The 144,179-nt window shown below is 33.7% G+C and overlaps 8 protein-coding genes and 4 long non-coding RNA genes across 19 annotated transcripts; 5 read left to right on the top strand and 7 right to left on the bottom strand.

The window, feature by feature from the left end:
* The first annotated feature begins 9,079 nt into the window (after positions 1-9,079).
* LOC130630077 (uncharacterized) lies at positions 9,080-11,993 on the top strand. The gene is made up of 3 exons (XM_057443475.1): positions 9,080-10,355; positions 10,434-11,890; positions 11,979-11,993. Exons 1-3 carry the CDS (start codon positions 9,080-9,082, stop codon positions 11,991-11,993), a joined length of 2,748 nt encoding a protein of 915 aa, XP_057299458.1.
* Positions 11,994-12,705: 712 nt separating this feature from the next.
* Positions 12,706-17,019, bottom strand: LOC130627498 (uncharacterized). The gene is made up of 4 exons (XR_008981830.1): positions 13,414-17,019; positions 13,298-13,327; positions 13,153-13,217; positions 12,706-12,977 (listed from the first exon to the last, which is right to left on the bottom strand). It is a non-coding gene; the product is annotated as an uncharacterized LOC130627498 (long non-coding RNA).
* A 9,196-nt stretch (positions 17,020-26,215) lies between these two features.
* LOC130630498 (uncharacterized) lies at positions 26,216-31,998 on the top strand. Its single transcript, XM_057444018.1, has 4 exons — positions 26,216-26,377; positions 28,473-28,670; positions 29,895-30,029; positions 31,665-31,998. Exons 1-4 carry the CDS (start codon positions 26,306-26,308, stop codon positions 31,737-31,739), a joined length of 480 nt encoding a protein of 159 aa, XP_057300001.1. The 5' UTR covers positions 26,216-26,305; the 3' UTR covers positions 31,740-31,998.
* A 2,079-nt stretch (positions 31,999-34,077) lies between these two features.
* LOC130627509 (uncharacterized) lies at positions 34,078-37,861 on the bottom strand. Of its 2 annotated transcripts, none has more exons than XM_057441389.1 (5): positions 37,085-37,861; positions 36,877-36,961; positions 35,490-35,751; positions 34,951-35,076; positions 34,078-34,518 (listed from the first exon to the last, which is right to left on the bottom strand). In XM_057441389.1, the coding sequence occupies exons 2-5, from the start codon at positions 36,950-36,952 to the stop codon at positions 34,458-34,460; spliced, it is 525 nt and encodes a 174-aa protein (XP_057297372.1). In that variant the 5' UTR covers positions 36,953-36,961; positions 37,085-37,861; the 3' UTR covers positions 34,078-34,457. The 2 variants fall into 2 exon arrangements, with proteins under 2 accessions (XP_057297372.1, XP_057297371.1); XM_057441388.1 differs by having other exon boundaries at positions 34,951-35,147; positions 37,085-37,845.
* Positions 37,862-50,943: 13,082 nt separating this feature from the next.
* On the top strand, positions 50,944-91,863 carry LOC130630501 (membrane-spanning 4-domains subfamily A member 8-like). 2 transcript variants are annotated; one of them, XM_057444022.1, is made up of 6 exons: positions 50,944-50,954; positions 89,767-89,831; positions 90,220-90,303; positions 90,412-90,673; positions 90,755-90,945; positions 91,488-91,863. In XM_057444022.1, the coding sequence occupies exons 3-6, from the start codon at positions 90,231-90,233 to the stop codon at positions 91,715-91,717; spliced, it is 756 nt and encodes a 251-aa protein (XP_057300005.1). In that variant the 5' UTR covers positions 50,944-50,954; positions 89,767-89,831; positions 90,220-90,230; the 3' UTR covers positions 91,718-91,863. The 2 variants fall into 2 exon arrangements, with proteins under 2 accessions (XP_057300005.1, XP_057300004.1); XM_057444021.1 differs by lacking the exon at positions 50,944-50,954 and adding an exon at positions 82,857-82,879 and having other exon boundaries at positions 89,769-89,831.
* On the bottom strand, positions 66,257-70,033 carry LOC130630503 (uncharacterized). The gene is made up of 3 exons (XR_008982078.1): positions 69,263-70,033; positions 66,548-66,673; positions 66,257-66,401 (listed from the first exon to the last, which is right to left on the bottom strand). It is a non-coding gene; the product is annotated as an uncharacterized LOC130630503 (long non-coding RNA).
* Positions 77,703-80,202, bottom strand: LOC130630499 (uncharacterized). Its single transcript, XM_057444019.1, has 6 exons — positions 79,943-80,202; positions 79,338-79,540; positions 78,896-79,210; positions 78,544-78,702; positions 78,186-78,378; positions 77,703-78,045 (listed from the first exon to the last, which is right to left on the bottom strand). Exons 2-6 carry the CDS (start codon positions 79,497-79,499, stop codon positions 77,735-77,737), a joined length of 1,140 nt encoding a protein of 379 aa, XP_057300002.1. The 5' UTR covers positions 79,500-79,540; positions 79,943-80,202; the 3' UTR covers positions 77,703-77,734.
* LOC130630500 (V(D)J recombination-activating protein 1-like) lies at positions 80,243-82,717 on the bottom strand. 2 transcript variants are annotated; one of them, XR_008982077.1, is made up of 2 exons: positions 80,560-82,717; positions 80,245-80,473 (listed from the first exon to the last, which is right to left on the bottom strand). XR_008982077.1 is itself a non-coding variant. In XM_057444020.1 (1 exon), exon 1 carries the CDS (start codon positions 82,059-82,061, stop codon positions 81,165-81,167), a length of 897 nt encoding a protein of 298 aa, XP_057300003.1. In that variant the 5' UTR covers positions 82,062-82,717; the 3' UTR covers positions 80,243-81,164. The 2 variants fall into 2 exon arrangements, 1 of the variants encoding a protein (XP_057300003.1); XM_057444020.1 differs by having other exon boundaries at positions 80,243-82,717.
* Positions 91,864-100,860: 8,997 nt separating the features above from the next.
* LOC130630078 (uncharacterized) lies at positions 100,861-107,593 on the top strand. Its single transcript, XM_057443476.1, has 8 exons — positions 100,861-101,487; positions 101,572-105,633; positions 105,718-106,142; positions 106,197-106,237; positions 106,408-106,480; positions 106,954-107,125; positions 107,226-107,284; positions 107,476-107,593. Exons 1-8 carry the CDS (start codon positions 100,861-100,863, stop codon positions 107,591-107,593), a joined length of 5,577 nt encoding a protein of 1,858 aa, XP_057299459.1.
* Positions 107,594-111,932: 4,339 nt separating this feature from the next.
* LOC130630504 (ectin-like) lies at positions 111,933-122,846 on the top strand. Of its 3 annotated transcripts, XR_008982079.1 has the most exons (8): positions 111,933-112,236; positions 113,920-113,952; positions 114,462-114,530; positions 117,673-117,732; positions 118,556-118,772; positions 119,113-119,342; positions 119,621-121,880; positions 122,231-122,406. XR_008982079.1 is itself a non-coding variant. In XM_057444024.1 (7 exons), exons 1-7 carry the CDS (start codon positions 112,209-112,211, stop codon positions 122,323-122,325), a joined length of 732 nt encoding a protein of 243 aa, XP_057300007.1. In that variant the 5' UTR covers positions 112,083-112,208; the 3' UTR covers positions 122,326-122,846. The 3 variants fall into 3 exon arrangements, 1 of the variants encoding a protein (XP_057300007.1); XR_008982080.1 differs by lacking the exon at positions 113,920-113,952 and having other exon boundaries at positions 111,934-112,236; XM_057444024.1 differs by lacking the exon at positions 119,621-121,880 and having other exon boundaries at positions 112,083-112,236; positions 122,231-122,846.
* Positions 122,847-124,671: 1,825 nt separating this feature from the next.
* On the bottom strand, positions 124,672-129,208 carry LOC130630505 (uncharacterized). Of its 3 annotated transcripts, none has more exons than XR_008982083.1 (5): positions 129,034-129,208; positions 128,307-128,957; positions 126,670-126,732; positions 125,892-126,098; positions 124,672-125,776 (listed from the first exon to the last, which is right to left on the bottom strand). It is a non-coding gene; the product is annotated as an uncharacterized LOC130630505 (long non-coding RNA). The 3 variants fall into 3 exon arrangements; XR_008982082.1 differs by having other exon boundaries at positions 124,672-125,462; positions 125,558-125,776; positions 128,307-129,208; XR_008982081.1 differs by having other exon boundaries at positions 128,307-129,208.
* Positions 129,209-129,731: 523 nt separating this feature from the next.
* Positions 129,732-132,741, bottom strand: LOC130630506 (uncharacterized). The gene is made up of 3 exons (XR_008982084.1): positions 132,348-132,741; positions 130,401-130,433; positions 129,732-129,875 (listed from the first exon to the last, which is right to left on the bottom strand). It is a non-coding gene; the product is annotated as an uncharacterized LOC130630506 (long non-coding RNA).
* Positions 132,742-144,179: the final 11,438 nt, after the last annotated feature.

The raw sequence follows: 144,179 nt of genomic DNA on the forward strand, positions 1-144,179 counted from the left end.
GATTTCCTAAAGTTACTTTTGTCTCCTTTTTTTTTTATATGAGCAGGGTACTGCCCATTTCTAATATAATTCTCAATATCTTGCAATTTCACATGCTTATTCGTCGACATGTTGATTAAAATTAAGAAGCTTGAATAACATAAACATTCGAATTTTTTCATACACATGCAATGGAGAGTCTTCTTCTGGGAATGCTTTTTTCCTAGGAAAAAAGTACGCCGTAGCTTTAATCGGGGGAGTACTTATTTCCTAGAGGGAGTACTTTTTTTCCAGGATAAAAGTACTCCGGGAGTATTTATTCCTGGGAAATAAGTACTCCGGGAGTACTTTTTTTCAGGGAGTACTTATTTTCTGCTACACCGGTCCGATCCAGCTAAGTGGAAGCCCAGCTTAAGGGAACAGATGGGATCTGCCAACCTGATAACAGAGTTTTTTATGGCAGGGTGAACTTGAGTGAGATCTTCTAAGTTCACTCAATTTTTAAAGTGGTAACAACGTTTGATTGCAGAGAAAACGATCCTTTTCTAGTTTTAGAAAAGTAGGTACCTTTATAATGTGGTTTCCTTGGCTTGTAACTAGAATGCTTCCCCACCATTCTTCCTTAAATTGGAGGGCCACCAAGAAAGGGCTGCTTCTTCGGCCACCTTTTATTGCTGGTTGAAGGTTTCTCTGCTGGAACCATAACGTCCTGCTTGATCGTCTTGTTAAGATCTACCATGTGGTCTCTGTATTTTTTCCAAAAAATTGTACCATCGTGCAGATTTTGTCTTTTAACGGTGTCTATGGTTATGCAGCCAAAAGGCTTGTTGTGGCGGTTAAGACATTCTTTCGACGTTCAAAGGTTAATCGGTTAATGCATTGACACACCATAGTGACTGTGTTTTCTAACGCTAAAGGCACTTCTTAAGAAGGGGGAAGATTTTTGTCATCTCTAGCAGTTCGCACTTGCTCCATTATCATCCAAACTTTGCATAGTGGGCCCATTATGTCACCCACCTTGATTTGGACCTTCTTTAGGACTGTATCCATATCCAAGTCTTTATGGATGCTCCTTTCTAAGATTGCTGGATGAAGCCTCGGCTAAAACTTTTATTGCATCCAGGTCTGGTAGCCTTTAACAACACTTGATTTGCTTGAAAATCTTTTTTGAACTCACCCAAGGTAACACAAAGTATTAAAACTTGATTTTAGAAATTTCACAAAAAGGACCATCGATTTATCGAATCCGCAAATTTAATAATTGTGTGTTTACCCTTTTTTGTTTAAACTTGTTGAATTCAATTTGTCAATTTAAATTTCAGAATTTGGATATTTTCAACTTTTTTCTCAAAAAGTTTCCCCTGAAAGAAATTTTAATTCGAGAATTCGAATTAAAAAAGGATAATAAACAATCAAATATTTTGAATTCAATAGTCGATTTCAACAAAATAAATCCTGTTTTGTCCACAGGTTTCAAAATCATGTATTGCCTGCCTAATATGCTACTTGTTTAACAAAGATATCAAAAGCCAGCTTGAATAAATTTATATACACATTTATATATATAATATACGTTGTGCATGACATGGCATTGATTTGTATCCTGTTAATAAATTCCCTTTTTAAAGAGGCAAAGAGAGGTTAAAGAGACAATTAAACAAAATGGTGTTAATTCAGTTTATGACAAAATTGTATTCTTGTTTCTCATTTTTAAAACGTACTTTCTTTTTTAGATCAGCTGTTATCAAACCATGCACCATCAGCTTTTTCAAAAAAATTTAACAAAAGAGTAAATTTGGAAGGCCTAAATAATAAAATATTCAATTGCTTATTGCTGAATTGATTAACAGTGATCTATTTCATTATTCAAATTGAGCTCGTTCAGAAGTTATTATATTCAAATCGAAGCTTATACATAACAAGATTTGTATTCTGAAATTTTCCGGATTTTCCTGATCCGTTTTAAAAATATCTAGATAAAATTTTAAGTATTATTTTAAAATATATATTGCTATGTAAAATTTTTTTTTTTTTTATGGAGTTGTCATTTCAAGTTAATTACAACAATAATTGAGAATGATTTATTTACCCATAATTCTCCGTTTTCAAGGTTTACTTCAAATTTTAAAATGTTAAGGCTAATGGCGGAAATCTTCAAGCCCCTGGGCTTCTTGTTGTTGTTTATTATTAAGGGTTTATTCGTAAACGCGTTTACATTGCTGTGCATATGTTTATAATTTAAAACGGCTCTATTTTGTAATTTGTTCCCATATCTTTTTGTTCTTTTGCTATATTAAGTGCTTTTGTGATTTTAATGTTCATCGTATCTTTTAGTGGTTGATTCATTATTTTTAATCAAGTTGTTTTCGCTCTTCCTTGTGGCTTGTCGTAAGGTTGGTTGCATCGCGTATGTCATGGCTTTTTGTAGTGGTGTATTTTGCGCATTCTAAAAATTTTTATAAATATTTTTATAAAATACTTAATCTTATTGCTGTAGATGAAAAAAAGAACGCTAATTCTAGGATCTATTCCAACATTATATGAAAGGTATTCCTTTTTCAAGGTATGGGAAAATATATTTGTTTGATCATCTAATCTATTTAGTTATATAAAGACCATATTATATTAGAACACAAATTAATAAGGAAACCAGCAAGAATTTACAACAAGAATTAAAATCTTGTTGTATCAAAATCTTATATACATTATATTCTTTCTTAGTACATCAACCAAGCCAGAGCCTTCTCTAGAAAAGATTGGTTTAAAAGAAAATAGTACAATAATTATTGGCAAACACATATTTTAAAAGCCTTTTCACAACTTTGTCACCGGAGTAATATCACTAAAGCTTCCAGAGAGTTAGAGTGTAGATTTATCTGCGAACTCAGTTAAAGGTGGGATGTGCGATAAAATTCATTTCAGTGCACAGTGTGAAATATATATATTAACAATAGTCATTTATTATTCGAGGCTATACCTGGAGTCTTCCTGGTGATCACGAAATATATCGTACATATAAACAAACAATCCAGAAATTTAATAAAAGTTATTTACACGTACAAATTCTGCCCTGGAGTTAATGATTTATCTCTAGTATATTCACACCACTTATATACAAATACAATCTGCATTGTTTACTGTTACAATTTAACAATAAAAAAATTTGCATGCAATGTGTGTGCGGCTAAAGAATCTCAAAAATTTCTAAAACGTTTCTTCCCAAACTTGGCTGTTCCAGAAAAGTTAAATGCACCGATTGCATCCCCAGAACAAGTTGTGCTAGTGCTTCTCAATGAACGTCAAACAATAAGTCCCTTAAAATTGAGAGCATGTCACTTAAACATAATATCCAATTGCTGCAAGAGAAATATCTAATTCTTCAGCCTCTGTTAGCTGAAAACTGGATGTTAAAAACCATTATATCAAATACCAAAGCATCAACAATTTCTCCATTCATGAAATCCTTTTTCCGTTTAACCTTTTTGCTTGATAAAAAAATAAACGCTTCTTGATATTCCACGAGGAATGTGGCTAGCAGTTTTCCAACCAATGAAATAGTCTTCCTTTGTTTTTATTGCACACGAGGGTTAACCGATTTTGAAATTGCTTTTAGTTCAAATTTTTACCTTATCGGCAACCCTTGCAGTTAACCAACTTGTTTCTTTAATAGTTTCTGAATGCAGTGATAGTATCGAAATAGTAGGCCATTTTTCGCAGTCAAGTACAATTGACAAGTTTTAGATGGCATACAAAATAACACACGCTGTGATAGTTATAAAATAAACAACCAATGTATGCAGCCTTAAAATTCCATTTGAACGTAATCAAGTTCGAATTTGAATTCTTAATTCGAACGCTTCAAGATTCTGAAATAAGAAAAAAAGAACAATGAAGCAAAATAGACAATAAAATAAGGCGTGAAAAAAGGACCTGCGATCTTACTTGTCAGTTGTTGTTGTCAGTAAAACTTATTGAGCAGTTTCAGTTACGGTTTCATTTCCGGAGATTATTGTCTCAGAAACCGGTGATGTTAGGCGAGCAGAAGTTGAAAAACAAGTTGTGCAAAGAAAAAGTTGTTCCAGAAAAGGTTAAAATCAAAGTTGGCACCTAAAAGCAGCACTTAAAAGGTAATCCAGGATATACCCGAAGTATGATCTAAAACATCCTTCTGTCAATTTGTGAAAGTCAAAAATTAAAGACAAAAAATAGAATTCTTTTTTGAAATGGTCTGGTGATGGGCATTCCTAAGAAAGACAAAAGCCATCATTATTGGAACACGCAGTGCGTAAACGGTGAGATCATGAAGAATGGTCATAGCGATTAGGACAGGTCAGTTGGTTATTTTTATTTTGTTGTTGTTTTGTGTTGTTTTTTTGTTTGTCTTTGTTATTTTCATTTTTACTATTTTCTTAAGAGTTTTAAAATCAAACGAACCTGACTTACTTAAGGAACATGGTAGTCATCTTGCGCTAACTAAAGATTTGGCGCACCATTTTCTGTCTGTGAAATAGGTTAAGAGGAAAGGGACAACTGGCAAGGTAGAGCAATCGAAAAACTTTTTGCGAGAAGAAAAATTTTCTTTTCAACTTGAAATTTCAAGAATAATATTTCTCTAAACAAGTACACCTTTTGCTTGAAAGAAATAACAATCGTTCCCATCGAAGATGTGGATGAAAAGCGTCAGATTAAAACTACATTTACAGTGTCAAGCAGTGGAGTCTTCTTGCCAATCCAATTAATTTATTCGGAAAATGATTTTTTTCAAAATTTAAAAGGAGTCCATCATTAAAGGTTTTGAAAAGGCTGTGGTACTTGAAGCTGTTGATGGCACAAAAAGTATATGCCAGATGTGAAAATCCTTTTTATCAGTAATAAAATCTCAACAAATGTTGCAAGGATAAGAAAAAAAAAACATTATATCTATGAAAATGCTCTTTCTTATCCCTGTTTTTGCACAAAACATTTTGCTGCTCATTCCGTAATTTTCAACATTTTAAATCAGTTATTTGCGAGCGAAAATTTTCTGCCGGGAAAAATATTCGTCGGGAAAATTTCGTAACTTCACAAAATATTGTCACACTTTACCCCGACTAAATTTTTACCTATAAGGTATTCAAGCAAAAGAGGTTCTTGTTTCACATACCTGCCTAATTTGTAATACACCACAAGAAGCCCAGAGTCTATAACAATTTCCGCAACAACATTCGAAATTGTTCGAAATCTGTAACGTTTTAAGTGCGTCTAGTATGAAATGGATTTAACACAGGCAGAATAACCATCCATAAGCTGCGTTAAGTTTAACCCGATAGCATTAAGTTTGACGCATAACGTCTTTTAGTGAAAGTAAGCATTAGGGTTGGCATCATGGTGTTAGGCTTAACACGCTCAAGTGGGCACTACGAAAACTATAGTATTGGTTTTCGTCGGGGGGAGGGCAAGTAAAAAATTTAAAATGGCGGAGCAGAATAACCAAACGTAATAAAGAATGAATACTTTTTTTTGCTTTTTAGGGGAGTGCAAAAATATACATTATATTTATAGCAAGTATCTGGGAATAGCACAAAAATTGTACCGAAATTTTGTATGGCTAGCTCTATATTTTCATGCAACAACCGAATTACAGATTTACAGGAAGTAAAAAAGGTTGCAAAACATCATCATCATCATTCTCGGCTTAACGTCCGTTTTCCATGCTAGCATGGATTGGACGGGGTATATTAATGACCCTCTTCCAATCTGATCTACACTGTGTTAGATCTAAACTCAACTTCCTCTGTATCAAGCCTGTCCTTATAACCTCCTGCCAAGTCTTTCTCGGTCTGCCTCTTGGCTTTGCCCCAGGAACTATCAAGTCTCTACACTTTCTTACCCAATTATCCCCCTCTATTCTTTCCAAGTGCCCCAGCCAATTCAATCTTCTTATCTGGATAACATCTTTAATTCTACAGATACTTAGCCTGCTTCTTAGCTCATCTGAACTCTTTCTGTTTCTCAGACTGGCGTTACACATCCACCTAACCATTCTCATATCATTCCTTTCTAAACTGTAAAGACCTTCCTGTTCACTGCCCATGTCTCATTACCGTACAACATAGCACTTCTTACACAGCCCTCATACAACCTACCTTTTAACTCAATTGACAAGACTCTGCTAGTCAATAACGGAAGTAACTCTCTGAACCTTTCCCAATCAGAACATATCCTGCAAGTAACACTTCTTCCAAAAACCCCTTTCACTGCCCAACATATCACCTAATAACAGAAGTTCTCAACTATCTTTAACGAGCCACTGTTGTACATCATTGAAGCTGGAAATACTTCATTATCTCTAATCTCACCTTTGCAACGCTTGCATACAAACTGAATGTCAGCTCTTAACCTTCCACTAATACTGCTGCACTTCTTATGTACCCAATGCTTACAAGTCTGACAAAGAATTGAGTTACTACCAACCCCTTTCCTGCAGAGTCCACAAGTCCACTTTGCAACTACAAGGTCACACTTGGCTGCAATGCTACTAATCATGACTTTAGACTTTGCTGTGTTCACCCTTAGCCCTTTCTCTTCTAGCGAAACACTAAAGAAAATTATGTACAGCTACATGTCGCATCATAGACATATCAAAAAAAAAAATTCGTTCGTCACAGTAATGTCTTCAGCCCTGATACCCGACAACTGCTATCGACAATATTTTGCAATAATTTTTATCCACATTTCGATTTTCAATTTTTATTGTGTATTAGGCTAGCCTTGAAAAAATGCTTGTGTCGCCTGGACTAATCGGCAGCCGTGAAACTATGCACTTAATACAGGTTGCCTCCCGTGACAGAAAATATTTAGTCAATTTCTTCAGGAATTTTTTTCAACTTTGCGACAATAGCTGTCGAAAGATTTTTTGGAGACATCCCTTTTAGCGAAATTCAGGAAAAACATTCTTCTAATCTGGATCTACATACAATTCATATGTAAATTTTAATTTTAGCAGTATTTTTTACGTCTTCTACATAAACCCTTTAGGGTATAAATTGCGAAACAAATTCTTTTTAGTGAACTTAGGCAAGTTTAATATCGCGAAATTATAGGACTTTACTAAAATTATTTCTCAAAAAATTAAATTCTATTATTAAGTAAATCAGTCAATATTGTTTGTCAAATATATCGGAACACAATGTGAAAAAAGAAGACAGTTGGGTTTCGGAACTGTAATCCGGGCTAGTCTACAAAACTGCAGTTGTTACCGGCTTCGGCAAAGTTGAAAAAAGCTATTTCGGTGAATTTAAATTTGTCGAATCAATCTGAGTTATTTCGTAAAATCTTTTTTTAAAGGAATATCAAAATTCCAACCAGGTTGGTCATGGTGTTGAATTTTTTCTTATTTTGTACAAATAATACACAACAAACAATACAGTAAAAAAAGAAACGAAAAACTGTTCGCGAATGATTTTTTCGTTGTAATTTTAGACTCAAGTTATTTTGTTTTTATAGTATACGGAGGAATTCAGTGTCACTACGTTTTTGGTATGTTATTAATTTTTAACAAAATCTCTGCCTTAAAGTCTATATAATGTAGGTTTTTTTAAACCAACGTGTATGCAGTGATTAACACAACACGACGGCGGACAAAAATATTTTTTATCCCAAACTTTCACGCATAAATGCTTGCTTTTAAGTATATATACTTGCTATTCCTGATTTTGAAGATTTGGCAGAAGTCTAATTTCCCAAGACAAAATTTTGCAGGAGTTTAAATTATAGAAAGTTAATTTTGGCAATTTTTGGGAGGAATTATTATTTCGAGAAATTTTGAAAAAAGCACACCACGGATTTTTGAATTCCAGTTTTTCTTGTAAATAGCATATTTTTTTAATGTGGCCCTGATTTCTTTCCCCCACACAGTGTTGTGTAGCGTACATCAGAATTTTAAACCACTCGAGATATGCTTAAAGCTGTCTCCTACAAAAAATATTAGTTGGTTGATTTTATATGAAAGAATTTAAAATGCTATCTAGCTATCAATCTTTTTTTAGTTGTTTTTTAATACCCTTTATTGGTTTCTGAGATATATAGGGCTGGGAAGTTTAGCTAGTTATGCAATGTTATGACATAAATTAGATGCAGAAAAACAATTGCTGGTAGAAAAGGGGATAACTAAGTATCATTATTAACGTGAATATATTTAAAATATCAAACTGGATTTTTTTAGAGGTAATATGGAGATTCCTAAACAACCTCTCCAGCTCTATTATATAAGCAATTCTTGAATTCTCAGCAAAGTTCAAACAAAATCTCCCGCTACCTTAGTGAAGTGAATTAAAATTTCGTTATTCACAAAATACGCCTCGAATTAGTGTGTAGCTTGTGCATAGGTTTTATGATGCCCCGATGTTGCAGTTAAATGAGGATCCCCAGCCGGCACAAAGACGTTTAAAAGACGTCTAAAACTGGTCTAATATATCCGCTTTTAAGACGTTTGTTGCAAGACGTCTTTTAGACGTCTAAGGAAAGACGTTTTTTAGACATCTTGCCCAGACGTTTTTAAGACGTCTTGCCGTAGACCTGTTTCAGACGTCTAAAAAGTGGACAATATAGACGTGATTTAGATGCTTTTAAGACGTCTTTCTCAGACGTTTGTAAGACGTCTTGTTGTAGACCTGTTTTAGACGTCTTTCTAAAAGGTTTTAAAGACGTGTTATAGCAGACATTTTATGCCGTACACGTTTTTGTATGTCATGGCACAGTGCGCGTATTTTAAGCATTAAAACTTAATTCTGTTATAAGGATTTAAAATTTATTCCCTTATCACTGGACAAAGATCTTTCTTACTTACTTCGCTTAAAAAATACCCTGTCCAGTTTTCAACGCGGGGACGATAATAAGTCTGATGTTTATTTACAACAATTTATTCCATTATAAACAATATCATTTGCAACAATAAATAATTTCACAACAATAGTTTAATAACAATTTTTCTGGTACAATTCCTATATTTTCCTACCCCAAATGAGGAGAAAAATAAGAAAAAACACACATTTTCTTCCAACATTCAGAAAGAAAATGTTCTAAAAAACCTGTCAACGTACCTCGAGTTGTTCAATTCATAATGGCGGCAAGGCGTGCGGACGTGTTTTGCTTGCTCCTGTTGTTCATTTTTATTTATACATGTTTTTGCATCAGAAAAAGTTGCTTTTGTCAACCAGATGGGATCAGTATCACTATTACTGGTTTGTGTAAAGAACAAGAAGAAACATTCGTTTATTCGTCACTGTTTGCAGTTAGATCGAAGTCCATAGCTCGATACAGAAAAAGAAGTTTGATTTGTTTGTTATTACTGGCTTGCGGAGATGTCGAAAGATGTCCAGGACCGCAATATGAACAGATAAAATCGTTTACAAACATGAAAGGTATAAAGTTCTTACACCAAAATATCAGAGGAATTTTTCATAACATGGCAAATCTTACTGCATTATTATCTTATGAAAATCGTATAGACATTTTGACATTATCTGAAACTCACATCGAAGCACAGAATGGGTGTGATAACAACGATTTATACACAATACCGGGGTACAACTTCATTTCACGTTGTAGAGAAATTGGGAAAGGTGGAGGTGTGGCCACTTATATATCGGAACAATTGACATGGAAAAGGAGGGAAGATCTAGAGGTGAATGACATTGAATGTATCTGGCTCGAAATTTTTCCGAAAAACGCAAAAAGTTTTCTTATATGCTGTATGTATAGACCCCCTGACTCATCTCTATATCTGAATTCTCGTTTTAACGAAATTTTAAGAGAAATGTTAATAGCTGTTAATAAATTAACACTAGAAACAATCATTATGGGCGATGTTAATGTGAATTATTTGAAACAAGGTGATCATCGTGAAATCAAAGATATATTCAAATTGCAATCATTTGTACAGCTCGTAAAAAAGCCCACGAGAATAACGCAAGACACTGAAACATTAATTGATGTGATATTTACTAACAAAAGTTCGACGATCTCCCACACGGACGTTCTACCTCTGAGTCTGAGTGATCACGATTGTATTGGTTGCGTAAGAAAAGTTAACCATCAAAAGTTTAAATCGCGCACCACACGATGTCGAAATTACAACAAATATGACCCTGAAAAATTGAACACAGACATAAATAATCATGATTGGCAACCTATGTATGAAATGAGTTCCGTGGAAAGTTCCTGGGAATATTTTAAAACAACAGTACATGCTATAATCGACAAGCACGCTCCCGTTATAACCAAAATGGTAAAAGGACGTTCCTGTCCGTGGTTGAGTGCTGAAATTAAGAAACATATGAACAATCGAGATAAACTCTTGAGGAAGGCACGAAAAACGAAGAAAGCGTCAAATTGGTGTTTGTACAGACAATTAAAAAATCTTTGTAACAACAAAATTTGAGTTGCAAGAAATGGTTATCAGAAAAACTTGTTAGTGGAAAACCGGCATAATCCTCGTAAGTTTTGGAAAACAATCAAAAGCATATTTCCTGCAGGAAAGTCATCATCTCCAACAAATAGTGATCAGCCGGATGCAGCTGAGAAACTTCTTTACGCTAACAAATTTTGTCGATACTTTTCAGATTGCGCTAGAAAATTGAAGGACGTCGCTTTTCCATTACGAAACCTTATATGGAGATATACTCCAATAATTTCGACCAGGACTGATAAACTCTTTCATTTTCATTACGTCACGAAAGTGTTTGTCGAAAAAGAATTAAAAAAATCTTTGAAGAGAAAGAAAGCCACCGGTGCAGATGACATACCACCGGGTGTTTTGAAAGATGCTGCTACACTCCTTTCTCAACCATTAGCATTCATTATAAACCTGTCGCTGCGTACCAGTACAATACCGTCGGACTGGAAAATCGCAAAAGTTACGCCACTTTTTAAGGGAGGAAATTCATCTGAAGAAACAAACTATCGACCTATCTCAGTTCTTCCTATAGTTTCCAAGATTCTAGAACGTGCTGTTCATCACCAATTAATTGATTATCTAGAATCAAATAACTTACTTTCTCGAAATCAATTTGGGTACCGTCGAAAACGATCAACGGAGATGGCGACTACGTTATTAACGGACAACATCAGGAAAGAAGTAGACAGTGGCAATCTAGTTGGTGCAATTTTTGTTGACTTGTCAAAAGCATTTGACACTCTTAGTCATGGATTATTACTGTCAAAATTATGTTCTTATGGTATTAAAGGAATTGCTTTGAATTGGTTCTCAGACTACCTCTTCAATAGAAAGCAGTATTGCGTAGTAAACAACGTAGCATCCGAAGAGAAAAGTATTGTCTGTGGTGTACCACAAGGATCCATCTTAGGACCTATCTTGTTTTTACTTTATTTCAATGACTTTGAAGAGTGCGTTAAATATTCTGAAGTCATAGAGTTTGCAGATGACACGGTGTTATATTTTGCGAGCAAACGGTTACAAGACATCGAAGACAAGTTCAATTACGATCTCGAGAAGATAGCCGAATATCTCAAAGATAACGAATTAGTAATAAATCTCAGAAAAGGAAAGACCGAGTCAATGGTATTTGGAACTCAAAAACGACTCTCGATGTATTCACGACAAATGAATTTATATTACAATGACGTTCCAATATCTTCAACTACACATTATAAGTATCTTGGTACTGTTTTGGATCCATCTTTGAACATGAACGAAAACTTCAACACGATTTACAAAAGAGCTTCGAACAAGCTACGTTTGTTAAGTTCACTCAAAATGGGTCTTACTGCGGATGCTGTTAGAAAGATCTACACAGCTATTATTTTACCAGGATTATCCTATTGCAGTAACGTTCAGCTCAAATTCAGTGATACTCAAATAAAGAGACTCGAATCCATTGACAATCGTGCTAGAATTCTGACTCAACAAAATGTTCCTGAGATCAGAAAAGAAATTGAAAAACGAGCTGTGCTGTTTGTTAAAAAATGTTTGGATGGTAATGTCTGTGATAACTTTCAAGACTACTTCACTGTGAAGCGTCATCAAAGAACAACAAGAAACAACGGTTTTCTTTTATTTATACCTAAAGTGAAATTAGAATTTGCAAAGGGAAGCTTCTTTTCAATGGGTGTGAGTTTATTCAACTCTTTACCCATTGGAATTAGGCAATGTGAAATTTTTGAGGAAGCTTTGTGTCAAGCACATTTTGTTTGATAAGTGTATTTGTGAGTGTGTTTTCCATACAGCCTGGTTTAGCTTTTGACACAATCTTTTTGAGTTTTGTGTTAACATTCTTTTTCAACTGAGGACTCAAATAGTGCACCGTTTTGTGACAGTTTCTTAGTTTGTTTCCCTGTTTTTCTCGATATAGTCTTTCTCTCTTTTTGTCTCTCATTTTATTCCGTACAAATATACATAATCTTCACATTACATATTTACTTTTTATCTATTGTATATAACCATTTTAAATGAATAATAATATTTTTAACATTTTATTTTCAGGACGCATATTTATAACAGTGTTTTATATACTGACATGCAAATCCTGTATAAACATTCGTTAAATAATAATAATAATAATAAAGTTGCCTCTTTTTTGGCCAGTTAAAAAACAAGGACGGTGTAAAATACTCGATTGGGTGTGACATTTAGTCAAAAAGGTTTTGTGAAGAAAGCATAAATATCCGTTCCGTACTTGCTTAAATAAACTTTCTGCAAAGTCTTATTCCCAAAATAAAGCACACAGCTATAGCTAATCCGATGAAATAAATCTAAAACGGTGTTTAAACATCTGGGTACTAATTAGTAAATAAATAACTATACAAATGTACACTAATTGTTTTTCCGACCCACTCCATCTTTGGCGCTGGGAGCATTTTTTAATTTTACAGCAAAAAATTTGAAGTTTTAATACCATCGTTTCCTTTTCTTCTTCCGTAATATTTTCGACTTCATTTAGTCCAGCTTAACTAACATCTTCATTATTTTCGATTGTCTGTCTATTACTGTTTTTATATGTCTAAATGTACAATAGAGAATATTGCAGGATCTTTATGAAATTCAGGAACACTAAAGGCTTTCGGGAATTACAATTCATTATTGGATTGTTTAAAATGTGAAAATTGATCTCCATTGATTATGTAAACCTAAAAATATTTGTGAAGAACAGAAATGAAGCAGACTTCACATCTTACCTTCCAATCTATCTATTCTTGCTACTTCATCCGTCTTTTCGCTGCATGGTGTTGATTCAACATCACTAAAAATTGCACGGTAATTTGTTTAAGAGTAACAGAAAAATTGCCATACCTAAGTTTATAAATACGTTTGTTCACTTACCTATGAGTATCTAATTGACTAGCAGAGTTCCTATAAAAACATTGATAAAAATTTGATTCATCTTTTCAATGTACGAATAACATTATAAAATTAAAGTTAAGCTTTTGCAAATATACCTGGATTGTATAAACTTTCTTTTCAGTGAAATACTTGGTGGTGATGACAATTGTGGTGGTGGTGGTGGAGGTGGAGAGTCTGGTAATGATGGCAGCCTATTTTATGAAATATTAAAGTTGTACATAAGAGGACTCTGTAATAATAATTTCTGCTCCTTTACAATCGTAGATAATGATTTGTTTAAAAACAGAAATGACAAATTTTTGCCTTCGTACCTTTCATTCAAATACAAATTGATGGCCGATGCCAACTTTGAAGACTTTTTCTTTTCCACTAAACAAAATTAATAATATTATACAAAAAAAAAAATGATATGCTTTTTGTTTTTTGGAAATTTCGAAAAATATAATTCTAGAAATTTATACCTTTTTTAAATACAATGTCATTTTCACTACTCCCTATGTTTTGACAATGATCTTCTTCACCTAATTTAATGAAAATACTTTTTAATAATTAGCACTCAGTAAGTATTTTATAAAACAATACTGTGTTTTCAAAATGTTCATGTCCCTGGGACTTAAGGTTTAGGTTCTTATATTGATACTTATAATACCATCTGTATTATCTAGTATCCAATCAAACACTAACTTATTAACATAGAATTCAACAACACTTACAATGTGGGAAATTGTATTAAAATCTATACATACCAGTGAATAAAATTTTCGACACAGGTATTTGCTGCCAATCTTGAGACGGTTCAGTCCGTGTTTTATAAAACCTGTAGTTGTTAATTGACTTTGGCCAGTACAAAATATTGTCAATCACCCAATTTGATGGCACAGTTGACATTTGCTTTTCACCATTTTCCAAATATTCAATACAGCTGTAACTCATTCTAAGCTAAGTAATCTATGAATAAAGCCTGTCAGTTAACTTTTTACTATCTGACTGAAAAAATGACTAGAAATTATCAAACATCATTTTTTTTTTGTTATTTGGGTTAAATATCCTATGTCAACAGACTAATAACTAATATCTACATATTTTCCACTGTTATATTTAACACTTTCAAGACACCAAATTTATACACTGCAGTTTATGAAAATGCAGACAACATAACATAATTACTCACTAATCAAAAACTATTTCATTCAAAATCTAATACTTTAGTCGTAACAATCCATTTGTTTCATAATTGTGATAAATATTCTACCTCAACAAACTATAAATAATATCGGCATATTCTTAACTTAACTTATTGACTGTACACTGTTGCAACACTTTCAAGACACAACACACAACATTAACATAGTTTATTGAAGGACTTGGTGATTAAATGAGGAACATGTATATACATTATGGTAAGCTAAATTATGCAAGCAGGCTCTAGTATATATATATGTATATATTATACAAGTATAATAAAATATTAAAACTTTTTTTTTCAATTTCATGCAACAATGGGTAAAGAACTATACATTCCTTAAATGGCAACATCACAACTTTTTTTTTAAGTCACAAAGTTTCACATCTTTTACAGTTTTTCTTTCATTGGAATCTTTGATGTACACAAGGTCTATCGTTCTTGAATCAATTGGAATTGAATAAAGAGGATCACAAGTTTTTGCTTTGTAAACATCACATAGTAACATTTCATTATCAAGCACTTCCCTTACTTTGCAAATATTCCCATTGACGCATTGAAATCCAGAATTTTGTGGCTTATTTGATAAAACCGAAACATTAGAATTAATTCCGCCAACACGTTTCATTATTTGAGCAACAGGATTGAAATGCAGGTATTTCATTTAATGAACATGATAAATTTTTTACATCATCATTAAATGGATCAGTGAATGCACATTGTAGACTGCAAACGAACTACCATAGATATCTTTACAGCAGTTAACAAACCAAATTAGTAAATCTTTGGCATAGTCAACTAAATCTGGCTGATTTTCAATGCCATCAGATAATAAAACACGCATTGCAATATTTAAGGCAAGGAAGTGGCTATAAACATCATTAGACATAATACCCTTTAAAACAAAAGGACCATGGTACAGAAAGAACTGGCGAAACTCAGAGGCTTTCCAGTCTGGTAGCCCTGCAAGCGAACGAGGCTTTCTATTAAATTCAGATGGCATTTTTCCATGAAACAGAAGCAATTTTTCAGTTGATTTCATATTTGATATTTGACATAATGGTGGTCCTTTAGTTAAAAAGTTTAGCAAACGTTCAACCACGCCAAGCAACACTAGATGCGTATAATTAAGAGGAAAGTGTTGATCATATCCAAATTTAACTCAGTGAGGGGTGAAATTTCATTTTTTTGATGAGAATGTTGGTAACTTAAGGATTGGTACTCTTGATCTTTTCTTCGTTCATCTGCTCCAAAATCGTTGAACACAATGCGGTTTTGTAAATATTGTCCTTTAATTTTACAGCGTTCACAGGAATGATAACCAGTATGACCCATAATACATTTGAGTAAAGAACGAGCAGGAGCGTCACAAATTATCGCTTGAAGATTAAATTAGTATAGCTTATTTTCTATTCTGACAACATCTTGCAACAGGGTTTTTGCCTCAACAATAAATTCTGACAGATAATCTGCAGGTGAATTTGGTTTAGCATAGGCATGAAAAATAACAATAGGAAATACATGATTACTGTTATTAATGTAACCAAATATTGGCCACAGCTGAGAACTGAAGGATTTCGACAAAGGCAAACCATCAATGAACAACTAATGTAATGGCATCAGCGTCCAAAGACAGAAAAGAAAAAGCTTTATTGATTCCTTTTTCTATGCCCACATACCCAAAGGTCACTCCACACTTTGTGGTAGTCTGTACTGTTCTTGGTGTTCTCAGTTGTGTCCGTGAATCTTTCGGAAGTTCTGACAGACCACTATTTCTCAGTAAACACAATAGTTTATTAATGCATTCTCTAGAGCAGTTGCACTTAACTGCCCATGTAGCTAAATTAAATTGCAACTCACACTGTTTTTTAACATCTTCACCAATCACATCTACGTCATCCATTGACAGAGAGGACACTGTTTTTTACCATCTTCACCAATCACATCTACGTCATCCATTGACATAGAGGAACTTGATGACGACTCTGCACTTTCAAGATCTGACACAAAACTACAGTCAGCACTACCTAAATCTGATTTATCACTTCTAATAGCAATTTCTGCTGTTTCGACTGCAGGCATAGGCTCATCATTACTATCACTACTGAACTCTCTAAACAACCTTTCTGTATCACGCTAGAGTTTCCTTCTAGCATGCCTTTTCTTTGACTTTTGCATAATAGCTAGGAAGACACACATATACACTACAAATAACTACATAAAAATCATAGTATTCTAACTAAAGGCCTTAGCTATACCTCTGTAGAGATGCTTAAACTCATAAAAACTAAAATACTATTCTTTTCGAAATATAGCTAAGCTAGCTAGCTAGCTAGCTATAAGTTAAACTTAACTCAAAGTTTTCATTAGCTGAGATGTTACATTTCAGAGTAATCTTTAACTAGCCTAAATAAAATTAAGGCTAGCAGATATTGCTTTATTTTGAAAGAAAGATCACTCTTCTCTCAAAAAAGAACCCAGACACACTTGATTGCCATTATTAGTCTTTGTTGTGTTATGTAGGTCAATTTTTTAGAAAAAATGTAAACTTACCGACAAAGATGACAACTCTTTCAAGAGTTTCATGAAACTAACTGAGGTGTTGCGGCAACTAGATGGGGGTTATTATGAGAAGGACATACTCTTAATTCATGTACTCATGTACTCAAGAGTTATAAGAATAAATATTAAAAGAAGAAACATATTAAAATAAAATAAAAAGGTTTAGGATTGTATTATTTTTAACATAACTTAATCGTAAATTTAACTATTTTATCTGCAACTCTAACATCTGACGTCATTTTTTTCTGTATTAGTGTATTTTTTCTATACGGTAAAAACATTCAATTGCGAAATGAAATACTTTTTTGTGATAAAAATTATTTATGTTCATTGATTACACAAGGTTTTTAAACAATGTATTTCGCTAGAATTTAATTTCGCGAATAAAGCAATTCACAAAAATTCGTAAAAAAAATATTTTCGCGTTTTGTGATAGTGACCATTAAAGAATTTCGCAAAGGCCTGAAAATTTGCGAACTTGCGAAATTTAATTCTTATACGAAAATTTATTTTGTTCAGGTATATAAAAAAGTTTTAGTTTTCAGCTGCTATTTCTTAAAGTTTTCAAATAGATTTACATTTGGACTCCAGGATATCTTCATTTTTTTTGTAAAATCTCAGTATTTTCTGGGAATTTCTAGGACAGTTTAATTTTCCCAGATTTTCTAAGACCGTGGACAACATGCACATAAGAAACTAGCTAACCTGGAAATATCGGCCAGGTGTGTTTACAATTTTCTATGTGATTACTGCAGCTGGCTGTTTTAGATGATTTCCTTTGTTAATTACTTTGCCTTTGTGACTTTATAAAGTGTAAACTGTAAAACCACAGACTCTTTCGTTAGAAAAAAATGATATCACGTATGTTTTGTAACAGTATGTTAGAAGCAGTTGTGTTAAGTTAATCATGCATATTGCCAGGAAATCAAAAGCGACTTCTGCAGTTTTACCCGGTTGACTGTTGCGTACTGATATCAATGCTACCAATGTTAATATTGTGATAAACATTGAGTATGTCGTCGCTTTTGTTTCATTAAAATGCTTTGGTAAACGCCTTGATCTATACGCCTGTATGGCGGAGAAGAATGACAAAGCTAAGATGTAAAAATACTCAGTGTTATTATGACTTTGATTGGTGCATTGCAGATCACGTGTTAGAGTATCGTAATTAAGTATTTTAACGACGTCGGGTTGATGTTGAATATATTCTACAAGAGATAGCAGTAACTGGATTGTAATAAGGAATACTAAGATAAAAATAAACACTGCCTTCGACATCATAACAGTTCTCTTCGATAAGCGAACAATAGCATGAAAAGCGTACAGTAATTTTTGTGTTTTTGTTAAAGTCAATGCTGATATAATAGTAAGCAGCAATCCAATTAGCACAGGCTGCAAGAAACAATTGAGTGCTGTCGGTTTGTTCAAAAGTAAAAACGGTAGTGCTAAAAACAGTAAAAGATGACAGCCTAGCTGCAGCATCGAAGTTGCCATACCTGATGAGCGCACAATAGGCGTATTGCGATATCGAACAAAAACGATAATAATAACTAGACTGAACGCAGCTCCGAAGGAAGAAAGCAGTGTTAACATGACTGCTATACTGTTCTCTTTGTTGAAATATCGATCGGAGAATGGGTCGTAACACAGGCTGTTATTTACATTGGGTCGTGTGAAGCCTTTACATATTTTACAAAGGTCTTTGCCATACTTGGATTTAATGTGTCCCTTTGGACATGTAACGCAATGCCAATCGTATTTTTCGATCGCACTTAAGTTTTCAAAGTAACGTTCATGGACCGGTTGTCGTCCTAAGGGGCATTTCATTTTCTCGCATGCTTTTTTATGCTTTTTGAGACTATGAAATAGCTTTATAACATCGGAGTAACTTGTCGATATATAGAACGTTTTAGTGGCATTGTTGTACACGTGTTTTCGAAGTCTTGTTTGTGTAATGAACTCTAAGCGATGCCATATGCCTTGAATAGCATAGCGGCTTAACGTTTTAAACGGTTGTGACCACCAAAGAGGGGTCAACAGGGACTCAATATATTCGTCGTTTATCGAATCTTTGATATCAAATGCTTCAAACATAGTATCACTGGTTTTTAAACTTTGTTCTTGAATAAATTTTCTGATCCATTTATCTGCTAATATAGCCCGAAATGCAGATGGGCTAATTTTTTTGATCATTTGTTTATATGAGAAAATAGTGTTGAGATGGCCGTAGGAATAGATGGGGTGAACTATAAAGACATGCGTTTGTAGTGACTCCAGACTAATGTTGTAAGAGATGTTATTATCAAAAGAGTATGAGGTATACCAGTACCAAACTTTATCGTTAATCCCATCTGCTAAGTTGATGATCTTTTTTCTGTTTTCCATGTTACTCCAGAGAATAACCATCTGTAACGCTTTGTCTCGCCGTATTGTATCAACATAGTTTTTAATACTGCTTATGTTGTTTTGATTTAAGATTATCGTTTGCACGCATACATTCTTTTGCTTAATTAGCATATTCCATAAACTTGATTGATGGAAAGAAGCAACATCAGTAACTGCTTTTCCTATTTTAACCAGTGCAACTCGTTTAACATTGAAATATCTTACTTCGCTGTCTACATCAAATATTTCTTTATTGATCAATTCGTAACTAGAATACTGAACCTTCTGATGCATGTTCCATTTTTGCGTTGTGTAGGCATATAATGGAATATCTCCAAGTGACATAACATTAGATGCAATTTGTGTCAAAAATATTGGCATGTATGATATCACAGCAATAATATTTGATTGAGTAATTGCACAGCTACAGTTTTTACAGCGTGTTTTGCATTTCTTCTGTCTCGTTTGATCATTAGGATTAAAAAATGGATTCAAGTAAATACTTGTCAGTGAGTGTGTGAGTGACTCAGCATTGTTGCATACATTGAAGGAAACAAAACCAATTTTAACGCTGCGATTGATAGAACGCATTCTGCCTATAAAATATCGTAACTTCAAGTGAATACGTATTGCGTTTTTGTCTAAGGTACTTGAATTAACGCTTGGATACATCGAGAATAAACCAACAATGTAATATTGACCTGTCTGCGTAACAAATTCTGGAATACATTTCGCGGAGGTCTCAGGTAGGAAGATGCAAGCAACACAAAGAAAACTCAATCTAATGACTGTAATGTAATGTAAAAAACTTTTCATTTTTTCATTCCCATGTTTTTGTACTCATAAATCCTTGTATCTTCAGTTTGTAACTCATTTTTAACTTCGTTAATGTTTTTACAGGATAAAAAGTGTATTTACATTTTTTCAGCTGCGCCATGTAAACATTTTGAAACATAGGTAGCAAGTTACACATGAAAGTGCAAATATTATAGAAGTAAATAAACTCTCTTTTTGTGTACAAACTTCAATGTGGATTTTTACTCTACGATCGGCTACAATTGTGGATTATGCATAATGATAATAATAATAATCAATAATTCACGTTTATAATATCCATGCATTGATAAAAATTTGCCATTACTTAAATATGACATCAAAATTTATGCAGCATAGGTAAATCTGAAACTTTTTAAATGTGAATATCTTTAGGCCGAAAAGACTTGTTCGTTTCACTTCTTTCCAGCAATTGATCAGGAATAAATAACAACTCAGTATAGTGATAATTGGTAATCTCCCCTCGTTGGCTTGGCAAAGCACGTATACAATACACCATATTCTCTCCTCGTTGGCTTGGCAAAGCACGTATACAATACACCGTATTCTCGCCTCGTTGGCTTGGCAAAGCACGTATACAATACACCATATTCTCTTCTCCTTGGCTTGGCAAAGCACGTATGCAATACACGGTATTCTTGCCTCGTTGGCTTGACAAAGCACGTATACAATCCACCTTCTCGCCTGGTTGGCTTGGCTAAGCACATATACAATACGCATTCTCGCCTCGTTGGCTTATCAAAGCACGTATACAATACACCGTATTCTCGCCTCGTTGGCTTGGCAAAGCACGTATACAAAACAATACACCAAAGCGCGTATGTAATACACGTATACAAAGCGTGATAAACACGCGTGAATAACGCGTAGTTATCACGCGTAGAGAAATAATAAGAAAAGTAATACAGTAATAAAGTAATACAGCACAATATGCATCAATTTCCGATTAACTTCACAACTATGATGAACGGCATGGTCAGAAACTGGATGAAAAAACTTCTCCAGCCCATGGAGCCGAACGACCATTTGTTATGGCGTGCATCTTACAATATATATTTTTGTACTCTGTTTTTTCACGATTTTCGTCATAAACTCCAAGTTTGGTGGTACATAAAAAATAAATAATATAAAGAACATCAGACACTGTTAGCAAAAGTTTGCGATGCCAAGGCCAGTTGACGATCGAGGAAGAACCCTTGCAAGAATCGCCTTAAATACTAACTCACTGCGCATGTGCATTAAGCTCGCAAAGCATTGCCGTACAGAATCCGAAAATAAACTTGGTTCCCAGCAATCTGCGATAGTGAAAACCTTGCTTTCCAATTTAAAAATACTTGTTAATCAACTTGTTAAGCTGTAGAATTTAAGTCCAATTTTATTTTATACCTTAGGTGTCCTTTAAAAAACTCCTATAAATAAACTCTTCCAGTCCCCACGGTAATTTTCTCTGCCTAATTCGAATTTCTCGCGTGTAAACTAGCCAATATCGCCAATAAAAGAAATTCGTTCGAATCTTGAATTCAATTTTTTTTATTTCGAAGGCTTTTATGGATTATGGTTTGGTTGCGTCAGGAAAATTATACAAGTAACAACACTTGAATTTAGGAGTTTGATATGAAACATTTCAAGCTACGGATGGATAAATGAAAGAGGTTTATTTTTTGTTTTTTTTGTGATTTAATATTTCGAATTCTAACTGTGATAAAGCAGAAAATTTTTCTCTTAAAATGTCAATAATTTTTCGTTTAGCTTAAAATACCAGTCTAGACGTTAATTTCATTCCCAATCTATTATATTTCTTGACAACTTGGTTCTTGCTTGGATGTCGAGTGAAAGGTGGCGGACAACCTCTCCTCCTTTTTTTAAACATTGCGACAGCATACTTGCCCTTGCAATGTTTTGGTTGCATTGTTACGATTATTTCTCTTCGATAATAGGGTTCCCATGTAATCTTGTATACATGGTGACCCTTCACAACAGCCCCAATCTCATAAAATTAAAGTTTGTTTTTGACTTAAAATAATTTTGATTATTGGTTTACCAGCGGTCATTTTTTCAAAATAAGTTTTAGATTGTAAAGATTACATTAGGCCGCACCACAACACTTGAAAATCAATTATAAAAACGATTTGGATTTTTTTATTTCTTAGCTAAATCATCATAGCACTCCAGTCCCATATAATATTGGCCGTTTTTTTTAATGCCCTGCGATGTCAACGGTTATGTTAGATACTCTAACAGTCCTCACTTCTTTTTACAGGTATGACATATTGATCAAGATTATTTCCGGCGAGACAACGTCGGTTACGGAAGAAATGATGCCTTTTCGGCTTAAAACGACACTGTTGACCATTCTTTCGCGTTACCAGTAGCCTGATATTCTCAAAGCCGATGAATCTGATCACTTTTACAAATGCCCACCTAACAAAACGTATCATTTCATGAAAGAAAAATGCACTAGGGCAATCACAATAAGATTCACTTAACTGGGATAGCTGCGGGGAACGCGAGTGAATAAAAATTAAGAATGTTTGTTATCAACAAATCTAAAAATCTAAGATACTTGAAACGTGTGAAAAACTGTCTCTGTCTTCATCGAGACCAACCTAAAAGTAGGAGATTTTTGTATTGTTTACAGAATGGGTTAAAAAATAGACGAGTTTGGTGGGAAAAAAGGCCTCAGTTATAAATAATTACCCTGCCCCCTCTCATGTACGAGCTCTTGATTGGTCGAACTTATATTTCTGTCTCCGAAAACCATAGGCTGTGTCGATCACACAGCCTATGGATCAAGGAGTCGTTTGTTCTCTTAAAGCTAAATATTGTTCGTTTTCTGTTAAAAAGCAGATCAACTTTTTAGAAAAGGGAAGCCAGTTGCCTAAATTTTCAACTTTAACCTTCAACCCTGCTTACAAAAGCTCAAAATTCCTTTTCTGACAGAGCATTTGCAAACTGTTTCAAAACGTCGGGAATTTTTGGATGAATAGCTTGAAAGGGCTTTAAATGATACGAACAACCCTTTTGCCGATATGATGGAAAATTTGAATATTGGTATTCAAACAATGAAAAAAGAGTTCCATGTCAGTATGGAAATGACACTTGACGAACTGGTAGATGTTTATTTTAAGGTATCGGTTGATGGAACCTTAAGTGACGAAAAGATTATTGCTGAACCTCGTGGTCCAACCGAGCATGTTTTAAAGCCACCCTTCATAGATGTGATGAATGTGTCATTACTGTTCTTGAGGACTATTGCTTATATTCGACATTTTGTTTGCAATCTAATAAAAACTCTTAAAAATGTGAATTGACTTATTGATTTGGATAGCCTAAGTCAAAAAAAAACAATCAAATATCAATAATTACTCTACCTTTTTAATATAATGCATCTCTAGCATTTACTAAGGAGAAGGTCCCAATCATTAGTAAAAGAATTGTTTGTGAATTCTTTGTCTATGTCTTAGACATAAACTCGAATTAGAGAGACATTTTATAATTTAAATATCTGCACTTACTTAAAAAACTTGCATTTTTTTCTTCCTTATTCATGTCTTTCCTTAAAAGAGAACTAACGATTGATAATAACAAGTTGTGCTTTAAATGTTCATTATAGCGTGAATATGAACTGTGTAAATTTTTTTATATCTGTGAGCGTTGGTTCTCAATATATAATGTCAAAGTAGTACTACGGTCGCTGCCAGTAAATTACTAACTTGGGTAACGTAATTCCACAGAAATGTAAACAACCGCATTTTGATTGATCGAAACGAGAGAATGCTAGACGGGAAAAATTGTGTCTCCTGTTATTGTCTGAAAGCAATTTTATTCATCATGTTCTAAAAAAAATATCCCTTGCAGATTAAAATGATGTGTCACTGTCATAAACATAGTTTTCGATATGAGCTTAGCACTTGAACAAAATACGTATAACGTGTATTTGAATTCATCTCTTACGTTTTTTTGTATTGAAATAGTTGAAATGATTATGCTCAATAAAGTGGAATAAAGTGAAAGTGATTTTGTGAGAGAAAAGCAAAACATAGCAGCCTAAGTGTTCTTATTTATTCTTTACCTGTTTTCGCATGTCAAATTCGTGCAAATTATTATTTGTAGAAGGATATTTTTCTACTAAAATTTAGCTTGTCTTCTTCATCGCTTAGACCTCCCGATAAATTTAAATTACTCTGAGAAGACGGAAAAGTGACTGAATCTTCATCCATCGTTTTAAAAATCCTGTTGAGCTATTTAATTAGATTGATCGATGTTAGATCGATCGATCTAGCCGTAAACGGGTTCGCGAAATCTTACATGAAGAAACAGTGCAATGAATGATATACTAAAAAATTTTCGAAAGAACCCAGCAGCAGCAAGGAGCCGGAAAGCATCGAAGTTTCGTTACAATTGTCCAAGTTGAAACCTTTACATTCCAAGTGGATTGTTAAATTGTTTAAGGGAATGACATCAAAATCAGCCAGAGAAGTCATTTTAAACGGAAGGTTAAAAGCTTGTATTACCAACGGAATAGCAATGAGAAGCTCAACTTTCCCACCTTTAGATTCGTTTTATGCCTTTAGTTACCAAAGAAGAGGAGTACAATTTAACAGAAGCTGTGCTAACAAGTAAATACCGTTTGGACGTGGAGGGAGGGGGTGGTGACGGAGCTGCCCAGCGATATTAGATCTGATGATTAAAGAAGGTGATCTGCGTGGTCAAGATTTAGTTAAAGAAAGAAATGTTTTAGATTCATTTGAATAAGAACATCAGGGTGAAAGCTAAAATATTTTTCCAGTTTTATGTTTTTCGAAGTCGAATAAGTAAAACATTTGCGATAATAATTAACCAAAAAGTGTTCGAAACCAAAAAATCGCGAAATTAAATACCCGCTAAAATTTCAAAGTGAATGAATCGCGGAATTAAATACCCACAAAATCTAAAAAATTTTGAATAGCGAAATTAAATATCTGCGAAGATTAACACAGTAAAGGTATGTTATAATCAATTCTTATTGTTTGGTTTCATATATTGAACATTTACATGTTCATATGAACAAACTATTCCTCAGGGGCAGAGGATTTACGAAGGCTAAAATAAATTGGGTTGCAAACAATTACTTCCCAGATAAACATAAATCAACTTTCTAAATTATCTCGAATTTTGATTATTTTTAAAAAAGCAACTTAATAGGTAATAGCTGAAATAATAGCTGTTTATATCAGGCATTCACAATTCTATTTGACTGCGTTTTACGCTATGGCTCAAAAAGCGGACGAGTTGTTTTTAGCTCATGCGCAATGGGACAAAAAAGGAGATTTTGTCCCATTGTGTACACACTAACAAAATAACTTCAGGCAAAACTCTGATATTAGTTAATATTCTCTGGTGAATCTATCATAAGCATTTAACAAATTTTTAATCTTAAGATCTTAAACACAAAAGAAACATGCAAGAATAAATATATATCTATATATATTTATTCTTGCAAGTTTCTTTTGTGTCCTCGTTTTCAAGCCAACGGGTTTAAATATTTGGCCTAGATAAAAAAATATGCTAATCAGGAATGTATGGAATTCTTCTCTCCACAGTGATGACTTCTATGTGACAATGAAGCTACCTTTTGTGTGCTATAACCAATCCGATTTGTTGCTTAGTGCAAACCAGCGTTTAGATTTTTTTTAAAAAATTTCTTTAAAGTAATTCTGAAAATGTCAATAACTTGTTATCTTATTGATACACTGGTTTCTACAAGGATTAACCTCATTAAAACTTAAGTGATTAAAAGGCCATCAGCAAGTTGAATAGGGCTATAATGAGGAACAAGGAGATTTAGTAAAAGTTAAATTAAATCTAAATCACCTTGTGTAAAAAGAAATGTCCTGCAACAATAAATCTCGATGTATTTAAAAAACAAATTGTCACGCTTATAGAAACCACTGTGTAAGACAATAACGGGAAGATTTATTTAAAAAAGTTTTTATAAAGTTGTTTGTTATAAAGTTTGTTATTCACTCAACGAGAAATTCAAGATGGAGGAAGGCGTACCATTTGGAAGCGGTTATTTTAAGCGACCTGTTGGAATATTGATGGTCGTAAACTCTGTATGTAACGTTTCATTATATTTGATACAGCCTATCGAAACCTAGACTTTCGCTATCATAGGTTTAATGGAGAAACATATCGAATATATGTTCATGGCAAAATATTGTGAGACGCCACAAGTGATCACATTGGTTTCTATAATAAAGTCGCGCATTTTAAACTTTTAAAGTTTGTGTTATTTGGTTAAATCCAGACTTTTAAAACATACTAATTGTTGCTGACATCAGCAGGACCATTTTGTTTGAATTTTGCGACCTTCGTGGGCGGCTACGTGGATTATTTCGTTTTAAGAGCGCGTTAATGAATGGTACTAGCCCACTTTCTCTATCTGGCCTACGTGTTTGCAAAAGTGGTGCCTTTGCAGACTGCCGCCTGCAGAGTAGCGACCAATTTACGCTTTTGTCTGTGTTTAAAAATTGAACAACACACTGTCTTTGTTTTATTTACTTTGCTCATAATTGTAGTTAAAATTATTTCACTTACAAAGAAACGTCGTCTAAAATATCCCTTTCACAACTTCAGAGTTATCTCAGGTTATTTTGCTTTAGTTGAAATAAGTTCCATCACATTAATTCAACATTAGCAATGGGGAAAGAGGCTACACGTTTAGTATCAGCATTTCTACAAAGTATAGATATTTTCTTTTGCTTTTTTGTTCAATCACCATGCGTGTATATCCCCTGGAGTACCTGGCTTGTACAGAGTATGATGTGCACACTCCTAAATAACTAGCACACTCCTCCACAGATGCTTTAGACAGAAACACAGCTTTGCGCAATATCTTGTTTTGATTTTTAACTGAATTAACACGAATGAACTGCAGGAGCTTGCGAATGCAATGCGTCACATGGAAAAAGTTGTAGTAAAGATAAATGTTATCCTCCGTATCCACTATAAAAATTTTAAATGGATAAAAGCGATAGGCGGAAATATATACCGTATTCTCTCTGATTAACGGTTACTTCAAAAGAAGGCACGTGCAGATATCCTTACCTTTTTAAAAAGCGGACACACTTTCATATACAAAATAGGCATTTTTCTTTCGAATTTGGAGATAACTGCAGTAAACGATGAAGATTATTTTTACCATAATTTTCATTTTCGTTGCTATTTAAACACTCCATAAAAACAATACTAAACAGGGATATCAACTCCATATTCTCCTCCACGTTTCAACTTTTTGCCGACAAATTCAGAATCCATGAAGGTTCAAGAGAGAGAAAGGAACATTGATTTGTCTGAAACAGTACTAAAAACCCAAAAGAGCTCCAAGAAATAAATAAAAAATGCTCGATTTATTGAAAAAAGGCTTTCCAAAAGGCGGACACCTAATAAGCAGACAAATTTTTTTACCACCCATGGTGTCCGTTACTAAATTAGACTAGCTACTGTATTTTCTTACGCCCGTTCATAGTGTATAGTCCAAAATGAAATATAAGATATGTTTTAAATGTTGAAAAGAATTAAAAACAACACTTTCAGTGACTTCTGATGATATATTGGGCGTGGTTTTCCAAATGTATACGCTCTTATGTATATAAAAAAATGCCAAATTTAAACAATCGCCGCCAAAATTGCAAATTTTTTAAATAATTGTTAAAAGATTTGCATGGGGCAAATAAATGGTCGAAATTTGACAATTTGCTTGGCAGTTAACGAACTAACAACTTTAACTTACAGTGGCACTTTGAATGAATATTAACGTTAAACACAAATATTACACCATGCATAAAATTAATTATACTCTCAGAGCTAAAACTATTTGGATTTTTGTATGGTAGAAATCTAGAATCCTATCTGCTTACTGACCCTGTGTAATCTGTTCTAATGTTATGCATACAACTTGGAGGTATGTCCCAACAGTGTAAGAAAACGAAAAATGGTAGTAACCTAACTAGATACTGTAACTGCTTAAAAAACCTCTAACATCCCTACGCTATATTTATTAGATTTACCAGTATGAGCTAAAAAAAGGGTACGAAACCATAACCCTTTTTTATTTTGAAGTTCTTTCTCACTTTAACTTAATTTTAAATATGATTTCTACCCTTCAGAAATTATTTGGATCTCAACCTGTATTCTTGTTGTTTTTAGATTCTATCCTTCATATGTTTCGTTTTGAATCTTTATTGGTTAGTTGATGATAGTGGTACATACAGAAGATGGGAGCATAACTTTTTCATGTGGTTAACTTGTTACTCAACAATAACACTCGTTATCTATATCTTCAGCAGCTGTTGTGACAGTAGGAAAGTCCGCTGCGGACAAAGTTTAAAGTCCGCACATTTATGGGTGAGTACCTTAGTCGATTTGCTTTTAATCTATTTTTTACAAGTTTACTTGCTTTTGGAGCACAACCTTCTGTGAGTCAAAACATTGGCCAAACTTTAGGGAATGAAGAAAAATGTCGTTGAATTTAGAGAATGGGGGAAAATGTTGCAGAGGTTCATTGCATGAACTGTTGGGAATGATGAAATACAAAAATATATCTTATCCCAAAATTTCACGGTCGGGAAAAACTAACACACGTTGATGTTTTTTTACTACTTTGTTCGTCAATAACATTGGTAAAACCATCAAAAAAAGAACCAGGATTAATTTTTTATAGTAGAAGAAATGCCTAGTGTTGAATATTTCGATTTTATATAAAAAAATATCGCACAAAAATTACTAGTTACAACAAGCGCATGCGACAAAAAATGATTCATGTTCAAATTTCTACGTCAAGTCGTACGAACCATTTCCCTATTCCTTTTCTTTTACTCGTTATTGCTACACTTTCTATCGAAAACCAGAAAAAAGATACACAACTCGTGGTATCGCGTATACAGAAAAATACATCCTGAAAACTGAGTGCCCTAAGAAGAACAATCAAAGAAATAAAGTACTTAAATTGGATAAGTCTCTATTCTGGAACTCCTCGTTTCTGGAACTCCTCGATGATAATTTCTGCAGATAACTTATTTTAAACAAATTCTTTTTACCTATAGAATTTTTGATGCAAGAATAGTAACTTTTGTGATTGTCCCTTGCTATTTTTTGTTGGTCTGAAAAATACTTTAAAGACTATTTAACATTGACAGTTTCTATTTCACTGAAACGGCACACGATGCATTTTGCCTAATTCCATGTGTCGAGTACGAAAATTTTATCGTGTTGAATTCGAACATTATTTCAAGGAGCGTATTTGCTTAAAAACTGACTGGTCGACGCTACTTTCGACAAATCTGAAAAGTTGAAAATGTTCAACTTTTGAAATTTTGAATTCGACATGTTGTGTCCAACGAATTGGATAAAAGAAAAGTGATACACCATCTGTCGTTAACAAATTGGATTTACTAAAAGGATCGCGTACCGTGCGTCTTTGTTAAAAACGCCGAACATGTAACTCATCTTTCGTTACTTCTTTTTAAAGGTGTAGGATTATTTCACAGACTTGTAGCTATCTGTGATTGGTTCTTACAACTAACTTCTATGAAGTTAAACAACCTAATTTAGTATTTTTTTATTTCTTAGCTTGCTATTAGTCTTACCATTATGTGGCTGTGTTATCTGATCAGTTCTTCTGCCCTTGCTTACCGTGGTAACAAATGGAATGAAACAAAACAGTTATGTGATGCAAGTAAATGCAAAATTATGCTGACCTCAGCAGTAAGTTGATTATTTATTAACCCTTATTTTCTGTTGAAAGTTTAAGCTATCAAATCAAGTCCCTTTGTTAAATTTGCACAGTCCAGTTCCGACATCTCTGGTGGAGTTATATCTAACGCTTGAAGGTTTTTGGGACTCAAGTATTATTGAGTCTAAACCTTCAGAAGCCTGATCAAAGCTTAAATAGAACAGTACCGGACGGTACAAGAAATGTGATATAAAATATTCTTTGACCGGTTACTCTGCTAATTTTGTTTTATTTTCATATTTTTGTTTCGCAAGAAAAGCTAAATGATTTCAATTTTGTTATTCAGATAATCCAATTAAATTGAAACAAAGTCAAGATTTTTTGATCCGTTGTGTTCTTAAGTGAGGATTCAACTCTAAACGAGACGGTAAAAAATAGCACTAGCAGAAAAGTAGGATGGAGGAAAGATTAAGTCTGTAAAAATCTATCTCCTTGGCTTATTAGAACATTCGGAATCATTCAGTCGAACTCACGAAGTTCTATTACGTGCACAGATATTGGGGTATTCTTTTAGGCTGTGAAAGTCTAAAAATTCTGACAAGCTTTTCCTCATGACAGAAAGCTTCACACAGTTGCAGTTTGAGAAATGATATATCTTATCTAATTTCTTTTTGCTGCCATTGACATTTTTTGTGACGACATCAGCAATTCAATCTGTAAAAATAGTGTTTGGAAAGGTCTTAATTAATATTTTTCTGTTTATTCCGACGTAAATTGGATTCGGTGGATGGAAAAGATTTGCTTTAATTAAAAACACATTACTTATTGCATCAGACATTTTTGCACTTTTTAGAGAGCAATTTCCAATAAATAGTAAAGGTAAAGTCCCATTTTTTCGAAATGATATCAACAATAAAAGTATTAAAATCACAAAGTTTCATAACAATTGAACAATTAATATTTCAGGAGATGCTAAACTTTGAATTTGCGGGGGCACGTTATCCCTCCTTACCAAATCAAATGTTATTCTAAAAATAGGTAATAACAATAGGTGAAGAAAGGCTAAACAAAAAAAAATGAAAATAGGTTTATTGTATTTTGCTTTCAGTGCTCTCCACGTGTCTTTACTGTAGATGACAAAAAGACTTTCTATATAAAAGATAAAATCCGCGAAAGTATAGATATTTGACAACTGATGTCTGAGATTATTTTAAGTAGAGATGACTTGCACGTCAGAAAGTGTACGCTAAGCGTCAATCCGAAGTTAGGGGCTACGGTGTAAACCCTCTAGCGTTTAAATATCTCATCAATAAAGAGATACTGTGAATTAGTTCGACGTCCATATGCCACACAGGATCTCAAATGCAGGTGTGTGTAATTTCGCTAGCTAAGTATATATGTTCAATTTTAACGTTCATAGCAGGGACGAAGAGGGGCAAAATCTAAGCATCGGATTAATACATAGCTTACACTTTTCGATCTGTAGGTCATCTCTTACTGATGTATAAAAATGCCATTTATCTATACTTTCTTTCCTCTTTGTATTAGTTTGATGTCTCAATTGACTGAAAAGAACAACAGTTTGTATAGATATCCTATCTATACAAACTGTTGTTCCTTTAGCTAGGAGCTGTATCACAAATAGCTTTACACAATACATTTTTTAGGCAATGGGGTTCATTGCGTTTATCGGTACATTGGTGAATTGTATCTTGGTTTTGATGGATTGGAAAGCAAGCTAAACATCTTAAGCATTGTCGTATTCCCTTACTTTATAAACACATAATGATGCTCGAAAATCATTGGCACTGTATACTTGCATACTCGTTTATAATATGTGTTATATATAACATAGGACTAATCCTTTGACCTACACGCGCATTTTGTAACGTTGTAGATGTACCTGATTTTTTTGCACGCACTACCTTTTTTTATAAAACTTTACACTTTAACTGTTTTGTTGTTGTATTAAATCATATACAAGAACACATAACTTTTTCATACACACAATTGTTTCTTCTTTCCCTTCTTTCCTTTGTTTGTTTGTTTGTTTACTCAAAGAAATACAAGTAAAAGAAGGGGCCTTCTTCATATAAACTTTTTTTGGAATTCTAGGTTTAGGGAATTTAGAGAAGCCCAACAAGATTTTAAACTTAAGCATTAATTATTTCCGAGAAGTGTATTAAATCGATCACTTGAGAGAAGTTTACAGTTATTATGTCTCTAATTTCAATTAACTGGCTAAAATGAGTTGCTTTTAAGTTAAACTCGAATTATTGTCCAGTTCTGAAATTTAATGCCCACGAAGTTATAAAAAATAATTGCTGTATTTACCATATTCCAATTAATGCGAAAATTGTTTAAAAGTAAATATAAGTCAAAATTTGGTTTTGGTCGTACATTTTGTATCCGCAGATTGCAATGCTTTTAATGCGCGATGTTTTAGAAACTTAAACTTTCTCTCCTCTAAATGCGCTTTTAAATTTCGGGGGCCCAGTTCCTATTATGAGAAGTTCTGGTCCTCGTTATGCTTTATATTTAAAACTTTTCCCTGCGTCCCGGGTACAACCCTCTAGGGCCCTGAATCCCGGGTTCCATTTTCCCCTATGCCTCTCCAAAGTTTTTTAATTACCACTCACTTTTACAAAGATTATACCCACAAGCAATGATTTACTAAATTTGCTAAAGTTTACTTGTCAATATTCAAAGCGGATGTAGTACTTGTAAATGGTTATAACGGGTTTAAGGCTTAGGCTCTCAGGTTATTAATGATAAATAGAGGCCATTTACCACGCAAATCTTCGATTTATGTCGGTTTTTTCACACTTGGTTGATAAATGAAAGCCACTGTAATATAAAACAGACTCACAATGTCCCCATTCTATGTGTGGGTCTTGAAATTATGCTTAAATTTTAATTTGGCTATTGGTGAAAACCATAACGACATTTTTTGTATGTTACATTGTGTGCCTTATGTCGTAGAAATACTGTGACCAAACTTAATTTCATTTTCTTGCTCTTGATTGTGTCACAATTTAAAAATAACTTCGTTTTAATGGAACTGTTCCTATAAAGTAAGATCCTTTTTTCAGTCACAACTATATTCCACTATCCCACTATACCAGGTCCCATGATTTTTATTTTATAATTGAATGACTTGAGTGAGTGTGTTAATACTTCCACAGTTATTCAGTATGCAGACGACACCACGCTCCACGCGCATTCCAAAGTGGATCATACAAATGAAGGTGTTCGAAACGTTAGGAGAGATCTTCAGAACTTGGAGAGTTGGTCTCTAGATAACAACTTATCCTTCAATCAATCAAAGACAAAAACTATTTTATTGTCTGGATCCAAATTGTCTAATATTTACAATTTAAACAACATTGACCTGGATTTCTTTAAAATTGCGGAATCAAACAGTGAACGTGTTACTTCATGGAAACACTTGGTGTAACCTTGAATCAACACATGGTCGTCAAGGAACATATTGGATTGACAATAAGATCCTGTAGTGGAATACTTGCTAATCTCAGAAGAATTAAAAGAATACAACATCCAACCTACGTAAACAGCTTGTAGAATCAGTACTGAGAAAACTAGACTATGGTATTGTTCTGTCGACTAATGTTTCAAATTACTAAGTAAAAAGGCTTCAAAACTGTGCTGCGTCTTTGGTCTTAAATAAATGGTGTAACACAGCTGACGTCATAGACTTGGGTTGGCTGACAGTGCAGCGACGAATAGAACTGTTAATATTAAAACTTACGCATGAAGAAATCTACGATAAATCCTTACCAGAAACTGCGTATTAAAATTTATGCAAATAATACACTCAAAAGGCATACGCTAAAACCGCGCCAGGCGAAAGAATATTTTTCAAATGAGAGTTTCATGTCTTAATATGAAATTCTTCAATATTTGGTTGCACGTTAAGGCAACCTTAATAAATCAAAAGGTTGTCTTCACAATAATGTCAGTGTTTTGATATTGAAGAGCAACACGATACAAGCATCGTGACAGTCTAATACATATTGTAACAGGTACATGATTTTGCAATAAAAAAGACAAATGTTTCGCTATGCTTTCGAAGCAAGTATTTATTGACATTCTTAATAATAAATAAGATGGAATAAAAATTTAAATTAGTTAAAGTTCTATTACTTTGAATCTTAAATAATTAAATAAATATTTAATTTTGTTAAGTAAAGATTACATTGTTATCCAGCGTATCTAAATTGGCAGTCTGTATTTGTCGAGAATGATGAACTAATTCGTATTTCTTCTTGTATCATTTAATTCTTTAGTATTCGCTAAACTATTGACTAGAGTACCTTAAGGTTTTCTCATTTCAAGATCTTGGACAAATATTTTAGTTTGTCGTATCGTTGGTTGCTGCATAGTGTGGAATGTTTTGATGTTGTTGAGGCTTCGTCATTTCAAGATCTTGGACAAACATGTTAGTTTGTGGTACAGTTGGTTGCTGCACAATTTGGAAAATTTGCGGATTTGCTGGTTGCCCTGAAGATTTAAAGGTATATTTTTGGTTAGTTTAAAATCATACTAACTCGATATATTCCTATATAAAGTAAAAAAATGTTTTTTGGTGCACATTTCTAAGTAATAATTTTTTTAACTAAGGGTAAATGCAATTCTTATCGAAAATAGATTATCGAGGATTATTTTAAGTAGTAGATTTCCTTGACTTAACTGCTTTCGATTGATAAAAACAGGGATATTATAAGCTACCAAGCAGGATTATTATTTAGCTACTCTCTTTCTGCTGATGTTAGAACCCTGACGAGTAAAGAATATTTCACTTGTGGTAGATCTAGCATTAGTTATAAAGTGAGTTATAAAGTGAAAGAAAAATCCATAAGAAAGTAAGGACCATGTTTTCTTACGATAAAATACGCCGAAAGCGATTGCAGGGTGGGTAATAAAGACACTAACCTGGTTGGTCGAGCTCGAACCCAAACACAGCGGCTGCTATTAAGAATAGAATTTGCAAGAAGTGCAGGACAAAGAGAACTCCGTGCACAATAATTCCATAATAACGATTCTTGTTGCAATGTATCTCTGGAAAGTACGAATAAACGTATCGGTGAGCTGAGTCATAGCGGGTTTTACGTTGGCATGTCAAGTAAACTCTAAAGATTGACCAAGTTGAATTACTAGATTAAAAATCTCGTTTTATTCACTTCAATATGAGAAAAGTCGCGAATTTGTTTTGATAAATTTTTGCGAATTCACCAACTGAAATTTTTTTCGAGATTTTAAAATTAGAAAGATTTCGAAAGATAAACTTTCGCAATTTACAAGTTTTTGAATTGCACACTGAGATTTTTTTTATGTTTAGAACAAATATTCCATATTCAAAATCAAATGTAAATATGTTTCCGAAATTTAGCAATTTTTTTTAAGCCTGGAGTCGAAAAGCTTGTAGTGAATAAAATTTCGCGAATGGGTTTTATGTAATATAGATTACTTACACAAATCCAACTGCTGATGCTACGGCAGCGATAAAAGTTAAAATTACTCCTATCATTGCTATTATTCTGTAAATTGCAACTAGTCTCTGACTTTGTGAATTACGACAAATGTACAGAGCCAACACGCCAGTTACTACAATCCACACGGAAATCAGTACTGAAAGACCGTGTTGATTTATTGGGACCCATTTTATCTGAAGCTCCCCGAAGATACTGACGCTAAGACCTAATGTTAGATCACCAGTGAATATCAAAACGACACCTGAAAAGAAAACGATACTAGTTTTACTAATTAAATTGAGCTTTCTTTTCTTTTCTTTTTTCAAGTAAAAGTGGATTCTTAGTATTCTGCGGTTTTTACTTTTAAACAATTTGAATGCATTAACACTTCAGTTAGTATTTTAAAAACTGGGTTTCCCGAATTTGAAATTTTAGAATTTTAATGTTTTGACTTTAAGATCATATTCAGCATCGTTAAATCGGTGTATGTGTATAAATTTTCAACTTAATCCGACATGTGAAAAAGCTGTCTTGGTTGTATTAATGTTACAGTGAAAGTCTTCTTAATTTTTGATTTCTACTAATAAGCTTCTGTTTCAAGCAGATGTTAATTAGAACAAAACTAAAAAAACTTTCTTACGGGTTTGTTGCCTGAATCTAAAGATTTGACATTTTATCAAGTCTTGGTGAGGATTTCAAAAATCACGTTCACTTTGTTTGTCCAAAATGAGAAATAGCAGTGGTACATAAAAACAAATAATTCAAGAAAAGTGTGTTAAACACTGGCGTTTAGCACGCGGAGAATGAACGGTAATTCGTCTTTACTACTTGCAGCTACCATCTTTGGCTTACAGAAGGAAAGTTTGGTATTATAATATAGACTAGTCGTGTATATTTTCTGCATCGGTATTACGTGGATTTTCTTCCACTTGTAAGCTTAAACAAGTAATTAATTACGGCTATACTTTTAAAAAAATTAACATTTCGACAATGCTTAAAGGTGAAATTCCACTTTCAACAAATTTTCCGTGGAGGTAAAATTCAGAAAATTTTTAAATTGTACTGAATTGTCAAAAACTTTCTGAATAGTTGAAATTTGCACTCCACAACAAAATAAAACGAAACAATAAGAATTATGCAGCTTTATTGGTTATTCTGCTAATCACTTTTTTTTGTTATTATTTATTTATTTACTTTTCTTTTCTTTTGTTCTCGTACCAATTTGATTGACCAAAATATATTTCTCACATAAAAAAAAAGGTTCCTGGAAAAAAAATTTTTTCAGGCATTCCAACAGATTTCAAATTGCGCATCCTCGTAGCAAAGAATTTCCTTTTACACGGAAAATTTGTCGGAGTGAACATTAACCTTAAACCAGCATACTCACCAATTATGAAAATATTTCGTGGAACTTTGGTATGCACCGGGGTGGCATAACTTATGGGCTGTTGTTGAGTAATCATTAAAGTGTACTAAAGAAAAATGTAACTTGATATCAATAATCTTATCTAAAAAAACGCAATAAAATGCCCAATAAACTAGCTAAGTTCTATATATTTTTTTTTCTAAACTGATAACGATAAAATATAAATTACCTGTTTAGGAACCTGTCTTTACTTCTCTGTAGTATGTTTTTGTTTGTTATGCGTTAATAAAATGATCGTTTTTATATATTAATTAGTTTCATTAGAATTTGATGACGTTTATTCTAATTAAGTTTACGTGCTATGATCCAGATTTTAAATAGAGTTGTGTGTCGACCAAGGTAAACTTTCACTGCGAAGCTGCATGCAATATTTGTATGCGTGTCATCTTGTGTGTAATGTCATGTGTTTTACTTATTCCGGTGATTGTCCCGTGTTTTATAAAAGAGAAAATACTAGCTGAAGAACATGATATATATTTCTTGAGTACCATATTTTTTTTGCATTATCTTGTTTCCAGTTAAAACAATATACGAAGAATATCAGATGTGAGCGTTTTTATTTGCAAATATTCTCTCGTTTAATGCGGCTTTACCTAAGTAACTTGAAATACACTGAGTCCTCAGTCTGAAACAGCGTTCTTAAATGTCTGCCATCCTTTAAATTTCACCCTCTTTTCCAATATATTATGCCCGGGGTTGCAGCTATGTATAGGTAGATATTTATCCATTTTTCTTACGTTTCACGTTTAAACTAGCTACAGCTTGTTTATATGTTTTTAACTTGTTCTAGTAATTCTATCCCGTTACATTCATGACATGTCTGAGTCGAATAAAAACAACAACAACAACTTTTATAGTACGTTGTTTTAAGCTTTTGGCTCATACGTGAGCCATGATTGCAATTAAAAGTGCAAATTTTAAGTAAATTTAAATATGCAAAATATTGAAATTCCCATGATAATAAAAACAAAATCCGTTCTAATTGAATAGAAATAATAGTACTGACGTGTGTTTCTATTGAGCGGAGTTCTTTCCCTCGTATGAATAATTTATTCATACGAGGGAAAGACCTCCTCTTCTAATTATGTGTTAGGGGGAGTTTAAAACTACCCCTAGCACATAATTAGAAGAATCTGACGTCAGAACAATAAAATTATTTATGTTAGTGTGGTGAGATAATATAAGAAGTTGTTTACTAACTGCCGATGGGAGTTGCCTAGCAACTCTTATGTTTGAATGCAGCCTCATATCAAGATGGAATGATAGTGAGGTTGATAAAAATGACAATGATTTGAAAACTAACAACTAACTAATTTTCTCATCCTATTTTTGGCACATACGAAGTTACTTTTTTTATCCTGTAAGGTCATTGTGATTCAAAACACATTACTAATAAAATTTAAGTAATCCACCTACATAAGGCGATATATGGAGGCTGTGGGATCAGTACGAGAAATGTTTAGTTCGATGATATACCACCATATTTGAATCACTTCTTTTTCTATATGATGAGTAGAAATCGTCCTTCCGACACATTTATATTCTACAACGGCATTGATAGTTTTTAGTCAAGATTAATGATATCTTCCAACTGTTATTTTGTTTTTCCAGTTTGCTCAAAAACTCAACTAATATGAATATTGACGTTCTTTTGGTTAAAATCTTTATTTATCCCTAAAAAGTAAATTTCTTCTAGATTATCGAATTAGTCCAACTATTGCTACAGATTCCAACAGCTTTTATATATTTGGTTCAGTTACATGATCCTCAGGAAAGAAGAACTGACAATAATTTGTGTTAAATCTGCTACGTCTTAATAGGTTGTGGGAGTATCCATCGTCTCTATTCAACAGGTTTAGGAATTAAAAAACACGTTCAATGGTCGAAAAACTTTTTGTGCTTGCCTTGTTTTTAATTGTACCCCAATTGTCATCAGTCATTAAAAACATTCGGCACTTAGTATCGACAAAGTGTAAGCAGATAAGGTGTATTATTTTTTTAAACCTTTTTTAATGTAGTGTAGTTAGATTTAGGTACGAGATCAAACCATGAAAAATCTGGCTTCGGTTAAAAAACTTCGGATTCATTGTTGTCCCCGACGTGATGTTTATGCGGGTAAATTCAGGTTCATTCACGGCAGCCTTTCCCTCTTGATGTTCCCCTTTATTTTTGATACATCTTTTATGCATCACACAGCAATAAGCGACGATGACAATCAAAATCAGGACAGCTCCAATAGCGCTACCAATGATAATTTTTGTCGATAAGCCTACAAAAACCATACTGTTATGATGTCGATAATGTTTAGATTACTCAAGCCATACTCGTTACATTTATCAATGTTATAATTACCAACACAGATGGAGATCTAAAAATTCCTGGAATGTACTGTAATGCTTCTGGAACATGTTCAGTATATTCATTATTTCTAAAAAAATTTTTTTAAATTATTTATTGGATATAAAATCAAGTTAGAATTTTCTGTAGGATAATATAAATCATTTGCCACTTTATTCCACTTTATTGCGCATAATTATTTGAACTCTTGTTTTTGAAAATAGCGAATTAAAGCACCTGTCGTCCTTCAAAATGTTTCAATACAAAAAATAAGGCAGAAGAAACTGGATAATAAATTCGAATACACGTAATACGTACATTTTTAAGTGCTAATCTCATGTCCACAAGTATGACAATGAAACATCATTTAAGTCTACGAAAAATTTTTTAATATGATGAATAAAATTACTCTCAGACAATAATAGGAGACACAGTTTTTCCTGTTTAACATTCCCTCGCTTCGTTCATTCAGAACAAGCTTGTTTATATCCCCGCAGAATTACGTGACACAAGTTAATAATTTACTGAACAGAAACGTCTCATCGACACTGTCATGGCGGTGACCGTAGTACTACTTTGACCTCACATATCTCGAGAACGAAAGCTCGCAAATGTAAAAAAATTTACACATTTTAACAAAAATTTTAAGCACAACTTGTTATCAATCGTTAGTTCTCTTTAAACTTTTTTAAACAAAACATTCACGTCATAGATCAAACGGATGTTATTCGCATGTAGAAATAAGATTTTATATTGATGGTGTAAACCGTGCTTTGAACTAAAATAATCTTATGCAAGTAAACAAAACTTTTGAAAACACAGCTCTTGTCTATGTAAATAAGACTTTTTTTGTTCTTAACTTAAAAATCTTTATTAACATGCTCTGTATTTTTTTAAAACAATTTACACTAATTTAATTAATCATGTTATACTCGCAGTAAATTAACTAATTTTATCAGAGGAAGTTGAATGTTACTTCAGATGTAAAAGGGAGGCAACTGACTATGAAGCTAGATTCTCTATTGTGGGCGTACTTCTTCTTACGCCCTCGCTTACTCGCATCCACTGAATTGATCATACTTACGGGCGAGTGTGAAGACGGAATATCGATATTCCGACCGAGCACAACAAGAAAGTCACATGTCCATGATGAAATAAATGATGGCGCGTTGGCGGTGAAACGATAGTAAGCACACAACAACGCCTGTCTCGCGCGTGATTTGAGCTGGAATGATGAACGGTCGAATAATCAAGGTGCACTGGGCAATAAATATTTTGCGCTCCATTAAACGTGATTATACTGCGCATAATCGTCCTTTTAATTATTTTAATTATTCCTGCCTTTGATTGATTGAAGTTTAAAACAAAATTATTTTTCACTAAGAGTAAACTAGGTCTAAACGCTCGGAAAATAATCACACAAAAAATCATATTTTAAACATATGCCAATTTGTTACTCTGTACCTTGCGATAACTAGTAATTATTATCCATATAAATAACAGACTCTTTAATTCTTTTAAAGAGCCTTCTTTTGTAGATGACTTGTGAGATTGTAAAGATTTTAGTCTCCCTTGCTTGGCATGTCAAATGATTAGACTTTTATAATTTCTCAGCAATTGTCTGAACCTTTTACTTAAAGGTTTAATCATTGGCAACTAAGCAGCGGCGAGCGCAAATGCAAGATAAAAGTATATCTCCAGTAATTGGCTGTTACTCCTTTTAGAGTCTAGCAGGATGATAATTTTCAAAGTTGTTTTCTTTGAAAATATAAAAAAGAGTTGTTTTTATTAATTTTTAATTTTAGTCATTTAGATATTATGATCAAATTCTGGTTTCTCCCTGCAAAATAACTGACTCTACTTGTCCAGAAAGACTTTATTGCAACCTTGCTTTAAATAAAAACACAGAGCCTGTCGTTAACACCGAATTGAGCGCTTAGTCCAGGTAAACGGAGTCACACATAAGCAAAACAATTACTCAACAATTTTTTTTAAAGAATACGTTTGAAATGTTCATTGTCAGTTTAAATGAAAACATATCTGAAAGCCTGTGTTATTTTACAGTAAAAGGCGTAGCTAGCTACCTAATACTACATTAGTATAAAAAACGTTATTTGAAAATTTTGGTGCAGCCACTATATTTGGCTACTTTCAATTTTGGTCCTGAGCTAGCTAACAGCAGCAACAACATGGGGTTGTAGAAATCAGATTGGCGAAGATAAAACGAAAATAAATAATGTTGCCTAGAATAAAAAGATCTTATATAAAACGGAGGAAAAAAAGCAATAATACTAGCTATTTGACTTTAGGATGCTAGCTACCTCAAAATCTTCGTTCGTAGTCAAAATCTTAAAATTGTTTTTTTTTAAGAGTTATATATGGCTAAAAAACGTGATAATTTATTTACCTTTACATGTGAAACCGTATGCAGAAAACAAATAATGCAAAAGTAAAAAACTTTTGGAAGAAAAAAACCTAACACTGACCATGACGAAAACTTGTGCTCCCTACTTCTTAGACTGCATTTTTGGTCATTTGCCGGAGCGTGAAAAAGTTAAAACTACCGATGTGATAACACACGCGGGAAAAAATAATTTAACAATAGGAAAACAAAATTTAAGATTGCTGATTGGTTGACTTATTATTGAATTCTTAAATGCGGCGACAGTGAAAAAAAAATCTCCTCCGTACGGTTTTAAAAAGCCGTATTTTCGTGTTTCCGCAACACGGTTTTTTTCTTGGCCAGAAAATACGGCTGTTACTATAGAGATAAATGTGTGGAACCACAGCGTTATACAGCTTCTTGAAGTCAGAAAGAAAAAGCAAATATAAATGTCGTTTTCTACTTGCACAGCGGAAATAAAACATGAAGTTTTCCTGGATCCTGCGTATTTCTGATATTACCGGAGAATTTTTATCTCTGTGTACGCATTGTGCACGCAAGCTCTGGAAACATTTTGGACGTCGATCAATATTCTCCAACAATTTTCTCATCACCAGTTTGTGTAGTATTAATTATTATTAGTGCCGACGATTTTCCAAAGCTGCTTTCTTATATGTCTCTTGTGTTCAGATAAAGAAAAGGTTCTGCGTGTTAGATGAAACGAGGAAGAATATGTCATATCAATACTTGCTTTTTGATATCGTGTTAGATAAATAAAAAAAGATAATTTGGAGAAAACAAATTTTACTCGCGTAATTTGTCACAATGCAAACTTCTTTACAGCAGCCATCATTTATAATCATTTATTCATTTATAATGTTTTATTTATAACAAACGACAAACCTAATGTGATTAATCTCTATTATAATAGCCGTATTTTGGGGAAGCACTTCATGGAAGGATCCATTTAGTCTGTGAATATGTCGTATCCGACATTGTCGTATTCTTCCAACGACATCCGACACACGACGTTAAGCAATTTATCAACGTCGTAATGTTGTTAACACATAATACTGCCTAGTATACATACTAGTGCCTAGCATAATATCTTTGTAAAATACAGTAATACAGTGTAGTACATAGTAATATCCCGTATTTTACACTGTATTACTTTGTAGTATATTCAGAAATACACTGTAATACCTTGTAGTATTCAGTAATATACTGTAATACTTTGTAGTATTCGGTAATATACTGTAATACCTTGTAGTATTCAGTAATACACTGTAATACCTTGTAGTATTCGGTAATACACTGTAATATCTTGTAGTATTCAGTAATACACTGTAATACCTTGTAGTATTCGGTAATATACTGTAATGCCTTGTAGTATTCAGTAATATACTGTAATACTTTGTAGTATTCGGTAATATACTGTAATACCTTGTAGTATTCGGTAATATACTGTAATGCCTTGTAGTATTCGGTAATACACTGTAATATCTTGTAGTATTCAGTAATACACTGTAATACCTTGTAGTATTCGGTAATATACTGTAATGCCTTGTAGTATTCAGTAATATACTGTAATACTTTGTAGTATTCGGTAATATACTGTAATACCTTGTAGTATTCGGTAATATACTGTAATGCCTTGTAGTATTCGGTAATACACTGTAATACCTTGTAGTATTCGGTAATATACTGTAATACTTTGTAGTATTCAGTAATACACTGTAATACTTTGTAGTATTCAGTAATACACTGTAATACCTTGTAGTATTCAGTAATACACTGTAATACCTTGTAGTATTCAGTAATACACTGTAATACTTTGTAGTATTCAGTAATACACTGTAGTACTTAGTAATATACTGTAATATTTTGTAGTATTTAGTAATACACTGTAATACTTAGTAATATACTGTAATACCTTGTAGTATTCGGTAATACACTGTAATACTTTGTAGTATTCAGTAATACACTGTAGTACTTAGTAATATACTGTAATATTTTGTAGTATTCAGTAATACACTGTAATACCTTGTAGTATTCGGTAATACACTGTAGTACTTGTAACATCTAACTGTAATATTTTGTAGTATTTGGTAATACACTGTAATACTTAGTAATATACTGTAATACATGTAATAGTTCTTTGACGGTTGCGCAAAGCATTCTGGGTATTTTTTCTTCCCAGCGTGGGCTGGTTCACATATCACATGGAACGTTGGCTGCAGATACAGATATAGATACAGATACAGATAATCTTTTCTGGGAATGAAAGTTTACAAAAATTGAACTGAATAAATACAAGGAAGTATTAACAAACTATCACAACCAGCAGGGGACCTCCCAAAACAGCCCGAAGGCCAGTTAAAAGATGCGAGTAGGACCCTATGCAAAAAAATTTGTACAAACTTCAATACTGCAAGAGCTCTGATTGCTCATGAGCAAAAAGTAAAAGTAAAAGCCACTGGTGAATATACAATTTGCTTCTGCGTAACATGCGAAAAGACATTTGAATCAGACGATGCGCTGACTTGGAATGTTTGGAAGGGTAAGTCGGTTTAAAGTAAATGAAACAAATACCCTTATTTGGTTGGTTCGTTTCTTATGTAATTTCGAATGTTTTTTTTTCCTTCGAAATTCGAACTGTATATTCTAATTTAAGTAGTTGTGGAGGGAAATTTGTCATTGGTATTCTATCATGTGCAAAATTTGATTATTGCTTTAAGACGAGAATAGAATCCAGGTAATAAAATGGCTACTGACTGGTTTTGATCCTGCCCTGTAAAATACAAAGCCATTTGTCAGACCTTGGAGCATGTGCAATAACTTTGACCTCCAGGAGGAGAAAATCCCTCTGACAACTACAACAAAAAAGCTTAAAAAATGTTCCTTTAAAACAAAACTTTGGCTGCGAGAAAGAGTAAAGCTAAGTCTGTAACCTTAAATTTTGATAAAGTTGGATTTAAAAGCAATTCAGTGCAATTCCCTAGAGACAAAATTAGGGGCCTTCAAAAAATTTTTTGGTCCCCGTTAGCGGGATATCGCCGCTAAGATTTGGACCCCCTCCCCCCTCTTTTAGCAGATTTCTGTCCGTGAAATACATACATTTGGATAAATCTTAGAAGGCTCAGGGGCGTGTTTTGTAGATAAAAGTTATCGGAATTGATGACATGAGACACTGCTCGCGAACGAAGAATTTTCAGGCCACAAACAAATTTTTGAAATTTCTCAATCGTTCGCGGATTCTTTTTTCAAACTTGAACCCCCCTCCCTCCCTTAGGGCCAATATCCCGCTAACAGGGCCCCAAAAAATTTTTGAAGGCCCCTTAGGGCTCAATTAGGAAACTCTGATTGTATTTCGGCCACAAGAACACAAATATTGCCCTCAACTGTTACTGACACAACTTCAGCTGCCATTCTCCTTTCGGTTTTGCTGTAATGGCAATGTTGATGCTTTGCGCACTTTTTTCCCTTTATTCCGCCTACCCATCCTGTGCCCAAAAGGGACGTGGAAATAATTAAGAAGTGCTAGTATGTTAACTTTGACCTGCTTCTTCTCCTATGCTTAATGCTCTTTTAGCCTTGCGTATTTCGATGGATGATATAGGTGAGTATGACCTGAATGTAAAAACAGTGGCAATGGTCACAATGTCTCCCTTATAAGAATGACCACAAATAAGTCACACATAAGGGTTAAGTCCTGGTGTGTTGTCTTTTTTCTGCATCTTTGCAAGGAAATGATTACATACAACACTTTGTATCTTAGTTTGCCAATCAATATAAGTTTTTTTGCTGTCTACGCATTTGACCAACTCCATTGCTTGCACATGGCTAGTGATCCAGCACGTTGGTTAATGCATAGATGACCTTTTACAGTACATGCATAGTGCCTCATTGCTTCCTTCAAAATCATCCTCGCAATCCCTCTTCATCTCGCGTCCAGGACCATGACCTGTTTTTTTTCGTTTCGAGAAAGGGCATTTTGCGTTCACCTCTCCAAATCGGTTGAACAAAGGTTTGTAAATTAGTTGAAGTGGGATGTAATAACTAAAACAGGTAACAACCAGTCTCCACAGAACCAGCAGTCCCTGTAGAACGACCAGAAAACCAACAGCGAACCGGCAGTATCATCACAGAACCACCAATGAATAAATAGTTCCAATATTAAACTTCCACGCCAAAGTGAGCGCAACGAAGCAAATTAAATACATAACAATCGAAGACCCTACTTTCCACTGGCTATTAATCACAATACAAAAAGTCGATCTTTGTTATTCATTTCATAAAAATTCACGATTTGAATCAGCAAGAAAAGTGTTGTTTTGCTGGAGGTAACATATGTATTTTAGACGCTCGTTAAAAAAAGATGGTCGTCGTATTACCGAGTTCTATGTTCTAGCTATTGTTGTTATCATGGTAATCATTAGCATTCCTGATTGAAATTACTGAAAAAGATTGAAATGTTGGTTTGTTATTTATTGCGTTGAAGAGTAAATTGCAAGGAAACAGAATGAGTCTTGATTTTTTAATCCCAGAACGGTATAATTTGGATAATATTTCACTAATATAGTGTATACTGTGAATAGATCTGTATTCTTCATTATGGCATAAAGCCATACATCTAAACCTAAAAGATATAATGAACATAATGACAATCTTGCCACTACATTCTCTCTCAATAAAACAAAATCATAAAGTATGTTCAAGAAAAGAAACTGCAAGACGCAGGAACACAATGTAAGAATGCTTTTAAAGTGTCATTTGGCATACTGTTATATTTGTTTTAATTAACCAAAACTTAACGGTATTTCAACTGTTCTCTACCGGATAGTATACGTAGCAGGTTTTCAGCTGAAGCAGTGCCTTTCGTAAGACAGTCAGCAATCTGATCACTTGATTTCGTAAGAATAAGTTCCCCCATTTCTCCTTTTTCGACCATCTCACGAAGTGCACAAATATCAATATACAATCGTTTATCTTCTATGACGTTGGTATTTTTGACTGCTTCTGCAAGTGATTTATTTTCTGATATACAGATAATTGGTATATCAACTGAAAAAATCTCTTTAATTAGGGATCTGATCAACATAGCATGTTCCGCACCTTCTAAGAGAGCCATGGTTTCCGCACCCATGGCGCTTTTAACAGCCCTTTTTAACTTGTGAGATCTCCAAATAATTGGCGGAATTTTGCTTTCACCATGCAGTAGCAGAACAAATCCACCTTGTGAGCCGCCATTAATTAAATTTCCATGTGATGCATCACTGAAAAGTATGAGCGATGATGCTTTAACATCTCCAGTGTTTGAAATAACAATCTTTACTTCAGTTTGCTGCAGATGTTTCAGCTGCTTGTTAGCTCTACGAGCATCAGCAACTGTTCCATGTCTTATGCGAGTGCTTAAATCACAGGCAACGTAAGCAGCATCAGGTCTAGTTTATTTTGCTGCCCATTGAATTTGACGTGCTTCATATTTTGTAAGTGGAATTGTAGACGTACTATTGGTCAAATTAATTGGTGAAATGTTACTAATGTAATTATGCTGATGAATAATTACTGCACCACACTCTTGTTCAATTTCTAATCCCAAAAAGTTACACGACTTTGAATTCTCTTTACTAAGTGAGAATGTCTTACGTAAATGTGCAATGATAGTGTCATGAAACAAATCACTTCCAACGAAGAAGCAATCGTCAACATGACAGCAAATTACACCTTTGAGAGTTTCTTTTCTCCAGAAAAATAATGCATTGTCATAAATGCTTCTTGTAGCTCCAACTTTATCGAATTCGTTAGATAATGTCTCATACCAAGCGCGTGAAGCGTCGCACAAGCCATAAACAGGTGTTTTTAGTTTCCACAACTTGTCTGTGTTAGCTTCTGGTGGTGGAAGAAGATGTACGACTCTATCAATCTTGGCACCTTGAAGAAACCCAGCTTTAATATCAAGACTGTAAAATTTTCCATCCATGGGTTGCACCAATATTACACACAAGACGAAAGTTCTCCTTGTTTACAGTTGGCGAGTCTGTTCGTATACCAATAGTGTCCTCCTCAAAACCTTGTGCCACTAATCGTGCTTTAATTTCTGTTTTACCATCATGACTTTTCTCAGATATCGCCCAGTGGGTTGTGGTTATGTCTTGCCCTTTGTCTTCAACTTCATCATAAACATTGTAATCACGCCATTTAGTTAATTCTTTATGTTGAGCTTCACTAACATCACATGACGTTTCTACATTATATACTGACTCTGTGTTTACCTTTTCCCAATCCAAAATGTTTTCAAAGTCAATTGATTTCATGGCTTTGGTTTTAACATCTTTGACATTCAACCAATTCTTATATGCTCCAACTCCAGATTTTCCTACTTTACCAGCACGACTAACAACCATAAATTCAGCAAGTTTATTAGTATCAGGATCAATAAACCTAACCCTCTCCCTGACTTTTGGAAGGGTCACTGTCAATGACTGTTCATTGCGAGGTGTGTTAGAAACTTCTTGCTCAATGCTTGATTGATGTGTTGTTTCAACCTGAGCATGGGAAATAGCAGGGATCTCATTTGTATTTACGGCATGATCACTAGGAATGTCATCAAGTACCAACTTCTGACGATGTGTTGATATCAAAATCGTTTACGCTTTCAAGCAACCCATTCGCTACGCTGTTTGAAATCTCATCAAAGCAATCTTCTTCTTTGGTTGTAGTTTTCTTCACTTGAGGGTTTTCACTTGTGCTTTCCTGACAACTACGGTGTCCCTTCACTGATTGCAAGTGACACTCGAACGTAAGTTCCTCCATGTTTAACAAGGACCTGTTTTCCATCAATGCCAAGGACTACACCAGGTCCTCTCCACTCTTTCTCTCCACGTCGCTTATAGTATACCAATTCACCATTATAAAAATCTTTGCTGGTAGATGTCCGTGTTTGATGACTGAGTGCTGTTTTAAGATTCACTTTCAATGAATGCTTTGCGAGCAACATGCAGGGCATTCAGATGATTCGCAATTAATTGACTGGGTGTAACTGTTCGAAGAACAGGAGGCTTGGCTGTAAGCACAGATGGGAGATTTGGATTGCGTCCAAATACAAGCTGATTGAGACTGAATCCACGGTTATTATGCAACGCATTCTTGGCACAATTGGCCCATGTAAGTGCATTTTCAACAGAACAACTAGTGTTGTCAACAATTTTCATAATCATATTTTCCAGGATGAAATTATGATGCTCACATACACCATTTGACCATGGAGCTTCTGCTGCTGTTGTATACACTCTTGTGTTTAACAGTTCTGCTACATCTCTTAAAGGGGAACTCCAGTAAAAATCACTTTTTTCTTTTTTGCTATATACGTACTCAGAAAGTAGTTACACATCTTTCGTAGCGATCAAGTTTCTATTCTTTGTTTTTCAAAAAAGAAGCTTTTTTTATGGAAGGACATGCCGAATATTTTCAGGGGGTAAATGTACTCATTTTCTTCAATCTTTGTAATGTTTAAGGCTGCATGTGATGCTGATAATGCAGTTTCTAAAACAGCTTTGTCAAAACAACTACTTATAAGTCAGTAGCTTCTGCAACGCATTTATGACCTACCATAATCATAAGAATGATTTTTATTTGTACAATATTAATACTCATGTTTACCAACTTATCACGACCCGAACATTATTCGATCTTTCGATCACGCATTTGAATGGTCCTCCATCATGGTGAAAATTTCAACGTTACATAAAATTTGTTTGCATTTGTGTGCAAAAAAGCACGTGCGGATGAAAAATATTGCTGAATTGTGAAATAAAAATAAATTGGCTTGTAAAGTAAGAAAGTTTTTTTACTGAAACAAATGATAAAGTTTTTGTGATGAAAAGAATGTTAAAAAAAAGCCAATTAAATATATTTTCTATTTCTTTAAAAAATATTTTGCTCAGAACGTTGTTTTGAGTTAGTAGAAGACACCTCGTCACTTTGCATCATTATTAATTTCTCCCTTGTGAGACACAAGAGGTTCGAAGTCGTGTGGCTGTAGCTTTGTAAAGTCTTTTTCATGAAGAGATTATCCTATTCTATGTTTATCCGAATTATCCTATTCTATGTTTTCTAAGTTAAAATCTTCGTCATTACTACAAGACGTTTTATCAACGAACAATGTAAACACTAAGTAAACAAACTTTTAGAAGGTGTGCTGCTGAGCTCACGGACTGTCTGCACGATGTGACGTATGCCTATTTATTCGGACCTAGTCCTCTCAACTTTACGCAACCTTGCAAATTTATTTAAAATTGAAGATGTTTACAGACCCCATTAAGGTATAAATAAAGATTTTTAACGATTGTAAAAGGTTTATTCTGACATATTTATGTATTGTCTTCTTAAAATAACATTTTTTTCAAATATTTTTTTTCACTGGAGTGCCCCTTTAAGAGCTCATTGTTGAACTCCCCTCCGTTGTCTGAAAAAATCGAGTTTGGTGTGCCAAAAATAGCAACCCAGTGCTTGAGAATTGTGTCGACGATAATTTCCTTATTCTTGGATTTGATAATTGTTGATGCACTGTATCTACAGAACACATCAATCATATGAAGTATGGTTAACTTTTTATGATTAACTGTCAGGAATTTTAGGTCCATGGCAAGGCATTCATTGACATCTGAGGCCATTGGTAGTGAGACAATTGGCCCTTGATCGAGCCTTCATATATATCTACTGCATGTGTCACAAGAGTTTGTAACATTGTCAATTTGCTGAAATAACTCTTTATCTTCAACATTTTCATCTTGGAGAAGAGTTTTCAGTTTGCTGCTGTCTATGGGATGTCCAAACTGTTTGTGAAGCTTTGTAGCTATTTTGCATTTTTCTTCAGGTGATTTTACAGTGAGATCGTTGACTGTGAATATAACTCTGGTGGCATTTACACCCGGAGATGTTTTGTTAACAGCAACTTGCTTAGGTGTAAGAGGTATACAGTAATGGCCATTTGACGTGTGTTGTAAAGGAATGTCTCTTCCAAACATAGTGACTTTATCATTAACAAAATCAAGTTGGCTATTAGCTGCTTTCAGACTCTTTTTTGATAACAATAATGGTAATTCACAATCGACAACATCAGTAAGAATATGGGCTTGCATTCCAGCCATATTAACAGGGATGTTAACTTTTTTAACTGAGGGGAAGCTTCCACCTGGCCCAAATTTAAAGGACTTGTTACTCTTACTTTCAGCTAAAGCTGTCCCTTCTGGCATAGTGTCTATGTAACAGTCAAGCCAATTTTTAGCACAAACTGTCGATGAACATCCTGAGTTTAGTAAAGCACAATTCAAAGACTCAAACACAACTTGCTCCATAAAGCATTGTTCCACACCCTTTGCGAAAAACTGCACATGTACTTTATCCTGCCCTTTGCTTCCTTTATTCTTATCAGGAAAGTCATTCATGAAATGCATTATAGATTTGCAATGGTGACATTGCAATGGATGTCCATCAGGACCATTAGGGTTGTACTGGCTTCTTTTAGCACTGAAATATTTACCACCTCTGCCACGTCCACGAGTGTTCCAATTGTTAAAACGTCGTCTGTCAAACTTTTGACCATATAATACTTCTTGCTCAACACCAATATCATTACTGTCTCTACTACTTTCACTTTGAGCACATTGATCATAAATGGCTTTTATCTGTTTTTTCATAGAGTCGTATGTGAGGGAAGGAACCGTAGCACGTGTTAGTTCACGTGTAGCTTTCGGTACATGTGCATTTTTTAGTAGTTGATATGCAAGAACTGCAGTTGGTAACTCGATTTTAAAACTCTTAAGTTTTTGATTCAACTGTTCAAATTCATTTACATAATCACCAATCGACATTGTCTTGGAACGGTGAAAGGTCTCAAATTTTTCGTAAGCATTGAACATTGCTTGATCTTCAGTAATGCCATATAGTTCTTTTATTTTATTAACAAGTTTATTTAAACCATCTTCTTCATTCAATTCTTCTTTCGTTAAGGCTGACGTACTTCTGAATTTAAACTCAAATAAACAACTGGTCCTTGTTTCTTCTTTGGAAGTTCTGTAACTACTTCCCATAAAATCCCCATCTTCAGAAAATTGGGGCAATCCATACTTTTGTGTCATCATGATTGTTCCAGTTGCCATCTTCTTAACTAGCCTCTGCTACCAGAATGTGAATAGATCTTTATTCTTAATTATGGCATAAAGCCGTACACATAAACCTAAAAGATATAATGAACATAATGACATATACTACTAATTTATTCTCAATATTCCCGGAAATAAGGGGCGGGATAGTAAATTCTACCGAAATTTTGCAGGTTTTTTTTTATTTTTTTTTATAAGGCATGGAGCATTTACAGCGATCGCTATTCTGATGATTCCGTCAACTATTGTTTTTTCTCATCAACATTTTCTGGTGGTTCTCAACCAAGACTACTCGTTCTGTCATAGTACTGCCGGTTCGCTGCTGGTTCTCTGGTTGTTCTACGGAGACTGGTGGTTCGCTGCTTGTTCTGTGGTGGTTCTGCGGATACTAGTCGTTACCTGTTTTAGTTATTACGGAAGTGGGAGCATTGTCCATATTTTTACAACATTTGTATCTGAGGAATAAAAAAAGGGCATGACATGATTTACATAACTTAGGCATAGCCAAGGATCATTGGACCTTGTTTAATGAAATAGGTATTCAAAAGTATAGATTTTATTGCAATTACAGTGGGACCACTTATCACAATAATTGCTTAAAATTGCATGTCTGTTGTTTTTAACTGGTTTTCCACACACACTACAGGGAAACTGTATCATTTACACTTTAAACAGAAAAAGTAACAAATAATAAATCGACAAAAAATCGAAAGTAAAAGCGATTACAGAAAATGAGAAAAAAAGAGAAGATAAAAAACATCTACTTACAAGAATTACATCTGGCACCATTTTAAACTGGAGTTATTACGATAGCAGAGAAGCAGTGATGGGGCCGTTAAGATTGTACCCTTGGAACATCTGATTTAACTGGGATTTATTAAAGATCAAAACTAAAGAGGCGTCTAGGGCCTCAATCTTGACAGTCCCACCAGTGAATCAGAACTAGAGATAAGACTGTCACTGTATAACATATGCACATTGTACCAGGAATTCCATGAAAAAAACAACACGAATGAACCTATATTTGTTAATTTGCGCATGCAATTTTTTATTTTTTATTATTCACTTATGGAGTGGTTTAAAAGTGTTAATATATTAACGAAACACATTGCTTTGTCGTTAGAAGTAACCTATAGCAAATATATACTGCAGGAATACATGACAAAGGGAGGGCTATGTCATACCATGTTGTATTCACTGCGATCATCTACTATTTTGTTTGCTATGTCCATCCGCCCCTCCACATGGCCGCAGACTATATTTTTACGGCAAGTGATATTTTCTCCGTAACGATTGTGTTTTTTACTAAAAGACATTTTTTTTAAACTTCAGTTCCATTTCGATCTTTTGCTCCATACAATTCTTTTTTTGTACGCAGCGTGTCCATAGATGTTTTAAAAAAGATGATATTTCCAATTACTTTTAATTTTTTTTTATAATTTTTTAGAATTTGTGCATATAATGTTTACAAAATCAAGATTTTTAATTTTAAAAATGTTACCACAAGATTTTTAGTTGTGTAAATTCTCAGTGATCTGCTGTTATAAGACCAAAAAGTAACTTTTTGAGGAAAATCATGATTATTGGTATAATTTTCATATAAAAATTGATTCTTCCAGGATACAATTTCTGGCAACAATAAATTTTTAACTGTTAAACGTCATAATACGTAATAAAGCCATGCTATTATTAGTATACATTAACTCTGGAAATTTGCTATTAAAAAATTTAAATTGATATGTTTTTTTCGGTTATCTGTTGAATAATAATTTTATAAAAAAATTAAAATATTTTTTTGAGAAAAACGTTAGTTTTTAAAATCTGATGTGGTGAAAAGTAGGCCAGAGTTGATTTTTTATATAAACAGAATACTTTTTTTAAATATATTTTCTATCAACATGAAAGGTAGCTAATTCCATACTGAATACATGTTCCAAAAGAGCTAGTGCATTTGCATTTATTGTTGAAAAAAGAGGCAGTGTATGGCATCTTTTCAAAGATATCTTAGTTTAGCATATAATTAACTTTTTGTAGCCTGAGCTAGATTGAATTTTGTTAACGAATTATTTTAATCTTATTTTTTAAAGCAAGAAGAATAGTGTTGTGTGCTCACTTAGTAGTAAGAATGCTTTGTCCTAAAAAGTTGTTTTTTACATTTATGATACATTTATCTTTGATGTTAACATGCTTTATTAAATAAAATACCAGTTATCCCAATTGAAATACAATTGCTCAGAAGATATTTTTTGTCTTGTATGAAAGAAATTTGTGAATACTTAAAGGCAAGAAATTCTATTGTTTTTTGCTCACGTGATCAGTATTGAGAAATCTTTAATGTTAGATGTGGTCATGCTGGCTTTATGTTTATTGGTTGATTTTAATTCGGTTTTGCACTGGAAAATTATTAAATAAGAAACTCAATTTTAATATCTCGAAGAAAACTTAGTTAACTAGGCTAGAAATGTCTGAAATCTGGACAATCCTTGTTAAGTTGAGACAGTGTAGAGATATTGCTAACCTTGATACCATAATTATTCAAATAAGTAGTCAAATTTTTATTCAGTATATTGACTTTCAGGGGGGTGACATTATATGTACAGGTAATATTGCCAGTTGAAATACCCCTCTCTCTCTCTTCAGTGAGCTAATTTCTTACCTTTTTTTATTATTGACTTGTGTTGAAAAATTGAACAAGCAACACCAAATTTCGAAAAATTTTATGACCCATTTCAATTTATTACCACCCCTCATATTAATAATTAATAGCTTTTTCTGCTATGGAACTTATTATGCCAATAATTCAAACAAGCTTCACAGAGTAATTTATTTATTTATCATAAAGATTAACACTTTAGTAATAAGTTACTGCTATAATTGCGTGTTCTGATAAAGAAACCGACAAAGACATACGTATATATAACAAAAAATCATGTAAAATATACATTGTGACTGAAACAAATAACATAGAAAAACAAAAAATTGAATAACACTTTAGTCTGTAAACTAAACTCATTTCTCCCTTTTTGATATTTTTCAAGAGAAGCGTACAAAAAAATTATAGGGCAATAGCGAAAGCAGGGAAGAAAGACGGGTATTCTTTCTAATACCACTCTTGAAAGACTCAAAGATAGGAGTGTTTAAGTAGACGAATCAAGGGTCAAACATACACCGAGAAACAAAATTATAAAAATATCAAAATAATAAAAATTATTTGCAATTAAAATGACTCATGACTCTATTCCTAAAATCTGCGACTGAACCTGTTACCGTATCTCTATGGGCAGTGTATTGAAAATTTTTACATCCGTTATAGAAAAGAAGCCAGATTATTTTGCGACCTTAAGTTTCACTTTAGGAATAAATAACACTATAGAGTTTTGACAAGTATTTTGACAATGGATTATAACTCTCTAGATCTTTACAAATATTACAACCTAAACATTTCTTTACAAATCCAAAAACATAGTTCAAGTCCAAATCCAGTAAGGTATTTCCAAAATCAAAAATTTCTCTCTAAAGTAAAGTATAATCCAAGTTTAAAATCCAATGCCAATATGTTTATAATGCACAAAGTAGCTACACAATTTTAAATATCTAAATATAAAATGAAGTTACCTTTAACCAAGCTATAGCTAGCTACAGTACAGTGTCCTAAAAGCATTTTTGGGAGACCTCTAGCTAGCTAGCTAGTTTAAAGGCTTTTAGGATATATTAAGTTGCCTTTATTGTACAAAAAGAAATTAAAAGTACAAATAAGTGCCTAATAAAAGTTTTTTTCAAAATATATATCATAAAATTAGTATCACAAAGATAAAAACAGATATCAAAAATCAAAACTGTCCTGCCGCCAGCAGTTTCGCAAGGCAAATGACTGAATAAACGTGAAGTCCAAAGTTCAACTTGCACCACCGAGTTCCGCAAATTCATAATGGCGCATAATCTCCGAAATGGTCTATTCAGAGCTATACGCTATCTTGTGAACTGCCTTGGTCAATTAGTGTTACTAAAAAACCTTTTAGAAATAACTCAACAAATTTTCCTGTTTTGCAAAAAAAATGCTACAGTACTATTTCTTTTTAGGAGTCGAAATACGCAATATTAGCTAAATCAAATTCTATTTACCCTATTATTAACTAATAGCTATTTTCAACCGGTTATGAGAAAGTCGTAGCGTTCAATGGCTAGAGAGCTTTAAGAACGGGCCTTGTACAGCGCAATATAACTTAACTTCGTAGCAACCATATCGTCGTTATAGATGTAGACAATTAACATTGCCGGTAAAACGTGAAAGATGCAGTCATAACTCAATTTTATATAGCTAGTTACACTATATTAATAACTATGTTCCTCCGAATAGTTTATTTATTTATTTATTCATTTTTTATTCATTCATTTATTTATAATGAATATTTATACAGTATAAAACATCGTCTGCTATTAAAATGTGTCCTAATATTAGCAATATTAGTTTTTCTAACAGCTACGAACAAAAAAAGTCCATATACTTTTTTATCATTGTTGTCATGAGGTTTTAGTTTTAAAAATATTAAAAGTTCAAAATCAAATTACACTGCTTCCTATAAACAGCAAAAAAAACATGACACACAATTATTTTTCTAAAATATCGTTTTTATTTGTGTATGGATAGTTATTAAATCTACTGTTTGTTTTAATATCTCTTCTTTGATAAATGTATGTATAGGTGTCCCACATTCCAGCAAACTTACTGTGTTAAGATAAAAAATAAAGTATTCCATGAATTGAGCTGTTAGAACATCTAATTTATTATTTCGTACAAGCGTATTTGCGACTTTTTTCCAAAATCTCCTTCTTAGTGGTGTATGGATGGGCATCAAACATCACTCCTTGTGTAGTGTCTAGCATAAAGTTTTCTACCAGGTTGGCGTGCTGAATATTTTAATTCGCGAGAAGGGTAAATTAAAAAAATGCGTTTTTTAAATGATGCATGTATATCGATAGAATCTCTATTTTTATAAGGTATGGATGATCTCTCATTTTCTTGGTTGTTTACTGAGGAGAACTAATGTTGTATACACAGGTCTGCTACGACATGCTGTATGTTTTTTCCGCCTGAAGGAAGGTTTTGCAAAATATCCTTTTAATATTGTATGGTGGTATGAATCAGTCTCCCCCGTTCCTGCTTCTTACTGAGTGGGATAAAGTCTTCCTGTGAATTCACATGTTAGGACATCTGATATTATCTAAATCTCCTTTTTAGTAGTGTATGGATGGATATCTAACTTTTTATTCAGCGTGAAAAGCAACTTCCAAAATTCTCATTTTAAATGATGTATGGATGGGTCTCACACTCTCGTGCCTGTTTTCTGAGTGAAATAAAGTCTCGAATTGGCCGACCAAGAGATTTAATACTTCACCTTTCGCGATGTCGTTTTTATCAGATCTCTTTGTTAGGTTGTATTGCAGGATCTTTTGCTCCCTTGCCTGTTTACAGAGTAGAAGAAAGGTTTTTTTATTTGCTTACTAGAACATTGAACATTTCATTTGGTGCGAGAGAGCTTTAACAAAATCTTTGATGTATGCACATGCAATGATATACGCACGCGTGTGCTACTCGCCCTTTCGATTTTTGAATAGAAAAAAGTGATCGTTGGACGTTTTTTTATTCTGTTCTTTTTTTATATTGCGTAAGGTTATTCCCCAAAATACTTTTTTAATGATGAATTGATAGGTTTCGCTACTTGTCCAGAATAAGCTTTTCCTTGTTTAGCTTCACAATACATTCAATATCGTATTTATTGCGGGAATAGTTTCCTAAATTTTGTTTTTAGTATTGTATGTGTAGGTATGGATGGGCCTGGCTACTTGCCTAAATATTTACCCTAATAGGACATCTTCCCCTATTACTTAATTCAGTTCGCTTGCTTGTGTACTGACTAGAATGAAGTTTCCCCTTGCTTTTTTGTACAGCATGCGTTTTCGAACAAGCTCGTTAAAATTTAGAACAGTTGTACACGTTTTATGTGATCAAAATCGACCTTAAATGTTAATTCAAGATATTTAGTAGGCCTAAAATTTTAAATTTTGTTCAAGGATGAATTTCACGTTGCAAAATATTAAATGCGTACGATCATGGATGGAGGCGTTGTTTTATAAATGGCAAGCATATGCTATAACCCATTGGGTAATTCATTACTCTGCAAGTAATAAAAGAGAAACAGTTACATTAATACATGTAGTCATGCTGTCGAGCATGGTGATACATACTAACTTTTTGTTGCCCTTCCCTGACCTCTTCCCAGGTTAACTTGTATTATGTTTCATAAGTACAACGTCGTCCCGGGTCTAGGTTGTATTTAAATTAACCTGAATTTTTTAAAAAATTTGCCTAAAAAGCGAAAATAGCCGAATACCAGTTGGCTGCAACAAAAGTTTTCAAATAGCTGGCTACACCCTTTACTTTAATAAAAACTTTGGCGAAGTCTAAAGTTTGTTAATTCAAGGAGACAACAGTTTCAATAAACCTGTAATACTTAGCTAGGGTTTTTAACTCACAATTAATTTTGTAACAACAAGCTTTATGATGTGTTTTTATTTGAAGTGACATTGAATTTTGTGAATTCCAAGCAAATGTCTATTGTTGTAAAACCATGAAAGTTATTGGTTCGAATCCAATCCATCTTTGAAGTTGGTAGTTCAAATGGAAGAACAACATGGTGTGCAGTAATTAGTTTCATACTGCAACAAACAATAATCCAAATCAATTCAAAATTTAAAATTCATACAGTTATACCCTTTTACCGTCTCTTTGTGTGCAAAATTGCGGTGAACAGAATAAGCTCCATTAATCTACAAAAAAATCGAAGGTTCAATTCGATATCGGGGTATTTTAATTATTTTTAATTGCCATTAATAATAAGAACCGCCGTACGCTTTGTTACGCAATCTTTTGTAACCACATCATCAAGTTCTATCCATGCCAGTACCGATAAGTAACGATATGGATGAAATTCTTATTTATCTTTTGCAGCTTTTTTAAAATGGAAACAAATCAGAAATTTAAGCTCTTCGAATTTTCTATCGTGATTAATCAAAAGTTAATGGTTCGACAACGAAGATTTGAACAGTTAGATTTAAATAGTAAAGTTGTTGGGTTGGGTTTTGACAAGGTTTAAAATGTCCTCGTTATGACTTTTTTGACTTCTAAGGGCTTTGTTTTTACAACATCCTCACTATAAAAAACGGACAATATATCGATAATGTAGAATGGATATTATGTCCATATGCACTGGAATGAACGGGCTTTTAAATATTGATATATTGACCATATGTATAAAAATAGATATAATGATGATTTTTTCAGGAGATCCAAGAATCCATATAATGTAGAGACCTGGTGACCATGTCAGGGCGGAGCGCATCGCTTCTGCGTCTATCCGCTGCACTGCAGGGCGCTCCGCGGTTTACGGACTACTGCATCCTTGTTCCCCACCCTCTACCCTGTTTTCAGACAAGGAAATATAACACTAAGATTTATTTATTTACGCCATCATCGGTATCTACAAACTTGAGAAGCCGCCACTTACACTAGACAGCAGAGGCTGTAGCCAGGATACCCAGCTCAACCTTCCACAACATTTCATATTATAATTTATGGCTGGCCTAGTTATTTAAGCTTTCTTTTATAGAGAAAGAAAAAATGATTATAAGGGTGGTTTGAAGAGACAACGCTGGGTCTCCTGGCCAAATTTATGGCTAGACAGACTGAAAGCCTTTGGAGATGGCCAGCCAGTTAGGCGTGTACAAGAGTTATCTCACCTTCTTTTTTGCCTCCAGCGGTGAGTTAAGGGGCCATTAATTCATACTGTATATTTTACCGTGGTCACTCACAAACAGACTTGTTTGCCATGGTATAGACAACCGCACCAAACTAAATTGCTTAAAAAGGATAACTATCATAACACAGGAACTCACAGTAGAGTACTAAACACAAAGTAAAAGGCTAAGAGTATAAAATATCAATTGTTTAATAACAATCTATGAAGTTTTCTATAATGGAGGATCATTTGAGACTTAATTAATCAGCATCAGATAGTTTGTTGGGAAAGGTTGCTGAATATTGTTTCATTATTTAAAAAAATGAACGCCGAGCGAATGTAGATTGAAGGTGGTTGTATATCTAGGTAGCTTGTGAGTGAAGTGCAGAAAAATTATATTTCGAGCTAAAAATGATTCCTTCCTGACCAATATAGTGAATTTCAAAAGGAATAATTGAAACAAGAACGTGTTGAAATTTCAATAAACACATTGAAAATGTGTATGTACTTTTCATGAAACAATCGCATAATGGTGCCATGGCGAAAATTTATTGAATTGAATTTTCGAAATTCTTCTTCAATTCAATTCAATCTTGCAAAGTTTCTATGATTAAAGTAGGTAAGATATATTCTATCATCTGAATATATCTTCTCTCTGAAAAAGATCTAGCAAAATGGGAAAGTTGCTCCGTGAAAAATTTAAAAATAACAACAGCTAGCGAAAAGGACAACGACACCTTATTTCATGGGCAGAAGCAATGCATATAAGGACAAACAAGAAACAAAGAAGGCAGATAATAAAAGGAGAATTGAATTACATAGTATGTAAATCTGTGGAGACTCTGATAAAAATTATAAATGTTGAAAATTATATTGTATGGTAGTAAAACTTGAGAGCCAATACTGTTTATGTATAAAATAGAAGTAGAGGGTTTAAATTTTACAATTTTTAAAGTTTTTAAATTTTACAACGAATGCTTGATGCTGAAATATTTTGCTCAATGTGTTTTTATTTCTAAATATATACAGTATTAGGATATGGTTAATAGAATTAGGGAACATACTATATTTTTATCTCAAAATATACAGATTTTTTTGGCTTGATATTCAAAAACATTTTGTCTGTTGTTTTGAATTTTGGATAGTGAAACAAACTCCAATACATTTTTGTTGATACATGTTGTGTCATCATACTTTATTTTCTACTTTTTCATATTTGAAGGAACACATTCAATTAGCATTGGATTTATTGGCTACAATGCCGCCATCACAAAACAGTTCTCAACTATGGGTAGACTTCATGAAGTGTCATCCCAATGGATGGAAAATACCGGAATTGATGGTAAGTAGAATTGTTGTTACAATTCTTGACACTTCGTATATCACGATTTTACATTTATTGTGAAAACATTCGGATAGAGGTACTGTAGGGCTCAAAAAATAGTGGCAACAACGAAAATATTATTACACAAAAATATCTCCCAATATATACTACATCGTATTTTTTAAAGGATTGTCGATGAAATTTAAAAGAGTTGTTCTGATTGAATTAGAGCTGTTGAAAAGATGTGAAGAAGAAGTCGGCATACTCAAAAAAGAAATGTCTAGCTACTTGCTTCCTTTTTGCTGCTTGAAGAAACTCTTCACGTTAAGATTTCAATCAAGAACTACGATATTTTCGATTCTCACTTTTACCACACGCTTGTCCTATTCGTACGGAGATTAGAAGACAATGTGAAAGTGCGCGAAAAAACTATAAAAACCCAATTAAAATTAATGTGACGTGACGGGTCTCCATCTCCGAGACGGATCTTCATCGTTTATGTTCAAAACAGTTTTCTTCTTCTCCTCCTCACTCACTCCACGCAGCATGTTCTATTGTTTGTAATCAATTTATATTATCAACTTGTGTCAAGTCATTAAAATATGTTTCTGAACTATAAAGGGAATAAAGAAATTGAGTTTGTTCCAAAGTCTTTTAGCCCGCATTCATTTCATTCTACTTCAATCAAAACTATTAGCTGTATACTATTTCAACTATTTGTAGAATATATTTTTTTAACAAGTACTTATTTGCTTCTTATAATAATACAAGATGTATAGTATACGTAAAACTAGCTCACCTCATACGTGGCACTGTATTATATATATTCATTTGTGGAAATAAATTGAAATCAATCACAATGGGCTATCAAACAGAAAGTGAATGTTTCAAAATATCATTCCGGGCATGCTATGTAATATATTAAAAAGGATGGCCACAAGCTTGATCATATTTTTTTTGAAGTAATCACATAAAAAACTTTCTATATTAACAAAAAGCAATATATAAAGAAGTAGTAATCTTCTTGTGAAACATTCTGTGATGCCACAGATGCTAATGGTTTTGACTTTCGTAGTGCATGAGCATATTTTTTGAAAAAAATAATTATTTGAGGAAACTACAAAGAAAAATTGAGTTACTGTCAGTACATTTATATACATTATGAGAACCATCATAAAACCATTCAATAAACCTGAAAGTATAATTCATAACTTCAGTCTATGAAATACACAAACACATTTCATCAAGAAACTACAACTAAAAACTACAATCGTTCAATATATATTAACAATTGTTTCACAAAAAAAACGGATTCTTTTATATTCGAAAGCATAACAGATTATTCCTTAACGAAGACGACGTGATACACGTTTGCCTAAAGTTCATTCCAGTATATGTTAACAAGTTTTAATGTTGTGAAACAAAAAAAGGTTTCGTTCAACCAAGAGATAATCGCTATATACAAAAGTATTCAGGCCTCAATTCATCGAAACAAGACAAGTAGAGTTCGTATATGTGATAATACATTAGACACAATTCATTTCCGGCCAAAATTAAGCGAAACGAGAGAAATCTGCAGGGCTTAACTGATAATGCCATAGACAAGTGCCGACTTCGGTGTTATGAAAGGCCCAATTCACCAAAACAACGGAACCTGCTATGTATGGATTGCTTCTAGAAACAGGACCATTTTCCTAAATTTTTTTTCAACGACCTAGCTCACCGAAACAATCAAATCTATTATGTACGGATTCCTTTTAGAAACAGGATCCTTTTTCTGAATGTTTACCAATGGCTCAATTTACCGAAATAACCGAATCTGTGATGTATGAATTGCTTCTAGAAACAGAAGCTTTTTCGTGAATGCTTAACAATGGGCCAATCCACCGAAACAACTGAATCTGTGATGTATGGATTGCTTCTAGAAACAGGAGCTCTTTCCTGAATGATTATCAAAGGTCTAATTTGCGGAAATAACTGTATCTCTTACTTATCAGAGGCTCGATTTACCAACATAACCGAATGTGTTATGTATGGATTGCTTTTAAAATCGGGAATTCTCACCTGAATATTTTGTGAAGGCAATTTCGCAAATGTTAGCCAACTTTATGTGTATGGATTGCTCCTGACTTGCCAATTCTTTCCTAACTTTTTTGTTAAAGCCTTACAGATGTAAATTTCTTCCGCCCTTTAAGGAAATAAAAATCTGATATTAAAGTACCACATCAAATGCGGTTGATTAACAATTAATATTAAAAATCAAATAGAAGAATAATTTTAACAAAAGAGCTTTGGCTCTTTTGGGATAAGGCAGTTTAGAAGGGGATTAAACACAAGACGACGATAAACATTTGCGTAGATATTTACGCTCCATCTTATAATACAACCACTATGTATATAACACCAAATGTCAATAAGAAAACAAATTAATCAAGTTCAGAGAGCACAGAAAACGAATACAAAAAGTTGTATCCACAAGGTTCCAGCCCTGCTCAGTTTTATGGTACCGCCAAGGTTCACAAGATACCACCTAATTCTACAGTAGCTGACGATTTACCATCACGACCCATACTTACAACACATCAGACTACCTCGCGAAATCTTTAACACCGCTGACAAAGTCAACATATACTACTGAAAGCTCTTTAGATTTTATATTATCATTGAAAGGAGAAAAGATACCTCATAATTACAAACTAGTACCTTTTGACGTCACTAGTTTATTCACCAACGTTCCGTTGGAACAAAAGATAGACATAATATTGCAAAAGATATATGCTGAAAAAGTTATAGAAACAAAAATTAAGCGAGAGAAAATGAAACATCTATTAATCTCATGTACAAAACATGTACATTTCAGTTTTAACAACCAACTTATATTCAGGTAGATGGTGTAGCAATGGGCTCGCCTCTAGGACCAGTCCTAGCATATCTTCATGGTTGAGTTGGAGAATGAAATAGTCCCAAAATTAGAAAATTCAGTAAAATTTTGGAAGAAATATGTAGATGACACTGTTAATGAAAACCAGATAAACAATGTGCTGATCACACTTAATAGTTACTATTCGAATATCCAGTGAACATATGAAGTTAAAAACGATAACTACATAGCCTTTCTTGATGTAAAAACACATCTATTTATCGAAAAGACACGAACACTGACATATAAATGCACTAGAATTCATCTGCATCACGCCCATGGAAAGTTGAAACGGTTAAATGGTTGGTGTTGAGAGCGTTTAATATATGCTCTTAATCACAAGATCTGAAATACGAACTAAATCACTTAAAAAATGTGTTTATAAAAAACTTATCCCGAAGCAGTTGTATCTAATGTAATTAATAACACACAGCGAAATTTCAACATTCAAAATGCCGACACTGTTTCTGAAGAAGACACCAATGAATCTCCAATAACACCTTTCATGGTTTTTATTCTGTCAAGTCTGGCTACGGGAAAATAAATAAGGTTAATTTCGTTTAAGAAAAGCGAATTAGAAAATAATGGTAACTGCTTAGTAAAGCGTCTAACACTTTTAAACAGTTTCTATCAGCCAATGTCAAGCCACGCATTGCTGATCAATGTAAAATGTTATGTTTGCTATTTTCTGTGAAATAGAACCAAGGATGAACACAACATGGTGTTGTGTACAAATATACTTGTCCGGTGGAATAGTGCGATGCTACATACATTGGTGAAACAGCCAGGAGGCTTAATGAAAGATAGACCACCAAAAACGCGATAAGAACTCTCACATCCTAAAACATTCAGTCATTGAGAATTACCAACTTGGTGAACAAAAGAACTTCAGTATTTTGATAGATAATGTTCACCACTTTAAAAAGAAAAAAATAGCTGAGGCCATGTATATTTGTGATAACAGTCCCACGCTTAATGTACAGGGATTATCTGTTCCATTAAAATTGTTTTAAGGGGAGGAGTGCATTTGTTACCCTCACCAACGGTATATAGTTTATATACCTTTGGGTATGCCGTTATGTGTTATATGTTTCGTTAAGTATTGTTTTATACGTCCTCTGTGTATTGCGTAGTTGTTGAAAATTATATTTAAAAAACTTTTGAGATAATTGTAACAATTTACGTTGATAATTGTCTTGTAGTGACAAGACGAAATATCCGTTAAAATAAAATAAAAAATGTCATCATCAATCAAACTTCTCGTATTTATTTTTATTGTGAAGTTATATACCGAATTAATATATAAGACTAATTAAGCAAGAACATATTTGTTAATATCGATCTGCTTGTGCTAAGGCACTTGCCATTGTATAACTGGATGTCAGTTGAGCTTGCTGCAATTTTTGGTTATATAAATTGGCAAAACAGTAACAGCTAGTGGATTTCAATAATCAGTTTCTTCACTAAAAAACAATTAATCTTTAAGAATCTTGCTATTAGATCACAGAAATGTTACACGAAAAAACTTTGGAAATGAATACAATTAATTTGGAAACTATGAATTTAAGGAAAAGTAATAGCAAACAGAGAAATATATCAACTAGCAGTCATAATATGTATTGTAAAGAAACAAATAACAACAACATGATCAACACTAACATTTTATTCCAATACATGGAAAAAGAGTTTGGCAGTACTTTTAAGCTCTATCATGTGTACAGGTAGTGGCATAAAAAGACACCTTAGTCATTAAAGTTACTGCAAAAAAACTTTCATAACAAAAGAACCATCCAGTATGTAAATTCTCTTACAATTCTGCCTCAAACCACTGATGGTGATTTATATTTAATGTGGTCTGTGCTCAATGGATTTCAGGATGGACCAGGTTTCCAGGGTTTAGCTCCCATTGCTACAAAAATCTTTATGAAATGACAAACTAACTAGACAATGGGGGGACATTGAACTTATAATCTCAAGTAGAGGAGATGATTCAAACGCTCTACCGACAGAGCTGCACTAAATCCATCATCTTTTTAAGAACTTATGGGAAAACGACCTTATATTTGCTGCAATGATTTCCACAACATAGCTTAGTACACCTTTTTTGCTTGACATGACATTCATACTCTTTTTAGAAAGATTGCAGTTCCCGAGCATTAACAAATGTAAAAATAAGATTTTGCATTGATTATAATGTTTTGTTAGAAACAGCATCCATACTTTTACTAACAGCGCGTGAAACCGCCACAGCATTGACGCAATTTTTATATTGATTTTCACCACACAGTGTTCTGTTAAAGGCACATAAGACGTATATTGGTTCCATGGTTACAGAACTCTCATGCACACATTCGCTAAAATTTTCAAGAGGGGAAAGCAAATACACAGTTTGTGCTTGCTATCAACGACACAGTATCCATAAATTCGGCAGATTTTTTTAAAAAAATTATATTTGGCGCACTTTTTTACATGTGTTGTAAACGACTCAGCATCCATACATTTCTTAGATTGTTTTTCACTGATCATTCACTCGTTCGTTGTAATGTAATCAGTTTCTCCACTAAAAAACAAAACACAAAACAATAAAATATTGAAGCAATTCTCCGGAATTTGCAGACAATACATAGAGGTCTAATAGTACTCTAAAAGATGTGTTCACATATTTCTATTTGAGGAGTCTAAAGCAATAAAAAAGCAAGGACTTACATTTACATTGTATGGATCTTCGTTTAATATTATTCTTACGATTTTTCATATCAGTAATTGGCTGTCTGTTCTATATTACCAAAAATACAATTTAGCAAAGCAAAAAAATGAATGCCAAGATTTAACCTAAATATAACGTAAATATTTCTTAATAACCCTAGAAGGACACTGGTCTCTGCTTCATGTACAATAAAAATATAAAGTAAAAGAACGTTTTAGTCCAAAGTAAAAGTCTGCATAACTTTTTAAACAGTTGTGTGAAAGTTTAACAAACATTTAAGAAATTTCCTCAAATAATTATTTTTAACGTTGCAAAAATAAGAAATATAAAAACATTTATATATATGCAAATAGTAATGAATGGAAACATTTAAGAAGTTTCCTCAAATAATTATTTTTTAATGCTGGAAATATATAAATAAAAAAACCCATCTATTCATGCATGCAGATAGTAATGAATGGAAACTCGTTGTTCTTAATTGAAAAAAATTTTTTATATAGAAAAATCCTAGTTGGTACACATTGCATTTTTGCTGTTTTTTAGGCTGAATCAAAAAGAAAAACATTTATGTGGAGTATTTGTTCCACTAGTGCTATTGGCTTTATACCATAGGTTATAACTGTGTGCCGTTTTCATGAATACAAATAGGTCCAGAATCAATTTTTAAAAGCCAATTGCTCTTTTCAAGTACAAGTTTCAGGAATTTCATAATGTTTCTTCATTGACGGTATTTTTTGGGCTTGGTGACTTGTTGATTATATTTTCAGCCTGAACACATATGTATTGGTTTTGACGCACAATCAAACACTTGCAACACTGACACTGGCCCATTGTGGCCAAAAAGTAGCGATGTATGTCACTCACTAACTGCAATGCTTGTTGGTTCTTTTTTCCTTATTGCTTTATAAAAATCCAAACAATGTTTTCAATTCTGTTGACATGGTCACAAAAAGACAAATAGAAATAACAGACTTCGTAGACTACACATTCATTGAGAAAATTGTATTACATCCAGACTATTAGAGAACTCCATTTCAATTAAATTTTAACAAAGTTTTGTGATATATAGTATGATTTTCATTAAGTATATGCGGGAATATTGGAATACCATGCTTGACTCTGTACAGTTAATCAGTTAAAGCTAAGATGTTAATGGATAACAATATAGAACCACTGAATTATGTTTCACGTGAATTAAATTCCATGTGGACTATTTTTTTTTTGTGGATGCCACATCGTCTGTAATTAGTTTGCAGTGAGCTGATTAATTAATGTGAATAACTGTTTTTTGTAGACAGACTTAGTTCAAATATCTCAAGTGGACTTAATTTGACAATTTTTTTAAACAACAATACCATGAATTTTACCCATGCTAAACATAATTCACGGAATACAAACACTGTGATCAGTAGGAAACGCATGTTTGGCCAATGTAGCTTTGATACACAAAGAAATATTGACATAAATTCTGTATTTTTTCTTAAAAAAAACAAAAAAATGTTCCCTGATTTTTAAAATGTATGTTGGGTTTATAGTTAACGGACTAGTTTTTATGTGTCTTGAGCCATCGTGACAACGTTTTGCAAAATAGAAAATGTTTGGTGGCTAATCCTGCTGGAAAAGGTTTTAATATGGTGTAGTTATTTCGTGCTTTTTTCACCGCTACTTGTGAGATTTTAAAATATATGTTCAGGTAGGGGGTACAGTACATCTGAATAAAGCACTCCGCCATGATGTGTGACGGTTTAAGTGATCCAACTGGCATTCAATGTCTTATAAATAACTCAATTTTATTTGAATCGCACTTGCAGAAAACTTCTTTCTATAACAACTCAACAGAGTTTTAGTATAACGTATATCTACACTAATCACTAGATGAATGGCAGGGTTTAACTGCATTTAACGCTCAAACTGTCGTTTAACATAGATATTGAGGTCAACATACCCATACTCATCGAAAAGGATTGGAATGAGTACTATTACAGGGAACTGTTACAATTCGGGCATAAGCCATCTAACGAAGTGGACGGAAATGCAATAGCAATAATAAGAACTGATTCTTTACAAAACGAAAGCATTGTTGTACACATGCCACAAAACATATCAAAAATATTTTTCATGTTCTTGAAAGTCTCGAACACTTCGATTACAGCTTAGGTTTGTGGAAAGAGAGTTAATCGTGGAGGTGGATATGGTCTGGAAATACCAGTTGTGTATAAGTTTTATGGACAAGAAAAATTGATTGACTGGTTTGCAAAGAAGATTGAGACTGTAAAAGCAGACATTTCCTGTAAAGTTTTAAAGTGTTTAAAATAGATATTTTAAAATTAAATGCTTATCTCTAATTTTTTGGATTGTACGCTAATTGGAGAGAAAAAAAGCCTATAGTTGCCATTTCGTGCAAAAAAATTTGTCCGCTCGAGTGTCCGTTAATTAAGTGTCCGCTAATTGAAGAGAATACTGTATACATTTATTTTCAGCAGCGTTTTAAGCTCTACTCAATAAAGGCGACGGGGAAACACGGGGAAAATTTTTTTTTTGTGTATTCACTAAGTAGATTTTTCTGCGGGCCTTATCGACTAGTGTAGGTGCTTACACGATTTCAACTGAGTTAACTATTTTTACTCGCTAAACGACAAAATTACAAGACAAAATTTAAGCAACAAATTACACATGTAAGATGACATAAAATATAATAAGAAATAAACACTTACTAGATATATAGTGGCGTAAGCCAAGCCAACTACATGTGAGAGAAAACAACTAAAACAGATGCTGAGATACAGGACAACTCCTGTGATGTATGAAAGAAAAATTTCACTCAACAGCGAATTTATTACAAAAATGTATGTTCGACTCTGTCATTACACGTTGAAGACTGAATGCGCAGAAAAAAGATGTGCAAGATGTGCAGAAAATTTAACTAAAAATAGTACCAAAATTACAATTATTCTCTTTACATAATTAACACGGGACAATACATCACAACACAAAACTAACAAAATGCATCTTGTTCTCCACCGCAGAGCGAACTCTACAGCAGAGCACATACGCGACACCACAAGGACAATACAAATGACGTATTAAAATAAATGTCAATACGGCCGGAAATTCATCTAGGCTGTTGTTTTGTGAGCTACTTTACGTATCCGCACCCTAAGCAACGTTCATTTACACATATGCGCATTAGAAAAGATAGAATTATCACATTTATGTTATCTTAAAATAACTCGAGTTATCTTACAATCAAGACATTTATGTGAATATACACGCATTCCGAAATCACATTAATAGAGTTATCTTAAGATAGCACTTGTTATCTTAAAATAACTTTATTAATGTGACTTTTGAATGCCGTAGGGCTGAGCCGAAACCAAACCATCGCGCTATCGCAATTAAAAAAGGTATTAAAATTAAAAACTTAAATTTAGAGTTAAAAACTCTAATTTAGTATTTTTAGAAAAAACAACTTTTCTTTTTTATTTCCAGATCTCCTTCCTGGTTATTTCTTGAAGTTAGATATGTCAGGTTAACAATAACAAATTTTGAAGAGGTTTTTCTGTTTGTGTAAAATCTTTCTGACGCTATACGTTAATTATTTACTAAGGGTAATCAATTTCATTGTAGCGCGCTCTCAAAATGAGCCCTAAAAGAAAGCCAGCCCTTAGCAAAAAATGGCTATAAATATTTCATAAGTTATTAAATGTTTCAATCCAAATATTAAATTATTACGGTTCTTGACATTCCTTTACATTTCGGGGATCGTGTGCGCGGGGTTGATGATGGGCTATGTTACGGTAATCCCCTAAAAATAAGTTAATAAAAAGGGAGAAGAAAAACGCGAATGGTCTGAAAAAGATCCTGAATCTAAACATAGATCTTGATAAACGTAGGTCTCTTTTAATGTGTTTCTTTGTGAACTAAAAAATCTCACTATAGGAGTCTCAAAGGCTCTTTATAGGAGAACAGAGGTTTCTACTGTTACATGTATGTTAGCAATTTATTATGTATAAATATGCCTCAGGGTAAGATATCAAAGTTTCCAATAATCTGTTAGGTTTACTGAATTTTGTTTGATCTGACCTACATACTAACTATGAGTATAGCCTAACGCAACTATGACATCATAACCATTGAAACTTTAAATTGCTTCTAGTCAACATTAGAGTAAAAATAAATAATAAAAACATGTCTGTCATGTCACATCATACTTCATTTTAAGTGAAGAAAATAAAAAAAAAAGTTTGACCTTTGTTTCCCATTACCACGAACGTTTGTCTGTTTTATAAAAATAATGTTTTGAGTAAAAAATTTTGGAATGAATTTCTCTACAAATTGTCATTTTGCTCGATATTCAGCAAATTATAAAGTGTAACCTTTCTGGAGTATGGCATTGAAAAATAGGTGCAACTTACACTCGTTTTTCCGTAGTATAATTCGTGCACATTAACCAATCACAGAAAAACTTAACCACATAAGAATATAAAAACCATTTCCGTTAAGGTGGATTTCCACTTAAAATCAAACAAATCGGAAAAAAGCAATAAAAATACTGAAATTTGATTAAATATCTGCTAATTATTTTGTTTTTAAATTTTTTTGTTCCTGAAAGTTGACTGGCTTTAAACCTTTCTGCTTTCTTAGCATTGAAATAATCCACTCCGCCGCTATTCCTTTGCAGGCTTAATTTTGTTTTAAAAAGATTTAATCTTTGACGTCAGTTAACTAGAGAGTTGATATTAAAACTGGCTGAACTGACTTGAACAACGCTCAATCAATAGTCATGACTATGCCAAACCTACAATCTTGGGCGACGTTTTTGGTTATAAAATATGGTGTAGGTAGGACCAGCTCATACACGTTGTTAACATTTCTTAAAGTACTGAGAGAAAAAGATATTTTTATTTTCCCATTTTTTGCTAAAATTGACCAAGTCCCAAGTCATTTAACGTACAAAACGCCTCAGATTATTCTGCGGCCTGTTAACAATACAGTTGATAACTCCAGCATTCATTTTATCAAATCACTTTCTCGAGTCTCTTGAACTTTCGTTAATACTTCATGGAGAAAGACATAAACAGAAAAATAACTGATACAAATATAATCTGATTTCTAACATATATACATCGTGCTTTTAAACAATTTTGGCAGAGCTACATATCAGTCCAGAACCTTTAGGACTGTGAAATATTTCTGCCAAGTAATTGTAAAAAATGTTTAGTAAAATAAAAAAAAATAATAAACCTATGTAAATAAGCAAAATAGAAAGAAAATAAAACACTTCAACACTACAAAACAAAAGTAAGTTCAAATAAAAAAGATATCGTTCTAAATTTTAAACACTTTCTAGACAAAACAGTGATTTTATATATGTCCTTTTTGTTTTTCGACCAATAACAGCCTTGACAAATTGTGCACTTAATAAGGTTCAGCATAATTAACGTAATATATATCTACGATATCTCCAAAATTACATAAGATGTAAACTACATTTATTAAAACGCTTAAAAACGTATTTGTCCGAATCATGCTACTAGACACAAAAAGTTATTAAACAAAACAAAGAAGCACGACATTTTATAGTTTGTTACCACTTGCTATTTTAATATAACGCAGTAAAAAAAAGGAGGTAATTCAGCACGTTTTTTATCTCATTTTCTTTTCCGCTTCCCTTCCACCCTCTCATTAGCGCTCAGGATGTCAAATAGTATAACGCTTTCTAAACGAAGTATAATACAGCTAGTTATTTATATACTAGTTTATACTTCATGCATTTTTAGCACAAAGTGTAGATTATGAACGATTAGTTAGTGCAACACTCCAGTTCTATAAAACAACGCCTAAAAATTTTCTAAAGAGATTCTATTTCGTCGGAATTTTTTTTTATACGCCGGTTTTTACAACGGGAAATGTAATTGTTTTGTTATGAATTGGTGTATTGGTATTATTTTGTTTTAATCTGCAACATTTTTTAAAAAATTAGGGTGATAAGAATGCACGAAAAAAACTTCGATATTTCGACTTACAAGAACACCGTCAAGGAATATTAGAGCCAGTATTAAACACTGCAGGACCTCTGAAGCAAGTTATATATATCCTAACATGGGGAGCAATGATTAGTGCATATTATAGTATCAGGATACGAAATTGTAGGAATCCCGCAATCCCCCCTTGCCTCTGCATTCCACCACGCCACACGCATATCGATGTTAAAAATTCCCAATTAGAAATATTGTCGTCCCAAAGTTTACAAAATTAAAGATAATCTTTGAAGCTCAAAAATAAACAACTTAGCTTTGGTCTAATTTAGGTAACGCAGTAGTGTTCATCTTATTGGCGTATAGATAGGGATAATACTAATGATTTGTCAAACTACAGAGTACCACTGTTTATTCAACATGCTGTCGTCGAGTGTTTATTGTAGCCCCTTTGCAACGGTTGTAGGTTTTCGACTAGTGACTTACACGAAAGTCAAGCTAATGGCGGGGGAAAATGTATGATCACTGAGGACAAAAACAACAAACTTAAATCATCTTAAATATCACACTGGACATCCAAATACAAATGACAGAAAAATCCCATATATAGCTTTATTACCCAGGTAAAGGGCGGCATGTCATTGGTTACAACTTACGTCATAGCGGCAATAACAACCGTGTTTAAAGTTTTAATAATCCATATAACAACGTATTACTATTATTGTATTACGGAATACTACAAGGTATTACAGTATATTACTGAATACTACAAGGTATTACAGTGTATTACCGAATACTACAAGGCATTGCAGTATATTACTGAATACTACAAGGTATTACAGTCTATAACTGAATACTACAAGGTATTACAGTGTATCACCAAATACTACAAGGCATTACAGTATATTACCGAATACTACAAGGTATTACAGTGTATTACTAAATACTACAAAGTATTACCGAATACTACAAGGTATTACAGTATATTACTGAATACTACAAGGTATTACAGTGTATTACCGAATACTACAAGGCATTACAGTATATTACTGAATACTACAAAGTATTACAGTGTATTACCGAATACTACAAGGTATTACAGTATATTACTGAATACTACAAAGTATTACCGAATACTACAAGGTATTACAGTATATTACTGAATACTACAAGGTATTATAGTGTATTACCGAATACTACAAGGCATTACAGTATATTACTGAATACTACAAGGTATTACAGTGTACTACTGAATACTACAAAGTATTACAGTGTATTACCGAATACTACAAGGTATTACAGTGTATTACTGAATACTACAAAGTATTACAGTGTATTACCGAATACTACAAGGTATTACAGTATATTACTGAATACTACAAGGTATTACAGTGTATTACTGAATACTACAAGGCATTACAGTATACTACTGAATACTACAAGGTATTACAGTATATTACTGAATACTACAAGGTATTACAGTATATTACTGAATGCTACAAGGTATTACAGTGTATTACCGAATACTACAAGGCATTACAGTATATTACTGAATACTACAAGGTATTACAGTGTACTACTGAATACTACAAAGTATTACAGTGTATTACCGAATACTACAAGGTATTACAGTGTATTACTGAATACTACAAAGTATTACAGTGTATTACCGAGTACTACAAGGTATTACAGTATATTACTGAATACTACAAGGTATTACAGTGTATTACTGAATACTACAAGGCATTACAGTATATTACTGAATACTACAAGGTATTACAGTGTACTACTGAATACTACAAAGTATTACAGTGTATTACCGAATACTACAAGGTATTACAGTATATTACTGAATACTACAAGGTATTACAGTGTATTACCGAATACTACAAGGCATTACAGTGTATTACTGAATACTACAAGGTATTACAGTGTATTACCGAATACTACAAGGCATTACAGTATATTACTGAATACTACAAGGTATTACAGTGTACTACTAAATACTACAAAGTATTACAGTGTATTACCGAATACTACAAGGCATTACAGTGTATTACTGAATACTACAAAGTATTACAGTGTATTACCGAATACTACAAGGTATTACAGTATATTACTGAATACTACAAGGTATTACAGTTTATTACCGAATACTACAAGGCACTACAGTGTATTACTGAATACTACAAGGTATTACAGTGTATTACCGAATACTACAAGGCATTACAGTATATTACCGAATACTACAAGGTATTACAGTGTATTACTAAATACTAAAAAGTATTACTGAAAGTATTACAGTGTATTACTAAATACTACAAAGTATTACTGAATACTACAAAGTATTACAGTGTATTACTGAATACTACAAGGTATTACAGTGTATTACCGAATACTACAAGGTATTACAGTATATTACTGAATACTACAAGGTATTACAGTGTATTACCGAAAACTACAAGGCATTACAGTATATTACTGAATACTACAAGGTATTACAGTGTATTACTGAATACTACAAGGTATTACAGTGCATTACCGAATACTACAAGGCATTACAGTATATTACCGAATACTACAAGGTATTACAGTGTATTACTAAATACTACAAAGTATTACTGAATACTACAAAGTATTACAGTGTAATACTGAATACTACAAGGTATTACAGTGTATTACCGAATGCTACAAGGTATTACAGTATATTACTGAATACTACAAAGTATTACAGTGTATTACTGAATACTACAAAGTATTACAGTGTATTACCGAATACTACAAGGTATTACAGTATATTACTGAATACTACAAGGTATTACAGTGTATTACCGAATACTACAAGGCATTACAGTATATTACTGAATACTACAAGGTATTACAGTATATTACTGAATGCTACAAGGTATTACAGTGTATTACCGAATACTACAAGGCATTACAGTATATTACTGAATACTACAAGGTATTACAGTGTACTACTGAATACTACAAAGTATTACAGTGTATTACCGAATACTACAAGGTATTACAGTATATTACTGAATACTACAAGGTATTACAGTGTATTACCGAATACTACAAGGCACTACAGTGTATTACTGAATACTACAAGGTATTACAGTGTATTACCGAATACTACAAGGCATTACAGTATATTACCGAATACTACAAGGTATTACAGTGTATTACTAAATACTACAAAGTATTACTGAAAGTATTACAGTGTATTACCGAATACTACAAGGCATTACAGTATATTACCGAATACTACAAGGTATTACAGTGTATTACTAAATACTACAAAGTATTACTGAATACTACAAAGTATTACAGTGTATTACTGAATACTACAAGGTATTACAGTGTATTACCGAATACTACAAGGTATTACAGTATATTACTGAATACTACAAGGTATTACAGTGTATTACCGAAAACTACAAGGCATTACAGTATATTACTGAATACTACAAGGTATTACAGTGTATTACTGAATACTACAAGGTATTACAGTGCATTACCGAATACTACAAGGCATTACAGTATATTACCGAATACTACAAGGTATTACAGTGTATTACTAAATACTACAAAGTATTACTGAATACTACAAAGTATTACAGTGTATTACTGAATACTACAAGGTATTACAGTGTATTACCGAATGCTACAAGGTATTACAGTATATTACTGAATACTACAAAGTATTACAGTGTATTACCGAATACTACAAGGCATTACAGTATATTACTGAATACTACAAGGTATTACAGTGTATTACCGAATACTACAAGGCATTACAGTATATTACTGAATACTACAAGGTATTACAGTGTACTACTGAATACTACAAAGTATTACAGTGTATTACCGAATACTACAAGGTATTACAGTGTATTACTGAATACTGCAAAGTATTACAGTGTATTACCGAATACTACAAGGTATTACAGTATATTACTGAATACTACAAGGTATTACAGGGTATTACTGAATACTACAAGGTATTACAGTGTATTACTGGATACTACAAAGTAATACGGCATATTACTAAGTACTACAGTATACAATACGGCATATTACTAAGTACTACTGTGTATTACTGTATATTACAAAGATATTACATTAGGCAGTAGTATGTATTAAAAACATCACGACGTTGATAAATTGTTTAACGTCGCGTGTCGGATGCAGTTGAGCTGTCGTGAGGAAAGGAATACGACAATGTCGGGTACACGGCCATCTGTCGATGGAAAGAAAGTGTGCGCATGCGCCGGGTTTTTTAAAAATCACGCGTGGTTTCCGAATTCCATAATGGCTTCCTGCGCTCAAGGGATGCCGACGCAGCGAAGAATATCTTTAAAAAACATGAAATTTTAGGCCCCGTGGAAAAGAGAGGGAGCTTGGTCAGCTTTTTTTAGAGAAATAAACCATGCCGGATGAACGAAAGCCCAAAATAGCAAGTTCTTTTGGCGATAGGCTGCGGTGACACATGGCTGAAAAAGACAACCTGGATTCGTCTTGGAAATGTGGTTGCAAGGAAATCGAACACGATATTTCAAGTTCTACCCAAACTAGGAATATCAGGTAAATTTTTTTTGATAGAGTATTGTTTGGAGAACTTAATTTGATTGGAGTGATGTTGCTGTACTTTTTTTTGTGAGCACCATTATAGCTCAAAGGTAGCCAAAAAATTTTAAAATACCCGAAGTAGCCATATTTGCTATCATCTAATTCCATTATAATAAATTTTAGAAATACATCCTAGAAACATAACATGATAGCCACGCACAGTACAGTTAGGCTGCCATCAAAATATGTTATGTTTGCTCCTCCGACTGACTTGCTTGCGGTGATAAAAACCCGAGTCAACAAGTCGAAGAAAAAAAAACGGGAATTTTTTTTCCTTTCCTTTGGATGCTGTGATATCTTTTTATCTATCCAATCATATTTAATTGATGTGCTTTATAATTGATTGGAAATTAAAAAGAAAGAGAACAAGCCATCAGTTGGCTTATGTGGTATAAAGGGTCTGCAAACAATGTTGAGTAGTGCTATACTGTTTTTTAGTCCAGGGAACAAATTTAATTGCTCCTATCTGAAAATCCCTAGGAAAAAACCGACCTACTCATTTTCTCATTTTTGCAGGAACTTAAGGACACAAACATAACATATTTTGATGGTGGCCTAAGTGTCATTTTAGTGTCATTCCTCATGTTTTCTTTTCCTAATTGAGGGGCGAAGCACTTGCGACCTGGGGTGGACACGTGTCAGGTGTTCGTTCATCATTGCTTGCAATCGCTTTGTGGGAGGCTTCATTTGACAATAAGTAGCCATCAACTTGTTGAATGTTGGATGAATGCTCTCTGCACCCTGCTCTCCATAAAAACCAAATGCTGTACCCCATCTTCTGACAAAATCAATCGCATGATTTTCCAGCATGTGTAACTTTGGCGTAATCGACGCATCTGGCCAAGTTTTTCGGTAAAAGTTCATGAAGTTTTCAATTGCAGTTTCTATAAAATAAATAGTCTGCAAATTACTCTGTAGCAACATTCAAGCACATATGCATGACACACAGCAATAAGCTCTCTTTTATGAATTTTGATTGTAGTTTTTTTGGCATAACATGGAAAAGTTATTCATAAAAAGGTACCTAAATCATTCAACATTTTCTCGTCAAATTTCTCTCTACTGTTCATTAACGCATGACATTGTGCATAGTACCAGAAAAGCTTCTTGAACTTAACACAGATTCCAATGGCTTCTTTATGAACATCTGTACCTCTATATCCCATGTGACATATCAACTCAGGTATCGAGTTACAAAGTTTCATGATGTTATCATCCTGAAAATTAAATACACATATTGTGTAACCTTGGGTGGGATAATTATTTTGTTTCTAGCATGGCCTAAGCAACAACCAAGCAAAAAAAAGCATAATTATATAGGAAGGTGGTTGATATTACTCTGGATTTACTACTATAATTATTATATATAAATTGCAAATCACCTTGAGCATTTTATGCACATGGTTGCCAACAAAACTCCGCCCGTGGTACGCTTGTCGTTCAACATTCAACAGTTTTAAAGTTTCATCAAGTTTCCTTGTACAAGGACCATCCCATCGCTCTGTTCCTGACTCGTTTTGAATTTTTTCAGCCTCGTTAGACTATGATAAAAATTTTAGCACAAATATGTTACAACAGGTCTTAACATGATATTTTTTTGATTTTGACATAGATTAACTAGTAAATTACCATTTAATAATTGGCTGTGTAATCAGTTTTTTTCATTTTTATTTATGTTAATTTTTTGAAATTGACAGACTTATGAACAAAAAAGTGGAGACATTATGTATATACCTTTTCTTTTAACTTGTTACTTAAGAATACTATTCTAGGCTCATATATGTTCCGGAGTTCATTTGCATTTTCGGGATTTCGAAAAATTTCAACAGCCAATGCCTGATTAACGAGTTCAATCTTTTCCTCGCAGTCTTTTATAACCCACTTACAATCTTTCAATTTCTGGCATCTCTCAATAAAAGTTAATGCATCAGGATCCAAACTTTGGCCATTTGCTGTCAATTTGATGTCCAAATCTGAGCAAGCAGTTTCAAGCATATTAAATATTTTAAGGAAGGTTCCTAAGGAGATGTGTAGTGCAGGCAATGCAACCTAAAAATACGGTTATTAAAAATTATTTAGGAAATAACTATAAAATTAATTCCACTGAAGAATTGTCTTATTTCACTTCCAAATTCACTTTAATTGGAATTCTGAAAACATCAGATTGAATATATACCTGGTCAATTGGAATGTTGAATAACCGTTCATGAATTACATTGTTAAAGTGTTTGGCATTTTTGATGTCACCTCCTGACTGGCGAAATGCCAGTAAGTCATCTGTCAAAGATTTTAAAGTTCGCTGGGTAACTGCTTCTCTTTCAGCTTTGGGCTTCTGCATTTCTTTTTTTGTAATGTGGCAAAATAAACAGTTATGCCTCCCTGAAGAAATATATATTATATATATTTAGTGAACAGACATTTGGAATTATTATAAAGTTTAACTTGGAATATAAACTCTCTAACTAAATTTGTTTAACTTCAAGTCATTATTTTCACTTTCTAAGTTTCACCCTGAAAAAGTAAGATATAGCTAAGCATACCATTAGCTCCAGTTATCCCATATGCTACGCACAAGAACTCATAATCTCCACACATAAATACTCTAATGCATCTTCCTCTATAAGAATAATTAAATCTAACTGTAAATCTATTCACTACTGTATTGCTACTATGACTAGTTTTGGAAAATGAGCTTTCTATTAATTACAACCATTATAGTCAAATATTTGAGCTTTGCAGACGTGATTAGTTTATGGACTATGACAATGTGTTTGCTATTACCTCCATTTCATTTGTTCTAACTGGTCTATTTGTTTGGTGAATCTGGACAAACCAACCATCAAGTTAGATCTATAATCTTTGGCCTCAAATATGCTGAAAACCACTGTGTTATCTTTATTATTAGGCTTTGATGAATTACACAGCTGGTAATTCATCTTAAAAGATTTGCCGCCATGGTCTCCTCCCAACTTTATTTGGATCTCATTATTCAAGAATGAATGGTCAACCATGAGATTGCTTCTATAAAGAAAAGAAGATATTCACCATCTGCAGGTACAACTGTAATCCTTGTTTATATAATTTGAAACACAAACTTACTCTGCCAATGAGTCTAAATGATTAACAATGTGTTGTGGTAATTCATTTATATAGGCCCATGGAGCTGTTTGGATTGTAAAAACCCCCTTCATATCCTTAACTGGGAATGTAAATGGTGCATCTTCAACTATAACATCCTCACCACACCACGCTTTTGCAACTTGTCTTTGCTTGTTATGTGATGCAGGCTGTATGTCAAATGTTTTCAGCCATCTGTAAGATTAAAATATTTTTGTTTAGAAGAATTTAAAATAAATCACATTAGGGGTGTCATAATAAAAGTTTTGGGGTATACTCACCTGCCCATTGTCTTCAATTTCTCCCAAGGTATACCCATATCAACTTTCATAGCCACTAATGATTCAGCATCAATTTTTGCTTGAGGAATGCTTGCGTTGCTCAAGATAGATTGTCTGTCGTTGGAAGAAAATGACTTAACAACTTTTCCAGTTTGTTTAATAATTGCATTTTTAGTTTTTCCAGATGTTGCAATTAATTGATTTTTTAAAAATTTGGTTCTGTTTTGAATAGTTTTTGTACTTGCAATATCACTTTCTTTTGTAGGTGTTGGTGTTGAAGTCATAACCAATGGCTGAAAATAATTCAAGCTTTCATTATATACCACCCAGAAAATTTTTTCACACAAACGTCATTTTTGAAACACCAGAAAGCATAACTAGTTTCCAGAGAAACGATATGTCGTATGTGAATGGAGAATATAATGAATAGACCTTTTCTGTCAACACCTGTGTTTGCCTGTTGCCGAATAAACAGTGTTCGAATTTAATTTGAAATATGTTATGTATATGTATAGTTTATATTAATGTGGGTTTTTAAGAAACATTCCAGGCTCAAATGGTTGATTTTTCAAGAAACATTGAGCCTGCCTTACAAAACCAGTTTCTTAAAAAAAATGTGTACTTACTCTACCAGCTGTTTTGAATACAATGCTTTTATTTGGAAGTTTTGATTCGGCCATTTTTTTCCTGATGATTTGCAAAACTGCTTCATCAGATTTTGCATCATTGATTGTTGGAGATTGACTGATGCACGATGCCTCATGCTGTTTTTTTTCTTTTTCTTCGTCCAAATTAAATAAATGACCACATCTTTTACATTTGGTCGATAACATTTTTGTGAGATTTTGTATCTTTTTTGATGGATTAATTTGGTTGCTTTTTATAAGCAGTTTGCATTGAGGGCATTTCCAGTCCGTTTCTCTCCTACCTTCAATATTGGGTACCAAACATTCTAAGCAGAAGTTGTGCTCACAAGGCATTATCCCTACAGGTCTTCTAAGAATATCCTTGCACAAAAAGCATATAAATTCTGGCAGTGACTTATTACAAGAGAAATCCTCTCTGCTGTATCTCCTTGGTATGATATCTTCCGGAGTCTTTTCGTATAACACCTCAGTCATGTGTCGTGTCCACATACTACCATCTTTCGGTGGTCTTCCCACACTTTTAGATTTGGTTTTTTTTCCACCTCTTGATTTAATAGACCCCAATTTGCAAGTGTCACAGTCACTTGGATTATGTGGAAACCATGATTTCACATTTAATATGGGTGTTGTATTTTTGGTTTCCACATTTTTCATTAAAGAGTAGCATTTTAAACAAATTTTTCTAGGGTGTACTGTTGGATGGTCCCCTTTTAGGTCTATTCTAAAGGCTTTTTCAATTCTTTCAGAAAATTTTGTGACGGATAAGGCATTTCTTAGGACCTTGCCAGTATGCTCCTGACAAATTCGACACAGTTTTGTTAAATATATATTGTGTTGACTCTCTGGGTCAGCCATCTTTGTGACAAAACGAAAGTGAAATTTCAACTAAAAGTTGTGGTTGCAAAATCTTGTATCACCACGTATAAAAAAAGTACAGCAGATAACTGCAACTGGAATTAGATCATTGAATAGTTCCTTTAACTTTCAGGATAAATTTTACACCGTTCTTTTGGGTAGAATTAGCGCAAATATATGACAAAAATGAGCAATATTTGCTATAAGGCTAGCTAGCTTTCAAGTTTTTTGTGTTTTGTTTGGGCGCGAATCCGGCTGAAATGATTGACATTTTGGACGGTGTGGTCACTCTTACCAAGGTTAAAAATACTATTTATCCCGCTAGCCCTCCTACAGATTGGTAAATGGCATTTAAATCAGTTAGGTCAATAGCTATGACGTCATCAAGACATCAAATTTTATCGTACGGGATTTTAAAAAAATTGGCGCATGCGCACACTTTATTTCTAGGTTTCCTCCGATTTAAATGGCCGTGGGTAAAGGTGAGGTTGTGTTAGAGGTTCAAGTATACGACATATTCACAGACTATATGGATCCTTCCATGAAGTGCTTCCCGTATTTTGTCTGTCTCTGCGCAACATGGCGGAGCAAGTAGCGAGACCCGCCGAAAATCCCCGCGGCCCTGCAGCTTTATTTCGAATCCCCGGCAGACCCCGTTTTTTTACCGGCCTTGCTTTGCCGCTCATTGTAATAAACCAATCACGAGGCTCCATTTTCACTAATGACCAATCCAAGTGCTTCGCGGCCTCAACATGCCGACGGGAGGAAACATGCTACCCCTAAGGCCATTTTGGTTTGGAAGTGATGGTGTGAAGTTTGTAGGTTTCCTTTCAATCCTCCTTATTTCTTCTGAGTACTTTTTATCCTATAGGATTATTTAGTTTGTTTTCACATGTTAAGGTGAATATTTCATCACGTTTTCTAGCTACGTATAAATCTTAAACATACCAATTTTAAGTTTTTGGCTAGCTACAAAACGTACATTTTGAGGCAGCTAGCTATAGCTAGCTTTATTTATTCCTATACTTTTAAAGTTTTTATTCAGTTTGGTATACTATTAATTATTTTTATGTTGAAGTTGGGTCTACCTAGCTAGCTCCTCTTTTAGCTACATCCTGCTAAAAAGTGAAAGTAGCCAAATGCAGTTTGGCTGCAAGTGAAAGTAGCCAAATGCAGTTTGGCTGCAACACAATTCTTAACAATTCTTATGCTAAATGCAGTTGGCAGCGGCCACTTTTATTACTGATTTAAAAATTTATTATGCAAAATAAAATTGCTGAGTAATTTTTTAAACTGAACCGGGTTAATGCCAGGCTGTTCACTGATTTCTTTTAAAACCGAAGCGATAAGGATTTTTGGAAAATGGTATTACCCCTATGCTCATGTATGACACGATTCACCTGTTAAGCGCTCAGCCTGGTGTTAACGACGGGCTGTTTCCTGTGTTTTTATTTAAACCGTTGTGATAAATTTTATTTGGAAAATTTTATTAAGCCTGTTACTCATGTATGACACAATTTACATGTTAAGTGCTCAGCCTGGTGTTAATGACGGGCTTTTTCCGTGTTTTTATTTAATTCGTTGTGATAAAGTTTTTTTACCTGCAATAAACATTCAACCTGGTGTTAACAACAGGGTGTTTTGTGTGTTTTTTATTTAAATTGAAGTTGCGATAAGTTTTTTTGGGAAAAGGCTATTATGGCTATAACGCATGTGTGACACCATTTACCTGTACTAAGTGCTCAGTCCGGTGTCATGATTAATTTGTTAAGGTTTACTGAAACGTACTCCGCAAAATAAAATAATATTGACTATTTTCTTTTCTTATGACGGGGTAACAACAGGTTGTAAACTGTGTTTTTATTTCGGTTAAAGTTGCAGTAAAGTTATATATATACAATTATTTTAAAAAGTACATTACAACCGAAACACTATAATGTGGTGTGAGCTTTACTCAATTCACGACATATTCTGCATACCTGTACTAGAGCACTCCAATTATGGAGTTTTTTTAGTTTTTTTATGGGGTAACGACTGGATTTTTCCTGTGTTTTAAGTTAAACCGAAATTGCAGTAAAGTTTTTTATGAAAAGGGTATTATGCGTTCTCGGCCCACTGTCATGATTAAGTTTTGAACTTTTACGGAAACTTATTCCGCAAAATAAAATAATATTGCCCAGTTGTTTTTGCTATGGCGGAGTAACAACGGTTTGTAAACTGTTTTAATTCAGCTTTTGTTGCGGGAAATTATTTTTTTTAAAAATATCTTACAGTCGCAACACTGCAATGGTGTGTGCCCTCCACTTGATTTACGACATACTGCATACCCGTACTAAAGCGCTTCACCTCACCGGGTCGCACAGTTTGCGGTTCTTATTAAGCGCTCCTCAAGGCGTTCAACAACAGTTACTTGTGGCTTAACCCGGCGTTTCGACGGCGGGTCTCCCGGCTAGTTTAAAACATATTGTTTTAAATTAATTTCAAACATGGCTGTTTTATTTATTTCTAAATACTTACTGTATAACTGAATAAAACAATAAAGGGATTTTTTTCTGGTCAAAATAAAAAATAAAAATTATATTTTCACATCGATCTAGTTATAAGAGGAGGATAGTGAGTTCACAACTAAGATTACTTATTTTAATTAAATAGTAAACCTCGCAAGCTCGGGCTGTACTTTGGCCTTGCACACCATCAAAACCGGTCAGTATCTGCTTAAAGACGCTGTACTACGGTATGTTGTAGTTCTCGTACAGTGCTGAGAGTTTTCTATGTTCTCGTTTACATAGCTTACAATATTTTAGGCAAATGAAATATTTTTTCGAGGACCAGTGCGATAATTTGTTTATTATATAAATTGAGCATGAGTCCATGTGTTTGACATTGTAGGTATGTTATTCTTCAATTCCAGTCATGCTTCATAAAGTTCTTTAAATTAATTGCAAGACATTATATGTAATTTAATTTATGATTGGTTTCCTTATTTTGAATAGTAGTAATATTGAAGTCTTTTCTTTCTTAACTCGGAGATTGGGGGTACTGGCGCCTATAACATCGGTTGTTTGCATGGACCTGACTGCGTTCGGTCCATAACGTCACAACCTCGGTCGCTATTTTCCCGTAGCGCCCGGCTAAAGGGTTTGTAAGCCATTAGTAATCTTTTCTGAACTATTGTATTCTAATTTTTTGATCTAAAACTATACAATAATAACAGGCAAAGTCGATGTGTTCATTTCCCTCTGATGGAGCCGAAAAAATTATGTGTCAAACGTTAATGGACAACGTCACGACATCAATGACATTAAGTTAACGAATTTGAATTAATAAAACTATTACAATGCACTTAGAACTTTAAGGCCAAAACGGGGTGGTGACATCAGTTATTTTTCACCGCGTAGGTAACTAGGGACAACCTGGGACCAAATTGGGTTAGTTTCTTAATCTGAGGTTCTCGAATCTTTTTCGAAATGAACGGGTCAAAAAACCTTCAAACCACAAAATCTTTGTAACCGTTGGTTAAAAGTTCATGATCCTATACATTTCCGTAATCAACGTTTCAAGATCTATATGATGAAGGCAACAGGTCTACAAATGTCTAAAAAATATTTTAAATTTTAAGAAGTTCCTGCTGACGTCAGCAAAATTTTATTTCCTTGCATTATTTTGATCAGCATATCAAGCTCTACACAGCAGAGGCAACGGGTACACAAATATTTGGCAATTTTTTTTTAATATATGTTGCTGACGTCAGCAAAACAACAAATCAACTTATTTTTCCATAGTTCTCCTGCCTTAGTGGATTTTTCTACGGGTCTTATAGACTAGTAACAAAAAATAAGCTTAATGAGAACATTTTCTATTTGGATTTAGTTGTAAGAGAAGAGCAGATTTATCTGTTTTTATTGCATGTTGTGATGCAGATAAAACTAATGAGTTGTTTTTCTATTATTTTATCATATTTTTTCTACGCAACGTCTTGATGAAGTTAAACTTAACTTTCTTAAATACTTTCCCAATGCTCCAACAACATCTTTTACTAAGCCGACGTTGTCAAATATGTAAATTTCACAGAAATAATTAGCATCTAAGACATCTCATTTCACCTCCTTTCTGACAAGTAAAACTTATGTTGAGTCACGATGCATCGATATAATTAAGAGTGTGTTAGAATTTTTGCTTGGAAAAGCAGTCAGATATTATTTTTTTTCTAACATGCGCAATACATAATATGCAAGCACTTAGTGGATTGTTGGCATCACTGGTACCCATATTAATAAGACTTTTGACTCTTGCCAAATGCATTGTTAGGAAAGTTAGCAGAGGTTTGAAAATAACAAGACTTAACAAAATCAAATAGATCTGGACTTCCCAATAAATCCAATAACATCAACTAACTCTACGACATGAACAAACCAATTACACTACTACTCTCTCTGACCCAACATGCATATGTAATTTCATTTAGATTAATTGACAATGGCAACTCAACAACACACAATTGTGGACTCGTGGATAAATTCGAACTGAAGATAATTGTATCTTCTGCGGTCTATAGCCCTTTGACTTAGTTTTTTTTGCCGTATTCGCTGCTATAATCCCTTCGTTTATAGTTTATTCGTTTATAACATATTTTTTGTTTAAGATACTTTAAAATCTTCATTAAAGTTGAGAAAGCCGCGCAAGCACAGTAATCACTTAATAACCGCCTAAGATGTAAATCTTTTTCCCATGCTAAAAGCCAAACTGAAAGGATAGATTCACACTTCTATAATTTTGGCTTGATTCGGTTGAAATTTGAATCCAAGGCCTTCAGGAGTGGAAGCGAACGCTCTACCAGTCCGTTGTAAAATGTAAAGAAGTAAGTTAAGGTCAAGGTGAAAAAAAAACTTCTTGTCGTGAATTAAAAAATGTTATTTAGTAGTTATCGCTCAATGCCAAGGAATATATCGGAAAATTTTTTTTAACTTTTTTGTGTTCTGGTTTACATATTTTACGAGGCTTTAGGGAAGTGAAATAAACAAGAACTAAAAAACGAAAATAATATGACGTTATATTTCGAGAACAAGTGTGAAAACTAGTTTATCATATAAACCGAGTATAAATCACTGAAATTTGGTATACCTGTAATATATTCATGTTAATTCAATACAAATTAGTTGAACTGAATTAAAGCAATCGAATTAAAGACTAAACTCCTTCAACGCGCAATAGATATAACCTCACTAACCTAAAGTTACAGTTAAACTCAAAACCTCTACGGCGGAGAGCGCAATTCTATTTAATGACTATGTTGAAACAAAAGAATAATTCAACTGTGAATATTTATGATTGATTTTTAGTTTGTTTCGTAAAAATAATTTTTGGTTTACTGACAAGTTCTCGTTTTTCAAGAAAATGATAACTTTTCTCAGCCAGTTATTAACCGAATCAGGAAAAAAATATCAGCTTTTTGCACGTTCTTGCAGCCAGCCACTCAAAGAAAATTATCAATGCACTGTAGAACTGAAAAATAAGTAAAAAATGCACTCCTTTCTCGTTTAGATTAGCCAAAAACAGTGCTAGAAATACTCTAACCATATGATAACGATAATTAAAAATCGTTTTCTCTTACTCACGTATTTATCTATTATACTATATACTTGCTTACAACAGCTAATATTCACAACTAGCCGGGAGACCCGGCGTCGAAACGCCGGGTTAAGCCACAAGTAACTGTTGTTGAACGCCTTGAGGAGCGCTTAATAAGAACTGCAAACTGTGCGACCCGGTGAGGTGGAGCGCTTTAGTACGGGTATGCAGTATGTCGTAAATCAAGTGGAGGGCACACACCATTGCAGTGTTGCGACTGTAAGATATTTTAAAAAAAAATAATTTCCCGCAACAAAAGCTGAATTAAAACAGTTTACAAACCGTTGTTACTCCGCCATAGCAAAAACAACTGGGCAATATTATTTTATTTTGCGGAATAAGTTTCCGTAAAAGTTCAAAACTTAATCATGACAGTGGGCCGAGAACGCATAATACCCTTTTCATAAAAAACTTTACTGCAATTTCGGTTTAACTTAAAACACAGGAAAAATCCAGTCGTTACCCCATAAAAAAACTAAAAAAACTCCATAATTGGAGTGCTCTAGTACAGGTATGCAGAATATGTCGTGAATTGAGTAAAGCTCACACCACATTATAGTGTTTCGGTTGTAATGTACTTTTTAAAATAATTGTATATATATAACTTTACTGCAACTTTAACCGAAATAAAAACACAGTTTACAACCTGTTGTTACCCCGTCATAAGAAAAGAAAATAGTCAATATTATTTTATTTTGCGGAGTACGTTTCAGTAAACCTTAACAAATTAATCATGACACCGGACTGAGCACTTAGTACAGGTAAATGGTGTCACACATGCGTTATAGCCATAATAGCCTTTTCCCAAAAAAACTTATCGCAACTTCAATTTAAATAAAAAACACACAAAACACCCTGTTGTTAACACCAGGTTGAATGTTTATTGCAGGTAAAAAAACTTTATCACAACGAATTAAATAAAAACACGGAAAAAGCCCGTCATTAACACCAGGCTGAGCACTTAACATGTAAATTGTGTCATACATGAGTAACAGGCTTAATAAAATTTTCCAAATAAAATTTATCACAACGGTTTAAATAAAAACACAGGAAACAGCCCGTCGTTAACACCAGGCTGAGCGCTTAACAGGTGAATCGTGTCATACATGAGCATAGGGGTAATACCATTTTCCAAAAATCCTTATCGCTTCGGTTTTAAAAGAAATCAGTGAACAGCCTGGCATTAACCCGGTTCAGTTTAAAAAATTACTCAGCAATTTTATTTTGCATAATAAATTTTTAAATCAGTAATAAAAGTGGCCGCTGCCAACTGCATTTAGCATAAGAATTGTTAAGAATTGTGTTGCAGCCAAACTGCATTTGGCTACTTTCACTTGCAGCCAAACTGCATTTGGCTACTTTCACTTTTTAGCAGGATGTAGCTAAAAGAGGAGCTAGCTAGGTAGACCCAACTTCAACATAAAAATAATTAATAGTATACCAAACTGAATAAAAACTTTAAAAGTATAGGAATAAATAAAGCTAGCTATAGCTAGCTGCCTCAAAATGTACGTTTTGTAGCTAGCCAAAAACTTAAAATTGGTATGTTTAAGATTTATACGTAGCTAGAAAACGTGATGAAATATTCACCTTAACATGTGAAAACAAACTAAATAATCCTATAGGATAAAAAGTACTCAGAAGAAATAAGGAGGATTGAAAGGAAACCTACAAACTTCACACCATCACTTCCAAACCAAAATGGCCTTAGGGGTAGCATGTTTCCTCCCGTCGGCATGTTGAGGCCGCGAAGCACTTGGATTGGTCATTAGTGAAAATGGAGCCTCGTGATTGGTTTATTACAATGAGCGGCAAAGCAAGGCCGGGAGAAAAACGGGGTCTGCCGGGGATTCGAAATAAAGCTGCAGGGCCGCGGGGATTTTCGGCGGGTCTCGCTACTTGCTCCGCCATGTTGCGCAGAGACAGACAAAATACGGCTATTATAATAGAGATAGTGTATTGCAGCTCTAATAGATTAGATCTAATCTTTTCTGAACTATTGTAATGTTTTATGAACTATTGTAATTATTTGATCTAAGTCACAATTAATAAGCTTAATGAGAACTTCTTTTTATTTAGTTTTAGTTGTAAGAGGAGAACAGACAATTTAAGTAAGGAGTTTAAACAAGGAAAATAAGGAAGGTAGGCTTTATCTGTTTTTATTGCATATTTTGACGCAGATAAAACTATGTTTTCTATTATTATACCAATATTATTTTCTTTCTATTATTACATTATATTCTTTTTACCTATCGTCTTGATAAAGTTAAACTTTGTTTTTATTAAATACTTTTCCAGTTTTTCATCAACATCTTTAACAAAACCGACTTTGTCAAATGTTTAATTTTCTTCCACCATGTGCAATACATAATAAGAGTTTTCACTCTCGCCCAATGCATCGTAAGAACGTTTAGCATAGGTTTGTAAATAACAGACCCAGAAAAATCCAATAACATCAATTAACACTAGGACATGAACAAACCAATGACACTACTAATCTGCTCCAACTTGCATATGTAATTTAATTTAGACTAATTGGCAATGGCAACTCAACAACCTACAATTGCGAACTCACCCGTTCAATCGAAACGTGTAAAGATTATTTCTATATTTGGTAAGTATGCCAGCATTAGCGTTGAATTATCAATTGGCGGAAACAACAGAAATCAGTCTTCACAACTCAATTTTTAACTTCACCTTTACGAACATTTTTTTTCAATAGGAATCGTTCTAATCATTGCTGGTGTTCTCACTCTTGGGTTCAGTGCCAGCATATATGGAGTATTGCATATAGAATACGCCCCAATAAATCAACATAGCACTTCACTAGTTGCATCGTTATGGATTATTGCAACTGGTATATTGGGTGTGTGTATTCATTGCAAATCAAACAGTCGATGCCTAATCGGGACATTTAATGCTTTTGTAATTACGGCTAGCATTTTAGCTTTTGGAGCTGCTGCAACATCAGTAGCTGGAGTTGTGTGAGTAATATATATTTCATATATTGTGTGTCTGTTTTTAGGGATTTTTGTTCTTTATCTTTTTGATCCATCATTTTTTAGAAATTATGCTGAATGTAAACGATATGGATATTATAATTATTATGGTGACTATTATTTATGCTATGAGAGTCGTGATTACGGAACAGCTGTATATGCAGTGCTTTTGGTTCTACACTTGTTGGAGATAGCAATTTCAATCACAGTCACGGTGTTTGGCTTTAAAGCTTACAATTGTTGCAGTCACAATCCAGGTTAGTTTAGAAGTTTACTTATTTATTCCTTTATGTTAGTACAAAGAGGGAAAAAGTTATCCCTGCTATGATAAGGCGATCGCGATAAATGTCACTTGCTTTATTAACAGGTCCTATATAATTATTCACACCTTCTATTTTTCTGGTAGACGCTCATAGAGAATATCTTGGGTTAGGTTCTTGACATACCACATTGCTTAATTCAATGTAAAGTTAAAAAGGCAATAAAATAAAGACTTTATAAATGAGTGCTTAAGATCAAATCGTAGCATTTAGAATTTTTGAATGCCTTTGGAAAATGCACTAACTCTGCTTCAACATCAAGCGGAGGTATGGGAGAGTGCTGAGAATGTTGCAGGTCCAGAGGACCATAGTTAGAAACTGATCAATAGTTACATTAACGAGAGCATATGCTTTATTGGAAAGTTTATTGTTTATGATAGCGCCACGACAAAAACTATTTAACATAAAAAGGGCAGGATGTGATACGAGGACATGACATAAGAAAGTAAGGATCAAACAACAAAATTTGTCAATTTTAGGACAAGACTCGAATATTCAGATGTTTCAAGCTGCACCACAAGCTCTAATTCTGCAAACCTCTCCTCAACAACAGTATCCAATGTTTCAACCGCAGCAAAACCAAATGCTGGTTACAAGCACATCTGGTCAACAATTTATGCTGGTACCTGTCACGTCACAACAAACGCCAATTGTATCGCCAGTTCCACTAAACAACGAGAACGTTGTCACTGCCCCACCTTATACCTAAAAGAAGTTTTGATTCAATTAGGCACTAAAGTCCGACAGTGGTTCGTCGAAGTATCGTAAGAAACGGTCTTAGTAACAATAATTTCATTTTTTCTTATCACTGCGCACTGTATCTTTTAAAAGTATAAATAAAACGCATTCACTAAAGTGCTGTGTGGTTTCTCACGGTTGCTCTTCTAAATCCATTCTGCCAGTAACCGTCTCAGACAGTTATTGTTTTTAGCTACTTTAGGAATCCGTCAGTTTTAACACTTTATACTATGGAACTAGCAGAAGCGACATAACACACAAAAGAAAATTTCTTTTATAACTCAGTATAAGTTTAGCACGTGTCAGGTGATCGTAAATCGTAAAGCGTAAACGATTGGAAAAATGCCTTCTTATTTTAAACACGCATTTGAATAAATATCTACCTTTTAAAGGGTGTTACACCTTTTGTTACTGTTATAAAAACTTAATCCGCGAAATTAAATGGCTGACAGTTATTTTCAGCTGGACGGGGTAACGACGGGTTTAAACCGAAAATGCGATAAATTGTTATGGAAAAGGGTATTACGCATATACGCCTGTTCAAATCGGTTTAACTGTAAGCGCTTAACCCGGTGATAGCAACAGACTGTTTTCTAGGAAAAAGCTGTTACGTCTATGCGCTTGCACGACACGATTTACTTGAACTAAGGGGTCAGCCGACTGTGGCAATTAATTTTTAAACTTTCTCGGGAACATATTCTGCAAAATAAAGAAATGCTGGTCGACTCTTTTTGCTATGACGAGATAACAACAGGTTACGAATGTTTTTTACTTCAGCTAAAGTTGCTGGAAATATATTTTTTGATAAAGCATATTAGACCCGAAACAGTATTTATATAATGTTGTGTGCGCTTCACTTGATTATAGACATATTGCATTCATGTACTAAAGCGCCTATCAGAATGTGTGGCACTGTTTACGGCTTTTATTGATCGCTGCATCGGGCTTTTAATGTCGTGTAACACAGCTAGTTTTGGCTTAACCTGGCGTTTTGATGCTGGGTACTCCAACAGACTGTTTCCTTTGTTTTTATTCAAACCGAAGCTGTGATAATTGTTTTTTGAAAAGTGTATTACGCCTGTAAGGACGTGCAACACGGTTTGCCTGGACTAACCACTCCGTCCGTTGTTAGCAATAGACCGCTTCTCGTGTTTTTATTTAAACAGAACCTGCGATTAAGTTTTTAAAAAACGGATATTTTCCCTATATGCCCGTTCAACTGGACCAAGCGCTCAGCCCGGTGTGACGATTAATTTTAAACTTTCACAGAAAATTATTCCACAAAATAAAATAATATTGACCGATTGTTTCTGCTATGCAAGGGTAACAACTGTTTGCAAACTCTGCTTAGCTAGCGTTGCGGGAAAAAAAGAAAATATGTTACAGCCGCAGTTTACTGCTCTTATTAAGCGCTCCACAGAGTGTTCAACGCCGTGTCACACAGTTACTTGTGGCTTAAACCGGCTAGTGTATATCATAACACCCGAATACGTCTGTCTATCTGTCTGTCACGCAAAATGGTAACAGCGACTTTTTTAATCTTGTTAAGTCCTTTAAAAACCAAGGGGTTTGAAATATTTTATTTTGTTATATGTTAGCATGCCATTTGCTTTTATTCATTGATTAAAAGAAGTAGTTACGGTTTACATACTGAAAAAAATACCTATTTTATCAAAATCAAAAATCGAATTTTAAAAATTGTAAATATGACAAACGCCATTTTAAATATCACCCGCCGTACGCCTGAAAGTTATAGCAATTAAGGCGTGTTGGTGGACAATCTAATGAAATGGTGGTCATTTTGAAAGTTTGTAGGGTGTAGGTTGACCTTTTTGTTTTCTAAAAACTTTGTATTGCGCTTTTTATATATTTGCATATTAAGATAAAAAAACCACAGTTGGTTGCAACAGCGAGGCGTTGCGAAAGTCCGGCATGTTATTAATCTCCTTGTGAAAGAAGATCTTTAAATTAGACTCATTATTTTTCGTAAATACTTTTGACGGAGTTGTTTAAAATGTTACGCGATAACTGTTCTCTAGAAGTTGTTTCGCGTTGGTCTTTGCAACTGTAGCAGTCGCGTCTAAAGTTGCCTCCAGATGTTTTATGGCTCCATTTGAGTTATATAGCAATAAAATCATCCAATAAAGTCAACTTTTGAAACACTAAAGTTTAAACTTTTGATTACATGTTTTTGTTACTTTCTCCTAAATGTTTTTGATATTTTTGTTGAGCAAGCTCAATCTTTTACAGATAAAACACGTGCAAACTGCAACAAAATATCACCTCACTGTGGGCATGTTTCGTTAAAAACAAACATTAAGTTGAAATTTAATTAACATTTTTCTCGTACGCATTTCTCTTGAAACACATAAATACTCTTGAAACACATTTAAAACTTTACTTTTGTGCTTAGTTATAAGTACATATACCGGATTTGCAATTTCATTGTGATATGTAATTATGTCATGACAAATGCATAATTAGCAACGATTGCACGTGCTATAAAATTTTGTAAACAAAAAAGAAAGTTTAAATCATGTTATAAAACGACTTTCTGGAATCGGAACTTATTTTATCAGTTAAAATAAACATTAATCTCCCACAGATTTTGTCATAATTCGTCCGTGCGTATCCATCAATACTTTTTTTATGATCAAACTGGTATACTCAAGACTGAAAATATAGGTTAATATCACGGTTAAACGCTTATTTCCAAACGTATTGTTAAAGTGTTTACGAACAATGTTTCCCGTCTTATATTAGGGACATTTTCCATACAAATTTCAAATGCCTGCGACGTGTTCCAGTCTTATTTTCAGGAAAAAAGATATCCCCCATTAAAAGAGAATACGGCATTTGATCATATTTTTGCGAAAGAGACTCCGTCGAGCACCTCGCGCACTGATTCTTTGAAATTAAAAACAATAGAAAATTCAATAAATTTAAAGCATACAGAAATGAAATTGTTCCTCCAAGCTGAAACTTGATCACATGATTTACTCGAACTATTATGTAAATTCTCAGATATGAATTTAGACGTAAATTATTTAATAAACACCTGTGTAGTTTCCTGATTTTTCTTAGATTATTCAAGGGTGATTGATAGCGGACAACATTAAAACAGGAAGGAATTTATATAATTTTGGGGATTTTATTCCATAGTGCTCACTACATCTTTCGTCTAAACAGAAAAATTAAGGAAAGGTAAAAAGTCGCCCCAAAATTCATCTTACATTTTGTTAAATAAGCACCTGGCGGCGATTCTTACTACTTCCAATCAATGGCGTGTTCTTATTTTTTATATCTTATGATTTACTGTCAGCCTCCACTTGCGAAACTTTGGCTGAGTTATTAAGAAATCTTTTGCTGGTTATTAGCCAAACTCATACGGCGCGGTCAAGTTCGTCTGAATTCACTTGTAGGGAAAAAATCATAATGGCGGCGATTGTTTTGGTGTACTTGGCTAGATAAATAATAATAAATCGAAGAAAAACGTTGTATATTGCAATAGTATATAGTTTATTTATGATATCGATTATTAAAGTTTATAAACATGGACAATACAAAGGATGTTAGCAATTATAGCCGTGAAGAATGTTCAGAATGGCTAAAAAATATAGGTCAGTGTGCCACAGGAAATGTTCAAGAACTGCATATAAAAATTAGAAAGTTTATGCGATATCCTCGTTTAATAAAACGTCTAAGAAGCAAATAAAAATTACAAGCTTAGTTGTAGCTTAGATCCCACAGATATTCCTCCAACTGCAGCTAAATGGTGTAAAAAGGAAGAGGATCTACCACTTATCAATGAAGGTATAGTTAGGAACTACTGCAAAATAAAAACATATGGTAGTTTAGGCCAGCAGGAAAAGTCTATTAGAATGTTATAGAGTAGGAAAGGAAGGTTTTGTTAGTAACTGTTAAAACTTTAGTTGATAATTCGTGTACATATGTAAAATTTTCTAGTTTGTGTATTTTTATAGTTGGAAAACATCAAAGAATTTATTAATGACCAGATCTGTTAAACCATGACCAGTTTCAATAAAACTTTTAGGCATTTTCTTCCTTTAAAACCAGAAGGTGGTTTTAAGTCAATTTCATTGAAAATACCAGCAACAAAAATTACCCGACCAATAAATATCCGTTGCATGGTGCTTTTAGATATATCCATAAAAAATGCCATTAGACCTTGATGAACACCATGATAGGCAAATAGTCAAGACAGCTAGTAATTCTGTTGCTTTATCTAGTAATCTATTTAGTGATGGTGTGTGGCAACAGTCAGGATATGGGATCAGGTGAAAGAAAGGCATAAGACAGTCTAATAGCATGTTAAATTGGGCAATGTTAAACCACATAAAATTGAAAATTTGACGTATTTTTAATGTTAGAAAAAGTAAACTGTTTTGAAGTAGTAGACATATTATCAGAACGTATTTTTCTGTTATTATTTACCAATAGCTTGTTATGAAATTTCATTGTTGCAAGTTTCTTATTTAACCTGGTATTTTTTTCTTGGGATTCGGTAAGCTCTTTATTTAGTCTTCAGCATTTGCTTTTTCAAATTTTTTTTGTATGGTAACTTTGAGGGGTTACGTTTTCTAGAAGAGATATATGTACTAGACTTTGTTAGGGTTCTTCGTGCTTTTGATGAGGATGGAGTATTAATATTTTGGTTCATTATATTTCTGGCAGTTTCCAACTTTTGTTTAGCATTTCTTAATCTTTTTTTGTAAAGTTCTGTGGCTGATTTTTTTACCAAGTTATTAGCATTCTCATATTTCTGTTCAAGCTTTTGGAAATTTCTTTCTGAAACGACAACATCTGGCAAGTCTGTCACTGATAATCTCTCATTGGAGCTCCAGTGTTCACAGCAAGTATAACCATTTTTCCAGTTAATACTATCTGTTTTTAAAATCTTCCGATATTGCGATTTTAAAGATTCTAATCTAAACGATAAAATTTTAAAGGTTTCCCATCAATACCCAAAGTTGTGTGATTGCTGAAACACAAGACTGATGCACAAGACCACTTAACCATTTTTGTTGTAGTTTTTAGCTAGCTAACGTTTGTAATGACACCTTCCAGTTATTCGGAAAGGTCTTCACCAAGTGTTAAACTATACGATTATGCAGCTAAATGTTTATAATAACGTTATAACATAATATAAAGCTGGACGTTTTGTGTTTGACTCCATTTGCTTCACTTTAGAAGCCCAACAAACCCGCCATTATGGATTTTTTTTTCCACAAGCAAAACATTAGCGCCCATTCCTCCGGCCTGTGAATTTGGCTAATGTGCGCTTGTCCTAGATCCACTACAATAAAAAGTGTTCAAACTGACGGGTTCTATAAATTAACTAAAAAAGTGTCTGATAGATGTTTTTATCCGCAATACTCCATATTTGCTGGCACTGAACCCAAGAATGAGAACGCCAGCAATGATTAGAACGATTCCTAATGGAAATTTTCGTTAAAATTCAGTGAAAATTAATTCTGCAATTTGATAATTCGATATTTACAGTTGCATACTTACCAAATACGGAAAAATTTTTTACATTTTTAGTTCGAACGGGCGAGATCGTATTCGTGGGTAGTGCAGTTGCCATTGCCAAATAAACTGACAAAAGGCGTATGTATTTTAACGGTTTTCAAATGTAGTATAGTTGATTTGTTTACGACTTATTTTACAGAAAGCTTACAGAAGAAAACAACAAGCAATGAAAGTAATTAAAATTCAACTTGCCAAAATTCCTCGCATAAAATACTCTGTTTATCTCTGTAAGTAGATTTATTAATTTCAATAGATTACCCGTCTTTTCAAACAGTTGGAGATAAAAATGCTACTATTATAAAAGATACCTGCTGCTAGCAAATGTTCTTTGTTTTTTATAATACGCGAGCAAAACTTTACTAATTTTATAATCTAAATTGCTTTGCTTAGAATAAACTAACTAAATACTTTTTCATTAAGGCGGCTTAAATGTCAAAGTTGTGTACATAAATAGGACAGTTTTTGGCGATGTGTTGGAGTCGTTGTCCACCCAATTATCAAGCTATTTACATATTTAAATTTTCTGTTTTATATAACTAGAAGTAATTAAGTAATTATTATATCATAAAATCATAAGGAAACAAATAAATATTATGGTTCTGATTAAATCATTTTCTCCAATGGAGGCTTATCCTTTATTATGAATTTTCATTGTATATCTCACAATAAAAGACTCATCTTTCAGATAAGTTGCTATGAAAGCTAACTGATGTGTATCTGTTTTTTTTCAATGTCACTGTATGACTCATGTCATCACATGATTTTTTTTCAATTAAATGTTGAATCCAACCATTCGTCAAGAAACATTATTCTTTAACCAAAAAAGGTTAAGGTTAAGAGGCTAACAACTTCACCATATAAAAACGCTCTGGTATCCCACTCCAGATATTCAGTATTCCCATCCAAATCGACGCGGAGCTTTATATCGCCAAAACATAATTTCCTTGATTCGTCTCTAGCACGATAGCCAAAATAACCAATGAAGGACCACCACGTCAATATTTGTAATTCTTCTGGCGTTCCTTTTTACTTCATCGTTTTTAATTTCTGGTTCCTCCAGTGGTCTTGCTGCATTTGCTTTATTACCAAGACCTTATTGAGTTAGCATTTTGCGCTTTGCGACAAGAACTTTTCTACTTCGTTCAAATTCTACTCCTCTTCTTATGTTCATTTTACTCGACAGCACAATTTGTATAGAATTTTGGAAACTTGTCAACTCATCAGGTTGATAGTTGTCACTATCATATTATCCAGAAAGTTTGTTAAACTTCTTGGCGTACATAAAAAGCTGCATAACATTTCATCGAGCTTCCGTGCTGGGATATTTTCTATTTTTCTTTCGTTGTTGTTTTCCTTGTAATTTTCTGCAATAAATAATTATTAAATATCTTTTAGCGCCACTTTTGTCTTTATAAATAGTGTGTTTTGCCTTCGTGGATAAAAAAAGTTAGATATTTGTGTTTTCTTCACAGAATAATATGCAGTGAAATCAAAATGTACACCAAGATCGAATGAAATGTTGGTATCGTTAAAAGAATTGAAGAATCGTTTACGGTAAACCATCTTCAAATTGTTGCACAAAAAAGCTTTAATTGTTAACATTTTAATACGCCATTTATAATTTATGCACCGTACCTATAGTGATGCCTAATGGTTTCCCAAACTGGTCAGTATGGCTCCATACAAAGCCGTGTTTTAATAAGCGATGAACCAATCAAGTTATCATACTTTTCATATTAACCGGTTTTTGTATCAGTCAGGTAATAACCTCTAATACTAATATTTCGTTTAGTAATCACCCATGCAAAAACACATGGCTTAGTGACTGGCTGTACGTGTAACGACATAATAGATCGATAATACTTTAAAGAACTAGCATGTTTTAATTTTAAACTGATTCTGGTGGTAGAGCGTTCGTTTCTAGTGTGGGAGATCTTGTGTTCAAACACCGATCGAGTCATGCCCGAGAATAAAAAAGTGTGAATCCATCCTTTCAACTTAGCATTCAGCATGAAAATAGGATTGATATCTTAAGGGGTTGTCTATTTGAGCGTTTGCTGTGCTTTGACGACTTTCGTAGTTCAAATTGGAGCTTAAAATGCGCTAGAAGTCCCTCGCAGGACCTCCGTTGATAGCAGCAACCATAGGAACAGAAGAGGCCATCAGGGGCGTAGCCAGCGTCAGTCAGGCTCTGCGATCGACTGACCTACTTTTTTAATTACAACACGTCGTTTTTTTTCACCGCCACCGCCAACACATGGATGGGCGCACCAATTGTGCATCCGGCACAATTTTCCCGGGCAGCGCACACAAGCTTCGCGCTTCGCACGTCGTTTTCGCAAGATTTTACAGTATCCACTTTGTTTTGCAGGCCGAGGTGTTGAATCTCTACTTTGTTTCGCAGATAGTCTTTTTCGCAGGATTACCTGCGAAAATTATGCCTATGTACGGTCTTGTGTCTTTCATTTATGGTCATTTTAGACGCATCCTATTGGCTAGTAAATTTTGCAGAGAGGTTAAAAATTCGCTCCATATATGGCTATAGAACATACGCAAGAAAGTCAAAAAACAAAACAGAGCTAGCGAAGTTGTGAAGGTGAAGAAAGCATGATGCTGCTGTCAAACGTGGATCCCTATTTAGCTTTATAACTTGTATAGAGCTTCATAAAAACTCTCTATACTCGAATCATCCAATTTTTGTATCTGTATGTAAATCTTCAGATTTGTTTTCCTGTGTAGAAAGCACTTTCATGTTTTCAGTTAGCTAGCTATTCATCCTCTCTGTAACTGTGTAGACAGCAGATCTTGTAGCTATACAGAATAAAGCTATTCTTATAAGCCTTTATAACAGTTTATTTAAGAGAAAAATTATACAATATAAGGCAGGAAAAATATGTATTTTAATACATACCGTTAAAAGTTTAAAGAATTTTTTTTGGCAGAGAGAAAATAGTCATGTGTTTCTTATAATTGCCTAATCAAGAGAATGAATAACAACAGGTTGACCATGTCACAATAATAAATGAAAATTTATGACTTGTTTTACGGTCAAAAATGTAAACAAAAGGTTTATAAGACAGAACAATTTTGTAAGCGCTCTTAGAGAAAATATTGACATTTGCAAACAAATAGATACACACAGTTAGTGTATTTTTATAAGAGATTTATGTAAATAATGACGCCATTATTATTTTTTCGGGGTTTCCCCGCATTCTTCTTTTTTTGTTGTACAATTTTTCTAGAGAGTATAGTGGAGAAAGATAACGAGTAGAGTACACGAGGTACTTGATTTTGATATTTTATGAATCTTTAAATGGCGCTCGATTGATGGACTTTTGATATTATTTTTGGATATTTACTTGAATTGGTGGACTGGTGATGTTGTGTGGATATTATTTGCTCGAATTGGTGGATTTATGTTATGAACTTTAACTTAGCTTAGACAGTGTTTGTTATTCTGAAATCGTCTTATTGTGTACTGCACGTCAAATTTCAAAAACTTTCATTTTTCATGCTTCCAGTTTCATTGGTTTCATTTTTTGCATTACATTAAATTTCATTATGTCTACTGCGACTACGAGGAAGAGTGCAAAGCGAAAGGGGTTGCGGTCTATTGCGAGCACTTTGCGCGAGCGAATTGATGTCATAGTTAAGGACTTTTCGGAGGAGAAACAAGCAGAAATTATTTCTTTACAGACCACTTTAATTGACACTGTTAAACAGTTAAAGGAGTTAGATGAAGAGCTATACGGTGTTTTATCGGCTGAAGAGATCGAAACCGACGTTATGGAGGCAACAGAATTTTATCTATTAGTGAACATGAGTCTCGCGACTATTACTACCGCTACCGGACCACATGTTTTAGCCACAGAATCGACACGGTCTGTTGAAAAGAAATCGATGAGACTACCCAAAATAGAACTGAGCAAATTTAATGGGAACCCTTTGAATTGGCCCTCGTTTTGGGACCAGTTTAATTCAGCCATTAATGACAATGACAGTTTGAATGCAATTGATAAATTTAATTATTTGAAGAGATACGTCGAAGGAACCGCTTTATCAACTATTTCTGGGTTAGAATTGACGAACAGTAACTACGAAAATGCTATAGAGTTGCTTAGAAACCGTTTTGGCAACGAACAGGTGCTCATTAACGCGCACATGGAAGCCCTGTTGAAGATTGAGTCAGTATGATCAATGGATAACACCCAACAATTGAGAAAACTTTATAATGATGTTGAGAACTGTATTTGAAATTTGAAAAATTTGAAGTATAACAGCGAAATGCTGAGTTTATTGATTCCGGTTCTAAACGAAAGAATTCCCAACGAATTACGAATGATTATTTCTAGAAACTTTGGAGAGGAGAAGTGGTCCGTTGAAAAGATGCTGTTTTTTATCAATAACGAACTGCAAGCTCGAGAGAGGTGCACTGTAACCGCGAAAGGCAAGGGACAAACTCCCAGTGAAAATTACAAGAGAGGAGGAATTTCTACCGCAGACTGCTTATTGACTTTGGACAGAAAAAAATGTGTTTTCTGTCACGATTCTCACTCTCCGTCGAGGTGTTCAAAAGTTACCAACGTACAAACACGTTCGCAAATTATGAAAAAGGAAGGGCGTTGCTTTTTATGCTTGCAGCATGGACACATTTCAAAGAACTGTTGTTCAAATTACATATGCAATAGATGTGGAAGACGTCACCACATCTCTTTGTGTATGAAAGAAAAACGTGCCGAAAGAAAAGATAAAGACAACAATGGCTCGGAGGAAAACCCTTCTAACGAAACCAACGCGAATCACATCAGCCAAGAAAACAAAGGAATTCTTTTGCAGACGGCTAAAGCTTTTGTTTCGAAAGAAAGGGAGAGCAGGAACATACAAACGAGATTCATGTTTGATTCAGGTAGCCAGAGAACATATGTCACAAATGAACTGAAAGAAAAACTGAATTTAGAAACAATTCGAAAGGAGAAATTAATTATTAACACTTTTGGCCATAGCAACAGCCAATCGAGAGAGCTACCCGTTGTTAAGTTGTATGTAAAAACCGCTGACCGCTCATCTACCGTACCCATCGAAGCCATTGCCGTACCAAACATTTGCGCTCCTCTCTCAAATCAGAATGCGAAATATTACGCTGATAATTACGAACACTTGAAGCGGTTGAAATTAGCAGATTTTTCAAATGGTGAAACGAGACTGAATGTTCACGTTCTGATTGGTTTAGACCATTATTATTCATTCATTACCGGCGAAGTTGTTCGAGATCCGAGAGGCGGTCCTATCGCTATCAATTCCAAACTTGGCTGGATTTTGTCCGGAGGTGAACAGTCTAAAGCGAACGAATCAAGCTGCATGGAAGTCCACGCCTGCCGTGTTGATACCGAAAACACAATTCTTCGTGACGAGTTGAACAAGTTTTGGCAAATTGAGTCGATCGGTGACGGAGAAAACGAAAACGTATTATCTTCTTTTAAACAAACTCTTGAATTCAACGGTGAACGCTACGTGACCGAATTACCATTTCGTCCTGATCATGATAAACTTTCCGATAATTTTGCAGTTTCGAAACAACGCTTAGATTCTCTTGTTAACAAACGATTACGAAATGAACCTGATTTAGCTGTGCAATACAACGACGTTTTTGCAGACTACGAATCGAAACAGATTATAGAAAAAGTTCCAGAAAGTGAGATAGCTTGCGAAAATGCTCACTACCTTCCGCATCATCCGGTTGTACGCCAAGATAAAAGTACAACGAAAGTTCGTCCTGTTTTTGATGGATCTTGTGCCGTTCACAAACCATCCCTCAATGACATTTTGTACTCTGGTCCTAATTTACTTGCTAAGGTGTTTGACATTCTGCTGAGATTCCGTACGAACTACGTCGCTTTAGTTGCTGATATTCAACAAGCCTTCTTGAATATTGAAATCGCTGAGAAAGACCGTAATTATCTTCGTTTTTTGTGGAAAGAAAACCCTACCGAGAACGATTCAAAGCTCATTATCTATCGATTTCTGCGTGTCGTGTTTGGGTTAACGTGCAGTCCGTTTTTACTCAATGGGACAATCCAACACCACTTGGAGACTTACGAAATTATCTGCCCCGAAATTACTGATGTTTTGAAGGATGACTTGTACGTCGATGACCTAACAACCGGTACCGATACCGTAACTGAAGGCAAGAAACTTTACGAAATTAGTAAACAAATCATGAAAGAAGGAGGGTTCAATTTGCGAAAATGGGCTACTAATAACAATGAATTACAAACTTTTATCGATAAAATTGAGAACGTGAATTCTGAACCGAATAGCGACAAAACTGTTAACCCCAAAGTATTAGGGATCGAGTGGGACATCGACAGAGATATTCTAGTGTACCGATTTGACGAGTTATTGAAACGAGCGAAAGAACTGTTTCCAACAAAAAAAAACATTTTACGTATATCTGCTTCATTTTATGACCCGTTGGGCCTGATCGCACCAATCACCACCAAAGTAAAGGTTCTTTTCCAGAAATGTTGTCAACACAAGTCCGACTGGGATGATCCACTGCAAGGGGAACTGCTTAAACAATGGAGAGATATATTGAACGATTTTGCGAATTTACAAACTTTTGAGATACCACGTTATTTATTCTGTGAACCGCGTCATGAAATTCAATCAATTGAACTGCATGGATTTTGTGATAGCTCGACGATTGCCTACGCTGCTGTGATTTATGCAAAAATACGAACTAACCTCGGCGTAAGTGTTTCGCTAGTGACTGCTAAAACGAAAGTTGCGCCCCTAAAGCCGCATTCTGTTCCACGTTTAGAATTGCTAGGATGTGCTCTCTTAGCAAAGTTGATGAGCCATGTGCTTAATGCGATCAATGGTAGATTGAAAGTTGATCGTTTTTTCGGTTGGTCAGATTCGGAAGTTGCCCTTTGTTGGCTAAAAGGCAAATTGAAGCAGTGGAAGCCATGGGTAGAAAACAGAGTTGTTTATGTTCGATCAGTCATTCCATCGGAATCATGGTTTCACGTTTCCACCATTCATAACCCCAGTGATATACCTACCAGACCAGACAAAATTGGTGACTTCAATTCAAATTTGTGGTTAAACGGTCCTGAATTTCTGTCTGATTCCAGCTTTGTTCCACCTGAGTTTCATGTCAACAAACAATCATTCGATGTTTTGTCAGAAGAGAAGAAAAGTCATGTCACTACTAACATTAGTCATTCCACTCATCATTGTCATTCGCAGTTACATGATATTATAGACGAGACTAAGTTTAGCTCACTGAAAAAGCTTATAACTACCATTGGATATGTTTACAGATTTGCGAATAAATTGTTAAATCGAATTCGAAAAAGAGACTTATCAGTATGCAACGATCGTGAACTGTCGACTCAAGAATACAAAAGTGCATTTGATATTTTGATTACAAACAATCAACGAAAACTTCGAAACAACCAAAACTACTTCAACAAACTTTCGTCCGCCCTGAAGTTGTTTGAAGATGAGAAAGGAGATTTACGTGTTAAAGGACGTTTTGGTGAGAATAAAAAGCTTTCATATGACGAAAGGTATCCGTTGATTCTTTCGAGTGATTCACATTTTACAAAACTTCTGGTTGAAGATGCCCACGAAAAAACATTTCATCAAGGCGTAGAAGCGACACTCAACATGTTACGAATGAAGTTTTGGATTCCGAAAGGTAGACGCACAATCAAATCTATTTTACGACAGTGCATTGTTTGTCGACGATACCAAGGCAAACCTATTAAATCACCACCGACTCCAGATCTACCAGAATACAGGTATTGCGCTTCAAGAGCTTTTGAACACGTTGGGTTCGATCATGCTGGTCCACTCTACATTCGTACCGAGAACCGAAACACGACAAAGGTATACGTATTAATACTTACATGTGCTACTACTAGAGCTGTGCACTTTGAGCTTTCACCCGATTTAAAGACGCCAGCGTTCATTAGAGCTTTCAAAAGATTTCAATCCAGAAGAGGAACGCCTGCTAGGGTTGTGCATGATAACTTTAAAACGTTTAAATCTAACCATGTAAAGAGATTTATGAGACATGAGTCTATTGAAACTAACCCGATTCTCCCCAAGAGTCCTTGGTGGGGAGGATTTTATGAAAGGATCGTCAGATCAATGAAAACCGCCTTGCGTAAGACCATTGGGAAGGCACTATTGACTTTCGAAGAGCTCGAGACAGTTCTGTGCCAAGTTGAAGCATCGATTAACTCAAGACCACTTACATATCAGAGTGAGGACGATCTTGGACAGACTATCACACCTTTGCATTTGATTTACGGCTCGAACATTGTTGGTGCTGAATGTGTCCCAATGAATGATACCGACTAGTGCTCGAAACGATTACTTTATGTACAACGAGTGCTTGACGATCAGTGGCGACGATTTTATCGAACGTATTTGAACGAATTACGGCAACATCACTTCTACAGAAAGCATGGCAGAGAAACACCTGATTTAAAGTTGAACGACGTCGTGGTGGTGAAAGATGATAACCAACTGCCAAGAAGTAGATGGCCATTGGGTAAAGTTACGGAACTGATCTATGGAAAGGACGGATTTATTCGTGGTGCGAAGATTCGGGTTAACACCAAGAAAGGACTTGTTTCTACGATAACGCGTCCTATTCAAAAACTGATTCCACTTGAAATAGCAAATGAGACTGAAAACGAAGTTGAAAAAGTTGAAAAAAGTGAGCTTGAAAAACCCGCTGAAGACACTCTCAATGAAGATGAGCAACAACGAAGGCCGACGAGAAAGGCTGCGGTTGAAGGACAGTTGATGCGTAAACTCCGCGAAGAGTATTTATAGTTTTTTTTGACATACATATATATTTAGGATTTCTTTATGTTTAGTCATACCGTGTTGACATCGGACATGTCAACGGGGGGAGTATGTAAATAATGACGCCATTATTATTTTTTCGGGGTTTCCCCGCATTCTTCTTTTTTTGTTGTACAATTTTTCTAGAGAGTATAGTGGAGAAAGATAACGAGTAGAGTACGCGAGGTACTTGATTTTGATATTTTATGAATCTTTAAAATTTATTTATTTACACGATTCAAGGTATTGATGTTGAAAAAACGATAAGGGCTGGAATGGCAACAGTAATTACGAAAGCATTGAAAGTACCAGTTAAGTATTGATTGTGTGACTTTCATCGTATACACACACTCAATATACCAGTGACAATTATCCATATGGATGTGAGTACTGGAGTGCTGTGTTGATTTAATGGAACGCCTTTGGTTCGAAGTTCTCCGTATATACTGATACCAAAACCAAAGGTCAAAGTGTCAGCGATAATTAGAGCAACACCTAGCAACCAAAAAGGTAAACTTTATCAGTTTACTTCAATTAAGAAACATTATATCCCCCTTTTATCTAAATCCACCACATCACAGTGTTGTGTGACATACAAAAGATAATATAAATTGCTTCAGAATAAAGAATATAAAAAAATCAGTTTATTTTAAAACTTCTATACTTTGCGTGGCATACGTACTAAATACGCAAACAATTTTCTCATATTTGCCTCGCACTGACGTATTACCAAAACTGGGTTGTTAAGCTATCATTGTTATTAAAACTAATTATTATTATTATTAAAAGTGGTTATGCTGTTTTACGAACTTTACAGCAATTTAAACGTGCAGCCGATTTTAATCTTCGAAAATCACTAGCACAGAGCTTAATCTTGACAAAGATATATTACTGTAATACCATCTTCAGTAATTTACCAAAATATCTTTCGAAACGATTACAAAAGCTGCAAAGATCTTCAGTAAGTTTCGTTTGCCGTCGCCGTTTGCCGTAAAAGATAATTGTAATTCGAGTCAATGTTTAGGTAAGAGTTTGAAGGTATCTTTTTGCGACAAGTTTAGGTAAGCTTTCGCCCGCTTCATGCGAGCATATTTTCACATATTTTACCAAAATCATCGCGGTACAGAATAAAATAAAATGTAATAATAAATTTAACTCGATCTCGCTCAATGAGCATACTCTCCTTCAATGTGACTTTAAAATTATTAGACTCATGCGTTAGAATAATAAAATTTACAAAATATGGTGGAGAGAAGGAGAGTCCAAAATGTGTTGTAATACAGCAGTAGATTGCGAAACCTTTTTTTTCAGTCAGTGGCGAAACTCCAATGTGTTCGGGTATGCGTACCTTAAAACGGCGAATAGACTTGCCATAATAAGTGACATTGCAGTCACTAAACGTAAACTTATAAACGAGTCCGGAGCATAGAAGTTTCGGTATACGATCTTTAGGTGAGAAAAAATTATTCAGGCGCATATTAAGGTAAATACTACTTTAAGGTTACAATGAGGTAAAAACGAACTAAATAGTTTAGATAATCTGGTCCGCATTTGTAATGACACAGGCCCTAAAAATGGTAGCAAAATACACATCTCTTTTTTAGAACAGTAACAACCCTTTTCTACGTTGAAATATGTTGTTGAGAAAATTAAGTCGTGGATTTTTCTACGGGCTAACGAATATTATAATACCCGTACACATCTGTCTGTCACGCAAAATGGTAACCGCAGTAGAGAAGCGCACGAAACTCTATAAATAAGGAACGGCCAAAGTCGTGGATTTATCCACGGGCTACCAACTAGCTTAAGAATTCATGATGGCGCTAAAAATAAAAATTATTGCACTTTCGTGAAATATACAAGACTCAGCCAGCCACGAAAATCGATTCACGCGAAAACAAAATCACATATAGCCTCTCTTTTGGCTTCAATTGTAAAAACAAGCTTAAAAACGTTTATGAAAATAAACTTCTTTGATAGACCTTTTTTCTAAAATTGCTTGTAGAAATTAAATGAAAAACGTAATGAAATTTATTTTTTTAATTTTTACGAGTAAATTCTCAAAAAGAAAAGAACAAGGGAATCCGCAGAAGTAAATCTGAGCTTTAAGTTGTACAATTAGCTGAATCGGCGTTGTTATTCCTATCTTTTCTAAGAATGAACAAGATCGTTATAATTTTGAGTATAGAGAAAAAAAAAGCAACTTGTAAACCAAATGGCCAACTACTATATGTTGCCTTAATTTAAAAGTTTCTTTACTAAAAAAAAAATTTTTTTGGCGGGATGTATCAATGACATATTTAGCCAAAAACTGGAACCTCACTCCCAGGGCATTTTTTCGCTTTTTGATACCCCAGTGGACAGTGTCGAGAAAATGATATTTTCGTCGTGCCGTCTCTCGGATATCAAAAAGCGAAAATTGCATTGGGAACGAGCTTGTTATCTCGCGCCTCATGAGAAGGCGAGGTGGTGCACCCCTTAAAACTTTTTTTTTCTTTTTCGAGATACACAACCTTATTTTTAATCTCTGAGCTAGTTTCTCGTGCTTGTTACAAAACCAAGCGCAAAAAAAGAAGCCCTGGGGACGAGAGTTTGATAAAATGGAAGTAATTTAGGCAACCAGTACGTTTTGTACTTCTTAATGACTGTCTAACCCGTACTAATTAGACACAAAATTCTGCAAAAACAATCTCATGTTCTGGTTGGATGCCATCACAATTGATAAATGAAATTTTGTTTTTGGTCGCTTAGCTGTTACGATGTCTTCACCATTTATTTATACAGTACTCATTTATTGTTACTGTTGTTGTTTTTCGCGCGTATTGACATAAAAATACTTCATCAACATATGTACAAGAAAAGGAATAATGCATTTCTCGCTGGTATTCTCATCATTTCAAATGATGTCAGTCCTGTTGAAATTTTCAATTTTTTAAAGAAAACTAACGAAAAAATTAAGATATATATGTTTTTGTAATAAAAACATTCTTACATATCTCGAAAACAACATGACAAAAATTTTTATATCTTTTTCATTTTTGTGTACAAATCTTGTCCCGCCAAAAACGGTACTTATTTTAACGGTCGCCGCCATTATCGCACAAAAGTATATTTCTTTCATTTGTGGCGGCACACGGCGTGCATAGCTTAAATGGACTTGTGAAGAATCACTCGGTTGTTGGTCTTTCCAGAGTAATTAAAATTTATTGCAAGGTTCGAGCGATAAAGAAGACAAGCTAAATTCCAGCAGAACAACATCATCGTAGAAAACAAAATTTTTAAGAATTTAACAACATGTGAAAGCAGGTAACAAAAAGACCGAAGTAAACAAGAATGTGTTTGTGTTGTTTTGTCATCGCAAAATCACTATCAGCACACTTAACTGCGCATAATCATTTATAGTCATGTTTCCAAATCTAACAAATTAAATGAAAAATATTTTTCAAGATGATACAAAAATAACACAAGAAAAATTCCATAATTAATTTGAATACACGAAGCTTATACTTAATCTCTATATGCTATAGCAGAGTAAGATGAGCGAGACAAATGTTTAAAATGAAAAAATGATTTTTTTTTATTCTTCTGCAGAAAAATATATTTGCACAGTTTTTAGAGCGTAATGTTTATAATTTCGATTCTGATTGGTTCTTAAGGATTTATGACGTCAAAAATCGCCAACGATTGTTCGAAAAGTTCAAACTGTTTGAACTCCTTCGCCGATCTCAGCGAACGGCTCATGTTATGAAACTTTACGTAAACAAACCCTATGCGCATGCTCATAACTCAATCGCTACAGCCCAAGCGACCAAAATTCGCCTAATGGAAATTAACCTTTAGACAATCGCAGGAGGCATAGTTTAGCATTCCCTCGCTTTGTTCATTCAGAATGCATTTGTTTACATTCCCGCGGAATTACTTCACCCAAGTTATTAATTCACCGAACAGAACGTCCTATTCCACACTGATATGACGTAGGACTACTTTGTCCTTAAATATCTCGAGAACTCACAAAAATAAAAAGATCAACACAGTTCCTACACACGCTATAATGAACATTTTAAGCACAAATTTTTATCATTTTTTAGTTCTGCTTTAAGTAGTCTTCCGATTTCAGAGGATAACCTATTCAATATTTGTCCAATTTCTTGTTATACCAGGTAATAATACCTGAATTTCCATGTCAATGCAATTGATTGATGAGAGGGTATGTGAAAAAAGCTTTTTACTTGAAAGTTTTACTTTTTTACAACCAGTATTCTTAGTCTGCCCGGTCTCCTGTAGAATATTTTTTATGAGAACAAAAAAAAAAAGAGAATAAAACGTGTTCCAAGCAAAAGTAGCATTCTTATGATCCATCTCCTCAAGTGTTCAAAAAATTAGAATATTTAACAACAACTTAATTTTTAAAGAGATTTGTAGACTAGATTTGTAGACTGCTTTGGCTACGATTAGGCAAATCGAATTCTACAAGCAGATTGTCTGTTCCCTGTTCAATTATTTTCGTTGTAATTTTTATTTCTTAAAATTCTTCATAAATTCTACCCACCCTTGTTCTCGTCTGAACGTTTGCCCTGAAACCTTATTTAAATTCGAAATTTTTGCAGCTTTGTTGAAATACTATTTTTTTTTCTCGTTTACTTATTGTTAACTTTTTGTTGCAAAAATCAAATATTTATATTCAACGAATTATTTTTGTATTCAACAAATTCTTTTTGTATTTAACGAATTATTTTTGTATGCAACGTATGCAAAAAAGTTTTTGTATCAACGACTCTTTTTAATACTTAACAATGTATATGTCGACTCAAAGTATTATTGTAGGTAACAACCAACGCATTCATATGTGCCGATATTATGAATTGCGTATTTCCATATCGATTGATCAATAATGTCATTGCTTCGACTTAGTTTTTATTAACTTCAGGCCGACTCTGGCATACAACGCGCCACCAGATAGAAATCTCTTTAGATAACTAAATTTTTTGAAGGGGATAAACCTTTGGATGAACCAATAGCAGCCTCGAATAAATCTCAAAACCTAATCGAATCTCAACATTTGTTTTTCTTTTCTTTTCTTGTCGTAAACTTCATCGGTTGACCCTTTCCTTGTAACTTATTTTAAAGTCCCCACCCTCTTCTAGGACACATTTAGTGTTTTCCTTGTTATCTTCGATGTCCATAATTTCTTCCAAAAGTACTAAGTTATTTATCTCACTACGAGAATTCAGGATTTTCTTTTCTTCGTCTGTTTTACTTTCTTTGTCAATCCATTCATTCTTTACTCAACAATAAGATGCGTCTCTGTAAACCAAGCGTTTGTCTGATAGAATCAAGGGAGCTACTTTGAGTTATTTTACAATTAGAACTTTAAATGTGCCGAAATGACTTAAAAAAGGAACTTCGTACCCGATCTATCTTTCACAATCTATTTTCACAGTCTATTTTTGTAGCAGTGTTACAAGGGCAACGAGAAAAAGAGACTTCAAATTTCTAAATTGAAGTGTGTATACTTCTTTTTTTGTTTTAATCTGTGTAAAAAAATACGAATTTTTAAAGTTTCTTAATGAGTTCGCTTTTCAAAGGGAAGTTTTACTTGAATGAGCCCCGTCCTTAAAAGACCTCTTCCCTTGACTGAACGTCCCTCATTAAACTCTTGACGTTGAAAGAGCGCCTCAGGGTGCTCATACTAGTAAATACAATGACATGTATGTGTTAAATTTTGAACAAATATACAGAATTGATGCTGAAATGAACAGAAAGAAGGCAGTGTTTTTCGTGTTTTGTTTTTGTTTTTGTTTTAAATTCATGTTAATGATTCATAAAGATGTCATATTGATTATGCGTGTATTTAAGAAAGTTACTCCTGTGACGGTGTTTACAACATGAATATTTAACTAATCATAATTTATTGAGCGAGTATTCTTAAGCGTGAATGTTCTTTCAACCAACTGCTTGATATAATCTAACTCTACGTGTTTTCATTAATTCTCCTCAAGTAAAGAAGATAGAATTACGTTAGAAAACTAAGATATTTTTTTGCAATGGCTTCACAAATTTTGCAAGAAGAAGGTATATATTTCTTTTTATATTCCGTTATATACATAATATCTTTCTTTTTATTTACATACTAGAAATACTCAACCCAATGTGTAACATGTCTACGGGGAATTAATGCTCAACCCAACGTTTAACGCTTCATTAACACAGCGTTTCAAAGCCGGGCCTACCTTGTTAATCTTTATTTCATAACAGCTGCACGAAATAATAATGTGGGGAATATGTACGCCAGGCGAACTCCCGTGGATTTTTTCATAGATTAGTAATACAAAGCTTTAAAAGTAAGTAAGTAATTTTAGTTGTACAACATTTCAAATACAACTATGGGATTAGCAGCATCAAAAAAGCGTTTTTTATTGAAACAAAATTACTATTTGTTGTACAGCAAATTATTCGACTTTGTATAAAATGGCATCCTACCCATTGCAAAATCGTTTCAGAACGTCCTTTATCCACATTTATATCGAAGTCATCTCCTAAATTGTTTTATTTCGTTCTGCAAAACTTGTTGAATTTAGACCAGAGCGAAACATGGAAAAAGACAATGATGACTTATATATGATACGGTATTAGACGTAAACGCCCGGTACACATTATGTGTCTCTTGGTCAATTTCTGTATAGTTTAACAGGAACTTGACGAAAGAAGGCTATTCCCAACTACACTTTTTTAACAAGCACCACAAAATTTTTTCTGTTAGTACTTTGATACCCAGTATTAGTTCGTATTGTATTATGCACAGGGTGCCATTCAAGTAATACTACAGAAAGCGTACCCTTTATTTAAATTGCACTATTGCATAAAATCACAGTAGTCACCACCATAATTTTTAACTTGACGTCGAATTCGTTGTTGCTATTATTTTTGTAGTTCAAGTTTCTTTGGTATGGGTCGCAAAGTGTCTTTTTCTTTAATATTTACAAAAGGAATAACAGATTGCAGGTAAATTTTTACCGCACGATCCTTCTAGTCCAAGGAAAAGGGCAGGGATATTTTGTTTCATTCAGCGAGAAGTTCGTCCAAAAAGCATGTTCGTTAAAACATGGCTCTGCATTTTGCACAGATTGCGCACTTAAAAGTGACTCAATAGGTTACTGTTCTCCAATACAGGCAATAAATATAATAAAGAAATTAGTACTGACTTTTAGGAAAGAAAAAAATTGCCAGCATCATACAAAAAGGGTTAAAAAATTACAGAAAAGACACCAAAGAATTTAACGCTAAATTAAAGTGAATTAACAAAAATCACATTTTTAAATTATACTTTATAACCCCACGCTTTAATTCTTCACTTGTTTTCTCCTTTATTTGATTATACAGTCATGCAGGAAAACTTTCATATTTGGGGATGAGACGGTATAAAATATGCTTCTTTGGTTTTTTCGTTACAAATTAGAAAAATAAAAATTATGCAGTGAAAAAAACAAAACGCGAGTTTGCATTGCATTTAAAAGAAGTACTTCTAAAAAAACACAAAGAAAAGAAAAAAAACCATTCTAACAGAAAAAATTTACTTATTAGAACTTTCAAATCATAATGGGTTAACAGGCGTAGAAAATAAATGATCTATCATTTGTCTCCTACAACCTCAAGAAGTAATGAAATCTAGAATTGGAATTGACTGGGATTAACGTTTCGCTTATTTAAAAAATCTAACTAAGTTGAATCAAAATATCTTTTTCGTATTGTCTTTAGAACAACCAGATGATTTTTTACAGAAAACCAAGGGTAAGTGAATTATCAGTTTTTCATTTTTTCTCTTTCTCCCTTTAACTTTAAACTGCATATATCCATCAATCCTCAGGAAATGTGCATGAATGTACTTTAATCGCTTCTCTGCAAAGAAGTCATTTATTAGGATTATGTTGTGAATTACACATCCGAAAACGAGGTTGCGTATGTCCGTTGTACGTGTGTGTTTGAATATCCCTACGCACATATTTTGCAGTGAAAGCAGTGAAATGTACTTAAACCCTGATTAATCACTTTTGACGAAAATCAATTTCAAAAAACATCAGGCTCTTAGCACCTCCCCTGAGAAAAAAAATATAGTTTTACGCAATCGCATCTATCAATAACGTAGCCAAAAATTAAAACGAGCTTGCAATACTTCCTCTTTTAGAATGGCCGCTATTCTCTCGTTCCAGGGTCCACAGGTAGAGACTGGATCGCTCAAACTGCAATGTAAATAAAGTTAAAGTTGAACAAATAGGTGAAAATCTATTTTTCTTTTTTAGATATTGAAAACGAAGAGAAAGTTTCAAACCCTATTCGTTACAAGGACGAACCTGACATTAGATTGCGAGGTAATAGGTGATATATATTACACTTGAAAACCAGATAATAGAAGCGCGAAGTCTCTCCCTTAAAAATGAATTATAGAGTAAAACTTGTCCGTCACTTTTCTTTTTTCCCGCTGGTATGGTCAGTTTATTGTCTGTTCTCATTGCTAATTGTTAGCCTTGTTGTAGAGCGCTTGGCTCCAGGTCTTAGGTTTAAACCGTGACTGAGTCATGCCAGAGAGTATAAAAGTGTGAATCTATCTTTTCTGCTTAACATTTAGCATGAGAATAGGGTTGATATCTTAGGCAGTTGTCTAGTAAAGTGGCTGTTGTGCTTGCACGACTTTCGTCGCTCAAATAGGAGCCTTAATTACACTAGGACCCCCTTCGGGGGACGTATATTGATAACAGTTCTATTAGGAACTAAAGAAGCTGGGTAAATAAAAGCAATTATAATAGTAAAGCTACCGCACCATGCTTTGATAATGATCCCCAAAAAGGTATAGATAAATATTGTTCATCACGCAGATGATTTTGTGCGCCGCTCATGCGGAAGGGGGGATATAGAATGTTTTACCTAGCGCAATTTTAATTTCTTAATCGTCTTATTGCGACGGCGGTGAATGGGAAAAGAAATGGCAAATTACAGTGGCAATTCAAGTGCCTCCGTAGCAACAATATTGTGCTGGATCGGCGTATGATTCTGGATGCATAACAATTTTTATACTATATATAACAAAAGAACAAGTAATAAATATTCTCCTTAAGAGTTTGCCTTCACCGTTGTGTATTAGGAAGATGGAGAGAGAGAATGAAGGGAATCTTTTAAATTTCTTTTAAAACACGGCTCCTCATCCAAATAATCCTTCTTTTGTTAGTTAATTTAAAGCTTCAGTAGTTTAGCGCGTGCTACTTTTAAAATACTAAAAGTTGATTGGTTTTCATTAACAATCAAAACAAAATTATGATTGGTTGTTTATAAATAAATATCTTCCATTTAAAAAAATATGGCAAAAAATTCTAACCAAAACAAAAAGAAGTAGCTAGCAAATAGCTTCAGCAAACAAACATTAAATTTCGAAAACACAATTTTATAGCCGATACATTATAAAAACAAGGACATCAAGAAGCAATAAGAATTTAACTAAAATATCTAGCTGCGTAGATAGGCATCCCTCACGATTTAGGTAGCCGTTCTCAGCAAAAGTAGTATTTTATGTGGTTAGTCTCGTTAATTTCGAGGAATATACCCTGTAAATTGTTTCCAGGAGTAACCACAAATGTGATTCCAGAGTATTTAAAGCTCCATTTGAGCTGCAGAAACTTGAAATTTATGCAAAACTACACAACCACTTTTGATGTGACCCAGGACCCTGTTGAACATGAGTCAAACACTGTACTGACAAAGTTTTTGACTTCCCCAAAAAGTGCCAACTTATGTTAAAAATTGCCTTGTAGCTAAAGAACTATTTTGTTATTGTATATGAATATAATGCAACTTTACGCTCGACTAATAACATATGCAACAAAGAAAATGCAGACATATCAAGGCAAATTGCAAAGACTGCTGTTCTAGCTAGCTATGTTATTTCATCAGCTGACAATATATAATATTTACGTGAGTTTTGTCGCACAAACTATATATTACTAGCAGCGATATTGTTCATATATAAAGCATCTAAAACCTTTCATGTAATTGAAGTTAGTACGATCTATCTAGTCATAACCATATTCATAAAGCCTTTTTTACTTCTAATTTTTTTAATTATGATTATGGAAACATGTCTGTCGACCTTATTATTATATTTCATATTGACGTTGCTATAAGCTTTATGACATCTTTCGAAATCTTGAAGCTTCAGCATAGAAATCTTACAAATTTTGAAATTTAAAGTAGACCTTGAAAACGGAGAATTATGGGGTAAACAAATTACGAGCATCACAATTCTCAACTATTTTTTGTAACTAACTTGCAATGTTAAAATACAACTCAATAAATAGAAAATAAAAATTTGACATAACTGTATGAAGTATTCTAAAACAACAGCTAAAACTCTAACTGGATATTTTTAAAAGTGATCAGGAAAACTCTGGGAATTCCAGAATACAAATCTTGCTATGTAGAAACTTGACGATTCGAATATAATAACTTCTGAACGAGCTCAATTGGAATGATGAAGTAGCTCATTGTTTAATAATTCAACAATAAATACATACATATTAGCATTTGAATATTTCAGTATTTAGGCATTCAAAATTTACTCTCTTGTTGAAAATCTTTTGAAAATGCTAATGGTGCATGGTTTGATAACAGCTGATCTAAAAAAAAGTACGTTTGAAATAAGAAACAAGAATACAATTTTACCATAAACTGCATTAAAACCAGGTTGTTTAATTATTGTCTTCTTAACCTCTCTTTGCCTCTTTAATTTAAAAAGGGAATTTAATCCAAAGATGCAAATCCACGCGATGTGATGCACAGGTATATTATATATATAATTATGTATATAAATTTATTCAGGCCGGCTTTTGATATCTTTGTTAAACAAGTAACATATTAAGCAGGCGTTGCGTGATTTTTTGAAACCTGTGGACAATACAGGATTTATTTGTTGAAATTGATTTTTTGAATTCAACTGATTGTTTATTATTATTCTCTTTTGATTCAAATTCTCAAATTTGAATTTCTTTCGGGGAGTTGGATGAGTTGCAAGTTTGCATTTTGAGGAAACTGATTGTTCATTGTTTTGCTGGACAAATTGACAAATTAAATTCAACAAGTTAAAACATAAAAGGGTATACACACAATAAATTTGCGGATTTGAAAAATCGAGGGTCTTTTTCGTGAGATTTTTAAAAATCAAGTCATTTCTAAGAAATCTTAGAAAAATATTTTGTGATACTTTGGGTGAGTGCAAGAAAGATTTTCAAGCAAATTAGGCACAAGGAGAACTGATAATTAGCCAGTAACAGAATAGTTAGCCGTCTTTAATGGCGACATAGCTTGGTGGTTATAACTCTGGCACTTTGTGCGGTAGAACGGGGTCCGATTCCCCTTGGCGGCAATTCAATATTGGTGAGTGCTACCATAGCCCCGGGTTAACCCGCGCGACCTCGCATATTTTTGTGTATCGGAAAATATGCTGGAGAGTTCGTATTTATTTAGATGATGTAGAATATGTGGAGAAGAAGGTAACGAAGCAGATTTACGCTGCTTATGATAGGGGTAAGTGATTGATATAACCAATTTTTACTTATTTTTGTTAACTTATGTATTATAAATCGTAAGAAATTTACTAGAATTCGTTTGTCGCAACTGAAGTCCACAAAAGTCCTAATTCATTTCTCCGTAGCACGACTTTTCCTCGCAGATAGACTGAAAGAAAGGGAGGATAAGATTTGTTGGACATGTTAAAAGCTTGTTTTTTACACTTGTTGTGTGGGAACCAATAAGAAAAGTTTTGGGGTGGTGTCAATGTGTATTGCACGCGTAACCACATGAACACGTATTCATTTTTTTTTACTATAATACAGTAAACAATAAGGTGATTTCTTTTTAGTAGTCCGTTTCTAGCAAATTTACCTTATATCTATAATAATATCAGTCGTCCGTCTGCCTGTTTATCTGTCTGTTACGGAAACACGAAATGCGATATAAAAGGACGGGCGACAATGTGGAATTTTCCACAGGTTGACGACTAGTTTACAATATTCCTTCCCTGTGTGATCTTGCAATCCATGACAACGTTTTTAAATAAGGCCGTTGTTAGTATCACACGTCGATAGTAAGTTTTCGCGGAGCTGACCCACCAAGCCATTACCCAATCCTCAATAACTACCTCACGTTTTTCAAAGAACAATTTGCTCATATTCTTGAAACTCGCGTATTATATTTTCTTACGAAGCTTATATCAAATGTCACGCCTTGCTTACAGAAAAATAGTAAATAAATAATTTGTTTTCGTTCGAATATATGATTATAAATATAAGCATTTAATCAAAAATTTACGAATAATCTTTTGCAGTTGTACTAAAATTTTGCAATATAGATGCGTGCCTATATGCTCACAACAAAGCACGAAGTTTTCACAAAGTTCCGTCACTCACATGGAGTGACGATCTGGCCAAAGGTGCGAAAAATTGGGCTGTTTACCTTCTCGAGAACGATTACTTCGAGAATAAAACCCATTATCCAGTAGGAGAGAATTTGTACATGATGCCTTGGGGTGGTCGTTTTCAACGTGTCTACGATGCTGTATATACACAGTAAGTTTATAGATTTTAAACTTAGATTTCTAAGAACGTTTTTACACGTGAGGGAATATCTTTTTGATTAGTTGCAACAAACGCAAAAGAAATACATGAAGGGTAAAATATCGCGAATTTTTCTACCCGCGAAAATTTCTGCCTTTAACATAAACAGATTTAATGCTGCACAATTAACGGGAGTGAAAAGAGTGAGTGAAAAAGAAAATACCAGAAATGAGCTATTCGTTCCATGGACTAGCTTCAAACTTTAATACCTTTATTAAGTTTATGTATTGTTTGCGATATGTTTATTAACTTCGTTTTAATTCCACCAGAGTTTGAAATATTATTTGTTTAGATATTCGGAAGTTACAAATTGCGACTTTAGTCATCTGGATCGTTATTCTCACGATGATACAGCGTTTTTAGAAGTTGGAAACTTCTCACAAATTGTTTGGAAGGATACCAAACAAGTTGGGTCGGCCATTGCGTATGATCCAAAAGCCAAAAAGACGGTGATCGTGACCAGATTCCGTCGAGGACAAACATACGACTTTAAAGCTCAAGTTCTCCCACAAAAGATTGAAGGTAATAACATATTTCCAACATAAGTAATAACAGTTTGCTCGGTCAGTCAAGTGTTGGACTTAGTTAGGCCATTTGCTATATTTTAGTTCATTGGTTATAATGTCTTTACTTTTATGGTCTTTTTAACTTAGTCATATTCTTCTACCAATTTAGTTTGTTTTTATCCCGCGATCTTACTAAGAGCACAAGAATTGAGGTTCAATGTAGGTCTTTTTACAGTCCATAAAATGTTAACCCTTGTGATGCAATGCATTTTTGAAAAGATCTCTGTTTTTCAGTAAACAAAGAATCAGTTTCCGAAGTGGCGAAGAAAAAAGACCTAGACAATATGTGTTTGGTAAGGTTAGGCAGCCCAATACGTCCTCTTTCTATCACACGGGGAAATGCTTTTCATGGCAACCTAGCCCTCAACAGTTATGGCGGTTCAACAGTTGGGCTACTTTTGCCCGATTTTGCCCGGATGTTTTTGGAACCAATCTTTTGGTTGTTAATTTTTTTGGGATCGAAAGAAAAGAGTGTATAGCATCTATATGAAGGAAACATGCCGTGCCATCTTAGCCGTTGATAGTCAATGAGGTGTCAAAACCGTATAATCTTTTTTCGCAGTTTTGGGTGACGATATTACTATACCATTTAACGTCAATAATTGATCGCCTGTGGGATCGCCGTCTTTTTTTAGCCTGTCACATAGGAGAATTAGAAGCTCGGGTCAAATCTTGTACGTAGCTAACCTTCCTTGCTTTCTATTGTTTCCGAAAAACCATTAGAACCATGGACATATTTCTGTAGTGGTTTAGATAACACTGTAGTAACAAAATTATCATTGTTCTGGCCCTGCACATATTTCTGGACCACTAGTGACCCCATCCCCACCGTTAACTTGCGATTATTAAGAATAAGTCGTACTTCATGGAAGTTTTCTGAACAAAAATAGTTTAAGCGTCTGTTTAATGCTAAAATAATGTTTAATAGACTTATGTAGTCTTCTTGCTTTTCATCATCCTTGTGCTCTTCTCACAAAAACGTCTTGAGAATCGCATGCTCTGTTAAACTACTAATTGTGACAATAAATGGTATTTAGAGAGTATTGATATATAGAGAAAGTGTTTATATTATTAAGGAAATGACTTATGCTAGAACTAGAAAAATTTTCCAAGAAACTATTACTTTATATTACATTTTCTTCTGGGCAAAAAAGGCAACTAAAAACGAAGATATTACAGTCGTATGTATGTATTTATTTGTCATTGTTATTCTTTGTAACTTTTTTAACCAACGCCGTTATGCGTTGATCTATAGTTATATATGTTATAGACAAACAAAAATTGCCAAAAAAGAACAAAATATTACACAAAATAGTTTTATTAAAGTTGATAAACAACAAAATATTGTGCAATTGTATCGAAATTGTATTCAAATTCATATTTGGTGTTATTAATGTTGATAAACACCCGAAGAAAACACTAAAACAAATAAATGCTATCAGCAACCAACATTTTACACATTTGACAGGCAAATAATTTACAACTACGTTGAAGATATTCATCCTTTATAATTATCTGAATCGCTGGGATACGTACTGCACATTGAACTGTCCTTATGGGTGTCATAGTACCAACTACCCACTAACATGATCAGATCCACGCTACAGAATATAGTAACTCCGTTTAATCTGGACAGCTTTGCACATTTTATGAACTACGCACGCACTCAAACATTCACTAGCGTTTTTATTCGCAAACATCCTTATAGTGATAGGAGATATCGGCGCCGTGTCTGTCATTTCGTAAAACATCGCGCTTTTTGCTGTGAGGAAGAGTGCGTAAAATATGTACACAAAAACATATCTTCTCCAGTATTCTTGATTTTCTGTTTGAACAGACACGGGTGTTGCTTTCCTAAAATTTTAGTGAACACAACATGAGTTGCAATCATTTGCACCTGATTGATTCTCAGAGCGTTAAATAATTAATTGAGTCGTAATAATAGCTGCACCTCCCCGATAAATGGATTTACTTTAGATAGTAATAAGCCAAACTCAACGAGGCTGAAAATGTCGAGCCAGACTGCTTTTTTCTGCAGCAGGACACGTGCTCTGGTAGATATTGCGAGCATTAAAGTAACACCAAAAGGCGTTGACAGCATATAATATTTCCTTTGTTGATCTGACTTGAATATGAATATGGATTTAGTTGCAAACCAAGAACAACAACGATTAAAGTATAGCAGTAGAAAAATTAACAACAAAACAAGAGAAATATAACTTTAATTATAATAACATTCTTTATCAATGTTTAATATGGATAATAATACAGATAACATAGATTTAATAACAATCAATATAAAAAGGGTTGGAGGAGGAGGACACAAGTCCCTAGGTTCGCAAGCGAAAATCATTTCCAACCGGAGTATTGCAGATTATTGTTAAATACATATAACTCGCACTATTGACATCAAGAAATGGACTTCGCCTAGCTCCGCAATGATAGTCTTCAGCATTATTAAGCTGGCAAAGGCTATTTTAATCAGAGAATAAAGGTTAAAAATTATTTTTAAAAATTTATTTTTGCAAAACCTCTATATCTCCTTACCTGTTCGTCAAAAGCACATGCTCCTATACATTTTATTGGTCATCCTTTCAATCTCCATACAGTAGAGACGTTGCCTAAACTACTTACGTCATCAAAATTGAAACGATGTTTTCCACGGGCGTATGACTAATCTATATTACAATGCTTGCTGTCCGTCTTTAAGCCAAATATATAAGTTGTGTGTAGCGTGAGGCAATTAATTGTTTTGTTTCATAAGGAAATACACTGAATACACTGTAAAAGGAAGAACTAGATATCTCCTTCCTAAATAAATAAAATATTTATTTATATTTTTAGGTGTGGAAGGTGTTTTCGTCCCTAAAAAAGAAGCATTTATTCCGTCCCACGATGTTCAGCCGACACTTGAACAGGTCGAGACGTATTTCGTTTAAGAGTGAACAAACAAGATGACTTTCAATGAATATTTCTTTGTAGTGTTTTGTGTATTTATCTTGGGAGTATGCTACAACAAAGAGGCAGTCTTTTAACTTTAATGTCTATGCATCTGAAAGTAACATTTTGTTGGGTAAATAAAGCACGGATTTTATATTTACCACTGTATCATTGTGTGTAATTACTAGGGTTGTGGTTTTGCCATATTTTCGCACCACAAGATTTTTGTAGTATAATTGTGAAAAGGTTGTTTCTAGAGAACAAATACTTCTGTATCAAGCCGCAATATTTTTATAGTGAAAATATGAAAAGTAGTTGTTTCTAGAGAACAAACAGTTACAGATTTTTTGTATATGGATTTTAATAATATGCATAAATTGTAATGATGGAATTATCGTTCAAAAAAAGTTATATAAATACTGAAAACACTGCTTTACTCGACGCATCTCTCTGTGTGTCCGCAAAAGGCGCGTCCTGTTACGGAAACACGAAATTTTTAAAATACGCATGAAATACCAAATGTGATATATTTTTACTGACTTTTTTTGATCGCCCGCGTGTAGCAGCCAATTGCAACGTCCGATTTTTTTGGAAACCAATTTTTTTAAGCAAGTTAACCAACAAAACAGGATTTGATGTCAAAAAATTTACATCATTCTTTCCGAACAGTTTTTTTCATTTTTTTTTTATTAAGATTTAAAACTCTCTCGGTCGAGGAAAGTATTACTCTATACGGTAGCATTTGTTTTTGTCTGCCAAAAAAGCCTTTTTATTACCTGCTGCATGTATCTTGCGTGTAGTAACTTTTCCAAATTTGACCATATTTTGAGATATTTTCTGCCTGCGAAAATTGTAGATTTGAATTGTAATTAAAGAATTGGATTTTGTGTGTCGTATTTTTTCATTATGTTTTGACAAATAAGGTCCTGTCCGAATGGTTGATGAAATTTTAAAGTATGCAGATATAGCGACCTCGTACACAGAACTTTCTTAAAGTGTATGTCAGAGATTTCTCAAAATATGCAGATATGGCGACCTCGTACACAGAGCTTTCTTATAGTGAATGTCAGAGATTTCTCAAAATGTATGTTAAGGGTTGGCTCACACCATGATCTTATTTGGTTTGAATTTTACCTCCTCCTTTTAACATTTTACGAACATGCAAGTGATGCAACTGGAAACGTAGCTACTTTCATTACCATCTAGATCATCATTATATCGACATATTCTTCTTTCTTGGCAAGAACGCTGAATTGTTTTACGCATGTGGGATTTCAAACCGAACGCGGTTTCTTGTTTGTTTCCATTTTGCTTCGAAAAATTCTCTTCGCCGAAAAGTAGAAATAGTTCCTACTCTTAAGCGGCGAAATATTTCGCAGTAAACTTTTAACCAATCAGAACATTCAAGGTTTTAAAAAAAAAACTTTTACTGGAAAGAATTTAAACAACTGTCTGGTTCTTAAGTGCTTACATTTAGTACTATAAATCTACCACAGGTTTTTCGTTCCACGTGAAAATCAAAAAGATATTTCGCAGCTAATTCGCCATTCACAATTTGCTTCGTGAAAATTCCGCCTTTAAAGCCAACCCAATATTGGAAGAATGGTGTCTATGTACAAAATAATTGACGTTGTTGTTTGTTGATTGGCAAGCAAAGAAAACTCTCAAACAAATGAACGCAATAAGCTATGCATTTTACAGGTTTGGCAAGAAAATCATTACAAATTATGTTGAAATAAATCATCCTCTATATCCATCTGTATCCACCGGAACATTACTGCACTTTATGTCTCTGTGGGTGTCATAGTAAGTACTTCCCACTGTCATTACCAAATACAAGCTGCAGCGATCTTGAGCGAGCAGAAAACAGTAACTTTTCTGCACGAACACAGCTTTGCACATTTTATTTACTACACAAGCACCTAAACATTCCCCAGTGGTTTTATTCTGAAACGTATTTAGAGGAATATAAGAACTTGGTGCCATGTCTTTCATTTCGTAAAACATCACGCTTCGTGCTGTTGTGAACAGCGCAAAGAAAATGCAAAGTAAAAACATGGTTGTTTTTTCTCTAGTACGTCTGATTTTCTTTGAACAATGCTTGAACAAACTCGTTTTCTTCTTGTAATTTTGTGAAATTTTGTGAACAAACAAACTGGCAATTAATCGCAGCTGGTCGATTCTCAGGACATTAAATAATTAATTGAGTCAAAATTTCCTATAATTAGCTGTCCTGTTAAATTGATTAGCTCCAGATAGTGTTAAATAAAGGATTGGTTATATTCAAAGAATGTTTTACAAAACAGATGCATCTATTTTATGATACCCGTATACGTCTGTCTATTACGAAAGCAAAATACACGAAATGCGGTAAATAAAGGACATAAATAGAGGGAACACGTGGATTGATCCACGTGGCACCGACTAGTATGCTTTTAATATAGCCAAGATTGGTTATAATATCAAGTATCGATGCGGCCATATTTGACACAATTTGATACAGATTTTATAAAGTAGTAAGGTACAAAAATTGGACAAAACCTTTAAAGTACGAGGGAAAAAATTCTAAGATGGCCCCAGCAAGTAGCAAAGAACATATATTTTAATATAATGTCACGCGTTTTGACTGTAAACACTGATTTAATAATATGTTACAACAGAACAGTGTAACCTTATGCTATAATTTAATGTTATGGTCTTTTACAAAATTGTACGTTAAGCAACGTAATAGGACAAAAATAGAATAAACACACGAGTATAAATTGAACAAAAAAATTATGCAGGATTAAAAAAAAGAAGCATATCTCTATCAGATTCTTTTTTTTCAAAAAACCATTACATTTGTTCTACCGCCTCTAGTGGATATGCAGTTTAAAATGTTGTTGTGTCAGCAGAATAATTTTAATGCTCTGAATACATACTAGATTTGGTAAATAGATATACATGTATTAGTTAAGAACGGTTACTTGTTTAATACACATATATAACTTTTTTTTAAGAATTTTTAATATAGTTTTCAAAAGTATTAGCGTTCACACACTTCCTTAACGCATATAATCGTCCACTCTTTTCATCGTTGGCGTCACATCATAGCATGAAATGAACTCTTCAACACTTGATGGAATCTTTGGATGGTCTACATAGGAAACACAACATGAACAAAGACAGGTGGAAATATCCAGTAAGATATTTTTATTATTTACTACCGCATACGCTGTATAAAGAACTTACAAGTGTGCGGATCTTGCTCCGTAAATCCATATCCCTGTCCAGGGGAAAATTTAGTCACAATCACTGTCCTATGCGACTTTGTCAAAAGCGACGCAACATCCAACCTTGGTGGTTTCCTTCCATACTATTTAGGAGAAATGACCAATGTCGCAAAATTCTGGACAATCTTTTTCGTACCGTTCGGGATTATTAAAATCGTAATCTTTAATTTTTTTATATCTAAAAAATATAATATATAAGATTTGACGTCTTGCGAAAATTAACATCCGTGAAACTGTTTGCAAAATTCTTTGAAAATGAGAACCTGCAAAATCTGATACTTAATGTAACTTACTGCTCAAAAACTGCATTGTAAACACGATGCCTTTCTGGCGAATATATTTCGTACAAGTTTTCGCCATATGAACTGTCATGCTCATGGTCGAAACACTCATTCTCAACAAGGTATATTGCCCAGTTCTTTGCTTTTTCTGCCAGCTGTGAATCCCACATTAACACGGGATGACCGTGGAGACCTCTTGCCTTATTGTGGGAGTACAAACTAAGAACATAAAATGAATTAAAATAATACTATGCTCTTTAAAAAACGCACACGACGTAAAGAAAGATTTTCTAGAGTTTTGTTCGTTGACTTGGAATATCTGATATACTTAATTATTTATGTGAAATTCAATTGCCGTAAATTAGAAAACGATTTTTGGTACAGGATCAAAGCACATCATTGTTGCACAGTCTTAAATTTTTTCTTGATTGCTTTGGAATAGCAACTTAAAAAAATAACATTTTTTGTTTACAAGAGTTATTTATTTTCAATAAAAATGTAGTCAGTTAATAAAATGTAGGGGCACAGAACTCGCAAGCACGCTCTGTACTTTTGAACTCGGGGTTTATATTTCACAGTACAACATAAAAATTGGTCAGTATCGGTTAAATATTGTATGTCACTGTTGTACAACTTTTAGTCATAGTGAAAAACAGATTAACAAAAAACTTTACATTAAACATGCCAGTTAGAAGTTTGATAAGAAAACAACAGAACAACGATAAAAAAGGGTTTTGTTGGAAAATGACTCAAAATCAAGTTAAAATTTCATCGGAAAATGATGCCTTACCTTCATCGGAACAGACATAGATTGCCTTGCTGACACGCACTCTGTGGTTCTGGTTGCCGTGCCCTGAATAGAAAGAGAATTGAAAGAAAATAATCACCATACCTAAATTATGAATGTCGCATCCGGTAGGCCATTAATATTAGCTAATATTTTTACAAGCTGCAAATTCTTTCTTACATAATTTCGGTTAGATCAAGGTTCATTAAAACTGCTCCACTCAATGGATCTGTTTGCTTTTTTCTTAACAATTTAGGGCTTCAATCAGAATTAAATTTTCATTTTCATTTGATTTTTAAATTGTTCACGTCAGAGTGCTTTAATAATAATTAGTCCATGCCCAAGCTCTTTAAAAAAACGTCCGAAAAGGTTGATGGTTTCACCAATAGTTATGGTAATTTATTTGTTACAAGTGGACAAGACATTATCTGAGAGAAGAACATTTTGTAAAACTAGTTTTTCTCCTTCGTTTTTTTTTAAAAAATGTATAGAATACAGATCAGCTTATTTAAAAATCCCTTTCTTGGTCAAGAATCGGCCTTACTAAATTTAATTTACTAAAAGTTAAATTTTAATTCATGTTTAGTATCATGTGGTAGCCTAAATTCATTCCTTTTTTAAAACATAGGCTAACACCCTAGAACTCAGGAGTTATTAATTTTAGTCCACGTAATGCGTCGTCCAAGGGTTAAATAGAGAGCTTAGTACATGTTTTTTTTTAATAGCAATTGAAATTCCAAAATAAGGATCCTTATAAAAAGTACTTTTCTGGCTAAAAATATGCTTAGATTATGCTTAATGGCAAAACGATTTATTGGAATATGCTAAAGAAAAACACATGATCAGCCTAACTTACTAGTTAAAAGGAAAACAAAACTTTACATTTTCTTAGGCTTTACATAATGCTTAGCATATGTGTAAAAAATTACCAAATTTAAGCCTATGGATGCTTATAAAAGTCATGCTTATAAAAAAACCCATATATTTGGGGATAGCAGCATACACTTGCTTGTGAAATGTATGTTAATTTTTAGTTTTAGACTTAAACTCCCATTTTGTTTGCTTCCTTGTGATTTTATTACAGAGATAACATTGTGTGCATGAGACATGTTATAACTAGGGCATAACCACAACGATACCCTATCGTAAAAAAAAGGCAGTGAAATGCGTTTTATCCGACCAAGCATTTTTGCCGATTTCTTTTTCTTCAAGACCACCATTTCTTACTGTTTCCTTCTTTTTAAGGCCATTTTTGCTTTTTGTCTATTCTTTAATTCGATATCTATGAGATCATAATTGTAATAAAGACAACACAAAAAAACAGACTCGTATCACCCTCTGCGCTCGCATTCTTTCCAAATAACGTTTCCGTGAAGAAAAAAGGGAAGAAATTTGAGAAACAAAGTAGAGATAGGTTTAAATAAAAGAAGAAAAAAAATTATCGTTGAAATTGTCTGGTTTATATAATTTTTATATTTCTTGTTGCAGTTTTTTTCAAAGAAAAAAACATTTGAAATGTTACCCTTTTGCGGCCATTTTCAATCTAAAGATTAGTCGGCTAAAAGTGACTAAATTGAAAAAACTCCATAGCCAAAATTGTGACTTAATTACGTCAAAGTAAGTGAATGTATTACACTCACTCGTTTCTTACCTACTCCTAACCATTTTGATCTATAAAAAAGAATAATGATACAATAAATGAAATAGTTTAGAACATTAAACATTAGTTCAAAATGTAATGCTTTTCTTATAGTTTATAAACGATAGAACTCTACGTTCTTATTTTTCAACTTAAAGAGCATGAAATCGGATTATACTTTAACCTTACGATAAGTATTTACACAAAAAAATCAACTCTACAATTTATATCTCTACCTTCTTTTATCTTCTATTTCTAATATTGTGTTTTCCAAAAATCTTTTTGAGCTGGTGTACTCATTTACTTTTAATTCGGTTGTAAACTAAACTTTTGCCTTTCATTCTTGTCTTTCAAAAATGAAATTAATGCGGAAAAGAAGTAGAAATTCTTACGCCAATTAACATTGAGTATCATGAAAAAAAAAACAACGCACAAAAAAAGGTAAAAGACTGTAAGACTGTAAGAAAAAACAAACAAAAAAAAAAACAGAAAAATTTTTGTTTATTTTTTTGTGCGTCAACCATATTATAAAATTAAACATGAATTAGTTGTTCGGTAATGTAAATTTAATTACCGGGTAACTCAATTGGAACCGGGTTAATTATGTGGATTTTTCTTAACAGGGAAGCAGCAACGTTCATCAACCATGTACCTGGATAAAGAAGTTATTTAAATAACTAAATAAATAATAAAAGTGACTTTAATAGAAGAAAATGTTTAGAACTTACTAAAAGAAGACACTTCATATTCATTGTTCTGTAAATCTAGATAAATATATAGACTTAAATTTCAACTTAACCCTAAATACAAAAAAGTATGAACCAAAAGTACATCACAATGATAAAAGTGTTTTAAAGAAAAGTGGCGTATGTATCATGTTATAGTAAATTTTTGTCCATGTATTGTCAATACTTAAATTTCAAGCACCTTGGCGTCAAAGCTATTCTAAGTAAAGTTCTTTAAGGAAAAAAAAATTTTGCAACAGAAACATGTGCAACTCAGCTTTATCGAAAATGTTTCGCATTTTGCAGGAAAAAACTCGAAGTTCTTTGAAATTAGAAAAGCTTTCGGGAAAATATTTTATCATCTATTTTCAACTAGTTTGTAAGAAATCTGTCTTATGACAGCAAAATTCTCAGAGACCATTTCTAATTGGAAATTTTTTCGAGAAAAACATTTGCTGCTAGCGATCGGTCTTGCTTTTCAAAGGGTTAAAAACCGCAAAAGGCGTAATATTTTCTTCTGTTACACACCCGTATAGTGATAAATAATATTGCTCAAGATACAGTAAAAGGAGCTTGTGCTGAAATGAATTACTGTTTTATTTCAACGACGAAATAAAATTAGCGACCTTAAAAATATAATTAAAGGAATAGATGTCAGGATAAATACATGGTTTTTACATTTTTACATTCAGTAATCTATTCCTTTCATACATTGGTCTATACCTGCTCTTCGATGTGGTTTCCACTTCTCTAAACCAATGCTTTTGATCCAGACAATTCTAATTTTATGCCCTCCTCGCTTCCGCACAATGCGTTATTTGCTATTGCGGCTCCACGTGGTCTCCCTATGATGAATTTATATAGTATTTTAAAAGAAAGCAATAGCTCCTAAATTGCGAAATATTTAAGAACAGTGGTTTCTCTAGTGGAAAGGTGTATGGAAAAATGCACTTTATTACGGAGGTAAACAGTTACGGAGATATATCATCGTCATACAAAAAATATTTGTTGAACATTTTGTTACCCCGTTTTCTGTAGCGGATATCTAAGACTTTTGATGGCATGTCATCAGTCTATTTGTTCCAAAACAGGTGGGTAATCCTGTGTTGCAAACTCGATAACTAGCGACAGTTATATCCACCCGTTTTCAAGATATCTGGTACTGACGCTTGGTGACGTAACGTCAAAAGAAATAATTAGAAGTTTAACAGAATAGGACACATTTCCTCGTCTATTTTTAAAAGGGAAAATGATATATCCACACTTTCCCTCACAACCCCACTGCCTAAGGGTATTATTCAAGTTTCTGGTTGCAGCCTCAGTACATTTATTAAAAAAGGTGTTATTATAATTTCAATATAAGTACTCACAAGTGAGAGGGACTCTTCCTGTGGCAGCTTTTTCTAAATAGAAAAGTATTAAAAAAATTACGTTCTGTAAATAGCATTCTAGAAGTCAATTTAAATGCTGAATAGTCAATTAAACCCTTCGTTGCTAAACATTTTACACGACATGGTCTGCTATTGTCACTTCTGTGGGAGATGCTGTTGATGAACAGGGGATCAATTCAGAGGTAAAAGAAGCACAAAAAAGAAGTACAAAAGCCATAGTATGCATCAGTGACTGGCAAGACATTGGCGCCGACAAAATATTTAAATTATTTCTTTATAATTATCATTTTTTGTTGTTGTGAAACTGTGGGATCAAGAAAACGATTTTTACCTTTTTTAAGATGAAATAAGAACCGCTGGTGATTTCCTAACTACGTAATGACTGTTAATTGAAATGTTTTTCTTTATGTACAGACTTTAACTTGAGGTTACTGGTCAAAAGCTATCTTAACAAAGCTGGTTACTGAAAGGGCGGCAAAAAAAGGTTCAATACAAAGTACTCCTTACAAACCGACATTAAAAAAGTACTTTAGGCGATTTAGGATGATATTGTTATTCAGTTTTTTATTGGTGTTTTTTCTAGCATTTTGCGAAAATTTGGTGTTTTTATAATTTAAATTTTTTTATCTCTGAGAGAAGTACGTTTAACACTGACTCTTATGCTGAAGAGATATGTGTCTGAAAGTAAGTACAATTAAATCAACATGACACCGCATGTTGAATCGAAAACAATTTTTGAAATTAGTTTATGTAGTTGTTTTAAGCCATGTATTAATTATTCCACTGTCTGCAAGTGCATTTCCAAGGGCATGGCCACCAATATAAATAATTCAACAAAAATAACCTGGCAGTAATAGTTAGGAGCGGTTGAAGGGGAACGTTAACAGCGACAAGTGTATTTAAGATAATAAGAGTTAAATTTGGAATTGAAAAATAAGAACTTTGCAACATCTGGGTGTTTTTATGTGTTTTCAAACTTGACCTAGTCATGCCAGAGATTATAAAAGTGTGAATCGATCCTTTCTGCTTAACGTTTAGAATGATATCTTAATGTTGATGTAGAATTGATCAGAATTGATATCTTAGGCGGTTGTCTAGTTAAGCGGTTGTTGTGCTTGCACGCCTTTCGTAGCTTAAATGGCAGCTTTAAATGCACTAGGACTCTCTTTGCAGGACCTTCATTGATAACAGTTCTATTAGGAACTGAAAAAGGTTATCCCGGGTAAATAATAATAATATTATGTCATGAAAACAAGTGCTTCATGACGTCGAACGGATTGCACTGTTCAACTCTTTTTTAGAAAAAAAAAATAAAAAGCATGGACTTGAAAACATCAGTGTAAGACGCTATCCTTGTATTTTAATCTGTTATTTAATGAGATAATAATGACATTAAGTTAGCAATGCACTTTTTCTTTATCTCAAACTCGTACAAAACTTAAAAAGAGATTTACACAAAGTGATTTTAACATCAAGTATGTCTCGCTCACTTCAATCAAAATAAATATTTTATACTATTTATTCGTTCAGCCCTATTCGATTTAACTTCCCAATGTTTTGCAATAACTACCAAAGCTTACCTTGTCAGGGTTGAATTTGTTGACGTCACGTCTATTGCGATTGTGACTCATCAGTTAACACATGGTTACGAAAAAAATCGGACAGTTTTTTTTAAAAAAAATATCCTTATTTAAAGATGATATTATAGGTTTTTAACCGGTTTAGCCTTTTTTAAGGTTTACAATATAGTGACGCAATGTTGGACTGATTTTTTTTTGACTTTTTATATGTCTGCAATGTGTTAAAAAACATTTTTTTAAATTTTGTAGTCAGACGATCTCCTTATCAAGGAGTGGAGTTTGCTACCGTTGTCTTGAGAACGGCATGGACAGGGTCAACAGGCTAGTAATTAAAACAACGTTTTACCCGTCATTTCTCTGCCATCAGATATATCATTTGAATCTGCCTTCTGTTCCGCCGTTTTTACTTCCTTTTAATTATCTTTCTAAAACAAAAAAGAACTGGTAATCTACAGACGCTTTATACAAATATATAAAATGTTAACTGTGAAACTCAGAACATAGTATTATTCTTAACATAATTCTCCTTTCAACCAGGAAGGACAGTTGAAGTAACTTCTCTTCCTTGCTGGTATTAAAACCGAAAAAGGCCGACGAAATATGCGTACCCTAAAGTATGTTGTGGTATTGCTTATATAAACTGATCTCAGCCTCCTAGAAAAACTTAAATATCCATGTTGGCACCAAGCCGCTTAGTAATCATTAGACGCCGAACGACATATATACGACAGATTAAGTACAAAATCCCGACATGTTATCTATTGGCCATAACTCATGTCTAAATCATATCTAAATTAATGCTCATATGTGGCAAAATCGCTCAACGTGGGAAAGAAAGGCGGCTGGAAGTCGCCTTGAACGAGGAGATATTTTCAGTAAGAAAAATTAATAGTTGGAACTTTAGTCGTTCTTTCATATATTTCACTACAACATTCTCTGAACAACGTTTTATCTTTGTCTTAGTGGATATTGAGAACATGATCAACCTGAATTCCTTCAAAGGAGAAAATAATCCGAGTCTAGAATTGTTAAGTAACGCAATTTGTTTTTTCCTATTCTGCAAATATTCATCATCATCATCATGCGTCATTTTACTGTAAAACAAAAATACAGTACATACCTGTTTACTCGAACACGCAAGGGACTAAAAAATTAAATCGAATTAGCAAATGTTCAAATTAATCGAGTAATAGGGAAAAATAAGATTTTAGGCATAATTGTTCACTACGAATGTATAAGAATTTATTACAAATTCTTAAAAAAAGTCATTTATTTTTGTTTCAAGCAACGTGATTTGCATAAAATTACAAGAATAATCTAATTTTGTCTTCAAACAGCCAACAACAACAACTGCAAAGTAGAAGTAACTGGGAAACGTGAAAGTGAATCTTGGTGATTGAGAAGGAATCCTGATGCCTTGTAAACTCTATTGTACTGAGAACGTAAAATTTATTAAAAAGTTTAAAGAAATTTTACCACCATTAAAGCGAAAAAAGAAAAATGTCTTTATTTTCATTACAGTTTTAGAATATGAGTGCGGAAAAGTTCAAATAAACAAGCAGTTTGCAGCCTAGGGACTAAAAAAACTTTTAGTCGATTAAAGTTCGAATTAACAGATGTGTACCGTAAAAAATTCGAGATTAAAAAAGTGCTAAAAAACACATCTATCCTTTTATACAAAAAAAACAGGTGTAACCTACCTGCATGCGAAACACGTTTATCTCGCAAACCATATAACTGAAGGGATAGATAAAATGAATTAAGACTTCATGCCTTAATCAAAACAATGAATTATTTATGTCGCAATGCAATCATATTTTATATCTCGTGGTTGTCCAATTAATTTTGCATGTAAAAAAAAATACGATTTAAATAACTTGTACGTGTGAATATAATCCATTTCGTGATAAGCAACATTTTGTTCATTGGTTAAAATTTTCATTAAAACAATAAGTTATTTCTAAAGAAAAAAAAGTAGCAACATTATTATTATTTTGAAATTTTACCTCAATGTTTATATCCGCAAATATTTTAAGACATTTGCGCACGCCAGGTGTTGATTAATTTAATAAATGGGGAAAAAGTAAAATAAAAATTAAAACTTATGCTACATCTTTTGAAATAATCATCGACGTTGTTAACTGATCAGAGTGTGCGAATTGAACAATTCGCGAGGGTTTACTTGGCGCTACATATTCTCAAAGAAGAAGAAACAAGAAGAAAAAGCAAGAAGAAGAAACAAGAATAGCACAATAAAATTAAAGCTAAATTCTTACAAGAAATTTGATAAAATGTGAATATTTTAAGGTTTGTACAGCATAGAAACAACCTGCTACAGCAGTCTTTTATATTTTTTACTAACTGACCTCTGCTTTGAAACGAGGCCAATAAGTACATTTTTAAAATTAAGACGCCTTGACCGTAGTTTTAATAATACAACCAAAATATTTATACACACACTAATACAATGATCCTACATGCAATTTTAAAGTCGAAACACCAAAAATTTGAGATTCCGTATTGAAGGTGTATAAAGATGGACATGAAAAATTATATATCCCTTTTTACAAAATTATTATTTTCCAAATTGCAGTACTCAAGCTTTTAATTGTTACGGACACCAAAACAATAAAGTTCTAGTGTCAGTTAATAGCTTTAAATTTGGCAGGCAGGATTATTAAAAACTAGTCATTATCCCGTGAAAAATTCCACGAGAATTCGCCTTTTGTACAATTTCGTGCATCCTAAAATTTATTTAAAACGGTTTATTACTATGATTATGGATGCGATTATAAAGACTATTTTTGCCTCAAAACAACCCTGTCCCCGCTAAGCGTAATCCTAGCTTAAACGGTACACTTTTGCACATAAAAACACCATCCCAGGATGAACAAGATAACTTCTGCATATTTTAATCAAAAGAAAAAACCATACCAACTAAATTTTTTACATATAAAGACAAGACAAAATCATCTTGGTTATCGGCATTATTAACCGGTAATAAGAAGTTATATTAAATAAGGAATTTAGCATATTTTCATGCAAAGTGAAATATGTCGTAAGATTTGATTTTAAGTATATTATGTAGCAAAATATATATTTGACGAAAAAAGTGCACTATAATGCTATGATATTTTTTGTTGTAAGAATGTAATCATTTTTATGACTTTCTTAGAAATTATAACAACCATTTAAAAATATTGGTAGCATACTGCATTACTTACAACCTGTATGTAATGAGATTTTATCAGATTTTTAAAATTCAATTTTCATTGGATTTGAAACTCAACTGCAGATGGCGCGAAAGGGCTGTTTTTTAAATTCGGACCGAGTGTACGGAGTCAAGCAGGAATTCGGGAAATCGGTAAGGAGTTCGGGATCTGTGACAATGATATGACATCGGCGCGTCGTGAAATATCCGCGGGAAATTCGATTTCAAATATCGAATGTTATGTTTCGGAAAATAATAAAGAGACGTGAAACAAACAAACAAAAAACAGAAGTTATCAATGAACGAGAGATTTATTGTCAGTACAAGATATGTCTGATTTATTCCAATGTGGTTATATCTGTTCTTCGTTGGTCACCATTTCGAATAAATTTCATGCTACAGATTCAACAGGGAAATATTTATATTTTATTTCCAAGAAGAGTTTTATTTCACACGAAAGTATAAATCTTTTATACAATTTATGCGGAAAAAACGTTCCATGGAGATGCCAGAAAAAACTTTGTAAAAGAATTTTCCCTGGAAAAATGGAACAAACTTGCCAATGAGACGAAACTGAAACATTCTTTATATCAGTGTGAACAGTGTGAGATACAAGGAAAGCATCGATCTTTTGTAATGAAAAAAAAACCCCTTATGAAAGACATCAGTAACACTGTTGAGATTCCACTAGTGCAGCAAAAAAAACCACCATTGGTTAAAGAAGCAGCAAAAACCATGTTTGAGGACATGTCACAAAAGTGGAATAAAAATTATGACACACCCCTCCCAAAAATTCTCCCAAAAATCCCTAGTACAGGATTGGTGGAAAAAAACCCAATTCTGAGTTGAAACAGAGAATGAGAAAACTACAAAGAAAAATAAAAGCAAAAATTGATGAATCCTGGACAAGCGATGGAAAAGATGTTTCAACATTTTATGAATCCAGACAGTCAGCAGCTGCATATGGGAAACAAAGGGCTAGTTTGTTCTTTGACAGAAGGAGTAAGTTGAATTACATTTTTTATGAAACTTATACTGAATATTTATACATTTCTCATCATTGTTTGACTCATCATTAACCTATCATTTTAACCTATTTTCGAAAAATACCTATAAATTTGTCACACAGCTGGTGATTTTTAGGATCAATTTGTTTTAATTAAAAAGATATATATAAAAATGTACACACAATATTATAAAAATGAAAAGGAAACATATTGGACAGTCAGATACTATCAAAAAGAAAAAAAGGCACTCCCCACATCCTTACTTTGTAAATTTTGACAAACAATCTATGTTGGAACAAGTACAAGCTATGCCAAGTGGAGCACAGGTATATAATTTTTACTTGAATATCCATAACTGAATAGGGTTTTCTAATCTTTACAATTAAATTAAGAAAGCTTGGAGAAGTCGTGGGTGCAAATCCCGCCTTTTACAAAAAAAGAGTAATTTAATAGTAAAACATTCTCTGTGCTTTCAAGGATAACTTGAATATTCTACTACCTTACTTATAATATTTTACACAAACATGTTCACATAAAAAAATGAATATTATCAAATTCTCCATGTAGTTAAACTTGTCATGCCTTGCTCGGAAGTATGGTATTGCTAAGCAAACAGGACCATGGTGGCGCGAATTTCTTGAGAGTTCAGATGTCGATTTATCAAAATTCCAGAGCAGCTACATCGATCTGAAAAAAAAATAGATCAAAGACTCAAAAAATGCCAGGTATACATTACTTCTATCATTAAATTACATATACAGACGTTCTGAGTTAAGAGCCTTAGTTATGTTAACTGAAAAAGAAAAGTGTTGTTTTATGTTCAAATTTTGGACATGATTCAAATACATAAATTTATATAATATATATATAAATTTTTACCAAGGTGGAGATGTATCTATTCCTATGATACGTTCGTACAGCAGTTTAAAAGTTGACATGGAAGAGCGCGTAAGAAAAGGTCAATACTCTCTTGGTGAATTGATCGAACCAAAGACGTACAGAAAAATAACTTTATGCAAGAATGGAAACATTGTTTACTCTGATGTTATTGTCTCTGGTCGAAAAATTGCACTGAATGTCATCAGGAAAAAACTGTTTAAAGAACATGTAGATCTAGGAATAATGCGTGAAAGTCCGTTGATCAATCGATACCTTGTCATATGGGCAGATCATGCATCTGTTATGAACAATGGTCATCTTCTTGTGACAGTAAAACCGTTATATTTATTTGAAAAAAAAAAACAGATATCAATGTTCAAGAAGTACCTTCCTTGTATATATTTGGACAATCACTTGATGGTGTTGCAGACAAGTTATCATATGTTAACACAAGACTAGAGGATGTTAATCAATTGCAATATCCAATAACTGAAGGAGGAATTACACTCAATGATACCTTACGTTTCTTTCATGGTATGTGTTTTATATGAAGACAAAATCGTAGTTATATGGAAATTATATTTATTTATTTTTTATTAATTACTCAGCCCTATTTATCAGTTGACAGTATCTAGCGACTGCTATCCCCGCAGTTGTGAAATATGTAGGATGTGACAGCAGAAAAACTTTGAAAAGAAATTATTACAAATTTTAAAACCATTTGAGTTGGATGGACAAATGACGTTGCTCATAACACTGAAAAATATTTATTTTAAATACCTGTTATATAGGCGATCACTCAGAGCTACAATATGAAACTGGTAATATGGAAGGTGGTCACTATCCATGCACTTGTGGTTGTCATGCCCATCGCTTCAATGATCTACAACATGTGTTTTCATTCAAGCTTTCATCACTTGAAGAACCTCGTAGAAAGGTATCTAAATATAAGAAAGCAAACAGTTTATGATTTAATTATCATCTATTATCGTTCAAGTCATAACAATTGTAGGAAGGGCTAACATTTTTTGTATAATCTGGTAATATTCAGAAATAAATACTGACTTACTTAGGGGAGTCATACTAGAATTTTCAAAAGCATGCTTTTATACGTAGAATATAAGAAGTTACCATAATAATTTTAGGTTATTGCTGGCCCTGCCGTAAAGAAAAAAGGAGCTGTAAGACCATTTGATGCTTTAAAGATTGATGAATTAAATAATGAGTTGATGACAAGAAAGATATTTGATGGCATTAATAACATTGTGAATAGGAAAGACAAGGATGAAATGCTAAAGAAATACATTTCTGGAGTTTCCAGTGTTCCGGCCATGATGCCTAATAATGAGGAATCAACACTTGCCTCTCTAAACCTTGACTCATACAAGGTGAGTCCTATTGCGCCTTTACATGACATTAAAGGTCATATCCAAAATTTGTGGACTTTACTCAAGGAGTCCCTTCAAGAAAAGGAGTTGGAAATTTTTAACACAACAATAGATTGCTGCTAAAAAAAGCAAGGTACGTGGAAGTGACTACAGGGAATCCGTAATAGCTGTTTACAAAAATATGAAAGGGCATTGTCGCAAAGTCATTGAAGAGTTATTGTTCACGCTTATGGAAATCAGTCGACTATCATAGAGTGCAGCTGAAAATCAAACACCAAAATTTATTTTGCGTCTGTATAACATGACCTTTATGCATGCATTAATGTGTATCAACTTTTTTGGAAGAACCCTGACATCAAAAAAGATAACCACCAGAAAGTTTTATGGAATATACTTTCATGCAATCACAGCGCACTTGGCAGATGTTTCAAGAATAATTGCACCCAGCTCTCTGCTTACTTAAAATGAAAAAAGACTGTTTAGTGCAATTAATCAAATCAGTGAGGCAACATCTTCTCGAAAATCTGAATAGATTCCTGACAATAGCATCATTCGTTTACAAGCACAACGTGAACTCAATGAAATGCTAGGAATTAAACACAACCACCAATTTTCTAGGATTTCGAAGCTTTCAAAGACAATAGGTATGTTTAATTAAAAAATGTATGTTTTAAACATATACAATCATGTTTTTTATAATATAATCTTAAAACAATTCACATATATTACAGTAAGTATAAAAGTATATTTGACAAGTAAACCGCGGTGGGTGAATTCTGTGAATAATTACAACAATATTTCGAGAATTTTAATTCTGTTTTGAAGTGTTGTATAGTATTTCGCTGCATTATCAGGAAAAAAAATATTTCAAAATTTTAGGTGATGTCCCAAACAGTGTGTTTTACTTTTTCAATGTCACTTGGAAAGAATCGCAGATTAAATGAAAGTGGGTGAAGGTGAGTGGTGGCATTTTAAAAAAGAGAAGATCATATTTCATGGTGGTGATCTAGAACCAGATTTTCGACAGAATGGACCAGCTATGATGGAATATGGTGATGACAATTTGCAATCCTCAAAAACCAAAGTCATTGATTGTTGGGATTACATCCTGAAGAATCAAATCAAATTACCAATAAGCATTATAAAGGTGTATGATGTGGTGGGAGATGTTACTGGTGTTATTACAACTAATTTGGTTATTAATGAAGATGAAGATGAAGAAGCAAGAAAAGAGTGTGATGTGATGTTTGAAGTTGAAACTCCATTAGAGAAAGAATTTCCAGCAGTATCTTTTAAACAAACTCAGCAAAAACTTAAGGAGTTGAAGTCTTCTGTTGGGAAAATGATAGAGAAAGTGATTGGCAGATCTTCTAACTTGCTGCAGTTTGATTACCACCACATGGCATTCAAAGAGACAAAAAATGAAACATCAAGAAAAATATGCAAGAATTTGATAAAAATTCTGGAAACTAACGTGAAAGCAGAATTCGAACTGTGCAAAACATTTCAACAGATATGGGAAAAATATTTTTACTTGCGAAACAAGAATGTGCCTCTTCATGATGATATTTTAGCTGATGATGACTGCACCAAAAACTTTAATACAATTGTAGTATGTAAACGGTTGTTAAAATTGTGGGGAATCAAGTATTGACTTGACATTACCACAACGTGCTATATATTTATCTATTAACTATTTATCTAGTTTTTCCGTGATTTGTTGAAATTACATTTTAAATTAATATTTAATGTTCAAAAGATTTTCCAAGAGACAGATATTACACAACAAACAAAAAAAAATGTAGAAACTTTCAATTTGTAAATAATTTATATAAAAAAAACTAATTCTTCATCTTCAACCATTGTGTATGAATCGTAATTTTGCATTTCTAATATGTATATATATAAATTTGAGTATTTTATTTATAAATTAGAGTATCTTTTATGATAATTTACCTTCTCCAAGGCGTATTTTCCATTTCTATATTTAAAATTATTTTTTCGTCAAAACTTTACTTTTTTTAAAAACTAAACATTCATATATTCCTTGGCTAATTAACTACCATACTAGACTTTCTTAAAACTTTGCTTTGTTTTTTTTTATTTTGAAATCTCATTAGCTATATATCTATCTGCATACTGATTTTTTTTGTGGAATAATCTGACAATGCTTTACTTAAGCTACTCTCGTTTGTGCAAGACACAGGGTTTGAACCTATATATTTCCCAGACAATTCCATTAGATCGAAATGTATACAAGAGGCCCTTTTTTCTTAGTACATATAGACACAGGGTTTGAACCTATATGTTTCCCAGACAATTCCATTAGATCGAAATGTATACAAGAGGCCCTTTTTTCTTAGTACATATATATTTGTTTTGTGTACATCTAAAAATATTTCACTATTACCTCAATACTAAAATTATAATAGGGCTTGTATATATATATATATATATATATATATATATATATTGAATATGCTGCATAAGAGAACATTGTTGTACCATTGGCATTAAAAAAATCACTTTTTCACAGAGCTAAACTTTTCTCACTACGTAGCTGACGAATCTCCAAGATGTAAACTACAAATAGACAAGGGTTAAGCAGTTTCTATGGTTCTAGTATTACTACGTAGCTATCAGGAAGAAAGCTCTCTCTGTCGGCAGGGATGAGAGGGCCTGCAAGGGAGAGAGGCACCACCAAAATGTTGTCCAGTCATATTGGGTTTGGGTATTGCAGATAAGATAGAAAAGGCAAAACAAGCAAAATTTACTTGCTTATTATATAAATACTTGATTATTTACTTCTGAATCCAACTAACAAAATAAATTGTCCTAATTTGTATCTCTCATTTCGGGAACTGATATGCGCCCGCGTAGGCTGGAAGGCGGCCATGAACGGCAAATTCTCGCAAATGAAAAAGACATGCCTTAACAAGCTTGAGGGGTTAAACGTTTTCGGTGGGAGAAAGAATGCCTCTAAACAACTGTAACTGCGCTTACGCAATGAAATAAAGGCTCTTGACGTTCCAAGTACGTCGTTTAAATATGAAAGCCAGCTTCCTTCGTTTAAAGAATTTATATAAGCTCGGAACTACCTAATGATGTACCTGTGCCTAGACAACGCCTCTAGGACAGATGCATTAGCAAAAATAAAGAGCGCATTCAAATGTGTTGTATTGGAACACAGGCCCGTGTGTTGGAACTCAGGCCCGACATCAGACCCGTGCGTAATTCTATTCACTTCGGAATTATATAAAAAGCTCAAATCTTTTGAGACAATTTCGCAACCGAATGGATAGTATTGGTATCCAACCTAATCTCTTTACAACCTGGAGTGGGAAAAAATGTCGTTGTCAATGGTTACAGCTCAACTTACTGATAATGAGGTGACAAAACAGCAAGCCGAAATGATAATACCACCACAAAAATATAGCATGCTTTTATGACGGGTATTTCCCTCGGAGTAGCGTTTTTTGCTTAATTATATTCTTCACTTCGTTTCGCACTCGTGGTTTGGAAAAATCTTTCATGTTGGGAAGAGTAGCGTGTTCAGACTGCTTTTTCTTTTTCGTTTTAGGCACTCCTTCAGTAGATCTTCCATTGGTCTTTCTTGTGATTATGGCAGCCGTATACTTTAAGAACGAACCCAAGATCTCTTCATTTTGAGGTTCAGCATAAAAGTCAATCAGTATTTAAACTTTAACTACTGTCCGCTTCTTTGGAATTTCTCATCCTCAAAATCACTTTCTAGGGTCGAAAAACTCCATAAGCGAGCCCTAAATTTAGTAGATATCAAATATTCAGAGAGAAAAGAAAAGTATATTTCTAGCAAGAACAAAAGTAACTATATGAAAATTATGCGAATAAGAAATCTATGATTAGAGACTTTTAAATCTCTTAATAATTTAAAACCGCCATTTATGTTAGACATCTTTCAACGTAGCTAAACAAACAGGCCAGTAGAAAGTCAATATGTAAATAATCTTAAAACATTGGACTTTAATCTAAGAATTTTTGGGGAAAATGTCTTCGCTCATTGGGTTCTAAAATTTGGAATAATTTACCTTCCGAATTTAAAAGTTGTAACAACCTTAAAAATTTAAAACGTAACTAAAGGAGTATGATTTCAGTCACTAGGTCTATTTAAATAATTTTTCATATTTTTTATACATTTGCATAAAACTATAAACACATTTTTGTCGGATTTGATTAGTTTCCTGTATATTTGTAAATATGTATTTATTTATTTTATAACAGGAAGCTATTTGTACATAGTTATATCTCCGACGTTAAATAAATAAAAAGAAAAAAAAACACACACACACACACAAAAAAAATATGTCTGTTTATATTGTGAAATGAAGAATAGCCAGATGACGTTCAATTTCTTTTTTGTCAATTTCAAGGAGAAAAGGAGCTTTTAAATCTGTCGGCATTGTGTTTTTAGCAAATTTGTTATTCTTTTAAGGTCTTTAATTTTCCAATTTTTTTAAATTTTGCTTTATAACAGAAATTGTCATCAAATATTTCTCTTTGCGACAAAATGGGATTACTTTCTAGATGATAATTTTTTTTGTTTTCATTAATAAAAACAATATACACCTTTTCTCAACTCAAGATATGGCACAAATACGATCACGGACTGGCCTTGCAGATATCGATGTTCAGGCTATCATCAACGAAACGGAAAATTTTAAAGGTGGAGGGAGATGCAACCAATGGACTGACGAAAGCAGATGAGATTGGTGATTACGCTCGAAAAAATGGAAATGTTGCTGCATTGTGCAGATTTCGAGCAAAATACCCTTAATTGAAAGAAAGTACAATTCGTACTTTTATGAGGAGAGTCATCAGTGAAGTGAAAAGAGCTACCAAGGAAAAACGTCAAGTCGTTAAATCTTTAAAAAGATAACCAAGCCAACAGGTCGTCCTTTACTTTTAGGTGACCTTGACGTGATGGTTCAATCTTACATCAAGTCAAGGAGCTCCCGCGGTACCCTTAAAACAAGAGCTTTTGCTAACGCGGCAGTCAGAGCTATAATCGATCAACACCCTAGAGTAGTGTAAAAAAATATCGATATCGAATCGTCTAGCAGGATGAAACGTTTGTTTAAGCGTATGGGATTCGTTTTGCGCAGACGGCGCAAGACGAGAGATTGAATATTTATTCCATTATGAGATAGTATTGCAAATAGAACAATAAAATATACCGCACTCCATGATAATCAATATTGATCAGACTCCTTTAAAGTACGTTTCCACGGCAAATTACACTCATTAGAAGTAACATTTGAAGATGGAAACGATAAAAAAAAACAATAACTGGGACATTTGGTATCATTTTCACAAATAAATTTTTGCGGATTCAATTTATTTAAGGTGGTAAGACCAACCAAAGTTTACCTCGTTTCAATTTTTCTGAAGGATTTAGTAGAAGTGTTAACCCCACACGTTATTCCAATACGGTAGAATCTTTAAAACTAATTGAAGAAGTCTTGGTACCGTATTTTAAAAAAGAGAGGCAAGCACCTGGTTTATCTCCTTTTCACAAAGGTTTACTTATAATAGATGTATTCACTGGCCAGATAACATCAGACGTTCTTAAAGCTCTGAAAGATGCAACATATGTGAACGTGACAGCCAACATGACAAAATTTTATCAGCCGTTGGATTTAACAGTCAATGGACAT

Source organism: Hydractinia symbiolongicarpus, chromosome 2, assembly GCF_029227915.1.
Source record: "Hydractinia symbiolongicarpus strain clone_291-10 chromosome 2, HSymV2.1, whole genome shotgun sequence".
NCBI lineage: Eukaryota > Metazoa > Cnidaria > Hydrozoa > Anthoathecata > Hydractiniidae > Hydractinia > Hydractinia symbiolongicarpus.

Bases quoted from the DNA above. Each gene is read 5' to 3' on its own strand.
- LOC130630498 (XM_057444018.1), top strand. From the start codon at position 26,306: ATGGAGGAAGGCGTACCATTTGGAAGCGGTTATTTTAAGCGACCTGTT. The intron at 28,671-29,894 runs GTGAGTACCTTA...TTTATTTCTTAG, and splicing joins TAAAGTCCGCACATTTATGG to CTTGCTATTAGTCTTACCAT. The intron at 30,030-31,664 runs GTAAGTTGATTA...TACATTTTTTAG, and splicing joins AAATTATGCTGACCTCAGCA to GCAATGGGGTTCATTGCGTT.
- LOC130630500 (XM_057444020.1), bottom strand. From the start codon at position 82,061: ATGGCTGACCCAGAGAGTCAACACAATATATATTTAACAAAACTGTGT.
- LOC130630499 (XM_057444019.1), bottom strand. From the start codon at position 79,499: ATGCAGAAGCCCAAAGCTGAAAGAGAAGCAGTTACCCAGCGAACTTTA. The intron at 79,211-79,337 runs GTATATATTCAA...CCGTATTTTTAG, and splicing joins TCAACATTCCAATTGACCAG to GTTGCATTGCCTGCACTACA. The intron at 78,703-78,895 runs GTATATACATAA...TTTTTATCATAG, and splicing joins GTAACAAGTTAAAAGAAAAG to TCTAACGAGGCTGAAAAAAT.
- LOC130630078 (XM_057443476.1), top strand. From the start codon at position 100,861: ATGTCTACTGCGACTACGAGGAAGAGTGCAAAGCGAAAGGGGTTGCGG. The intron at 106,238-106,407 runs GTAAATAATGAC...ACACGATTCAAG, and splicing joins CATGTCAACGGGGGGAGTAT to GTATTGATGTTGAAAAAACG. The intron at 107,285-107,475 runs GTACAGAATAAA...CTTTTTTTTCAG, and splicing joins ATTTTACCAAAATCATCGCG to TCAGTGGCGAAACTCCAATG.
- LOC130630501 (XM_057444022.1), top strand. From the start codon at position 90,231: ATGGCAACTCAACAACCTACAATTGCGAACTCACCCGTTCAATCGAAA. The intron at 90,304-90,411 runs GTAAGTATGCCA...TTTTTTCAATAG, and splicing joins AAAGATTATTTCTATATTTG to GAATCGTTCTAATCATTGCT. The intron at 90,674-90,754 runs GTGAGTAATATA...ATCATTTTTTAG, and splicing joins ACATCAGTAGCTGGAGTTGT to AAATTATGCTGAATGTAAAC.
- LOC130627509 (XM_057441388.1), bottom strand. From the start codon at position 36,952: ATGATTACTCAACAACAGCCCATAAGTTATGCCACCCCGGTGCATACC. The intron at 35,752-36,876 runs GTGAGTATGCTG...TTTTCTTTTCAG, and splicing joins ACGAAATATTTTCATAATTG to GTGTCGTTTTGATATTCACT. The intron at 35,148-35,489 runs GTAAGTAATCTA...GTCAATCTTTAG, and splicing joins GCATCAGCAGTTGGATTTGT to AGTTTACTTGACATGCCAAC.
- LOC130630077 (XM_057443475.1), top strand. From the start codon at position 9,080: ATGGCGGCAAGGCGTGCGGACGTGTTTTGCTTGCTCCTGTTGTTCATT. The intron at 10,356-10,433 runs GTTTGTACAGAC...AAAACTTGTTAG, and splicing joins GAAGAAAGCGTCAAATTGGT to TGGAAAACCGGCATAATCCT.
- LOC130630504 (XM_057444024.1), top strand. From the start codon at position 112,209: ATGGCTTCACAAATTTTGCAAGAAGAAG. The intron at 114,531-117,672 runs GTAATAGGTGAT...GTATTTATTTAG, and splicing joins ACCTGACATTAGATTGCGAG to ATGATGTAGAATATGTGGAG. The intron at 118,773-119,112 runs GTAAGTTTATAG...TTATTTGTTTAG, and splicing joins TACGATGCTGTATATACACA to ATATTCGGAAGTTACAAATT.